At 45.2% G+C, this 144,179-nt stretch overlaps 2 protein-coding genes across 3 annotated transcripts; one reads left to right on the forward strand and one right to left on the reverse strand.

Moving 5' to 3' along the window:
* Nucleotides 1-9,622: 9,622 nt before the first annotated feature.
* Nucleotides 9,623-76,057, reverse strand: ACER1 (alkaline ceramidase 1). The gene is made up of 7 exons (XM_083158073.1): nt 75,799-76,057; nt 39,295-39,391; nt 19,393-19,507; nt 18,948-19,086; nt 15,479-15,616; nt 13,101-13,238; nt 9,623-10,410 (listed from the first exon to the last, which is right to left on the reverse strand). Exons 2-7 carry the CDS (start codon nt 39,388-39,390, stop codon nt 10,233-10,235), a joined length of 804 nt encoding a protein of 267 aa, XP_083014199.1. The 5' UTR covers nt 39,391; nt 75,799-76,057; the 3' UTR covers nt 9,623-10,232.
* Nucleotides 76,058-125,247: 49,190 nt separating this feature from the next.
* LOC146067475 (acidic leucine-rich nuclear phosphoprotein 32 family member D-like) lies at nt 125,248-134,896 on the forward strand. 2 transcript variants are annotated; one of them, XM_083179187.1, is made up of 7 exons: nt 125,248-125,472; nt 128,464-128,610; nt 130,910-131,032; nt 132,610-132,799; nt 133,493-133,563; nt 133,644-133,689; nt 133,900-134,896. In XM_083179187.1, exons 1-7 carry the CDS (start codon nt 125,419-125,421, stop codon nt 133,986-133,988), a joined length of 720 nt encoding a protein of 239 aa, XP_083035313.1. In that variant the 5' UTR covers nt 125,248-125,418; the 3' UTR covers nt 133,989-134,896. The 2 variants fall into 2 exon arrangements, with proteins under 2 accessions (XP_083035313.1, XP_083035312.1); XM_083179186.1 differs by having other exon boundaries at nt 125,256-125,472; nt 133,490-133,563.
* The last annotated feature ends 9,283 nt before the right edge of the window (nt 134,897-144,179 follow it).

Below are 144,179 nucleotides of genomic sequence, written 5' to 3' on the forward strand. Positions count from 1 at the left end.
GCCAGTTAGGTACAGTTAAACAGTGACAGTACAGATATACATAACACATACAGGTATACGCTAGATCAGTAGTTCCCAACCCTAGTCCTCAAGTACCCCCAACAGTGCATGTTTTCCAGGTCTCCATACAGAATCACAGGCAAAATAATTAGCTCCACCTGTGGGTCTTTTAAAATGTGTCTGAATAATGAGTGCATCTGCCGGGTGACCTGGAAAACTTGCACTGTTGGGGGTACTTGAGGACCAGGGCTGGGTACCACTGCGCTAGATGTACCCTGGGGAGGGTAATGGACATGTACAGGGGAGACACAGGGAACATATATTTGCAGAGCTACACAACACCTAGGCAGCCATCAGCAGCACCACTGGTCATTGCAACAACCAACCAGGTAGGTGACAATAAGCAGAGACAGCACAGTTATAGACACAGGGAACATATATTTGTTGAGCTGCGCAGCGCCTATGCAGTCATCAGCGGCATGTCCTGGCCTTTGCAACAACCAGGTAGGTGGCAAATAAGCAGAAACAGTACAGTTCTAGGTTGCTATGCAATATACGAGATAGGGGAGACACACGGGTTAATAATGGCGTCATCGCCGTTGCTAAGCAGCCGGGACGACGCGTCCCTGAAGGCCCCGAACTTCCGGTCCGGGACCGCGTCACAGCAACAGTTGCTCAGCGTGTCTCTCCCTGCCAGCAGCACCTCTACAGGTGGGAGACATTCTTCACAGGAAGAGGAGCAACAGAACACGAGGACATGCACTGACACTAGAGGGAGGAAGATTCAGGGGAAATGTGAGGAAGAATTACTTCACAGAAAGAGTAGTAGATAAGTGGAATAGCCTACCATCAGATGTGGTAGACGCAAATACAGTAGTACAATTTAAACATGCTTGGGATAGGCATATTGATATCTATATGTTTCTATGTTTCCTCAGCAGTTGCCTAGGTGATGGGGAAGCCAGGCAGCAGCAGGGAGGTAATTAGCCAGTACACCTGTGGCAGCATGCAGCTGCTCCCTGTTACTACTCAGGGGTGGACACACAGGAAGCAGCCTATATAAGGGATTAATTTGGGCTGCTTCAACGCTGGTTATAGAAGTGTTTGGAGACTGCTCTCACTTTGCTGGTTATCGGTTGATTCCTGATTCCGGTCCTGCTGGTTATCCCTTGATTGAATCCTGGGAAGTTACCTCTGGCTACCTCCAGGCTGCTTATTCCCTTTCCCCTGCAAAGCAAGTACCATCTATCTTTTTGTTATACTCTTTATTGGCAGGGAGATTAGCAAATATTCCTTATTAGCTGTGTGAGGTTAGCTTCCCAGTTAGGGCCTGTGCTTAGGCCGTGGCATTAGGCCACACCATTCAGTGTATGTATATACCTTAGTTATCACTGTTAGTTTGTGGCTTGATTTCCTGTATTTGCATTTATTCTTGTTATTAGTCATTGCACCTTTCTTGTCAGAGTTTATGTATCCCAGTACTTGCTTCTTGTACCCCTTCTTGTCTCTAAGTCCTGTCATTTAGTTAGCTTACCCAGGGCTTAAAGTGGTCCTGGAGAGGTGGTGGAACTCTGCTCCCCTAACACCGACCCCCCTCCCCCATTAGGCAGAGCCGAGAACAGTGCTAGGTAATTGTGCCCTCCCACCCATAAAGGGATAATGGTAGCACAATCGTATACACATTACACTGCATGTAGTGCCCTTGATTCATATTAAGTCACACAGTAATTCCCCTTATACACATAATGTCCACAGTTGTTCATCTTAACTTTACATTATGTATGCCGTGCCAGAAGAAATTATTTTTCAGGGCTGTGGTGGAGGTGGAACTCAGTTCCCCCTACCATTAGAGGTGGTGGAACTCAGTTCCACCCAGTTCCCCCTCACTTTAACCCCTGAGCTTACCGGTCATTTACCGGTAGCTGCCAGGTGGCATACAAGTACCGGTGGACGTATACAGTCTTATGGGAAAAGGGCTGTTATTGGCAAGAAGGCTCGCTTGTGTTCTCTGTGGACTTAGTCCTGGGTGTCCTGGGTGGCTACCCAGAAGATGTCCAGAGGCCCCTTGGCTGAAGACCTGCTGTCCGGTATCCATAGTGGTCCTTCCCTTTCACCTGTTCCTTCACACCCCGTGAAAACCCTGCTAGGGTTCATCAACACTCCCTTGTGAGTGTAACACACAGTTCGTAGGCAGCCATTAGCGGCACCATCTTGCTCATGGTGATTCGCGGCTGGGCTGATGGGGGGCGCATCTTGCTGCTGGGGTCGCGGCTGGGGGTCATGGCTGTTGTTGCGCCATCTGTCTCCAGGCCAGGGGGCTGCTGCACCTATCTCCAGACCAGGGGGCTGCCGTGCCTGTCTCCAGGCCGGGGGTTGCTGCGCCAGTGGCCATCCACTTCCCTCCTCCATTCTTCCGACCTCACCTCTGTCATCTGACCTCCTCTAGCCGCACTCTCTGGCCGCATGATGGAGCGCCCGATTTTTCTGTCCAACCAGAATGCAAATTCCATCTCAACCATTCCAAAAAGACCCCCACCTATTGGCCCACCTAAATACCCTAGAATATGCATCACACACCCTATATAAAGGCAACACCAACCATTTTGACCTTCGAAAAGGGTGTGAGGAGTGCAGGATGAAGAGGAAGCTTCTCAAAAGAGGTAGAGAGAGAGAGAGAGTAGCAGGAAGAGAGGCAGCATGGTGCCAAAGTGGTCACTGGCTGGCAGACAGCAGGAGGAGCATGCTACGCTCCGTCCATCCTCCTGGTCCGGTTTACAGCAGTCCCACAATTCGCTGACATTTTGGGGGCATGGCCTAATGTCATGAAGTGCCCGCTCCCATAAGAGGCCTCTGGCTGTGCTCCCACTGAGACTCCTGTCTGCTTTTATGAGATATGCACGCCCCCACTCTCTTTACCTTTACCTTAACCGTAACCTGTCTAACTTACCCATCTCTCTTTTTCTTATGCTGTCCCCTCCCACTCTCTTTGGTGCCGTCTCCTCCCTCTCTTTCTCTGGCACTGTCTCCTCCCCCTCTTTCTCTGGCACTGTCTCCTCCCCCTCTTTCTCTAGCGCCATCTACTTCCCCCTCTCTCTGAGGCCGTCTCCTTACCTTTTCTCTGAAGCTGTCTCCTTACCATCTCTCTGACGCTGTCTCCTACCCCCTCTCTGACACTGTCTCCTTCCCCTCTATCTGATGCTGACTCCTCCCCCTCTATACCTCTCTCACTCCTCTCTCTTTTTCCCCCTAACACTCCCTTTGTCACTAACTCCCCACACTCTCTCTCTCTTGCTACCCTAATGCTGGGAACACACTGAAGCGATTGCCGGGGAAGATCAATAAAGTGCATACATCTTTAACGATATTGATCCATATAAACTCGATGATATTTATGTGTCCATATCGTTAAACCGCCCAGTGTGTGCCCAGCTTAAGTGGAATTGTAATGACAACGTGTGTGTGTGCCCCCTCTCAAGAGTTTTCTATGAGGCCCACGGCATTCTAGTTACACCCCTGCTGATAAGCCTGCATCACCCCCACAAGCTGGTAAGTGCTCACATATTTCATTTAGAAACAAAGCTATGTACTGTTGGTATAGTTTTTACAATACAATGCTGCTGAGGCACTACACATCCCAGCAAAGAGGGATAATGGGAAGTGAAGGTTGAAAATATGTGTTTTGTAGGTTTCTAGGTCCTGAGACTCCAAGTAACCCTATAGTGAAGCTAGGGGAGGAGGAAGAAGGTGAGTTGGGCGACCTTTGGAAAGTGGTGGAGGGCTGGGTACCCGGTCAGATGTCACAAGTAGAGATTTTGACACAATCCATGTGGCATTATGTGAATTTTGACACAATCCATGTGGCATTATGTGAATTTTGGCTCAATCCATTTGGCATTATGTGAATTTTGTCTCAATCCGTGTGGCATTATGTGAATTTTGACACAATCCATGTGGCATTATGTGAATTTTGACACAATCCATGTGGCATTATGTGAATTTTGGCTCAATCCATTTGGCATTATGTGAATTTTGGCTCAATCCGTGTGGCATTATGTGAGTTTTGACACAATCCGTGTGGCATTATGTGAATTTTGGCTCATTCCATTTGGCATCATGTGTAAGGGGCAAGTATAATGGGGTCTAGTATTTTGTTGCATAATGTGTAGAAGTTGTATATGGTGTTGTACACTACACTCAAGGACATGCCTCCTGTTGAGTGGCCACACCCCCTTTTCCAGAGCGCGCCTTCGGCGCGCGCACAACTTCATCCTTCACTTTTGTTGCCATGGTGGGCCTGCGTACTTTAAATGCCAGGGCCTATTTTTAATCCCATTCCCACCCTCTCTCTGCCGCTCTCTTTGCATGTACACTGGCACCACTAACACTGGCCCTCCCCCACCGAAACCCTCTTTTATCATGGTGCCCCCCCTGTCATTTTATCCTGGATCTGCCCCTGAGTATGATAGCATTGCTACTGCATTAGATGTTATTGCAAAACATGTTTAGGATGTAGAGCAGGGGTCTTCAACCTTTAAGACAATGTGGGCCACATTAAAAAATCCAACGATGCCCGAGGGCCACTAAGCTCTACTGTGGTATTTAGCACAGCTCTTAATAGATAGACAGCACAGCCCCCGCATAGATAGTTGGCACAGCTGCCCATACACATAAACCCTGCCCCCAATATATAGTCAGCACCAGGGTTATTTCTAAACAATTAGGGTCCCAGTGCAAACAGAATAAAAATGCAGCCCCCATACATAACTTGGCATTTAAGAAATTGCGCGTGCCTACGGCGCGCGCTCCCAAAATGGGGTGTGGCCTAATTATAAGGGCGTGGTCTAATTATAAGAGTGTGAACTAGCAGGAAAAAAAAATTACCTGACACCTCATTTTTGCGACCTGCATGGCCAGACATTGGTTACCGCAGGAATAGTTGTTGTCCTTCCATGCTTAAATTGGCTGTCTAAAGGCCGCACAGTGACATCTAAACATGAAGGCCCATTACACCATGATGCTCATTGCACATTATGCCACACACCGTGATGCCCATTTCACATCATGCCTCGCACCATGATGCCCATTGCACCTTGCATTATAAGGCCCCCAATTCTCCTGCTTATGCATATTATGCCCCCAGCAGTGCCTCTCACAAAATGCCACCAGTTGTGTCCTTCATAAAATGCCACCAGTAGTGTCCCTCACAAAATGTCCTAGTATTGCCCTTCATAGTCAGCACTGCATTGCACAGCATGCCAGCCCTCCCTTAGTCAGCACCACATTGCACTGCCAGCCCCCCTCCCCCATAGTCAGCACCCTCCCATACACAGGGCCACATTGCACTGCCAGCCCCCCTCCCCTATAGTCAGCACTCTCCCCATACACAGGGCCACATTGCACTGCCAGCCCCCCTCCCCCATAGTCAGCACCCCCAAAAGATTTCTAAATGCAACCAGGTCACCTCACCCCCCCCCCCCCCCAAACATTTCTAAATGCAGCCTTCTAAGCCAGCTCACCTCACCCTCACCAGCTCACCTCACCCTCACCAGCTCACCTCACCCCCACCCCCACCTTCAACAAAACAATTCTAAAAACAGACAGCTCACCCTCTCCTGAGGCACCTGCCTCAGTGTCCCTTGCAGAGGGCTGCTGCTGCTGGCGGTGTCGGCGTCTGTCTTTGCTGCTAAGAAGGGACAGGTGCTGAGGTGCAATGCAGTGCAGTGCGCGGCTGGCGGCAGTTGTCAGTAAGTCTCCTCCCGGCTGTCTGGAAGGGCGTGGGCGGGACGTGTGCGCGGCATCAGGAAGTAGACAATGCGCATGTCTGCACACAGTCCCGCCCGCCCCAGCCTCAACGTCACCCAGCAGCATCCTCCGCCGCGTCCCTCTGCTAAGAGGACAGCGCGGAAGGATTTTTTTTTTTCATACAGCAAGAATCTTTTGACTGGCGGGCCAGTAAAAACAAGTCGGCGGGCCACGGGTTGAAGACCCCTGATGTAGAGGATTATTTCTTAAAGCTTGGAGAGAGAGATAAAATTGTGAGAGATTAACTATCAGCTTTCCTAACATTTTACAGGCTGATTGGCTGGTATTTTATCTCACAATTGTATCTGTCTATGAGCTTTGATAAATTTCTCCTTAATGTTGGAAAGCTAATTAAAAATGTTGAAAAGTGCAGAAAATCTTCAGTAGTTTGGTCCTGTACTACCTGACTCTACCAAAGTTCCTCCTGTCACATGTCAACTTCCTGTTTCATGACAACATGGACGACATTGATTCTCACCTGTAACAGATTTCTGCATCTTTATTCTACATATGGATGGAGATAGGGGCCTATTTACTAAGGATTGCATATACAATGCAATCTGGGTGTGGTCTTACCTCCCAGTATCGCATTGCAATATGCGATCCTAATGGAGCCCATCCCTGTAAACTACTCAGTCGGGTGAAGGGGCACCTATGAGGGATTCAATTGCAGGCATGGCAGAAGAGATATTGGAGATACCTGCTGCAGTCCATTTTACATACATATGGGCAGTACTTAATGTTTGCGGCTAACCTTGGAATTACAAGTTAGCCACAAATATTCAATGAAAATGGGCCCCACAATGATGATTTTGAACTGATTTTGTGAAATGTCTGATTTTTCCACAAATGTCAGACATTTTAAGTCAGGCAATGTAATAGCATCCAAGTTCGTTAAAAGCCAGAGGGTTTCAGCTTAGAATAAGAGTTGCTGGTAGAAAGTAGGATCCAGAATCATTGTCCATGCTAAATATACAATTTGGCGGTACTTGTGTATTATCACGGCGCCCACTACTCCATTTGCGTAGAGGGTTATTCTCGGTAGTGAAATCACATCGCATCGAATTGCATGCCATATTGTATGGCATGCGATGTGATGCGATTTTCCTATCTACTGTATTCACTGCTCTGTCAGTGAATCCATTAAAAAGATAGGATGCGATGAAAAATTGCATCGCATCGCATGCCATTATTGTATGGCATGCGATGAGATATCGGTTCTGATGGAACCTAGAATAATGCCATTTAATGGTAAAATGACATATAATGTCATTTATTTTGTCCCCCCCCCCCCACTATCCACGTCATCCCGAAGCGTGGCGAGCGCAGCAGTACACGTCCTCCGACCTTTTCATACCCCCACTATCCACATCGGCGCAGAGTTGATTTTATATAGTGTGGCGAGCGCAGCGAGTCACCGAGCCCGAAGCGTGGCAAGCGCAGTGAGCACCGCGAGGGGACGCGTAATACATGTAACATAGTACACGTCCCCTCGCGGTGCTCGCCACGCTTCGGGCTTGGTGGCTCGCACTCGCCACACTATATAAAATCAACTCCACGCCGACGTGGATAGTGGAGGTATGAAACAGTCGGTCGGACGCGTACCGCTGCCGCTCTCCACGCTTCGGGATCACGTCGATACTGGGGGGGGGGGGGACATTAATAAATTACATTATATGTCATTTAATGCTATAGTACATTAAATGCCATCATAAGCGTCAAAATCGCATCACATCGCATGCCATACCATAACGCGATTTCACTACGTACTAGTACGTAGTAAATTCGGGCTCCGTGATAATACACAAGTACCAATTTGGCCAATGTAGTGGGAGCCGAGTAATATCCCTTTCAGACATAAGACCCGGGAATTTCCCTGCTCAGACCTGGGACTTCCTCTTCTGCATAATGCTGGGTTTTTTATTGAGACCCCTTTTACACTACTGTACAGACCCAGGATATTCCTGAGTTGGCCCCTTTCAGACATAAAATGGTTTCACCAGTTTTTACTGCAGTGTCATCATAAGAGAACGGTATGCATACACGCAAGAATGAGGTCATGCAAATGTGGGGACAGACCTAAATGGACTGGGTGTAGTTTACAATTGTAAATCATTTACAGTCCATGTATAATATATACCAATAAAAATGCCATACCAGTTTTCCTTTTCAAACACTTTTTGTTCAACTAATAAAAAATTTGTGAAAGTCCTACATCTATCTTGTAAGCAAAGCTCTTCACTCTATACCCTCTGGCACTGGCACACTTCTCTGCACTGTGTTCTATATTCCTCTCATGTGTGGCAGCAATCACTGATGATATCAGCAAGCATCATGTGGCCCTTCCTGGTCATTTAAACCGTTTTCAAGCAGCCAAAGTGAAAATTCCCAGGTCTCATTGTTCACACTAAACTCAGGTCACCAACCCAGGAAGAAAGACCTGGGAAAAACCCAGGTCAATTGCAGGATCAGGGACACGGGAACACAGTACTGGGTTGGTGCATTTCAGACATAACAAACCCTGAGTTGATGCGCTTTCATGTGCAAAATCTGGTATTTTGGAGTATGTCTGAAAGGGGTATAAGAAAGCTTTATAAAGTTGGACATAATTAGAGCTGTTGTTTTGGGTGAGTTGTATGCGGCGATGTTCAAAATCAACTCTAACCAGAGAAATACAGCACATTTGTCCCGGTGAATTTGGCCCTATGTCCAACTTTATAAAGCTGTTTTGTGTTTGAATTTTAAACTCGACTCCTATTTCATTGGCCAAGTTGTACAGTATGTTTATCATGGGATCTGAATATTCAAATGTCACTTCAAGCAGCTTTTTCCTGGCTGTTAATCTGCTCCCTTTACATACTGGTCCATAGTGGAAGTAGCCTCATCAAATAATCTATCTATAGACAATTTTGTCTCAATCTGGACAATTGTTTTCAGAAGTTTATATAGTGAAAATGAAGAAGTTGAAAGTGACGACAGTGATAGGCCACATAACTAGACTCATGATACAACGGTTTATGCTATGCCAATGGTTTAAGTAATGGAACCATTTCCCAAAATGTAACTGTATAAAAAAATCTATTTTATTAAATTGTTGATAATGGTTTCTTTAACAACTTGTAGCTCCATTTGTAACAAAAATGAAAACATTTTAAAATAAAAAATAGCTAATTTGCAATTAGTCTGAATAAATTACAATGTTAAATTTAGTATATACAGTATACAACATATGATCTAATGAACAAACCAAAGTATGCATAATATATTTAAAGCTCTGAGAACAGAGCCAATATAAGTATATTGAATAATGAAAATTCATACATTTTATCAGCCCCCCCCCCCCACACCCCCCACCCTCCTCAACGTGTTGTCATGGTTACATAATTTTGAGACATTTGTTTGAAGTCAGCCATTTATTTTAGCAAACAATTCTCTGGTCAGCCATATTGTGCAAATCCTCATCATTTTTTTCCATTTTGGAAAGGTAGAATCATAAGAGTTGCAGCATTTATTGGCGGGGACCCCTAGTGATACTCACCACTGCAGCACCACAACGAGGGGGAGCCGCTGGGGAAGGCGGCAGAATCCAGAGCAATGCCGACACTAATGGTAAGTTGCGGGCACTCCACAGCAGTGCGGAGGAACACACAAAGGTAAGATGACGCACAGGTCCCTACAGTGAATAGGACCTGAGCGGCGGGGTCCCTGTGGCAGATGGGAACTAGTAGCAATATTGGCAATACCGCTACTAGTTCCCATCCGCCACAGGGACCCCGCCGCTGACTTCCCATCAGCTGCAGGGAGTCTGCTGCGTCCCGTCTTTTCTGCACCGTGGACAGCAATTCCACGTTGCCCGACCCCGCTGCCTGGCTGCAACCCACCAGGGTGGGGGCCCTTGATGTGTGGGGGCCCTGGGGAGACCACCCCTGTCGCCCCGTGGGTAATCCACCACTGACTTATAGATTGCAGAACATACACTTTTTAAAAGTATAATTGTAAGAAGTATAAAATGTCTTCTCATATTTGCATTTAAGCAGCATGTTTGTAGACTGTATCTGCTGTGTGTGTGTGTGTGTGTAGACATACTGTATACTGAAGATTTGGTTCCAATATTGACAAGAAATTGCCTCTGTCGCATAGTAGGCACAATTATCCTAGCTCGATTCTATGTTCCGATAATTGCATTAATGCAACAGACCAGGGATAAGATGCATGTATGCCTAGAGATCCAAAGCAATAATGCACCTCTGTCCAGAGAGGGCAGTATATGAGTTTCCACCAGGGAAATAAGGGGTTTTCTACAGCAGCAAGAACACAAGGTCGAGTACACTGATCCCGATGACTTTAGTGTTATTGTAACCATGAACCTGCCCTCCAATGTAGCAGCTGGAATACATTCCGGTCCGGAGGACTGTGATAAGAGCTATGGACTAGCAGTGTTTTTTAGGCACAGTGGACTTGATGACAGCTAAGTATGGAAGACCAACTCGGCTGGACTTGAATGGCCAATAGTGAACCTGTAGTGTGCACTCTGGAATCTCATACTGTGCATCAAAATAGGCAAAAACGGTGTTAATGTGTGCAACAGTAAGGCAAATGAAGATGTGCCTGTAAGGGTGAGAGAGAATAGAACATTCACAATCAGTTACAAATATAAAAAAAAAAGTTTTTATTTTATATGAAAATGATACTTTTACATAACTTATATGTGTCTAAATAAAAAATTTCCACAAATGCCAAGTGCTGCAAGGTTCTACTGGTTTTACAAATACAATATAAATATTTATATATGTTTAAATAAGAAAATTGCTCTATAGGTGTGTTCACACGGTGCGATTTTGCTTGTGATTAGATCCCAATTTGATTGGGATAGAATCAAATGGCAAACAAAACGCATTTGATTTGGACTATATAGTACTATATAGTCTTGCTGTCTATACCGTTCGATGTCCATTAGATTTTGATTCGATTTTGCTTATATAAGCAAAATCGTATAGAAAAATAGACCAAATCAAACCATGTGTACAGAGTATGTCTTGTACATTTTACTGTTACAGATGTACAAATAAAATAAATGGTGTATGTAATAAATAACTACTTTATGCCAACACTACTATTTTGTGACCAAAGTTCTACCATACATATTTTTTCAACAATTCTGAATTTAGCAGAACTGTCCTTATTCTTGGAGCTGAGAGGGACTTGGCCTATGAGATATTACGCATGCTCATGGCTTCACCGGATAGCTGGCTTATTTGTCCTAATGTTTATTTTTACATCTGGACTGCCACCTCGGAAGATTATTCCTAAGGTCCTCCCTCTAGCCTTAACCGTTTAGGCTAATGCTTACACTGTTTTCTTCCAGAGGCTCTACCAGATTGATAATACAGAACCAGCCTATTCCTTTTGTTACCCCCCTGTAAATGTTCCTGGAGAGGGGAGTACTGGAGAAACAATCAGAAGCTGTAATCTCTGGATTACTGTTCAAGATAATTTTTGTCGGCTTTTCCTTCATGGTTTTTGGAAAAGACATAGGGGGTTATGCAGGTTGGCTCGTTAGGCAGCAGTTGTTCGCTGCCTAATAATCCCCTTAATGCCACCGGGCCAAATTACCACCCCCCTGCCGCCCCCTCCACCCCGCCACGGAATCCCCTCGGTGCCATGCGAGGGGATGTACATGAGCACATCCCCTCGCATGCGGTTGAAGGGGAGAGGAATCATTCGATCTCCCCTTTCGAAATAAAAGTCAGTCTAAACTGACTTTTATTTCCGTCAATATCCACCAAAGATGTCATATGATGTCATCGCTCGCCACAAGCAGGGAATGTAGCGCCTGCATTCCCAGGGGAACACCAGCATTTTTATGAGGACAGCCATAAAATGCTGAGTGTTCCCCTGCAGCCGCCCCCCGTCCTCACTGCAGTGGACAGCCGGCGAGTGCGTAACTCACCCACGCCATTTAGTGCCGTGCCGAGGTGTGCACATGCGCAGAAATGTGCATGTGCAAACCCCGACTATTGGGGCGGGGTCGAATTCGGATTGCTATGAGCGATTCTGAATTGGCCCCATAGAGAGAAGTGGAGGATCTTGGGGAGACAAGGTGCAGGGTGAGAGAAGACTCAGGGTGAGAGAAGGGTGGTGCAGGGCGAGAGAAGACGCAGAGTGAGAGAAGGGTGGTACAGGGGAGAGAAGATACAGGACAAGAGGGTGTGGTGCAGGGTGAGAGAAGAGGCAGGTATAAAAAGGGTGGTGCAGGGTGCGAGAAGACGCAGGTTGAGAGAGAGGGACGCAGGGTGAGAGAAGGTGACGCAGGGTGAGAGAAGGTGGCGTAGGGTGAGAGAAGACGCAGGGTGAGAGAGGGTGACGCGGAGTGAGAGAAGGTGATACAGATAAGGTGGCGTAGGGTGAGAGAAGAGACAAGGTGAGAGAAGACGCAGGGTGAGATGGGGTGATGCAGGGTGAGATGTGGGTGGTGCAGGGTGAGAAAAGATGCAGGGGGAGAGAAGAGATGTAGGGAAGGAGGCTGGATGTAGGGTGGGAGGAGGGACGCAGGGTGGGAGGTGGAGCGCAGGGTGGTGGAGAACACAGGATGGGAGGGGTAACACTGTGGCACAGCACACAGGGTGGGAGGGGGGAAGCAGGGTTGGGGTACTTTGGGAAAGATGGGGGGGCGCAGGGTGGGAGATCAACCTAAAAGCAGGAAAGAGACCCGGGCACACCCCCCCAGGGTGCCCGGCGGCAGCAGGAATAGAGCTCCAACCTCATGAGTGGCTGGATGTGGGGCTGAGCGGGCGGCCAGGGAGCTGAATGGCCATATGGCTCAATTTGGCACTGAGGGGCTGCATAAGGGCAGCTGGGGAGTTGAGCGGCCAAGCACTAAGTATGGCGCTGACCGGGGAATGGGGGTGTGGCTGTGTTAAGTGATTGAGCCAGTGACTGGCTTTAGGGACCCTTAGATCGTCCCCTTTGACACCCTTGTTTCCTGGGCCTGCCAATCACATCTGCCTCAGTGACAGGGGTGTGCTTTCATATGGCCAGACAGCATGCCCCTGTCACAGAGGCACTTCTATAGCTGCCTCCCCTGACTTCAACTACCTGGCTCTAAGTGTGATATATGGGATAAACCAATTATGCGCAATCACATAGCACATTTTCACTAAATTATCATAACCAAAGTAATTACTGCAACCATGGTAGTTGTGCCGCAGATTGCAAGCACTGTAAGTAGTAAATCTAATGTTCTTACTTCATTTTCTATAGGGTTTCACTCACATAGGAAAGCAAGTAAATGATCTTACCAGAAGCTGTGCAGGTAGCAGAAGTTCAAACTTTTCCAAAAGTTGCAAAAGAGGCGATCACTGAGCCAGCAGGAAATGGCCACAAGCCATAAGCAAAATGAAACACGTGTCAGACTGATAATATCCCGATCTGTGCACCTGAGGATGGAATGTAGAAATAAAAAGTGTATGTATGAGAATATCAGTTTATAGAGGTTATTCTGGTTGAAATGCTGGGTGTTCCCATGAAATGCTGGGTGTTCCCATGGGCGTGACTAACCGCCGCCTCCCCAGTCCCCCGCCTGCACTGGTGAATGCGAGCGCCAGGCGAACACTCTGTTGGCCGTGGGCGCTCGTTCTCTGTATATGCGCAGAAATGCCCATGCACAATAAGGAAACATCGCTCACAGTTGCGAATTCGCAACGGTGCGCATGGACCAGAATAAGGTCCTATCTGTAATGATTAGTAATGGATAATAATAATATCCTGATAATCTTAGATTATCCAAGCTTACTACTGCAACAATGCAGCAGTAACAAGTATTTGGAATATGTCCAAAGTGAGTTTACAAGATTTAGATGTATTATTACACATTTATTATTTATCAAATGGAAATGAATTGGAGACCAGCCTGACCACATTGTTAAGGATGTATTTAAAAGTAGAAAAGAACAGTGACATGCTTTCTTACCCCTCCCATGTGGGGCCGAGGTTTTTTGCACCATATGCAAAACTTCAGCTTACTGCTCTTAATACCTCCCACACCCAATTACCTCAGCTGAGGGTGTGGAGGTTGCATCTTAAAAGTTCAGCACCTGCGGTTTGCATTAAGGGGGGTATTCTGATTCAATCTGTGCCCCGGGTGTTTGCACGGGGGACCGATTGTTTGCGACTGCGCATGCGCCCACAACACTCGCACACAGAAGTCTGGGGGCGTGGAGGGGCATAGGGTGGTGGGCCGGCCAATATGCATATGGAAATGCCCAGTGTTTCATGAGAACTCTGGGCGTTCCCATGCAAATTGCCCAGTGACGTGGGTGCGGGGAAGGGCAGCTGACGTCAGGGGATGTTGGCTGCTTGCCCACTTCCCGCACGTAGCGCTTGCAGATCTGAGACACCACAGAGGTGTCTCAGATCTGCGAGTGCTGGAGAAATCATTTGATGGCCACTCATTTCACCTAGCCCACAGTACACTATTACATTTTTGGGAAAAAAGGAATGAGAGATAGATACATTTATGGGCCCCATACATCAGCAATCACAATTAATGGATTTCCAGATCCAGGGATTTTTTGGCCAGATAAATGGATTTTACAATCTATCTGACTTTGCCCACACATAACAGATTTATTTCAGTGATCGGCAGATTTTTCCATCTAAAGATTGCATCAAATTGCCCAATCGATTGTCATTTCAGCTGTTCATAATGTAAATAGATGAAGAAAACGAATTGGGAATGCCCACACACATAAAAAAAGATCCGCAGGTAATACCAGATTATTAAACATGTTTAAAAATCTGATTAAGCAATCGATTGGCGATCCCTATTCATTTTTGATTGGGATTGCCAAAAGGGGGAGCCCACACATCTAAAATTAATTGTGGCAATCATCTCTAGATCTCAGGATTGTCACAATTAATTGCTGATGTATGGGGCCCATTACATTGATTCATCAGCACCATTTCCCAGCACTTTATCGAGTATAGTAGCTTTTACTAACTGCTCTGGGGATCATCTACATTTGGATATAAGTCATTTTAAATTTCACACCCACGCTTCTAGGTGCATTGTTCACAATCTCTTTTCACAATCTCTCCATATATGGAACTAGATACGCGCTTTGGGTGGAGCATGGCACGCCCCTGAATCGGGCGCTGTGCAAAACTATATTGTTCCTGAAACTAGTTTTCAAAGTAGGCAAGTATGGGCATGTGCTAAGGGGTGTAAACCCTAAAGAGGAGGTGAGATGTATGTGTTATGATGTATGCCTGGGGTGTGGTATGGGACTCCGACAGTCGGGATCCCGACAGTCATTATCCCGACGTCGGGATCCCGACTGTCCAGAGTCAGACAGCATGGCGAGTGCAAAAAAGCCCCTTGCGGGCACGGTGGCTTGCTACGTGAGCCACCTATTCTATTCTCCCTCTATGGGGGTCGTGGACCCCCACGAGGGAAAATAGTGGGTGGCCGTCGGGCACCCGGCTGTCGGCGTTTTGACAGTCGGGATCCCGACGTCGGGTAAATGATTGTCGGGATCCCGACTGTCGGGAACCAGTCCGGCACCCGTATGCCTGCAGTACTACTTGTTGCATGTACATAGTTAAGGTATTAAGAATAGTAGTCAAAAAGTATATTTCTTCTAAAGGGTCTATTGAAGTTCTTAAGGAAAAAACTTACTTTCTTATTTCCTTCACCAGCAAGTACAGTATATGGAAAGTTATACTGTTTAAGACATAGGCATTAATCGTAGGCTTCACAAAGGACATCAGAGTGCTGAGAACGGCCACAATAAAGATAAGAACTCCAAATTGGCTCCTGTGTACATAACAAGGAATTATTAGCATAGAAGGTACTTCTGAGAAGTTGAACTATTTACTTATTGGTGAATATTAAAGCATTGTTCATACTGACGGGGGAAATTTACAAAGATGGGAGTTCTATTTCACATGGGATGTTACTATGGGCAACCAATCATAGGGGCAGATGTATGAAGCCTTAACAAGAGATAAATGCAAGTGTGATAAAGAGAGATAAACGTCCAGCCAATCAGCTCCTTACTGACTTTTTTTAAACACAGCCTGTAACATGGCAGTTAGGATGTAATTGGCTATACATTTATCTTTCTTTGGGGCAGATGTATTAAGCTTTAACAAGAGATAAATGCAAGGGTGATAAAGAGAGATAAACATCCAGCCAATCACCTGCTAACTAAAAAAATAAAATAAAAGATTATACAGTGCTAGGTTAGACTGAATAAAACACACTACCACATGACAAAAATTAATAGCATAAATGTATTAATACAATGCATATATCGTAAAAACTATTTAATAGAGAATTCTCATTAATAAAAAAGGAAGAAAAAAAAAAAGGGGGGGGGGGGGGGTGTGTGCAATTGATGATCACTGTTATTATTAGGTGACCAATCATTAGTAGTATAAATACTCCATTGAGTAAAAGTTGCAACAGTTTTTTATAGTTACCAAATTGAGAGGCAGCAAGAAGATTTGAATTCCTTGTAAATCTGTATTGGTAGGAATTGTCCCGGAAAATTGCCCAGTGGGATCCTGATTTACTCAGAGGCAGAAAAGCAGGCTGTCTGTATGGTATGTGAATACCTTGTTTGGCTGCAATATGGCTGAGGCTTGTAGGATCCTGGAAGATTGGAATTAACTGGTCCGGTGTAGGCTGCAGTCAGGTTGGGGTAGAATCAAATGCTGTATGGGGTGGCATATATGGCTTTAGGGCTCAACGCATTTCAACGTGTTCACACACGTCTAAGTAAATCAGGATCCCACTGGGCAGTTTTCCGGGACAATTCCTACCAATACAGATTTACAAGGAATTCAAGGTAGTGTGTTTTTTTTTGTTGTCTATATATTTCTTGAGGAGACTTACACACTCCCTATACAGCAGCTATAGCTATACTTGTGGTTCCTACTTTTCTAAATCACCTGCTAACTGCCATGTTACAGGCTGTGTTTGAAAAATTGTCAGTAAGGAGCTGATTGGCTGGACATTTATCTCTCTTTATCACCCTTGCATTTATCTCATAGCAGAGCAGCGCTTCCTGAGCCTCTGCTGTCAATCACCGCCCGGGAGAGCCCCCCCCCCCATCCCCCCGTCCCCCTGCGCATTGTAATCACTAGCACCGGCCCTGTGGATAGTACCTTTTGGAGTCCAAATGATGGTCATTCAAAAAGTGCAGGTGCTTCCTGACATATTTCGTCGTGTCAGACGACTTTATCAAAGGTAACTTTGACTACAGTCAGCTGATTGATGACATCAATAATTAAACAGCAACCGGAGCACCAGTTGCCAGACTGTTATGGGGTATACACATGGGGCGATTTAAGCCCTATTTCTAAGCCTATATCTAGACCTGGGTATATATCATCTTGAGTAAACATCCTACTAAACAGCTCATGTTCGACTGCATTCAGCTAAAACGCAATGTAAATGTAGCTTGCTGTTCAACTTGCACTAATTTATCGCTTTGTTATTTTTATTTGTTCATATTTTTTATACATATGCACAGGGCATGATTAAGGGTTCCAGCTACCCTAGGCTAATAGAGAAGTGGGCCCCCTTCCCCAGCACCAATTTTTTGCTCATATTCATCTAAAAAATTGTAACAGGCTTAGGCCTCAGCTCCATTTATATTGCCACTTACCACCCTGGCAGTGCTGACAATGGCGGCAGTTCCCGGGGGAGATCTCATCAGACCTTGCTCAGCCCCAATTCCAGTGGCACCAGGAAGTGATCTCATCCTAATGCAATCTATTGTGTCAACGAAGCACCCTCCCAGGACCCAGAGCTCTAGACTGCAGCCGAATCAGCCTATTGGTTAATCAGGCCCTTAATATGCATTTCAAAATAATTTTCAGACCAATTCCGAAATACTCATACTGTAGCTTAAGAAAGTCTGCCATTCAGAAAGATACCATACATTGATAAAAGTTTGCGTGGCATTTGCTCTGCAGCCCAGCACATGTTGCACAGATGGATGAAGCTTTGGTAATAGAACAATTGTGGACTGGAATATTATTCTATGGACATAAGCAAATAACTGGTGCCAGATGTGGAATTAACAGTGTGTGCCCAGTAAACCATTAATGATTCTAATCATCAATGGTTTTCCAGAGATGGTTTCCTGCCATCGATAGTGGAGTTTCATAATAGTGACATGAATTGGGAATGCCTTCAAATTTTCAACCGTTCATTAAGGGCAGGTCACAAGGCCACAACTTCTAATTGGTTCATTTATCTTGAATCATGGAACCATGCCACTGAGGGTTCTGGGGAAATCGATAACTAGTTTAGAACTCTCTTAAATTCAGCAAGTATACTTATAGGGTTGTTATTCTGATTGATGTAATCTTTTCTATTTCTCCTAAGAATATGCAATGTATTAACTGCTTATCATAAGTACTTTTTACCCAATCTTATATAATAAAAGGCTAAGGCATTACCTCAATGGGGGGGATTCAAATGCTGTGCACGCCGGCCGGTAATGGAGCAATCGAAGTGTTGCTCCATTTGGGCACACACACAGCCCCTGGCGCTGACATTACTGTTATGTTGTTGCATCATTTTGATGAGCTGATAACTAGTATGAACATATTTAATCCAACATGGTAAAATGACTACATTCTTGAGGGCCAGATGTATCAATCTTCAAAAAGTGATTAAATGGAGAGTGATAAACAGCCAGCCAATCATCTCCTACCTGTCATGCGGCAGGCTGGGTTTGAAAAATGACAGGTAGGAGCTGATTGGCTGGTTGTTTATCACTCTCCAGTTTATCACTTTTTATAGCTTGATACTTCTGGCCCTTAATCCCTATATGCTTACTTAAAACAATCTCCTTAAATCTGATTATGGAGGAGTTGATAAATAAGTAACACTTTGCAAAGCAATGCACATACAGTAGAATTATATATAATAATAAAACGTCAATCAATAGATCATATCCCAAGCCAATCATTATCCAACACCAATAATCCCCAATATGAACCAACGATTACTTCCAAGTAGAAACAACAATTACCCAAAGCCAAAATCACCATTAGCCATATCACGAAACAAGGGATCAGTAACAAAAAAGGCAGACATAAATGACTGCTGCATAAAGGAACAATCCTACCTGCCCCTGATGAATCTTGGGAAGTAGGGTTGGGGGAGCCAGATAGAATAGCCAAGACAAATAACCCACAAAATGGAGACCTCATCCAGTAACTGCCCAAAGAAACTCAGGGTCATGTGGTAATACATGGAGAAGAGGCCTAAATGGGAAGTAATGCTATTATTCATCCATTCAAACTGGTCAAAATGTTAGCTACATACATATTAACTAACGACTAACGACTGCAGCAACAAAAGAGGTACTTTTAAAGATGTCTGAGCAGCAGAGGTGAAAGGAACATGAGAATGAATGGAATCATTAGTTTATATAGAGTCTCAACACCATCACTGTTATTCCTATATTTACGTAATTATTGCATATCTAACTAAGACCACAAGTCATCTGTTGAAGAAATCTTGAAGATACCCAATATAGTACATATCATTACAGTACATATAATTCATACCTATCATGATGAACATGATCCAGACCAGGTGAACCATCCGACTTCTTTTGCAGGCATATGGGTGTATTAGGTACATCATGAGGGGGCCAACCAGGAGGAAGGCAATATTAGTGACCTACCATAAATAAAGACTGTTTTAAATGCAAGTTATCTTTAAATGCATAATTAACATGTCATTACTTTTTAACGATTACATATTTTTTTATTTATTTCTATTAAACAATTACTCCGTATACATAAAATTAATATTCTTAGTAATAACACATTTTTGTGCAACAATATAATGTTCTGTAAGTTATACAATATATAAAAAATATTATTACAGAAGGCCACAGTCTGAGAAATTGGGTGAAAAGTGTCTAAATTGGATGTGTTTGAATTGCGATCTGATGCGCAGTCACGTGCGCATCGGACCGAAGTCTAAGGATGGACCTGCTGCACGTCCGAACTCTGTCTCAGACCCCCACCCTGCAGTGGGAAATGGGGTCGCATGCAATACCTCAAATGTCAAAGGACCACATGCAATCTTGCCGCCTGGGAAGGGCCAGGGCAGCTCATGGGGGATCGGATGGCTCTACACTGCTGCAAGAAGCTGCAATAGTATATAGCCACCTTTTACAGATTGGCTTTTTACCCAGGAATAATATAGTACTACATGTTTAAGGGAAAAGAAGAACAAATTGCGCCCTGAAAGCTGCTTTTTTTTTTTTGAGACAGAGTTTTGATTTTGTTGAAAAGTGCTTGTTTGAAGATGTTGTATAAAATGTATGTGTATGTGCATGCCTTTATGCATTAAAATAATAATAACAGTATTAACAGTTCCTGTGTAAAATATAAGCCAAGAAAACGGTTATGTTTACAGCTCTCTCTGGAGCATGTGGGAGGTGGCCGGAGTTGCCGGTCCACGGTGCTTGATTTTGGCACTATAGTGAGGGAGATACGCTTACTATCTGTCCCTAAGCTTACTTACAACTCTGGCTTCTTTCTTCAAGCTTCAGCGGTAAGATCTTCGATGTTGTGAGCGGCTTCGGTGGCTTCTCCGTAACCGGAATTTTGGTCCCTCCTTCCAGGGACTGGCAGAAGCGCTCCTATCAGCAGAGCCGGATTAACAATGGGCCTGATGGAGCTATAGCTCCAGGCCCACTCTCTAAATAGGCCCATTTTGTAGCTGAGGGTCAGGGTTTTCCAACGAGACCAGCCCCGCGTCGCTAGCCCCCCGGGAACCGGAGATACCGCCATGCAAACCTGGAACGTTTTCCCCATAGGATAACATAGGACCCGCTAATTCCGACCTCCACCCTGTTCCAACGGCTGCCAGTTCCCCCTACAGCATCACAGAAACTCGAGGTTGATCTCAGTCGAACCCAAATCGCTGGGCCTTCAATCTGATACCTGGTCCATATGGGTTCATTAATTCTAGAGATATTGCAGGTAAAACTATTGGTACTTGTTTCCTAGCACGGCCACCACGATTTCTATCGTGGTGGTCGTGTCGGAAAAAAAATCGCGTCATGTGCATACCAAAACGCACACGACGCGACCAACGCGATGTACCCGATTTCTCCATAGGCTTCAATGTTAAAATAATTTAACATTGAAGCCTATGGAGAAATCGGGTCCATCGCGTCCATGGTGTGCCGACGCGATGGACCCGATTTCTCCATAGGCTTCAATGTTAAATTATTTTAACATTGAAACTGAGTGCATTTAACATAGAAAAAAAGGTAAATGGCCCAATATGGGCCATTTCTCATTGGGTATGGCCCGGCATGTGTGTAAAATATAATGGCCCCCCATTGTGGCCGCCACCCCCAAGATTGACGCGAACCCGAAGCGTGGCGAGCGCAGCGAGCCCGCGAGGGGCGGCGGTGCGCGTCCTCCGACCTTTTCATTCCCCTACTATCCATGTCGGCGTGGAGTTGAGAATATATAGTGTGGCGAGCGTAGCGAGCCACGGAGCCCGAAGCGTGGCGAGGGGACGCGGATACCTGTCAAGCCCGCGAGGGACGCCCCTCGTGGGCTTGACTGGTATCCGCGTCTGCTCGCCACGCTTCGGGCTCGGTGGCTCGCCACACTATGTATTCTCAACTCCACGCCGACGTGGATAGTAGGGGAATGAAAAGGTCGGAGGACGCGCACCGCCGCCCCTCGCGGGCTCGCTGCGCTCGCCACGCTTCGGGTTCACGTCAATCGTGGGGGTGGCGGTCACAATGGGGGGCCATTTTTTTTTACACACATATGCCGGGCCATACCCAATGAGAAATGGCCCATATTGGGCCATTTCCCATTTTTTCCTATGTTAAATGCACTCATTTTCAATGTTAAAATATTTTAACATTGAAGACTATGGACAAATCGGGTCCATCGCATAGGCTTCAATGTTAAAATATTTTAACATTGAAGCCTATGGAGAAATCGGGGGCATCGCGTCGGACGCGCATAGGCTTCAATGTTAAAATATTTTAACATTGAAGCCTATGGGGAAATTTTTTTTCATTTCTAAAATGTAATTTCATGGCTGTTCATGTTTTTGAGGACAGATTTCTCTGGAACCAAACGGCCCAGTTTCACGGGACCAAAATCATTCGAAGGCTACATGTTGGTTCCGAAGATATAGCTGGTTGTTTAAAGGGGGGCGGGGGTGGTTTTCTCTCCCCCTCACACCAGAAAATGCAGGTGTAAAAGGGGCCAGTCCGAGAATGTCCCTGCATGATCCTGGGACCATATTGCCTGCATTTTCTGGTATGAAAGGGGTGTTATTTCAAATAGCCGGGACATGCAGTGCTCTGAATACAGCCGGGCAGCCCCCTGCTCTCTGCCCGGCTGTTAATGGCTGTCATTTCTGCCCGGCGGCGACTGTCCCCCCAGTTACCGCAAGCATGTATTCCCCCTTGGCAATGAGCATGTAATCCCACATGGCAATGAGCATGGAACCCCTGGCAATGAACATGGAACCCCTGGCAATGAACATGTAGGTAAGCAACACTTATGTAGCATAATTTTTAATAGGCATTATGGTGTTTGGCATAATACGTAATGGAGATTATGGTGTGAGGCTTAACATGTAATAGGCATTATGGTGTAAATCTTTGATGTGCACCTTTGGTGCGCAATGCCCCTATTTATGAAGCATATTGTGCATTATTGCTCAATCTGTTTGGTATAATGCAGGCATGTCCAAACTATGGCCCCCCAGCTGTGAAACTACAAGTCCCATCATGCATTGCCACAGTTTTGCAATTAGGGAATGCTAAAACTATGTCAAGGCATGCTGGGATGTGTAGTTTCACAACAGCTGGAGGACCAATGTTTGGACATGCCAGGTATAGTGTGTATTTTGGCTCAATCCATGTGGAAAAATGTGAATTTTGACTCAACCTGTGTGCCATAGTGTGAATTTTGGCTCACTCTGTGTGAATTTTGGCTCATTCCATGTGGCATAATGTAATAGAGGCAAGTACAGTATAACGGGGTTACTATTGTGTTGCATGATTTGTATAAGGGGTATATGGTGTGGTAAACTTAGGTGACCACATAAAAGGTGCTGAAATGTTGTCTACCAAGTTTCGGTTTTCAGTATTTTTTTATGACATGAGTGCCGCCTCACCCCACAAGTATTTTAGGACATCGGCGTCCTGCGGGTGCACCTTTGGAGTGCACCCGCCAATATATCTCCCTACATTTTTCCTATGCCAGCCCTCTGCCTTTTCCAGGCATATATAATTAGTTGAAAGTATTTACACAAATAGAGACACACCTTTGAGCAGACCACCCAACCAGAACACTGGTCACACCCCCACATTATTAGGTGCTGGCCATAACCCCTAATATTGCGCATAATAGGCCCTTGGTCATTTTCAGCTCCAGGCCCATTTAGACCTTAATCTGGCTCTGCCTATCAGTGCACCCTATATAAGCGCTCACCTGCCTGGTAGTACACTCACTGCTCACCCTTACTCAGACCATAGAACGAGCGCTGTGCAGCACACAACCCTGCACTGGAAACCTTGAGAAACTTGGAAACTCCAGAGAGAGCTGTAAACACAACCATTTTCTTGGCTTATTTTTTTTGCACATGAATTGTTAATACTGTTATTATTATTTTAATGCATAAAGGCATGCACATACACATACATTTTATATAACATCTTCAAACAAGTGCTTTTCAACAAAATAGTACTACATGTGCATTGCTAAATACATAAAATTTTATGCATGCAAAAGTAAAACAGCATTTGCTACCCCTTATGCTCATGTCATATGCGATTTCTAGTTACTCCACTGTTCATAGACCAGTCCTCTGAAGAACTGAGCGCCACGATAGGGACGCGGAGCCATGAGGTCATGATGTCATGACGTCACAGTGTCATGACGTCATGGTACAAACCTGCACATGCGCAGTGAGAGCACTCTCCGAGTTTATGTTATGGTGGTACGGGGTACCGGCACAATATGTTTTAGCGGTACCACCCTGTACCGCCACACTTGCACCCCTGATGTCGAGATAGTACAGGATGAAAAGCATCACTCAGTTTATGCATTAAGTATGTCATCATACCCTCCAAAAGTACCGAATTTGCTGGTACAGTCCAATTTTTTAACGGTCTGTACGGCAAATTAAACCTGTACCGAATGTACGTTTTTTTAAGAATTGACAGCTGGGCAGAGAGAGCTGTCTGTGTGCTGCCCGGCTGGATCTAGTCTCTACCATATAGTCAAAGCTGTGGCAGCAGCCTGGTCTGTCGCTATTATCAATTCTCCCTAGTCTGGATGGCTACGAGCCAATAGGAGATCGCAGTCCGGCAGCTGCTCCTGATTGCCTGCCGGACCGCAAGCTCCTATTGGCTCGTGGCCGTCCAACGGGAGAATTGAAAATAGCGATGGACCAGGCTGCTGCCGCTGATTTGACTATATAGCCAGGCAATGCACAGACAGCTCTCTGCCCGTATGTCATTTCTTTCAATTGTGTGCGTCCGGCGGCTCCCCCTTGGCAACGATCAATTCCCTTCCCCTTGACAATGAGCAATTTCCCCCCCCCCCCCCTTGGCAATGAGCAATCCCCCCAACCCCCCTTTTCAATGAGCATTTAACTCTCCCTTGGCAACGAGCAATTTCTCCCCCCTTGGCAACGAGCAATTCTCCCCCCCCCCCCTTTACAATGAGCATTTAACTCCCCCTTGGCAACGCGCAATGCACTCCCTCTTGGCAACAAGCAACAACAAGCATGAAGCCCCTTTGGCATCAAACAGGAAGCCCCTGGCATCAAGAAAGAACCCCCTAGCAATGAGCATGTAGGTAAGCAGCAATTATGTGTCAAATATGTAGTGGGCATTACGGTTTGTCATATAGGGGGAAATTTACTAAAGGAAATTTGTAAAAAAAATAGGTGTATTTGTATCCAGAAATACACTTATTTTTTACATTTACTATCCCGAAAATACAGCAATTCGTAGTCGTATTGATGTGCTATCAATACGAATATGAATTGCCGTATTTTTAGGGATAGTAAATGTAAAAAATAAGTGTATTTCTGGATACAAATACACCTATTTTTTACAAATTTCCTTTAGCAAATGTCCCCCATAGTATGTAATGGGCATCATGATGTGTGGCACAATGTGTAATGGGCATTACGGCGTGTGGCCTTATGTGTAATTGGCATTACAGTATTTACTAAAATGTGTAATGGGCATTACGATATGTGGTATAATGTGCAATACCACGCCCCCTTTTGTGAGGCCATGCCTCCTTTTTTGAGGCCACGCCCCCTTCCTAAATGTGTACCAATTTCTGCCCTTCAGATGTTGGAGGGTATGTGTCATCAGGGGAGCCACAACCTTTTTGGTTGGATATAATTTCATTTTGGTGCCCTTTTATTGCTGAATGTCTGGACTTATCTGCCACACTACCTGCCTGACGAGTTTATCTATCTATCTGTCTACAGATTGACTTATCCAAATTATTCCAAAAAGCATAGTCTCCAAAATGTATTTTGTTTTGCTAAAAAAGTTACTGGGAACATGATATGTAACTGGCACTAAATATGTGCAAGAAAATGATGGCTTGGCATTCAAATTCAGGGCTTGAGATTGTATACAAACTTTGTTTCATGTTTTAAAACCTTGTTTCATGCACAAATAAAATATATTTGTGTGTATTCCAAAATACAGAATAATCTGTTATCCAAAATGCTTCTATCTATCTATCTATCTATCTATCTATCTATCTATCTATCTATCTATCTATCTATCTATCTATGTCTATCTGTCTTTCTGTCCCATACATTTCTGTATCCCGTGGTGTGGGGTAGATGGGAATCCCTTCTGTCAGTGCTGCTCTGCTTAGCAGCGGGAATATACAGTGTGTGTATGTGCACAGCGTCTATGCACAGAGGCAGGGGTACAGGTGGCATGGCAAACAGTACTCAGAGCACTGGCCATTCCCCCAAGAGTGCCCCCTTTCCTGGGGCCACACCTACTTTTTCCAGGAGCAGGGCTAATGTCCTCACAGCTGAAGTTGAAATGTATGCTGTCCATACATACACATACATAAACAGAACAAGTGTTTTGTTATATGTGTATTGTTGCCATTATAACTATAACTGGTAGCACTATTATTGTCCTGTTGACATCTCGCCTTGTGGGCGGGCCCTGTCTAACCAAAGGCAAGTGTTACATTACAATGGATACTGGTGTGATCTATTTAATGTAGTGGTTGCTTTTGTTCTTTATGGCTTGAAAAACATGCCAATAAAGGAACAACAAAAAACAAAAAAAAAGTTCAGCGCTAAAAAATTCAGGCGATCCTTAAATAATAATTTACAGTAATCGTGAATTCATAAAGTTTAGGTATTCCAATTTGTGCTGCTGTTTAGTATAGGACTGCTCACAAAGCCCCAATTTAAGCATTGGTATAAAAGTATTCCAATTGTGCGCAGTTTTGTTTTTTTCTACTGTTTACGCCAATAAAGGCTTTGAAACGTTGCTGACAAATCATTGTGTGTGTTAAATTATTTCAAGACCGGAGTGACGCTGAACTGATTTTTAGGTGTATACGAGTACCACACTTGGTAGCAGGGACTAACGGAAGGCATCCGGCAAGTACATTTGTGCAGTTGCATGTGAATGCCAACTCTGGGACAATATATATATATATATATATATATATATATATATATATATATATATATATATATATATATATATATATATATATATATATAGCTGCTGCTCCCCTCACCATGGGTTTTTTCCTTTGACAACGCTGATTGCTGCTATCTTGATTCAAACAAGCTCCTTGATAAAGGTCCTCTATGTATGGTAGGAAAAACGTCGGGGCACATATGGAAACCTAATTCCATATGTGCACCTATTCCTCATGTTAAATAAAAACACTGGATGTAATAAAGCCTTAAAATTGGATTTTATAACAAAGACTGTTTTTTCTGTTATAAAAGGCGAGTGCCTGACATTCCCCACTGAAGTAGTGGTGGATACACCCTGGACTATAATAGAAGTTATGCACTGAGCATGCACTTCTTGTCTGGCACCCCACAATGTTGAATATCTGAAGTGTGAGTGCGGTCCTACCCTCAGGGCCGGTGCAAGCCCCCCGCCTGCCCCAGGCAAAACCCTCCCGCACCGCCCGCCCGGGGGGGGGGTCGACACTTACTACGGCACGGGGGGGGTGTGTGTGCGGGCGATACTGCGGCGGGCGCCCGCACCCCCTGGAGCGCTGCACCTGCTGTAGCTGATATGCAGCTTCCGGGTGCTGCGAGTCCCAATCATCCTCTCCATCCTCGCTGAAATCCCCCCAGCAGGGAGCGCGCGGCGCGCGCGCGGGGCAGCGTTGATTCACGCCGGGCAGGATGGGATGCTTTCTGGTACCTCTCTATGGTACCTCGGCGGCTCAGTACTGCCCTCCAGTGGCCGGCTCCCTAGGCAAATGCCTAGTCCTGCCTAGTGGTGGCGCCGGCCCTGCCTACCCAGGAACTACATATATATATATATATATATATATATATATATATAGACATCCAAAAGAACAGCACTCAGGAGGCAGTTGGTAACATGAAAAAAACACAAGTCTGTATTAAAAAAAGAGCTTTCGAGGTGTGACCCCCTTCATCAGGTACAGACAGACTTTTGTTGTCTGTACCTGATGAAGGGGGTCACACCCCGAAAGCTTGTTTTTTAATACAGACTTGTGTTTTTTCATGTTACCAACTGCCTCCTGAGTGCTGTTCTTTTGGACGTCTGCATAATTGCTTTTCGGGCACCTGGGCTTATTATTGCGTGTCGGTTGATTTGGAATATTATATATATTTAATATATATATATATATATATATATATATATATATATATAAATGTACGATCGAGCGGCACACCATTTCCAACGGTGAGTCACCGGGGTGCACTCGCCAATAGAATAGGTAGCAGATGCGGTTAGCGGCACTCACTCGGATTCAACTCAGGAAATCACTACCAGTCACTGTATATAGATGGGATAGCGGGATGTATATTAATGTAGTGGTCGTTATAGCGGGATCAGTAATGTAGTGTTGGGTATAGTGGGATCAGTAATGTAGTGTTGGGTATATCGGGATCAGTAATGTAGTGTTGGGTATAGTGGGATCAGTGATGTAGTGATGAGTATAGCGGGATCAGTAATGTAGTAGTGGGTATAGCGGGATCAGTAATGTAGTGTTGGGTATAGTGGGATCAGTAATGTAGTGTTGGGTATAGCGGGATCAGTAATGTAGTGTTGGGTATAGTGGGATCAGTGATGTAGTGGTGAGTATAGCGGGATCAGTAATGTAGTGTTGGGTATAGCGGGATCAGTAATGTAGTGGTGGATATAGACAGAGCTGATTTGGGCCCAAAGCAATGCAGATGCAATGGCACAAACAGGCCCTATAAGGAGCAATACTTCCCCCTCAACAGACTGCATCCCCCTCAAAAGACCCAGTAGGGATGCTACCATACTTTTCCCAAACTGCTCTTCTCTCCCAATCCGTCCTTGAAGTTCCCTTATGTCGTTAATCTGCCAGCATTATTTCCTATATCTCTTCTCAGTACCTACCTTACCCTATTCCTTTAGCATACTCGTGTCTCTGATCTTTTCTCTATACCTTATGTTCTTCACATTGGGTGATATAGCATTAGGAAGCCATTAAGAAGCATTGATTAGATCTGCAATGTATATCACTGATTATACCTGGACTTTGTCCTATTGACTGTGTTTGTACTGTAACCATTCATTATACTTGCACATGCAGCACTGATTGCATATGACCTGTACCCTAGTGTTCTGTACCTAAAGTGTTGAATATTTCCCACAAAGGAAACACTCAATGTAGAGTCTAATTTAGAGCTTCCCAAACTGCACCATTACACTCCAGGTTTTAAAGATATCCATGTTTGAGTCCAGAAGCTTAAATCAAATGACTGAGGTATTAAAAAAGGGCCTAAATCAGACATAGTTGCTCATCTGTAAAGTTGCAGATTACTGCGAGTAGATAGCTGCCACCCAGACAGACAGAAAACCCTCCCTGCTCAAATCTGCGCAAATCCATAAGCAATTTACTCACTGTGCAAATTTGAGTAAGTCTGACCCTTCCATAAGAGGGAAAGGGATAGCGGATCGAGGCACAGGTTTATAAATGGAGTTAGAATTTAAGCTGGAGGTAGAAAATTTTGGCTCATTCCATGTAAGATGCAAGGGTACTTGTTTCCTAGCACGGTGCCAGCGATTTTAATTGCATCCATCGGGACCCAAAAAATCGCGTTGATCGCATCGCATGCAACCAAATTGCATGCGATGCGATGGACGCGATTTTGTAATAACCGGCTAATTTAACATTGCTCCCTATGTAATATCGCGTTGATCGCGTCGGTCGCATTTTGTGCCATTATAATGGCATGCGATGGACGCGATCAACGCGATTTTGTCATAGCCGGCTAATTTAACATTGCTCCCTATGTAATATCGCGTTGATCGCATCGGTCGCATCGCATGCCATTATAATGGCATGTGATGGACGCGATCAACGCGATTTTGTCATAGGCGGCTAATTTAACATAGCTCCCTATGTAATATCGCGTCGATCGCTTCGGTCGCATCGCGTGCCATTATAATGGCATGCGATGGATGCGATCAATGCGATTTTCTCATTGCCGGCAATAAAGGCTAAAAGTAGCCAAATACCACGTCGGTCGCGTCCATCGCATACCTTAAGTTACCTTAACTTAAGGTATGCGATCACCCACGACGGGCGTCATGCTAGGAAACAAGTACCGATGCAAGTACAGTATAAGGGGGTTACTATTGTGTTGCATGATTTGTATAAGGGGTATATGGTGTGGTAAATTTAGGTGACCACATAAAAGGTGCCGAAATGTTGTCTACCAAGTTTCAGCTTTCAATATTTTTTTTATGACTGGAATGCCGCCTCACCCCACAAGTATTTTAGGCCATCGGCGTCCTGCAGGTGCACCTTCTGCATCCTGTGAGTGTCAGAATTTGTAATATATACAAGATATAGATAGATAGATAGATAGATAGATAGATAGATAGATAGATAGATAGAGAGATAGATGCATTAAACTGCAACAGCATTTTTTTTTGCTGGACACAACCCCTATTATTACGCATAATAGGCCCTTGATCATTTTCAGCTCCAGGCCCATTTAGACCTTAATCTGGCACTGCTAATCTCAATGTTGTTTTTAAATATTGGGGGTTATTCAGGTTGATTCGCAAGGCTGCAAATTCGCAGCCTTGCGAGTCCACCAAACCCCGCCCGGCGAACGCACGCCCCCCCCCCCGCCTCCCCAGCAAAGTGCGGCTTTGCCCGCACAGCAGCGAATGGATGTTTTGCATAAACATCCATTCGCTATGCTGGGGTGTCCGCCCACATCATTCGATGGTTAGTGACCATCGAATGATGTTTAGCGTGCACGCTTATATAAGTGACTTTTGAGTTACTTAGTTTAGCGTGCACGCTGGCGTGATATGGGTGGGCAGCTGACATCCGGTGATGTCAGCTACCCGGCCCACACACCCGCGTCACTGCCTCATTACCATGAGAACGCCCAGCGTTCTCATGGAAACGCCCATGGAACGCTGGGCGTTCCCATATGATAATGGGGCAGCCCGGCGCTCCCCGCCCATCTCTGCCCCCCCCCTCGCTGCCATGGGTGCGTGCACCCGGCGACCCGAAAGGTCGCCGTGGGTGCACGCACCATGCACCTGCACATGCGCAGAAACACGCCTGTGCATGCGCAGACGCACAACATCGGTACTGCGTGCGAATGCGCGCAGCACCGATGAAATCTGAATAAGGCCCATTATCTCCTGCTTCTGTATGATCATTTATTCAATGACATGAGCCATATACAGGGACTAATAAACATTATTAAAAATGGGTGCAGGATTTGCCCAAATGAGTAAATTAGAAGTGCTTTCCTTTATTGAGGCTTTTGGCTCTGGCCCCACCTCCCACACTGCAACTGTAACTCCAGTTGTTGCATCCCACAGAGCAGAGGCAGATCTAGACTTTTCCTTTAAGCGGGAGGGGGGTGGGTGTTACCAATTAATCCTGACTCACAACACAGTAGCCACTACCCAGGGGTCTCAGAGTGCCCAGACCCATCAGCAGCTTGGCACTCCAATGCTGGGGGGTGATAGCCCCAATGCTACCCATCCCCCTCGGATCTGCCCATGCTACAGAGGGACTTGATCTACAAACAGCAGATAGGGGACTTAAAATCTGCCCAGGTGGCTCAAGGGATCAGATGCGGGATTCCCGTGTCAGCATTCTCACTGCTGGCATACCAAGTGCAGTATGCCGTCACATACCAATTCAGGAGCAGGCTCCTAATGTTTCAGATATAGGGCCAGATGTATCAGGCTTCAAAAGTGATAAAATGGAAAGTGATAAAAAATATCAATCAGCTTCTAACTGTTATTTTCAAACCAGCTTGTGACATGGCAGTTAGGGGCTGTGTGTTTATCATTCTCCATTCTATCACTTTTGAGCTTGATAAATCTGTCTCTTAGGCCCCCATTTATCATTAATCGCATTTACAATGCGATCTTGGCGGAATATTACCGTCCAGGATCGCATTGTAAAATGCGATCATTTTGCCCAAATGTATCATCTGCAGGGACAGGGCTGGGGGGTCTGCGCATGTGCGGTTACGCGCTGACCCCCCCCGCGCGCGACCCCGCTGACTGCACTGCCGCTCGGGCAGTGCGATGTGTAGCCATAGGCTACAATGGGCTTTTGCCATAGCCCAGGGGTGCGATGCCGGGCTGCCCGATGTTGATACATCGGGCAGCTTCGCATCCCTCATAGAAATCCAAGGGGGATGCAGCCGGCAGCGCTGCAGGAGGGATCGCAGCAGGGATCGGAGATTCCTGCTGTGGTCCCCTTTAATACATTTAGGTGAAACTTAATATTTGCGGTTAACCCCCGGAAACTGGTGTTATCGAGGATTTAGCCGCAAATATTAGTTGATAAATGCGGCACTTAATCTTCAAGGAACAGTGATATACAAGAACTGGGCTTTAATACACCATACAGATTTCCAGGGGACTGCACCTGGCAGTGGAATCTACTTCAAGTACACACTGTGTCATCTTGCTAGTGCATTGGCAGAGGACTCAGAGGCTAGGGATCCACCTTCACTCTCTCAATCCACTTAGTAACTGCACACTGTACCCAAAGCTGATAGTAACATGGAGACACCGCAGTAAGTGAAATGGGGGGGTGAGATCATGGCGGGCATATTTGCTGCCTGTACTTTCTACTGCTAATGCATGGGTAAGTGTATACAAATGGTTTATCACTTACATTGGATACTATGCTCAGATGAAAAATGTGCACTCTCTGTAGGGCTGGATCAATTTAGCTAATACAGCATCTGAATATTCTGAAAGTGGGAGTCTAAGTTCTTGTACATTCAGGTACATACTTGTACACCAGTGGAAGGGCTGATAGTAGCATTAGCATATATATGTTACTATGGCAAAAGTCACCAAAGTGGTCATAGCGGCATCCGGCATGCGTCTCTGAATCATTTCCCTACTGTATCCCAAAAAAACCATTTCCCGCACCATAACACCATTGCCACCACCGTGATCCACTGCATGGCAGGAGTAGTCACTCTATAGGTTCATGTTATTTATAGAAAGTTACTTAGACAGGATAACATATTTCCATATTCCACAACATATTTCCATATTTTCAGCTGGTGCCCACTTTAAGCAGATTCCTGTTGTTAGCTGACAGGACTGGAACCTGCTGTAGCGTGCAGCTTTGTCTATCCACTTTGTCTTGCAATAATAATATGTGCATTTATTAATATTCTCCTACATACCACTGTTGTAACACATTGTTATTTCCGTTACTGACATTTTCCTGTTAGCTTGCATCAGTGCATCAGAGATAGTTGTTCCATCAATAGAAATTGTAGAAGGTGAAGTTATGTGGGAGGGTGGGAAGATGATCAGCTCAGTCTTGTTTGGTTTAAGAAAAGGGCTGGGACATCAAAGAAGAGATAGCAGAGAGACAGCTGGAAATACGAGTGAGGAGAGATCAGGAGAGGTAAATTTGAGTATCATTAGCATATAGGTGATATTGGAAGTCGAATGAGCCAATGAGCTCACCTAGAGATGACGTATAGAGAGAGAAATGGAGAGGACCAAAAACAGAGAAGAGAGCAATTTCAGTGGAGTGGAGGCGAAGGAAGACTGGAATGGATCAAGCAGGGAGTGAGAGGAAAGTAAGGCAGTTGTAGACAATAAGCTAAAGGAGTTTGGAGGCAAAAGGAAGGAGAGAAATGCGGCGGTAGTTAGAGAGAGAAATAGGATCAAGGGTAGGTTTTTTAAGGATAGGAGAGACAAGAGCATGCTTGAAGACAGAGGGGACAGTACCCAATGAGAGGGATAGACTGAAGAGGTGGGCAAGATGGGAAAAGGCAGTGAGAGAGAGGAAGGGGAGGAGGCAGGGAGAGATAGAGTCAGATGGTGAGGTGATGAGGGGGTAGGAACGGATGAGAGCCATGACTTCCTCATCAGATACATGGGAGTAGGATGTCAGAGTTGGTAAGGGGGAGGGGGAAGGATTATACTCTCCCCCTCAGCATGGCTGTTCACAGCACTCTCACCCTCCCTAGGTGTTTAATTTGGCTCATGGACATATGTTCACTTGCTCCTCCTAAACCCCCTATCGGCATATGCGAGAGTGCCCTCCAGCAAATAGCTGATTAAAACCTTCCACTCCACTCGAGGGGTGCCGGACAGGGTCCAGACAGTTGGGATCCCGACAGTCATTTACACAATGTCCTGATCCTGACTGTTAAAATACCGACACACGGGTTCCCGACGGCCACTGGCTATTCTCCCTCATGGGGGTCCACGACCCCCATAGAGGGAGAATAGAATAGGTGGCGAGCGTAGCGAGCCTCCAAGCCCGCAAGGGGCTTTGTTGCGCTCACCATGACGTTGGGCTAATGACTGTCGGGATCCCGACTGTCGGAACCCTGTACCACACCCCACTCGAGTGGGTGTGAGCCTTAAATAATGACACAGACAAAGTAATTGCCATTAAAAATTGGTTAACCTTTTATTAAGCAGAATGTTCTTTCCCGCTTAAACTTTTTCTTCTGTTTGTATATGGTTTGAGATGTATTATTATATATGCTCTTGATGTCTATTTACCTATTTTAATCACATCTTTGTCGTCTGAGCCTACGAGTTTTAGTCCCTATTTCTTTTTTTGTCTGTAATTAGACTTTTCTATGCATAACCCAATAAACTTTACTGAAAAAAAATAAATAAAAAGGCATTGGTTAAGTAAAATACTAAGCCTGGGGTATGATAGGCTGCTCTGTTTTCCCTTTGCAGCCCATCCAAGGGTGTGCTCCAATGGATAAGCTATTTTATGGCTTTTAGAAATTGTAGACACCTTTGATTTGCATATCTTACTTTAATCATTACAGATATCTAGCCAGACTTGCTTGTTTCCTTTTCTTGATCAACCAGTTTTGCTGGCATTGTTGCACTCACAGGCATTTATTAACCAGCCTAAACTTAAATTGTGTCTTCTAACAGGTAAAGTGAGTTCTCAAATGTGGCTGTGTATCTGTATGAATGATCTTCAAATGCTTAATATAGAACTAAGGGCCTGATTCAGACCAGTTGGCTAGACTGCGTATGTTCACAGTCTAGTGAACAGGTAATCACGTCCGACCGAGTGCCTTCCCCTCGCCGTGCGGAATCCCCATATTCGAATGTGAAGGAATGCATACACTCACATGTGCCATCACATGCGGCCGCGCGGGTGAAAAATCATCAAATGATTTTTCCCCATTCACAGATCAAGGTCAGTCTAGACAGATTTTTATCTTGTCCGGAGATGGCCGAATTCGGGGCCGGCGCTGATGCCCCCAGCAGGCATCGACACACCTGTGTTTGCAGTGGAACGCCCAGCATTTTTTAGGCCAGCCCATGAAATGCTGCCCATTTCCCTGCTCCATCCCCCTGCCCACACCCTTCTCTCCCTTCATGATGATATGATACTCGCCGAAGACATTTGCGCAGGTGGTTTGCACATGTGCATATTCCCCATCAAAAAAGCTGCCGGATTCGGCCCCATCCAAATGGGTCTGAATCAGGCCCTAAATGTTTATATATCTGTACTATTATGATAGGACCATTTGAGGAATTTGGATATGAAGTTGGGCTATGTCGTGAGACTTAATCATACTCATAGGTGTTTCTGTAACAGGTGCAATGTGTGCGATGCACACAAGCCCCAGAGTCCAGGGGCAGGGTCGCCAATAGGGGGGTGCTATGGTTATAGCTGCCCTGGGCCCCGGCCTCTGGAAGGGCCCAGGCAGCTCATTATGCCCACTACAATCCCCTTACTGCCTCCGCTGCGCTCAGTGCGCTGAACAGAGCATGTCCCGGAGCGCAGGCTTATTGAACCCTGGACGTCGGCGGCCAATTAAAATGCTGCGCCAGCTTTTAAACCATTCAGAGCTTGCATACCGGCAGCCAATCAGAGCGGCTGCTGGTACGCAAGCTGTTATTGGCTCACCAGCCGGTGCTGCATTTTAAGTGGCCGCTGGCATCCTGAGGTGAAGAAGCCTGCGCTCCAGGCTGCAGCTTAGTGGAAGAGAAGATGGGGGAGCAGGAGCTGGGTTACGGTAAGTCAAGTGAGGGGGGGGGGGGGGGACTGGAAATGAGTCCCAGGCCCCAAAATTCCTGATGGCAGCCCTGTCCAGGGGGGCCCACACCGCACACACTGCACTCATGTTTTAATACTTACCTTTCCATATTCCTGCGTTGGGTGCATCCGCTGGAAAAATCGCAGTCAAAATGGTATGCGCATTAGTGAAATTAGTCTCCAGAACAATGGAGACTTGCGCATACGCAGTAGACTCTGGCACAATGTCAGAGCCTGCTGAACCATGGAGAGGAGGGCCCACCCGGTTACAGCGGTAGTCACAGTTATATATATCTTTGGCGTGCAGCGACTAGTCATGTATATCTGTGGTATGTAGTGTTAATAGAGTTATCTCCCTGGTCACAGCCGTGATGTAATGTGATGCACAAAACACAAGATGGCGACAAACACAGAAGCATACACGACAGCTATCTTGATAAAGTATGCTATTGCTTAAGCAGAGGCCATATGAAGAAAGTGAAATAACGCCCCCAAATATTCAACCTTAAATATAAAATATAGCAAATAATACAGTGAGCAATCACTAATTAAGTGATTGCAAATATAGGCAGAGGGTGGTATGTGCCTCCTCCTAGATTTGCATTGCTATGGATTGCATAAGCTAAACTGCTGCGAGCAGCCTATCATATGTGATCATTACTGAATTAGGCCCTAAATATACTGTACAGTAAATGCAAAGTCAGGGAGCTTTTGTGGTAAACCCCCCTTTCCATAAAACTTAAAAAAGCAACCTAAAGATGGGTACACAATAGGTGACAAATAGGACAATTAGATGTTTTGAACCGAATTGGTTCAAAATGTCCACATTGGCCAGTGTATACGCACTATCATATGCTTCTGTGCGCCGTTTTTGTCACATCTTTTCATCTGACAATGCAAGGCAGAAGAAATTGTAAATTATTTTGTTTAAATCATCTAATATGTACACATTACCTGATACATATATATAACTATTTACCTAATGATGCATGCCCCCCTCTGTCTAATGGCCCCATGTGTTTGGCATGTATTTTTTTTTACCTCTTTATTTTTGCTAAAGTTTTGTGCATGGGTGTGGGGTAGTGCTGCAGTTCGACCTATCTGCCAATGTGACAATAATAATGGTGCTGAGGCTGAGCATCAGGAGCAAAGGCACGCTGACTGCACAGACATGCAATGCATTACTGGGAGTTGACTAAAATCCCATGAGACTTTGCACAAGAGGTCAGAGGCTGAGAAGCTTGTGCTGAGCTCTATTTGGTGGAGCTCATCATATGCTTCTCAGGCCCATGTAGGATAGCAGCAGCAGTGGCCCTATCATGGGAGGGTTTTTAATCAGAGTCAGTGCTGAGCCTGTCAGGGCTCCTACAGAGTAAGGTACAGAGGGACAAATACAGGCTTTTCATGTGGTATTTTCTTATATATATATGTTTATATGAATCCCCCCTGCAGTTACCCATTGATCAAGTTTATACTGACTTTACTCTGTGCTTTGACAGTGTAATATTCTCCATGCAGTTTGTGGACAGTAATGACAAGTGGGAGGGGGCCCCCCTGTCTAAAGTCCCCCAGGCCCCCCAAAGGCTTAATCCAGCCCTGATATCGTTAGATCGTTTGTAACACTGTACCAAGTGTGTAGTCACTATATTTTTTATCTGGAAGCTCAAGGGAAAAAACAGGATGACTGTACTTTCCACATTGTCTAGCATGTACTCTGCTTTAGAATGTAAAAATAGATTTGGTACTCTTTACCTAGAACGGCGCCCGTCGCGGGCATCGCGGGTACATTTATGTATGGCCGCGACGCGACCGACGCGATGCCCGCGATTTCCCATTGAAACCAATGTTAAACTTTGAAATCGTGTCGGTCGCGTCGCGGCCGTCCATAAATGTACCCGCGATGCCCGCGACGCGATGCTCCCGATTTCCCATAGGAATCAATGTTAAAAGGCGCGATGGACCCGATTTTACTGTTAAATGCCTCAATCCACCCGATTTGGCCATAGGAATCAATGTTAAATGGGCCACAGAGCCCATTAACCCTTAAATGTCCCCCCAAATTTTTAACGCCACCCCACGATCCACGCGAACCCGAAGCGTGGCGAGCGCAGCGAGCCCGCGAGGGGCGGCGGTACGCGTCCTCCGACCTTTTCATGCCCTACTATCCACTAGGGCGTGGTGTGAGAATATAATAGTGTGGTGAGCGCAGCGAGCCACCGAGCCCGAAGCGTGGCGAGCGCAGCGAGCCCCGCGAGGGGACGCGGATACCTTCACAGGTAGACGCGTCCCCTCGCGGGCTTCACAGGTGTCCGTGGCGAGGTGGACACCTGTGAAGCCCGCGAGGGGACGCGTCTACCTGTGAAGGTATCCGCGTCCCCTCGCGGGGCTCGCTGCGCTCGCCACGCTTCGGGCTCGGTGGCTCGCTGCGCTCGCCACACTATTATATTCTCACACCACGCCCTAGTGGATAGTAGGGCATGAAAAGGTCGGAGGACGCGTACCGCCGCCCCTCGCGGGCTTGCTGCGCTCGCCACGCTTCGGGTTCACGTGGATCGTGAGGTGGCGTTAAACATTTGGGGGGACATTTAAGGGTTAATTTAGCATATTTGGCCCCAAATCGGGTCCATTGAGGCATTTAACAGTAAAATCGCGGTCAATCAGGCGTTTTAACATTGTTCCCTATGGGAAAATCGCGGTCATCGCGGCCATCCCGATTTACCCGCGATGACCGCGATCACCGCGATTTTTACCCACGACGCCCGCGATTTCAATCGCTGGCGCCGTTCTAGGTAAAGAGTACCATAGATTTATAAGCAGTACTTACCTGCACTACATAAACTGTCCAATCCTATCCTTTTATACTAGCCAGTTCATTTTAGGTCATTTCACTTAGATGGATAATAGATCAAATTTGCTTAGTCCTAACATGTTTTGTCAGGAGGATCATGTATAGGGGGTAATCACTATTAACAAAGTGCCCTTATAATGAAAAAGACTATAAGTGTAACTTGGTGCAAGCTTGATATAATTTCATGCATTGCTGCATAAGTGGTTTGAGCTGAACAGAGCAGTCTGGCAGGATTATAGACCATAAGAGACTTGATTAACAGGGAAGTGAGGGGGCATCATCAAATAATGACTGTCAGGGGCAAGTTTACTAAAGCTTCTAAAGTACATTTTTGTGTACTGTCTTGATGTTTCTTATGCTGGTTTCTTTTCCTGCAGCTGGTCCTCCATGTTTGGGCACGACTTTTGTGCATTACATAAACTGGATGAGTAACATTATGTAATTCATGCCTTGCACTGGACCCTCCGATTCATCCCTGCTGCAGAAGCAATATCTTGGATGATTACTTCTAAACCTTGGCTGGGATCGCATGCGATATAGCGCATACAAAAGGACCACATGCAATATATCGCATGCGATCTTGCGACCCAAGGGGAGAAGCCGCAACAGTGTATGGGGGCCTTTCGAAGCTTGAATTACAATTTGGGTTGACATTGTAAAGAGACTACTCTGGTTACTTTGGGTTGTCTGAGTAATAGCAATAATCCCTAGTGAATGTATCTACTGTATTCACATAAATATTTCTTCTTCCAAAAATTGTCATTCTCCATGTGAGAAGGAGACTGTTGTACAACATGTGTGAATTTCTTATAACTTACCGTATTGTAGTATTCTGCCACATATTCAGAATGCAAGTAGTTTGCTTCACACCAGTCAATCTCTGAGCTGTGCCTTGCAAATATACTGGGAGGCATTCTGGAAGAGACAACGTAAAATCAGGACTGAGTATTGTTTATCATTATCATTTGTGGGTGAGGTATAGCTCACAGACAATGTCTCGGTCGGCAATCATCGTGTTAACAGCAACATACCAACAAGCACAAGGTTAACATTGACAAAAGGTCAATACAAGCAAAAGGGTGACATGAAAAGGTCAACATAAATGTTTCATTTTTTTGTGTCAATGTTGACACCTGAGCATGTGGACCCCCCAAATAGTGTATTGCTTTCCCTCATATGGTACATTATTCGTTACACTACTGCTCCAAATTGTAGTCTTCATAAATGGCAATGTATGAAAAGTCCAAAAAATAGAAAGAAATTGAAGAACTCATGTCGACGATGTGTTGAACTTTTCTATATCCATCGTTTGCTTGTGTTGACCTTTTGTCAATGTGGAACTTGTGCATGTTGACCTTTTTTATGTCAAGCTGTTGACTGTTGACCTTCCAAATACCAGCCTTTGTTTATAATGCACACTCATACTAGGCAGAGTTGTACAATCAAGAAGGGTAATTTATGAAAATTTAAAATGGGATTTTAGAATATACCGCAGGGCAAGAATAGTGCAAAGAACTTAAATTATCAACTGGTAAGGGGTGATTGAAACTCAAACTTTTCCCTGTACTTTTAATGGCATAAATTAGGCACTTTCCAGTTGCACCCTTCAATCAATTATTATTATTATTTACAGTTTCTTATATAGCGCACACATATTCCGCAGCGCTTTACAGGCAGTAATGCTAACCATTACACCATCCGTACTGCCGTACTGTTCTTTATTGGAACATGTAGTAAAGACAGTCATTCTGAAGACATAAGCAGGGCAAAATGAATTGGTATGTATGGAGAAAACAGATAACCAGCACATATGGGTGCATCTCTTTTGTCATGTTGCCAGTAGAACATAAGTATTGCCCAGTTAGGTTTTCAAGTAAGAAAGTCATTGGTCTTAAAGAAACTCACGGGCCTGTATTAATATGTTTGTTTTCAAGAGATGGTTAAAAGTTTGAAGAGTATAGGTGCAGCATGGGAGAAGTCCTGTTAATTTTGAGAAGTCCTGTGGAAATTGTTATCAAGGTGACTAATAAGGGGCAGATTATATATATATATATATATATAACGGTAGCTGGTCTCGCACTCCCAATATTAACCCCTTCCCGACATTTGACGTACATTTACGTCATGGTCGGGATGTACTTCCCGACACATGGCATAAATGTACGTCATGAGTTCAAACTGTCACCGCGTCTATAGACGCGGTGACAGAGGGACGATGTCTGCTGTCCCTGACAGCAGACATCTTCCCTCGTTGCCCAGGGGGGGCAGCGATGCCCCCCACCATCGGCGATCGCTGTGATTGGCTGTTCAATGTGAACAGCCAATTACAGCGTGTTCTGTGTACCGGCGAATAACGTTCGCCGGTGACACAGGGATCGGTGGTGATTGGTGCTGTTAAGTACAGCACCAATCACCACCGGGTGTAAGGGTGACGCTGGTGGTCACCCCACCTCACCCCACCTGCCCCCAAAGGCTGTGATTGGTCTGTCGGACCGACGGACCAATCGCAGCCATTACACCTCAAATGAGGTAACGGAGACAGCCCTGCAGCCGCCATTCCGGTCAGGAACAGCGTGCAGAGCGGTCTCCGTGCCCATCTGTGCCTATACTGACCTGATCAGCGTTGGTGGCATCCGTGCCAGCTCCTGTGACTTCCTGGTGCTTGTGTTGCTGCTGCTGCTGCTGCAGCAGCGTCATTGTGTCAGAAATTGTGTGATATAATTTTGTATCTGCTGCCCCCTGCTGCCCCCCCTTTTGTGCTGATCAGTATAAACTAACTGATCAGCACCTTTTTTGGGGTGCAGGTTTTTTTTTTTTATATATATACCCTGTCAGGTTGCACCCACAGTTGTGTGCCTGCTGCCCCTCACTGCTAATCAGTTGCATCACTGATCAGCAGTTTTTTTTTTTTGGGGGGGGTGTTGTGGGGTTTTTTTTTTTTTAATTTTTTTTACACCCACTGTGATTTTGTGGGTGTCCTGTGGCCGCAGAGCACTGATCAGTGACGTACATCACTGATCAGCATTTTTGGCACAGGGTTGATCTTTTTTTTTTTTTTTGATCAAATTACTGTTGCCTTTGACTCATCAGCATTTCCACGGTGCTGATCAGCATTTTTGATCTAATTTTTTTTTTGGGGGTCAAATTCCTGTTGTCTTTGACTCATCAGAAGTTATTTTTTTAATTGATTTTTTTTGGAGGGTGCTGTGGAGTCTTTTTTTTTATTTTTTTTACACCCACTGTGCTTTTGTGGGTGTCCTGTGCCCGCTGAGCGCTGATCAGTGACGGACGTTACTGACCAACATCTGTGCTCAATTTTTGGCGCAGGAGTTTTTTTTTTCTTTTAACTTACACGTGTTAAAGCACTACATACACACTACATACCCCCCGTGTTGAAATAAAGTTTGTACCCCCCCCCCCTACACTATACACGTGTTGAAACACTACACTTAAAAATAATAAAAATGTCCCAATCATCGCAAAGACTGTTTTCAGCGGAGGAGGCATATGCCCTTCTTGCCTCTGACACTGACACAGCCAGTGAAGTAAGCGATGAATTGGCATTTGTCTTAAGCTCCTCTTCCTCCTCTAGTGATGAGGGACCCCCTCAAAGACGCCCCCGTAGAGCAGCTGAGACCCCCCCCCAATGATTGATCTCGTATGGACCCCACCACCAGACAATTTTGAGCCCCAGGTTCCTGAGTTTTTGGCCAACCCAGGAATCCAATTTGATAGTACAGGCCTCAAAGAAATTGACTTTTTCAAAGTCTTTTTCTCTGATGATTTTATAAATTTAATGGTGGACCAAAGTAATTTATATGCCCAGCAGTTTATTGCCCAAAACCCCACGTCATCATTTGCTAGGTGGAACCCTGTAGATGCAGTAGAGATGATGACGTTTTGGGGTCTGGTGTTACATATGGGCATAGTTAAAAAGCCAGAAATTAGGCAATATTGGAGTACAGATGTTCTGTACAGCACCCCACTTCATCGTATGGCCATGACCCGGACTCGTTTTGAGACGATCCTTAAATTTTTGCATTACAACGATAATGCACAGTGCCCACCCAGAGATGATCCCACCTTTGACCGGCTATTCAAAGTCAGGCCGGTCATTGATCATTTCAGCGCCAAATTTGCTGAGATGTACATCCCCCAAAAATTTATTTGTGTAGACGAGTCACTTATACATTTTAAAGGAAGGGTTAAATTCCGCCAGTACCTTCCCAATAAGAGGGCAAGGTATGGCATAAAAATGTATAAGCTGTGCGAAAGTACCTCAGGGTACACCCACAGGTTTAGGGTATATGAAGGGAAGGACACAAGAATTGAACCGCCAGAATGCCCCCCCTCCCTCGTAGGTGTTAGTGGAAAGATTGTCTGGGATTTAGTGCACCCCTTCCTGGATAAGGGTTATCACCTCTATGTGGATAACTTTTACACCAGCATCCCCCTGTTTAAGGCCCTTGGTTCAAGAGGTACAGCAGCTTGCGGTACTGTGCGCAAGAACCAAAGAGGCCTCCCAAAAACGCACGTTGCCCAATTACTGAGAAAGGGTGAAAGCAGGGGAATATGCACCGAAAATATGTTGTTGGTCAAATATAAGGACAAGAGGGATGTCCTTATACTGACAACAATTCACGGAGACAGTACCACCTCTGTCCCTGTACGAGGTACCAGTACCCACACCTCAAAACCTATTTGTATCCTAGATTACAATAAGTACATGGGCGGAGTGGATCTTTCAGATCAGGTACTGAAGCCGTACAGTGCCCTGCGGAAAACAAAAATATGGTATAAGAAGCTGGCCGTGTATATCATCCAGATGGCACTGTATAACGCTTACGTACTATTCCGTTCTACCAGCCAGACGGGGACATTTATGCACTTTCAAGAGGAAGTCATAAAGGGCCTAATATTTGGGAACCAGCAGGCAGAGGGCCCCAGTACTTCTAGTACTGGCCCCAGTACTTCTAGTACTGGCCCCCATATTGTATCAGGGCAGCATTTTCCTAACGAAATCCCCTCCACTGGAAAAAAGGGCAGGACACAAAAAAGGTGCAAAGTTTGCTATAAAAAGGGAATACGAAAGCAAACTATTTTCCACTGTGAAACTTGCCCCGACAAACCCGGCCTATGTATGAAGGAGTGCTTTAAAATATACCACACATCTATGGATTATTAGGTTCATCATTTCACCGTGCTTCGGGGGTCTTGCTAATGCGACATAGCACCCACCATTCATTCCACCAGAATGTGTGCTGCAAAATCCAAATATCACTCCTTCCCTTCTGAGTCCTGCCATGCACCCAAATGGTATTTTTTGGTCACATATGAGGCATTGCCGTACTCGGGAGAAATTGGGGCACAGATTTTGGGGTACTTTGTCTCCTTCATTCCTTGTGAAAATGAAAAATTTTGAGCCAGAACTGCATTTTTGTGTAAAAAATGTAATTTTTCATTTTCACAGCCCAATTGTACCAAAATTGGTGAAACCCCTGGGGGTTTGAAATGTACACTATACCCCTAGATGAATTCCCTGAGGGGTGTAGTTTGCAAAATGGGGTCACTTGTGGGGGGGTTCCACTGTATTGGTGCTTCGGGGGTCTTGCTAATGCGACATAGCACCCACCATTCATTCCACCAGAATCTGTGCTGCAAAATCCAAATATCACTCCTTCCCTTCTGAGTCCTGCCATTTTTTGGTCACATATGAGGCATTGCCGTACTCGGGAGAAATTGGGGCACAGATTTTGGGGTGCTTTGTCTCCTTCATTCCTTGTGAAAATGAAAAATTTTGAGCCAGAACTGCATTTTTGTGTAAAAAAATGTAATTTTTCATTTTCACAGCCCAGTTGTACCAAAATTGGTGAAACCCCTGGGGGTTTGAAATGTACACTATACCCCTAGATGAATTTCCTGAGGGGTGTAGTTTGCAAAATGGGGTCACTTGTGGGGGGGTTCCACTGTATTGGTGCTTCGGGGGTCTTGCTAATGCGACATAGCACTCACCATTCATTCCACCAGAATGTGTGCTGCAAAATCCAAATATCACTCCTTCCCTTCTGAGTCCTGCCATGCACCCAAATGGTATTTTCTGGTCACATATGAGGCATTGCCGTACTCGGGAGAAATTGGGGCACAGATTTTGGGGTGCTTTGTCTCCTTCATTCCTTGTAAAAATGAAAAATTTTGAGCCAGAACTGCATTTTTGTGTAAAAAAATGTAATTTTTCATTTTCACAGCCTAGTTGTACCAAAATTGGTGAAACCCCTGGGGGTTTGAAATGTACACTATACCCCTAGATGAATTCCCTGAGGGGTGTAGTTTGCAAAATGGGGTCACTTGTGGGGGGGGGGTTCCACTGTATTGGTGCTTCGGGGGTCTTGCTAATGCGACATAGCACCCACCATTCATTCCACCAGAATCTGTGCTGCAAAATCCAAATATCACTCCTTCCCTTCTGAGTCCTGCCATGCACCCAAATGGTATTTTTTGGTCACATATGAGGCATTTCCGTACTCGGGAGAAATTGGGGCACAGATTTTGGGGTGCTTTGTCTCCTTCATTCCTTGTGAAAATGAAAAATTTTGAGCCAGAACTGCATTTTTGTGTAAAAAAATGTAATTTTTCATTTTCACAGCCCAGTTGTACCAAAATTGGTGAAACCCCTGGGGGTTTGAAATGTACACTATACCCCTAGATGAATTCCCTGAGGGGTGTAGTTTGCAAAATGGGGTCACTTGTGGGGGGGGGTTCCACTGTATTGGTGCTTCGGGGGTCTTGCTAATGCGACATAGCACCCACCATTCATTCCACCAGAATGTGTGCTGCAAAATCCAAATATCACTCCTTCCCTTCTGAGTCCTGCCATGCACCCAAATGGTATTTTTTGGTCACATATGAGGCATTGCCGTACTCGGGAGAAATTGGGGCACAGATTTTGGGGTGCTTTGTCTCCTTCATTCCTTGTGAAAATGAAAAATTTTGAGCCAGAACTGCATTTTTGTGTAAAAAAATGTAATTTTTCATTTTCACAGCCCAGTTGTACCAAAATTGGTGAAACCCCTGGGGGTTTGAAATGTACACTATACCCCTAGATGAATTCCCTGAGGGGTGTAGTTTGCAAAATGGGGTCACTTGTGGGGGGGTTCCACTGTATTGGTGCTTCGGGGGTCTTGCTAATGCGACATAGCACCCACCATTCATTCCACCAGAATGTGTGCTGCAAAATCCAAATATCACTCCTTCCCTTCTGAGTCCTGCCATGCACCCAAATGGTATTTTTTGGTCACATATGAGGCATTGCCGTACTCGGGAGAAATTGGGGCACAGATTTTGGGGTGCTTTGTCTCCTTCATTCCTTGTGAAAATGAAAAATTTTGAGCCAGAACTGCATTTTTGTGTAAAAAATGTAATTTTTCATTTTCACAGCCCAGTTGTACCACAATTGGTGAAACCCCTGGGGGTTTGAAATGTACACTATACCCCTAGATGAATTCCCTGAGGGGTGTAGTTTGCAAAATGGGGTCACTTGTGGGGGGGTTCCTAACTTTTAGCATCTTATGGTGCCTAGAAACCTACATGGTGCCTAAAAAATAATCTCATAAAAAGGAGGCTCCAAAATCAAGTAGGTGCTCCTTCTATTATGAAGCCTGTGGTTTGGTCAACGTGCACACTAGGGCCACATATAGGATATTTATGAAAACAAAAGAATTGGGGGAATCAATTTTTAGTCACATTTCTCTAGTAAAATCTACTGTGTTCCTTAGAAAAATGTATTAAAATTGAAAATCTGCAAAAAAAATGAAGTTTTGAAATTTCACCTACACTTTGTTTTAATTCCTGTGAAACACCTAAAGGGTTAACAAACTTCCAAAATGCTGTTTTGAATACTGTGAGGGGTGCAGTTTTTGAAATGGCATCATTTATGGGGGTGTTTCACATACAAGTCCCTCAAAGTCACATCAGAACTGAACTGGTCCCTAAAAAAATCAGTGTTTGAAATTTTCTTGAAAATTTGAGAATTTGCTATTCATATTTTAAGCCTCCTAGTGTCCAAAAAAAATAAAAGGATTTTGAAATAATTATGGAAACATAAAGTATACATATGGTCTATGTTAGTTATTAACTATTTTGAGTGGTATGATTATTTGTCTCACAAGCAGAAAATTTAACATTTTGCAAATTGCAAAATTTTCAATTTTTTTACGACATTTTGGTATTTTTCACAAAAAAACACAGACTGTATCGACCAAAATTTACCACTAACTTGAAGTACAATGTGTCACGAGAAAACAATCTCAAAATCACTGGGATAAGTAAAAGCAAAAAAAAGTTATCCCCACTTAAGTGATACATGTCAGATTTGAAAAAAAGGGCTCTGTCAGGAAGGCAAAAACAGGCTGCGTCGGTAAGGGGTTAAAGTAGAGAGTCCGGTGCCTTCACAAAGGAAATAAATATAGAAGGAGAAGGTGCGGCACTCAGGATGAATGAATAAAAGGTACTTGTTTCCTATCTGGGCGCCCGCTACGTTAATTGCGCACCATGCTATTCTCCGTATAAAAATCGGATCGCATCGCATCGGATACCACAAATGCACATACACGATATTGAACGATGCGATGCGATCCGATTTCGTTCCCGCTTTTATGGTTGGCCCATAGGATGGCCCATCTGTAACACTACTGTATTTATTTACCCTTCAAAGCCCTCCCCTTGTCACATCTGCACAGAAACACAGTATTGACGTCAACCCGAAGCGTGGCGAGCGCAGCGAGCCCCGCGAGGGGCGGCGGTACGCGTCCTCCGACTTTTTCATACCCCCACTATCCACGTCGGTGTGGAGTTGAGAATAGAATAGTGTGGCGAGCGCAGCGAGCCCGAAGCGTGGCGAGCGGACGCGGATACTTCACAGGTATCCGTGTCCCCTCGCGGGCTTCACAGGTATCCGCTGCGCTCGCCACGCTTCGGGCTCGGTAGCTCGCTGCGCTCGGCACACTATTCTATTCTCAACTCCACGCTGACGTGGATAGTGGGGGTATGAAAAAGTCGGAGGACGCGTACCGCTGCGCTCGCCACGCTTCGGGTTGACGTCAATACTGGGGTGGCGTTAACAATGGAGGCGCATTTTAAACCATCAGGGGGGGTTTCCTATACAAATCGTGGGTTTGCGGGGTTATTACATTGAAATCAATGTAAAATCGGGTCTCAGGGACCATTTAACATTGATTCCAATGTAAAAATCATGAAATCGGATCGGATCGGATAGCATCGTATGCCATCGTACATCATCGAGTACCGAATCCGATGCGATCCGATTTCATTACGGTGCCGTACGTAGAAAACCTGGGCGCCCAGATAGGAAACAAGTACCGAATAAAAAAAATACTCAGATAGCCATTTGCGTGTACAACGTTTCAGTTGTATTAAACAACTTTTTTCAAGTCTTATATATAGGGGGAAATTTACTAAAGGAAATTTGTAAAAAAAATAGGTGTATTTGTATCCAGAAATACACTTATTTTTTACATTTACTATCCCGAAGATACGGCAATTCGTATTCGTATTGATGTGCTATCAATAAGTCAAGGTATATCCTTGATAACGGGTGATAGCCCGAAACGCTGTCGGATAATAAAGGCCGTTTTATTTGCATCTAAAGAGACTGACGAGTGCCGCCCTCATTTCCTTGCTATATATATATATATATATATATATATATATATATATATATATATATATATATATATATATATATATATATATATATATAGCAAGGAAATATATATATATATATATATATATATATATAATAAATACAGTGGGTGATTATGGATACTCAGAGGGGGTATATTTTTAAACTATATTAAATAAAAAAATAAGGCACTTTTGATTTAAAAAAAGTCAGTTAAGTAGTTAAAGTTGAAAATGTTTGCAAATCTTTACATCTGGTTCAGAAGCATCACCACGTCAGGTGACACCCAATGTGAATTTTGTATCCTCTCACTAATCTGGCTCCGGTCACTGTGGAGGAGTTGCCGTTTTGGTGTCGTCTCCTCAAAGGGTGACACACTGGTGTGGCCTGCACTCCTCTTTTGATGCTACTAATCTGGTTTTGCCACTTCCATTGTGCAAAACTACTGAGTTTTATTTTTTATTCTCTCTGAATAATTTAGGGTAATCGTAGGGTTGTCTTTGTGATATAGATTGCTGTAAATGTATGGCTGGCAAACTGGGAAGCTGAATGTGCAAAATATGCCTAGTAATTATAGTGTAAGCTTTGCATACATTAAAGGATAAATCATATTCCCAACACATAACAAAATATTTATTGTCTAATAAATATGGAGAGAGTGTAAAACTAGATAGCCATAATGTTGTTGTCTATTTGTCATATATGCTAAAGAGGGAAGCTGTCAACTATTAGAATGAACTTAGGTCTACAGTCATTAGGTCGACCCCACTAGGTCGACTGGCAGGAAGGTCGACCTGACTTAAGGTCGACATGGGCCAAGGTCGACATGACTTAAGGTCGAATTTGCATAAAGGTCGACATGAGGAAGGTCGACTGGTCATAAGGTCGACATGGGGTTTTCACTGTTTTTGAGCCGACATGTGCCGACAGGTGGTATTTCATGCCCTATCATCCACTAGGGCGTAGAGGAGGTTATTAAAGCTGTGGCGAGCGAAGCGAGCCACCGCGCCCGAAGCATTGCGAGCGAAGCGAGCAATGCGAGGGTCTGATTTTCATTGCCAACTGTGTCCATGTCGACTGTGTCGACATTTGGGTAAAAATCAGTGAAAGACCCATGTCGACATTATGACCAGTCGACCTTCCTCATGTGGACATTTATGCAAATTCGACCTTAAGTCATGTCGACCTTGGCCCATGTCGACCTTAAGTCAGGTCGACCTTCCTGCCAGTCGACCTAGTGGGGTCGACCTAATGACTGTAGACCTAAGTGTGGTCTGACAGATGTACCGATTCCGCTAAAGAGGACTGATTAAGCAATATGATAATAATCAGTTGCTTAGTAAGAGAATATGCAGCATTTGCTATACAAGAGATTATGGGCATTGCTGGATCATGCTGTGCAGCACATGAATGTGTCAGTCAATAAAATACATAGTTCTAAAGAAAATGACAGGTACACACAAAATAAATCTGGAGCCACAAATGTACCTAATAACAGCTACTGTACTTAACATCCGTGATGTGCTTTAACCAAAATAGTCAGTACTGAGGTGTACATTTACCTTGTCATAAACAGTGCAGCTGAACTTTTATGCAGATGATATGTAATGGTTAGATATAATGGTGGCTTGTACAAAGCTATATAAAAATGTCTAGTATGAAGAGGTAAAAAGGCAGCTAGCATAATATAAAGGTGGCTAGTATACTACAAAGATGGCTAATATACAGATACATAAAGGTGGCTATTATAAAGAGATAATACAAATAAAATAGTGTCTAGTATAGAGATATAAAGGTGAATAGTATACAGAGATATAAAAGTGGCTATTATAGAGATATAGGGGGAAATTTACTAAGATGTGTATTCTACTTTACATGTGATGTTGCTATGGGAAACCAATCAGATCCTGTCTACTATCTTCTAAGGGGTGCTAAATAAAAAAGAAGTAGATTCTGATTGGTTGCCCATAGCAACATCACATGTGAAGCAGAATACACATCTTAGTAAATGTCCCCCATAATGGTGACTAGTATACAGATATAAAGATGGCTATCATAGATACAAGGGTGAATAGTATACAGAAATATAAAGGTGGCAACTTGACTAATACATAGAGATGGTGTTCTATTTTAGAAAATAATCCCACTCTGATTAGTTATCAAACAAACAGATTTGCAACCAGCCTTTAACGATAATTAAAAAAAAAATCTAATATAAGATGTAGAATATTGTATTAATAATATAACAATATTAGTTTTAAATGAGAATAGTAGCATGTGTGCATTACTGTAATAATAACTAACCTGTTGGCAAACCGTCTGTGCAATGGCAGCTCTTAGAACACATTTCTACCATTCATACAACATACCTTAGAGTAGTAACTATAGTGATTCAAAGCTTGCAACAGGAGTGAATCAGAACAAGAGCAAACACTGCGGGTCGTGTGAGAAGCTGAGATGTGGAAGTTACACTGTGCAATGAAACAGGTTATGTAGGAGGCTTACTGGGTGTGACAGAGATAATAAGGAATTGTTATGTACTATCCCATGTGTGTATTTGTGTGACACAGTTCATGCTGGAGAAAGTGTGTAAGCCATGTGTGTGCGGAGATACTGCCGAGCTGGAGGGATATAGGAATTGGACCTAGATAAGTTGCATTTTATGAGTGGCAGATGCTGGGAGAAAGATTATAGCCAGACTGCACACCTAGCTTTCTAGTGACTCTCAGCACTCAGCAAGTGGCGGCAAGGCAACCCTTATCTTTCCCTATCTTACCTTTACCCCAGTAATCATAATCCATACACTCCCCTGCTGATAACTACAGTCATTCCCTGGTGATAGTTATCTATGGAAGCCATATGCATTTAAGCACAGCATTTAATATATGACATTATATTTGCGTTCTGACCATCTGTTTGTTTGTGTACTGTATATTTAAACACTTACGGTACATATCATTTAGTTACAATTTTTTGTTAATTAAATTAATCCTCTGGTTGTGTGGATAAAATAGACTATAATCAATGATTATTAATCATACATTATTTTCATGTATTACCACCCAGGTGAGGGTCACATTCCTTAAAGTTTAGGCATTATCAGTATTGTATATCTTAATCATTAGACATCAAATTCCTAGCATTTCTGAAACTGGTGAGCACTTGTGAGCACTGTGGTGCAAGTACATCAAATATAACAAAATAATATGGACAATACAATGGCACACTACATCTATCTGCTGCCTTTGGTGCTGTTAGAATAAAAATACTGTTAGTCAATACTGAAAATCAGATTCAAACACCAATAATAGTTCCTATTTTTCAAAGGCCCTTTAAATTTGAGGATAAACGTCAGTCATGAGAATATAAAAGTCACCTCACCAATGGTGGGGAATTTGGTGACCACACTTTTTAGATCTTGACATATATAAATTCACAAAGTGGATGAGATACAGATTCACTCTTTGTATAACAATGAATTCTTAAGCATCTTCCAGCCATGCCATCAACTTCTCCCTGCATCTCTCAGCCACACCATTACCTCCTTCCTGCATCTTTCAGCAACACCATCACCCCCTGTGTCTCTCAGCCTCCCCCCATTCACTTTGTGTCTCTCATTCTCTCCACTCCTTCACTCAAGCACTAGTGGTACATCCGGCCACCCAAAGCCACAATGCTCTTACATTAAGAGCTTCCCCTTGCTATCAGTGACGCTTCATGGACTTCCGGGTCTCCATCCCTCTACGGCTGCGCATAAATAATGGTGGTCCCAGAGCATGCTGCGAGGGATCCATGTCAGATCCCTCACACAGCAGCACTATGGAGACACAGAGAAGCACATAGGATTCTATAGGGTAACATCAGCTACAGCTGGTGATGCCCCAGCTTCTGAGCCATGCCAAAATGGCTTTAGTATATTTCAGATTGTGGTAAAAACCCTGAAAACAGGGTTTTTACCACACATTTTTTTAGTACATTCCAGCCTGTGTCTCTCAGGCTCCTCCTTTCACTCTAGGCCAGATGTACCAAGTTTCAAAAAGTGATAAAATGGAGAGTGATAAACAATCAGCTTCCAACTGCCATATCATTGGCTGGTTGTTTATCACTCTCCATTTTATCACTTTTTGAAGATTGACACATCTGGCCCTTTATCTCAGCCTCCACCCTTTACTCTGTGTATCTCAGCCTCTCCCCCTTTACTCTATGGGCCTAATTCAGACCTGATAACTGCTGGGCAAATTTGCAAGCATATCGATTACCGGATGACTGTGCATGCGTACGGGTCGTAGTGCACATGTGTGAGGCCAAACAGAACCAAAAATAAGCAATAAATCTATTTGCAATCCCCACACAGTTTCACTAACAGGAAGTCACAACTTGGAGGACGTAACCAACCATTTTCTTGGAGTGCCAGAAAAAAACCCTGGTCTGCCCAAATGTTTTCAGGAAGGGTCTGTGACATCAGCACCGGCTTCGATTAGTCTGTTGCAGAGTTGTGGACGGGTCAGAATTACACACACTTACACAGATTGGGGAAATCATTTGACGGTGAGTTGAAAATTAATTTCCAGTTCATCGATCCATTCGCAAGTCATTCGTAGACTTGCAAGGGGTGGGGCAGCAGCCATAAAGTCACAAGAAAAATACTACTAACTTGCTCTTAGAGGACTAATATACCTACGAGGTACCACCAGTAATGGACACTGACTCTCAAAGGTCAGATGATACGTGTGAATATAACACAATATACAGAAACTGAGCTTTATGTCACCTATTTTTAAATTGTTTTTATTCACCAGGAGAAGCACAAACAAAACTTTAAGAGCTATGTGTGCAAATGTTAGGAGATTAGGAAATAAAATCCCAGAACTAATTGCAATAATGACAAGGGATGAACTGGATATTGTGGCTATTACAGAGTCATGGTGCAATGGAAATCATGACTGGGACATAGCTATACCAGGATTTATTTAGGAAGGACAGAATGGGAAGAATCAGAGGAGGGGTTGCAATATATGTGAAAGAAAGCATAAAGACTACCTTAATACAAAGTATTGAAGAAAAACTGAGGCCTTTTGAGTGACCATAGAAACAGGGGAGAAGGCGATTCTTCTTATAGGGGTAATCTACAGACCACCAGGTCAGGAAGAGGAACTTGACAAGAGCCTATTGCAGGACATCAATAAAATGGCATTTAAATGAGAGGTGATAATCATGGGAGACTTTAATCTACCTGTTGCGAACTGGGAGGTGTCTGTTGCAAGTTCTACCAGAAGTAGCGACATTCTGAATTCCTTGCAAGGAGCATCCCTCCAGCAATTGGTGAGGGAGCCCACTCATAAGGATGCAACATTAGACTTAATACTTACAAATGGTGACAGAATATCTGACGAAAAAAATGTGGGTGAAAACCTGGGATCCAGTGACCATCAAGCAGTATGGTTCAGAATAAAGACAGAGACTAACTCATCTCACACAATAACAAAGGTGTTACATTTTAGGAAGGCCGATTGAAGAGATGAGAAACTCTGTAAGGGATTCTTTAGTAGAGTGAAGGAACTTGAAAGGAGTGCACGAGAAGTGGGAAAATTTAAAAAGTGCCATACTGAAAGCAACAGAACTTTGTGTCAAAAGAGTTAGGAAAAACACAAGGAAAAGGAAGCCAGTGTGGTTTGCGAAAGTAGTAGCAAGTATTGTGAAAGCAAAAAAGCTGGCCTTTAAGAAATATAAGCAGATGCAGAATAATGAGTACAACGAGGTGTATCTTGTTAGACAGAAGGAGGCTAAGAAGGTAATGTGCAAAAGCACAGGCTGAGGAGAAAATGGCCCAGTCAGTGAGTAATGGGGGGAAAACTCTTTTTAGGTATTTAAGTGAAAGGAGAAAAACAAAAAGTGGAGTGATAAGACTAAATACAGAGAGTGGAAGTCTTCTTGAGGGAGACAATGTAATAGCAGATCATAATAATTTCTGCTCAGTATTTGCCTAAATAGAGGGGCAGGGGCCACAGTTAAGTTGCAAGTATAGTCAGAAAAATGAGGGAGAAACAAGTACATTTACTGAGGAGAAAGTCCTAACAGAACTCTCAAAACTGAAAGTGGATAAATCAATAGGGCCAGATGGGATACATCCAAGGATACTAAAAGAGCTTAAAGGGGAGCAGGTAATTAACAGAATTAATCAACCAGTCACTAGTTACTGGAGTAATCCCATAGGACTGCAAAACAGCGAATATAGTCCCACTGCACAAAAGTGGAAGCAAGGAAGAGGTAAACAACTATCGACCAGTGAGCCTTACATCAGTAGTAGGGAAATTGATGGAAACACTCTTAAAACAAAGAGTTGTACAATATCTCAAAACCAGTAACTTACAGGATCCGAAACAGCATTGGTTTACTGGGGGAAGATCATGTCAAACAAATCTTATTTACTTTTTTGAATGGGTGACTAAAGTAATAGATCAAGGTGGGGCTGTAGATGTAGCTTATCTAGACTTCAGCAAGGCTTTTGACACTGTCCCACATTGTAAACTGTTAAATAAACTTGAAAGCTTGGGATTGGATTCTAAGATGGTTGAATGGATAAGATCATGGTTGCAGGACAGAAAACAGAGAGTTAAAGTAAACAGAGTACAGTCAAAGGAGGGAAAGGTTACAAGTGGAGTGCCCCAGGCATCTATACTTGGACCAGTGCTTTTTAATTTCTTTATTGGTGATTTTGCAAACAGAACTGAGGGTAAAATGTGCCTTTTTTGCAGATGGCACAAAGGTATGCAACAGGGTAGACACACCAGGAGGGTCTAGTTAGATCTAGGTAGATTATAGGAATGGTCAAGAGCATGGCAATTACAGTTTAATGTAAAAAAATGTAAAATCTTGCACTTGGGTGTCAAAAATCCAAAGACTAAAAATAGTATAAATGGCACTAAAATGGAAAATACTAAGGAAGAGAGAGATCTAGGTGTCACTATTTCAGGGGACTTAAAGACAGGTAGGCAATGTAACAAAGCAATGAAGAAGGCAAGTCAAATGCTTGGTTGCATAGGGAGATGTATCAGCAGTAGAAAGAAATAAGGGTACTTATGTAATATCTGGGCTCCCGTTTTTCTTATGAGACCGCGTGCGCTCGCCACGCTTCGGGCGTGGTGGCTCGCTGCGCTCGCCACACTATATAAATTCAACTCCATGCGTAGTTGGATAGTAGGGGTATGAAAAAATGGGGTGCATTTAACATGGGAGCCCAGATAATACACAAGTTCCGAAATAAGTAATAATGCCACTGTATAGGTCATCGACGGGGCCAGTGTAAGGCTTCTCGGCACCCTAGGCAAAACTTCATCAATTTGCCCCCCCCCCCCCCCCCCCACCACCACCAATACCCACTTTCAAACCCTCAACATTCCAGAATGGCAGGGAGGCTAAAAAATTGTGAGGTACTCCCAGCCCCCTGGGGAGGTGGGAAAGTCCCCTGTTTTCCCTGGAGACCCCCCACACCCTCCCCTTTGCCACCCACAACAGAGTAAAAGTAGGGGGGGCAGCAAAGTAGGAAAGTATGCCTCAAGGGAAGGTATGGGGGTGAGGTCTTAGCAGTTCCACAGCCGCCACCTGCATTAAGTACAAGGATCCTCATACACATTCTTCATTTTTTGATAGGCAGACTTGGTGGTGCCCCCCCCAGATCCCAGCGCCCTAGGCAGCTGACTAAATCTATATGGTAGGCGTGTGGTGCGCTATCAACAGCTGCTGGCACTTGGGTTGTCAGGCCCAGGAAGGTAGAGCAAAAAAGAAAAAGATTATTGTGCCAGCGCTGGCTGTTTTAAGAAAAGTACAATGCACGGTTCTCAAAATATTATAACAATTTATTATTATCAACAACAATAAAACAATATAAAATATATAAAATGGTGAATCACTCTAGTAATATAACATATTTGAAGCTAGCTATCACGGGGATAATCAGGTTGTTTTAGCTGATCGGCTAGGGTGAGTTCAATTGTGAAACAAAAGGTTTTGAGCTGTATATTACCATCCCATTTGGCCCGATTTGAAATGGCCTGATGCTGTGACACGATGTCCCGTAAATGTCCTATGATTTCAAGGACTCAAGGTTCCCAATGATATCCTCTTGCATACGTCTGGAACAATTAGGGATCATGCAGTTATTCCACAGGTATTTGTAGTCCAGGAAAAAACGAGGGTCCTTTTGGGAGAGGTGGACAGGTCACTTGGCAGAATGGAGGGTGGTGTATGAACAGCGGTATTCACAGGTGCTCAACGCGTTTCTCCGGTATCACCGGCTTCATCAGGAGCAAGTACTTGCTCCTGATGAAGCCGGTGATACCGGGGAAACGCGTTGAGCACCTGTGAATACCGCTGTTCATACACCACCCTCCATTCTGCCAAGTGACCTGTCCACCTCTCCCAAAAGGACCCTCGTTTTTTCGTGGACTACAAATACCTGTGGAATAACTGCATGATCCCTAATTGTTCCAGACGTATGCAAGAGGATATCATTGGGAACCTTGAGTCCTTGAAATCATAGGACATTTACGGGACATCGTGTCACAGCATCAGGCCATTTCAAATCGGGCCAAATGGGATGGTAATATACAGCTCAAAACCTTTTGTTTCACAATTGAACTCACCCTAGCCGATCAGCTAAAACAACCTGATTATCCCCGTGATAGCTAGCTTCAAATATGTAATATTACTAGAGTGATTCACCATTTTATATATTTTATATTGTTTTATTGTTGTTGATAATAATAAATTGTTATAATATTTTGAGAACCGTGCATTGTACTTTTCTTAAAACAGCCAGCGCTGGCACAATAATCTTTTTATTTTTAGCTGACTAAATCTGCCTAATGGTAGAGCCGGCCCTGGTCATCGGTGCAACCTCATCTAGAGTACTGTGTTAAGTTCTGGAGGCCATATCTCCAGGACATGCACTGAAACTAGAGGGAGGAAGATTCAGGGGAAATTTGAGGAAAAATGACTTCACAGAAAGTGTGGTGCATAAGTGGAATAGCCTCCCATCAGAGGATCAAATATGGCTTGAGGTAACATGTTTAAAAAAGGGTCAGACTAGATAGGCTAAGTGGTTTGTATCTGCCATCAAATTCTACGTTTCTATTTTTCTATATTGCTGTATTTTCATTTATATATACATTAAATTGTGTTATATGTAAATACAATGGTTTAGTAAATACCTTGTCACCCACCCACATAGCGCAGTCCTACCTTCCCTCCTTTTTTTGTTTATAAACTATTTGCACTGGTGTTCAGCATGTCATTCATGATTTATTTGAGAGAACCTGGTCCTAATTAACGACTTGGTAAAAGTGGTTGTGTAGAAAGGTGGCGCTGTAGTTTAATCAACCTGTGAGAACTGAGATATTATACTTATCCTTTTTGTTAAATACTCTTTCTTGTTTGTGATGGTCAAATGATTCTTCTTAATTGTATGCAGGTGTTGTTATACATGCAATGAAAATAGAATGTCTCCATGTATCATTTGCATATATATATATATATATATATATATATACTGTATTAGGTGGATAAGGTACTTATATGTTAGTTGGGCGCCCATTTAGCTATTTTTTTACGCGTCCCTACGCGGGGCATGCTACGCTCGCCACGCTTCGGGCTCGGTGGCTCTCTGTGCTCACATTATATAAAATCAACTCCATGCCGACATGGATAGTGGGGGTATGAGCGTACTTAGTATAGTGGGCGCCCAATTAACATATAAGTACCGCGGATATTTTCTCAAGTAAAAGAAAGGGGTTGAGAAAGTCTGCACACTACTATATTAAGCCTATCAATTGAAGCTGAATATTTGCAATGTTATATTTTGTTTGTAGGTGTGCAATCCAAGACAACCAACATTGAATACATATTATAGGAAAGAGAAAGATAGGGGTTGTATGGCTGGATGCACACCAATCACTAAATGTAATACTTGACTTTTATTACGTTGCTTAAAAGATTCCTTTTATTTTCTATTTAATGGGACCAAGAAAATGTCAATCAAAAAGAATATGGAGGAAGGTTCAATTATAAACCTGAAAAATGATAGATCGAAGAATAGATTATCATCATTTGGAAATTTTGACACAGAAGAAAGCCACGCTCCACAAGAGGGTCCCCACCATTTTTTAGATCGGGAACAAATCAAAGGTATTGGAGATAAAACCCAAAACTGGAAAAAGGGATGGGAAAAATAGGAAAAAAATGTATACAAAAGAAATACGACAAAAAAAGAGACTCTTACAGAAATCAAAAAAAGTAATTGAAACCTGGGAGCCAGAAATGGTTAAAATTTTCAATTTGACCATCTACCACTATCTGTATGCAATTTGAGTAACCACCTACTGTACTTCTAAAAGAGGAAAGGTCTGTCTTAGAAAAAGGGCTGAAATTGTGCCCTTCTATTCCTGTTAATGAATTTGATATTTTTGTCGATATGCAAAAATTCTTACGTTAACTTACGCTTAAATTTTTTTTCCAAATTAAATCCCAAATTAAATCCCATGAATCCCTAGAAACTGTGGGGCAGATTTATTAAGCTCGGTGAAGTGATAAACTGTCTGTTTTTTATCACCGGCCAATCAGCTCCTACCTGTGAAGTTACAGGCTTGGTGAGAGCTGATTGGCTGGTTATAAAAACCAGATGGTTTATCACTTCACCAAGCTTAATAAATCTACCCCTGTGTCCAGGAGTTGTAAAGGTGAAATAAGAAGTTAACATCACATAAGCATACAAGTACAACACAACATGAATTCAGTGCTCAAATGTGAATGAAAGAGTGTAAATAGAATTAAAACGTAGAGCCTGTTTTTAGCCTTAATTTGTATCACAATGTATCGAATGAGTTTTTTTTACCGTATTCAATATAAAACTCTTAGCATATAAAGCTATTAATCATACTGCACCAGCATATATCTCTTTACTTATCACAAAATATCTCCCATCTCGACCATTCCGCTCTGCACAAGATTTGCGTCTCTCTTCTGAACGGATCACTAGCTCCCATTCAGTATTACAGGACTTTCATCGGGCTGCTCCCACCCTATGGAATACCCTTCCACGCACAATAAGACTCTCTACTAGCCTCCAAACTTTGAAGCGTTCCCTGAAAACTCACCTCTTCAGGCAAGCCTATCATATTTAAGTTCCATACGCATAACCCTCTGAGGCACTTATCAGTGACGTGCGGTGAGGTCAGTGACTGGTGAGGCACTGGCTAGTATCAGCCAGATTTACACACAAACACACATACAGTATAGACCGGATAGGTTTAACATTTAATTGAAATTGAACAATAACATACAGTACATTTCCCTGCATCTCAACAGGATTTACAGAAAATAAGTACTTATAGCCAACAGCATGTTGCCAGTGGTGATAGTCACACACCCTGGTTGTATAGGGAGGGTTGAGGGTAGGTGGCCAAAGGCGCCTACCTGGTGCAGGCAGAGGCTGCAGGGGGGAGGACACAGCCCACCCTTGTCATACATGATGTGTAACCGGCACTACTGGGGACATGATATGTAACTGGCACTACTGAGGACATGATATGTAACCGGCACTAAATATATGCAAGAAAATCATTGCTTGGCATTTAAATTCAGTATCTGAGTCTTTTGGTAAACATTGCCAAATATCTCACGCAAAATAGAGCAGGTCCAGCCTGGCGAGTTTGACAAAACCATGAACAGTTCAGTGACATCTGTGCATGGTTCTGTCTAGAAAAGTAAAAAAAAAAAGCATAGGGTTCCACCTCCCGAGCATAACCAGCCCCGGGCTCATCTAGCCAGTCCTGGTTTCCCAAATACAGGGGGAAAAAATGGTGGGGTTCCCCCATATTTAAGAGACCAGCACCAGGCTCTTAGACCGGTCCTGGTTCCAAAAAATACAGGGGACAAAAAAATTGGGGGTCCCCCATATCTTGGAACCTGCACCAGGCTCCAACAGCCAGCAGTGCCATACCACAGCTGGGGGACACTTTTTATGCAAGGTCCCCCAGCCATAGCATGATCACCCTGGCTGGTCAGCCCTGGACGGGGTACCTGGGGGAGTGGGGACCCCCCAATAAAGGGGTCCCCCACCCCCAGGCTTCACCCATCTTGGGCTGAAGCCCGGGGCTGTCCCCGGTGTCCCAGGGCGGTGGACACCGGGCTGATAAAAATAAGTGTAAAAGTATTGGGTTCTGCTGCGGAACAACAAATCACAGCAAACCTTCCCCTGTATGCAGGGACTTGGAGAACCACAAGTCCCAGCATACAGGGCATTAATGGGCCCGCTGGGACTTGAAGTTCCCCAGCAGAACCAATACGCCAATAAAAACACCCACACCGTGTAAAGTAAAATTTATTAACACAGCAGTCTCCACCTGGCGGGCGGCAGCCAATAAGCTCTTTTGCGTGGCTGCCGCTGGGCCAGGGCTTCCGGTGTCTTCACCTGGCAGGCGGCAGCCAATAAGCTCTTTTGCGTGGCTGCCGCCGGGCCAGGGCTTCCGGTGTCTTCACCTGGCAGGCGGCAGCCAATAAGCTCTTTTGCATGGCTGCCACCGTGCCAGGGCTTCCAGCATCTTCATCTGGTCTTCTTTCTTCAGGAGCTCTTCTCTGCTCCATTCCTGTGGGCAGACTGTCTGCTGCTGGCTCACACTGGTTCTTATAAAACCTGTGAGGGGGCGGAGCTAAGACAAGCAGCACTGTGATTGGCTCCTGGCGGCCATCTTGACATTTAAAATATTCTGTAGTCCAGACTCCGCTGCCGCTTCTATGCCCCAAAATATAAAAAGTAATTAACGTTACCCCTGCACTACAAGTCCCAGCAACTGACTAATCATGCTGGGACTTGTAGTGTAAGGATAACTAATTACTATCTGCCCAGCCTGTCTCCCTGCCTTGGCTCTTCCCCGCATCACATGCGGTGAAGAGAACTGAAAGCTCCCGCTACCCTGCACCTGCCCCGACAGGGACCACGGGCAGCCGGAGGGGGGAGATAGCTAGCGTGAGTTGCCGGGCTGCGGGGGGCAGCAGCCAACGTGTGCAGGTGCACAGATCATGACACCCGCCGCTACCACCCCACCAATTCCCGCTGTCGCCAATGCGCGCTACCGCAGCCGCTCTGGGCTGAGGAGGGGGGCAGAGCGGGGGTAGCAGCCGGTGCAGGTGGTAGTTGAAATACCCACCGCTGCCGCCCCGCTGATTCCCGCTGCAGCCCCCGCTATCGCCGTTGCGCGACTGGGGGGGGCAGAGCGGAGGTAGCAGCCGGTGCAGATGAAATACCTGCCGGCCTGCTAATGCCCCGCCGATTGCCGCTGCAGCCCCGCTGTCAGGGGCATCGGCTTTAGTTGCTACTGCGGATGCCGGCTTCTCCTAGCCGGCACCGCTACTGTCCCTACCCGCCAGCGCTGCTGCTGCCCGTCTCTGAGTTAAATTTGAAATTAAATAAAAATCACTGTGTGTATGTGTGTGTGTGTGTGTGGGGGGGACTTGGGAGTGGGTCCGGATGCAATGTTTTAATCTTATAGTGTCTGTGTGTGTGCAGTGAGTGTTAACTTAACACTTACATGCTGATGCTGCTGACCAGGTCTCTGTCTGCACTATGCAGACACTGACTGTGCAGCTCATGGGCTGCGGATACAGGCTGTCAGTGAGTGACAGCCTGCTCCGCTGTCCTATCACATCTGTCTCAGTGACAGGGACATCCATCCCTGTCATTGAGGCAAAGGAGTAGATGCCGCTTCCCCATAGAATTTTAATGGGCTTCTCAGCCTATTTTCCCCATGCGGGTTATGCCCGCCCCCAGCTGCCTGACAGTTTTAAATTGTCAGCGGGAGGCACAGCTCCCGCTGCCGCCCAGCCTCCCCACAGTGTCCCACCTCATGACTAATTAAAGAAAAAATCAAATAAGATATTTATAACAACAGCATATGTGTTATTATGTTATAAATATCATCTTTGTATTTTTTTTAATCAGTTATGACAGGTGAGGCTCTGCCTCCCCTGCCTCCCCTGACTGCACGTCCCTGGCACTTATGTATTATATAGGCTTCTTTCTGGACATACAAGCTATGCTATTACTGGTGCCTGTCCTTGCGTTTCCCTCCTATGTCCCTAAAGATTGTAAGCTTGCAGCAGGGCCCTCCTACCTCCAAGTCTGTCTGTTGTTACCCAGTTTGTTTTATCTCTGTTTACAATTGTAAAGCGCAACGGAACCTGCTGCGATTTATAAGAAACTGTAAATAAATAAAATAAAGGAGATTTATTGGAATCTTTGGATGTATTTATTTCTTAAAAGTATCGGTACAAATTTTATGGTGTAGGGAGGGTCACAACAACCCAGGGAGATCGGTTGGCCCAAAAAATAAGTGCAAAGACCGATATATGCACTATAATAATAAATCTAATGGGCCATACCCTTCTTCAAGGGTTTTGTGCAAAGATACCTTTATAAGAACAGCAATGCATGACAAACTGCGAGTACCGGTACACATCTTTCACCTAAAGAAACCACTATATGATTATTGTCATTCATGCCTTTTGTCATAGGTCCCTTTGATAAATGTATTTGTTTCTGTGTTAACAATGATTTCTATAATCAACCCCCTCCAGAGGTCAGCACAGATATAGGGGGAAATTTACTATAGGAAATTTGTAAAAAAAAATAAGTGTATTTGTATTTAGAAATACACTTATTTTTGACATTTACTATCCCGAAAATACGGCAATTTGTATTCGTATTGATATGCTATCAATACGAATACGAATTGCCGTATTTTCGGGATAGTAAATGTCAAAAATAAGTGTATTTCTAAATACAAATACACCTATTTTTTACAAATTTCCTTTAGTAAATTTCCCCCATAATGTCAAAGTGGATGCATTTTGACCTTCCGAACCTGTTGTAGCTAGTCTAGCAATGCATGCTGGCCCAAAAAAGCTGTAAGCAGCCATATACATTCCCCACATTGACTTACATACATGCAGATGTTCCTACATACATCTTGACTATTTTTCTCAATTTGTCACAACATGTAAAACACGGCTTAGCTGTTTTTTCTAAATGTAGCAAGTAGATGGATTCTAACATTTTTTTTGCAGCAGTAGAATTTGTATAAAGTAATAGATTAGAGAAGCAAATTTTTAGAAAAATCTTTTGCATAGTCCAAGGTGTGCCGAATTGTGCATACATAGCACAATAAAACCAAGATGTATGTGGACATAGCTGTATCTTACATGGTCCAGCCTGGCATAACATTCAATGGTGAGTTTATGACTCTAACTGTGCCGCCATAAACCTGTTTAGTCAGTAATGTATGCTAGCTATGTCAGTTGAACTGAAGCTTATCCTTTGTAATGTAATGTTTGCATACTTCAGGGTTAAATTACTGAGATGGGAGTTCTATATCAGATGGGATGTTGCCCATAGCAACCAATCAGAATCTACTTATTTCTTTAGCACCTTCTAGATCAGGCATGTCGAAACTGTGGCCCTCCAGATGTTGTGAAACTACACATCCCAGCATGCCTTGCCATAGTTTTAGCATTCCCGAATAGCAAGGCATGATGGGACTTGTAGTTTCACAACAGCTGGAGGGCCATAGTTTGGACATGCCTGTTCTAGATGATAATAGATAAAATCAGATTGGTTGCCCATAGCAACATCACAACTGAAATAGAACTCCCATCTTAGTAAACGTCCCCCTTCATGTTATATGTACTGCACATGTTTGCCTGGTTTTGTTCATATGTCTTTAGTTTTACCAACTTCACTTCAATATAGCAACTTCACGTAAATGTCACAATGGACCTTATTCTGGTTGACATGCAGCGCTGTGAAGTTCGCAGCCATGCGTGTCTTTTGTAGCCCGCCCACCACTCGCATTGCCTCCTGCCCCCCTTCGCAAGGCGAATTCGCCTGCACTACTGCAAATGGATGTTTTGCAAAAACATTCATTCGCAGCCTATGGGGCGAGACCCACATCAATCGATGGTCGCCGAGCATCAAATGATGTGGTGAGCACAAGCAAAACTAAGACACTCAGGTGTCTTAGTTTTGCATGTGTCCTGTGCGAGGACAGGGCAGGCAGCTGACATCAAGTGATGTCATCAGGGCATAAGCATGAGAATGCCCATGAAATGCTGGGCATTCCTGTGGCAAAATCCCCCTGCCCACTGCCTCATGCCCACACTGTTGTGTGCGAGAACCCGGCAAACACTCTGTTCGCCGTGGCTGCTTGCCCACAGCACATGCGCAAAACAAAAACATTGCGATCCCAAGCGAATTCGCACGGGAGCGCATGGACCAGAATAAGTTCCAATATCTCAACATTACAACATATTACATTGTATTGCATACTACATCATCTCATCAGTTATTACATACATTTGTGATGAACAGTTAGGTATGAATTATTGATGAACATATATTACCATACATGTAAATGAGGTATGTGTGAATACATCCACATAATACGTAGTAACCAGTCCGACTGGAGACAATTGTAACTTTGTTGAGAAAATATCTGCTTAACGTATGTACACTAATGATACATAGAGGCATTTTATTTTCATTGCATGTATCACAAAAATTTTAAGAAAAATTAATATGAATCATATGACCATCAGGAACCACAAAGAGCATTTAAAAAAAATGGGATAAGTATTCAATACTAATATCTCACTTCTCACAGGATAATTTTTACACAACCACCTTTACCTATTGATATTCACTTCTCAGGTCTCATGGATCTATCCCACAGTGTTTAGAAGGGATACAGCAAGAAGGTCGACAAACATTGGGTCGACACTTTTAGGTCGGCATGCTGAAAGGTCGACATGGGTTTAGATCGACATGGGTTTAGGTCGGCAGGTCATTAGGCCGACACAAGCATTGGTCGACTTGGGCTTTTTCAGGTTTTTGTGGCAAGATGTGCCGACAGGTGGTATTTCATACCCTACTATTCCACTAAGGTATGGTGGGAGAATAAAATAGTGCCCGAAGCATGGCGAGCTCAGCGAGCCATGCGAGTGTCCATGTTGACTGTGTCGACATTCGGGTTAAAAAAAAATAAAAACCCATGTCAACATTTTGACTGTCGACCTTGCCCATGTCACCCTAATGCTTGTGTCAACCTAATGACCTGTCGACCTAGACCCATGTCGACCTAGACCCATGTCCACCTAATGGTGTCAACCTAATGCTTGTCGACCTTCTTGCTGTAGACCTAATGATCCATACCCGATTAGTAATGGCAGCTGCAGCTGAGTGACATGCTCTAGTTTTTTCCCACCCTTTCTCTTACAACGTATACCCCTTTCACACCAGAAAATGCAGGGACCCACCTGGGAATTTGGCCCAGGGATCATGCTGGGCCATTCCCAGGTTGGCACCTTTCACACCAGAAAAGTCCCTACACAATTTGGTGTGGGAAGGAGGTGGGGAGGAGGCCGGCAGAAGGCGGGGAGGAGGCAGGCAGGCAGCGGGATGGCAGCAGAGGCGGGCAGGAGGTGGACAATCCTCGGTGCAGGAATGATTGGAAGATTGCATGATCTGTATCACGGGTGGTGATTGGACCAATCTGTGCACATAATGTGTAAAAAGAATTAATGGAGCATAGAAATAAACAAATTCATAAACTTAATGAATGTATAAGCAATTAATGGGAAAATAGACCCGATCATTGCGTGATTGGAGGATTGCATTGTGTGTATCGCAGGTCGTGATTGGACCAATCTGCGGACATAATGTGAAGAAATTGCAAAAAAAAGGGATTAGGATACAAAGGGACAAAACATATCAACATGAAAGATACAATACATGAAGCAAAACTGTCTAGGGTACGGGTGGCCCGGCTAGAGAAATCCGCAGGACAATAGATACAAGGGTCAATAATGGACCTCTGCAAATCTGAAATACAAGCAACGACACACAGCGGTGTCAACATCTTTAAATTAAGTGGATATATCTAGACACACAAAGGTGTCTACCACACTGACCGATGACACACGGCGGTGTCAACATCTTGAACCTCAGTAAAGTCAGCCTATTAGACTCTAAGCAAGGCTAACAAAATGCCTCTATGTAATATATCAGGAGCCAACAATATGATACCCGCAGCGGGGTGTATGCCAGTAGCGCACGCAGGGGGGGTTTCTGAGTACCCAGAAACCCACCCCAGAAGTCTAAGGGACCTAGGCTGAAAGCTGAGGGTCCCCTCTTTCCATGGGTATAAGAATTTTAAAAATCGGCCCTTGGGAACCGGAGACTTCAAAGCAGTGATCCCCATCCAAGCCTGTTAATTGCCCCTCCCAGTCAGATATTTCAGGTTCTGTCTGACTTAGAGCTTTTCTGAGGGTATATTCCAAAATCTGGGACTCTCCCCCTTTGAAGGACACTATAAGCTTGTCTCCCAGAACCAGAGATATCGGCCTTCTAGCAGCTGGTTACTGCTCCAGCTCCACACACCTGGTATGTAGTTTTATATTCTCGTTGGCAGATTGCTCTGCCTCCTGAACTCTGATCCCCTAGTCCCCAATACCATTTGGTAGGTGGGATTCTCTAGTTTTTAATTCCATTAAAATCTAAGAAATCTATTTCTGGGAACTGGAGATATCTGCAGTCAAGCAAGCTGTCCTCCCACCAGAAAATTATGAATAATAAGCCCACTGCACTATACACCCCTCCTCTGCATATTAAACATCCTCTACCACCCTGGAAGTTATGTATCAGGGCCCCTTCATTCAGCCCAATGCCCCCTTCTCCCACTCCATCTCCCACCATCTGTGCAGTAAAAGGGTAATTAGTGGAAATTACTGATCCAGGCCCTACATGCAGAGCGGTTGATATAATACCCCCTACCACCCGAGGGACATCAAAGCTTCCCCCAACCCTACCGCTGGAGGATCGGTAGGTGCCCCAATACATTGCTATGCCCAGGGGTCTACACTGCTGTTGATGCCCCTGTATGTATATATGTATTTATATATATATATATATATATATTTTTTTTTTTAATTATTATTATCTATATACATTTGGTCTATCTATAATACTTTAACTGACCCGGCATATACTGGGTCACCTAAGTGTCCATCTCTGTGCTTTGCTTCACCCCTCTGGAAACCCCCTTCCGAAAATCCTGCGTTTGCCCCTGTATGCAATCACAAATTAATGTCCGGTAATAAAGTGATATGAAAAATAACAAACTTTGAAAAACAATAAATAAAAAACAAGACAAAAAGGAAAAAGAATGAGATGACCGGGGTTCCGGGGCTCCTGGGCTGAAGAATCCGGGGTCCAGGATCCGAAGTAGTCCACAGGGGTACCTGAGGAAGGAAATTCTACTCACCTGGTCCCTGGCGACGACATCGGCATCCTCTCCGGCAGACGCGCTGCTCCCGGCTGGTACCCGCTCTCGGACTGAAGAGGCGCAGAGATTTTCATTTTCCGCGCCTCTCCTCCGGATGATTCTATTGGCCGCCTAGCGGCCAATCAGGAGCCGACTTTCTCGGCTCCTGATTGGCCGCTAGGCGGCCAATGGAATCATTCTGAGAAGAGGCGCGGAAGATGAAACATCTCTGCGCCTCTTCAGTCCGAGAGCGGGTACCAGCCGGGAGCAGTGCGTCTGCCGGAGAGGATGCCGATGTCGTCGCCGGGGACCAGGTGAGTAGGATTTCCTTCCTCAGGTACCCCTGTGGACTACTTCGGATCCTGGACCCCGGATTCTTCAGCCCAGGAGCCCCGGAACCCCGGACCAGCCCCGGAACCCCGGACCAGCCCCGGAACCAGGACCAAGGCCCCGGAACCGGACTCTTCTGCCCTGGAGCCCGAACCCAGGATCCAGGGACCGACCTACGGGCTCAAGGTAGGTAAGTATCAGTATGTGTGTGTTATGTATGAATGAAACTTTTATTTTTCTTGGTGTCAGTGTGTTTTATTTAACTATTTTTTGTACTGTGGAACTACAAGTGCCAGCGGGCCCTTTAATGCCCCGCATGCTGGGACTTGTGGTTTTCCAAGTCCCAGCCTGCGGGGTAGGCTTGCTGGGACTCATAGTTCTACAGTAGAAAACAATAGTTTATGTTCTTTTTTTTACACTTTCCATCAGCCCGATGCCCACCGCCCAGGGGCATCGGGGACAGCCCCGGACTATCAGCATGGGCTGGTAAGTCCTGGAGGGGGGGGGGACCCCTTCTTTGGGGGGGTCCCCACTTCCCCAGGACCCCTGCCCATGCTGACCAGCCAGGGGGTTAATGCTTTGGCCGCGGGACCTTATATAATAAGTGTCCCCCGGCTGTGGCATTACCCTGCTGGCTGGTTGGGTCTGGTGCTGGTTCTTAAAATACGGGGGACCCCTAGTCATTTTGTCCCCCGTATTTTGGGAACCAGCGCCGGACCTTGAGCCTAGTGCTGGTTTCATTAAATCAAGGGGACCCCTATTTGTCGGGGACCCTGATTTTATGTCACCAGCACCGGCTCAATGAGCCCGGGGCTGGTTATGCTCGGGCGGGGGACCCCGCGCTCGTTTTTTATTTTATTTTAACTGTTTAATTTTTTTTTTACACCAGAACCCTGCACAGAACATTGCGATCTGTGCAGGGTTCAGGCTAATTCGCCCATCAGAACCTGGTCTGATTTTTGGGCGAATTATAGACACACTTTATACAAATCGCATACCATTAAATATGCGATTTGTATACTTTTTCATGTGAAAACATCTGGATGCGATGTGCTGCGAAAAGCAGCCATCGCATTTCCAGTGTGTCCAACTTGTTGGCAAAAATCGCACTTTTTTCACATTTTCGCAGCTCATTAAATATGCGAAAATGGAAAAAAATGCGATTTCGGCCGTTTTTGCGAAAAAAATTCGCAAAAGTCTATTTATCTCATCCCATAGAATGTCACCCCCTGTCTTTTTGTTCCCCCATATTTTTTATCCAGAATGGTCCAAGAGCCCAGTGCTGGTTTATAAAACACTAGGGGACCTTATGCATTTTGTCCCCCGTATAGATACCAGGACCGGGTCATACCCATTCAATCTTAGTTAATTTCCCCCATATTATTTGGTTGTAGATAAGAACCACTTGGCCCTTCTACTCTTTAGTTAAACACACAAATAATACAAAGGATAATACAAAGTTTTAAAATCCGTTTTTTTACCAAGAGATCATAATAGAAGCAGGAATTTCCATAAAGTTGGACTTTGCATTTGGAATTTATTGTATAGGCATCACATTTATTACCATGTTTATTATGCTGAGTGAGAAGAAAATAAATGCAAACAAATAAAGCAAATACTGCAGGCAACAATGTTATTATCAGTACTTGCTAAATATAAAGTAATAATAATAAATTATCATTTAACAAGCAAAACATACAAATCCATATATGAAACTAGACCCACCCCTTTGGGTGGAGCATGACACTCCCCCTCCCTGAAACTAATTTCCAAAAATAGGCAAGTATGCTTTAGTACATAGCAATAAGCAATGTGATCTAATGAGGTCACAATGTGCACACTGCCACAATTAGAGGAAGGAGTTTCCTCATAAACCTTATTTCTATTTAACCTCTGTCAGGTACTGTAGTTTGAACATTCTGACTCCTGCTTTTGTGTGATCTGATTTGATTCAATGTTGCTCTGTTTTCATAGGCTAACTTGCAACATTGATGTTCCAGTAAGCATAGGCGAATCTAGAGTTGGTAATGGGTGGTCCTAGTTCCAAATTTTCAGATTTTTTTTGGGAAGAAATAAATTGCGGGCACTGTAGGTGCATACGCAAAAAATGATCGCACTGCAGTAGGCATGGCCTTTCTGCAAGGGGCGTGTTATTGCAGGAGAAGACAATTAATAATGTCAGGGTCCAGTGGAGGCTAGCTAGGTTGATGTCCGGGTGATGTTAAAGGCAAACTGGAGGGAGGATGGGAACCATTGGCAGCGCTGAGTCCTAATGGAGCCTGGCTCCTTGTGGAAAGCCCTAGCTGGGGCTGGTATGCTCTGTGGGGTACTGCAATCAGTGTGGTTGGCGCATCGGTTGTGGTTATGTGTAAGCCAATGCAACGGCACTTGCCTAATTTCCCACTGGCTTTAGCCCTGTCTGTCCTTCTCCGTCAGCGCCGCTTTGCTAAGATACTTCAGGGTACTTCCGGGAAGAGGTTCTGATTCGGTTCACATGACCGTTGTGTACGTCCCACGTTTCCCTGCATGGAGAAGCCAGAGTAAATGGCAGTGTTAGAGAATACTGTCTCTGTGTTAGGAGGTATGTGGTAGCCCCAGTTTTAGTGTGTCGGGGTGGGGGGGGGGGGGGGGGCAGTGAAAGGAAGCTAATCGCTGAGGTACTGTGAGTAACATGGTACTAAGGGGCTGATTCAGACCCACACGCTGGGCTGTACATTTGCAGCCTGAGTGATTATTGAATGATCGCGCATGGGAATGGTACACTTGCATGTACAAGCTGCCCACCCCAAGGCAGCAGAGCTAAGGTTAGCCTTCGCTAGCTGCTCGCAGGGTGATTGACACCCTGTGGGCACTTAGGGGAGTGCTGCCGGCATTTTCTAGGCATTTCCCAGAAAATGAAAGCATTGCCACGTCTGTCGTACAGGAGGGCCCCTGATGTTATCAGCGGCCTCTTTCTCCCCGTGGCCTTTGCAGTGCCGAGTAGGTGCTGGCTCACTCAACGCTTTGAGCAGGGGGGAAATCATTGGATGGTGAACGATTTTCCCCTTGTGTGCACCGCTGCATGCACGTTCGCAGTCATGCACAGGGGCAGGGAAATGCAGGGGGGGGGGTGTGCGTTCAGCAGGGTGGCAGCTACCTGTTTGCTGCAATCCGAACACTTGCAGCCCAGCGAGCAGGTCTGAATCAGGCCTTAAGACTCTACTGCCTTACTACCAGTTGGCATCAGGTTTCTTGGAAAGAGACAATCAGTCCAGGAGCTATGTTGTGCCTAACATCCCTCAACTCAACTTCATTCCACAATCAGACGGTTCATTGACATTTTAAAGTCAGCTGGACACTTCCTTTGCAGACATATCTTCTACTGATCCTGACTATGAAACCAGCCTTATTGTCATGACAAATCCATTTGATTGGGGTGCTTTTAAAGTCACCCTATGTGTGTCAATGTATTGAGAAGATGGGTACATGGTATTGAAGGAAAAGTATGCCTTTTTGCAGATGACACAAAGATATGCAACAGAGTAGACACACCAGGAGGGGTAAATCAAATGACTGATGATCTAATTAAACTTGAAAATTGGTCAAGAGAATGGCAACTACAGTTTAATGCTAAAAAATGAAAAATTATGCACTTGGGACTCAAAAACCCAAAGGCTCAATATAGTATCAAGGGTACTATAACGGAAACTAATGAGGAGGAAAGAGATCTAGGAGTCACTATTTCAAGTGACTTAAAGGCAGGGAGGCAATGTAACAAAGCAATGAGGAAGGCTAGTCAGATGCTTGGTTGCATTGGGAGAGGAATCAATAGCAGAAAAAAAGATGTAATAATGCCACTTTATAGGTCATTGGTATCACCTCATCTGGAATACTGTGTCCAGTTCTGGAGACCATGGGCAGTATTCAATGAGGCTGATTCGCCATGTTTTATGGCGATTTTGTGCTATTTTCGTGCTGTAAGGCGATTTTTTTTACTAAAACGGTGAATCACCCTATTCAATGACCAGATGGTGAATACATTTCAAGGTTTTTATCGCCATGATTCACCGAGTAGCAATCGCTATCTTTTGTGAAGTGGAATGTGAACTTTTAAAATAAAGTGTTTTGTTTTTTTACATTTGGTGTCAAAAAATCCCAAAAATTTTTCTGAGGAGGGGCATGCTATTTTTATTCATGTTGCTGTAAGCACATGAATATATATTTAATTAAAAAAAAAATATATATATATATATATTTTTTTTTTTACACAGAGCAGCCAGCAGGGGGCCGGGGGCCGAGCCGCTCATTAGATATTCATTGCACCCGATCATTACATATGCACGATCGGGTGTAGTGAATACCCGGGTCCCCTGTTGGCTATCCCGGGGGGCAGCCTGTGCTGCCTGGCTCCCGGGGAGCCCACCTCCCACCCACAAACGTTCTGGGGCAGGCAGGGAGACTTCCATCTCCCTGCCTGCCGCCGTCCTCAGGCTCCCCGCGGCATCGCCGCAGGAGATAAAATTCACTGAGTTAAAATCCTAAACAGGATTCTCTGCACATCGTCAAAATTCTCATTGAATACTGCCCCATATCTTCAGAAGGATATAAATACATTGGAGAGTGTACAAAGAAGGGCAACTAAAATGGTGCATGGCCTACATCACAAAACTTACCTGGATAGACTAAAAGATCTTAACATGTATAGTTTGGAGCAGAGAAGGGAAAGTGGGACATGATAGAAATCTTCAAATATATCAAGGGTTTTAACATAGTACAGGAGGGAAATTTTCTTCAAAGGAAAAGAAGTAATAGAACACAAGGACATGCACTGAAACTGGAGGGAGGTAGGTTCAGGGGAAATGTTAGAAATAATTACTTCACAGAAAGGGTAGTGGATAAGTGGAATAGCCTCCCATCAGAGGTGGTAGAGGCTAAGACAGTAGCACAATTTAAACATGCTTGGGATAGGCATATGAATATCCTTACAAAGAAATAAATAGTAAAAAGGGTTGAGTTTACCTGAAGGGTAAAAAAAGGGGCAGACTAGATGGGCCAAATGGTTCTTATCTGCCATCAAAGTCTATGTTTCTATGTTTCTAAGAACAAAACTGGATTAATTAAGACAAGTAATGGGCAAAACTTAAGCCAACATCTTGAATAAGGTAATACCTGAAGTCAGTGTTAAGGAGAACAAACAAACCTCTTTAAAGTATCACCAAACATACAAAATATGCTTGTGTAATCTGTTTAGTAGAAGTGAGGGATTTATCATGGCTGCGTACATGTGAGGCTCTAAAGTTCTAATTGTCTTGACTGGTAGGAGAAGCAGAGTTTGCATAATACAGTCCCAGGGCTGCTGTTATTTGTGTTGATGGAGCACTGCCACCTGTTGCATGTAGCTGGCACTGCATAGGTTCCTCACACTTATCGCAGGTACTGTACAATTTTAAATTCAGGGAAAAGTTGTCCTGGGGAACTTCATTGGTGGTGAAGTTACATAAACTTGTCCATCAGATGCCAATAAACTTTTCTCTGCTGGGTATCAATTTATTTTTTTGCTGGTGGTTGCAAATTATGCCAACAGATGCACAACCAGAGAACTGGCATACCGTTTTATAGAACTGTTTACCTGAGTAGGTCTGCCTCATAGACTAAATTTCATGGGCAGGATGTAATGAAGTCCGGACTTTTCTTAAAGGGGCAATCATTTACAAGGCAACACCATGCTATGTAAATAATTGCTTCTTTTAAAAAACACCCCAGTTCGGCCGGCATCCTATACGGTCACTGAACAGGGACTTCATTACATCCTTCCCTAAATCTCAACTAATGCAGGAAATCCTACAGCTACTGAAGGTTAAAACATCTTAAGACTGATGGGGTATTTCAGTAATTTAATCACACATTATACTCTAAAGGCCCCCATACATTAGGACTACTTGTCCAAAGGACAAGTCAGACTTGATTTCCCTGGCAACTCCTGGGGAGCTGCAGGCAGAAGGATATGCCGCCTATAGCAAATAAATCAGTTTCTATCTATCTATCATGTTCTAGAATGTTATAGAGAACTACAGATATAAAGAATACGATTAATTGTTATGGACAACATCACCTCTACTGTGTAGTGTAACATGAATAAGGGGCTATACTGTGTGACAAAACAAGAATAAGGACCCCTGCTTTGTGGCATAATGTGTTAACAGAAACACTAGTACTGTGTGGTGTAACATGAATAAGATGCTCTTCTGCATGACGTAACATGAATAAAGGGCACTACTGTGGCAAACATAAATAAGCGGCACTACTGTGTTGTGTAATGTAAATAAGACTGCTTTACCAGGCAGCATAATTTTATTTGGGATCTCATCATGTGTCCACACCCCTTCTTCATGAGACCACGATCTTGCTGGCATAGGGTACCAAAATGTCTAATTACAGGACCTTATTACAAGACACCGCCCTGCAAATGCTGATATGCACGCCCCCTTGATTGCTGCGTTCGTACGTACGGCCTGTGAATGGATGTTTAACATAAAAATCCATTCGCAGGCTGTGGGGGTAACACCCACATCCTTCGATGGTCGCCGACCATCGAAGGATGTGGAAGACACACGTACATCTAAGGTTACTCTGAGGTAACCTTAGATGTGCGTGGGCATTTAGAAGGAATGGGCAGGCAGATGAAATCCAGTGGTGTCATCAGTGGCGTAACTATAAATTATGCTCCCCCAAGCCAAAATATTTTTAGGCCCCCCCCCCATAATGCCCCATACACATTACCTCTCTGTGGCTACCCATGTCCCTTGAAAAAGACTGGCCGGGCCGGAAGCTTCCTGTGGGGCCGGGCTGGAAGCTTCCCGCCCCACAGCCCCACTATATTACATTATACACAGCCCTCCCCATATTACATTATACACCGTCCCCCCATATTACATTATACACAGCCCTCCCCATATTACATTATACACCGTCCCCCCATATCACATTATACACCGTCCCCCCATATCACATTATACACAGCCCCCCATATTACATTATACACAGCCCACCCTATATTACATTATACACAGGCCACCCTATATTACATTATACACAGCCCTCCCCATATTACATTATACACCGTCCCCCCATATTACATTATACACAGCCCTCCCCATATTACATTATACACAGCCCACCCCATATTACATTATACACAGCCCCCCATATTGCATTATACACAGCCCACCCCATATTACATTATACACAGCCCACCCCATATTACATTATACACAGCCCACCTCATATTACATTATACACAGCCCCCCCATATTGCATTATACACAGTCCACCCCATATTACATTATACACAGCCCCTATATTGCATTATACACAGCCCACCCCATATTACATTATACACAGCCCACCCCATATTACATTATACACAGCCCACCTCATATTACATTATACACAGCCCCCCCATATTGCATTATACACAGCCCACCCCATATTACATTATACACAGCCCACCCCATATTACATTATACACAGCCCACCCCATATTACATTATACACAGCCCCCCCATATTGCATTATACACAGCCCACCCCATATTACATTATACACAGCCCCCCCATATTACATTATACACAGCCCCCCCATATTACATTATACACAGCCCACCCCATATTACATTATACACAGCCCACCCCATATTACATAATACACAGCCCACCCCATATTACATTATACACAGCCCACCCTATATTACATTATACACCCCCCCCCCACATTACATTATACACAGCCCATTCCACATGATAAACAGCCCCCACACACACTAAAGTACAGATTTCCATCATATTACAGACCCCACTCCCCCAGTACACACACAGTACCACAGTAATAAAAGTACCACATTACAGTAGATAAAACACAGCCCGCTCACTCCCCCACTATACAACACTCACCTGGCTTGCCCATTCCTTGGAGGTGCAGGGAGCTACAGTAGTAGTGTGGTGAGTGTTTGGGACCAGCATCAGGGCGGCAGCAGCAGGAGGTTACAGGAGCACTGTGCAGGGAGCCCAGCAGTATGGTAGGTGGGGCCAGCATCAGGGCAGCCGGAGAGCAGGGCTGAGCAGGGAGCAGGGAGCAGGGCTGAGCAGGAGCAGGGAGAGCAGGGCTGAGGCCTGCTGCACGGAGCCCATCAGTGTGGTGGGCGGGGCCAGCATCAGGAAGCCCTGACTGAGTGACGGCTCTCCTGCTCCTCAAGCTGCACGGACTTCCTCTCACAGCGCGGTGGCCGGCTGTGTAATTATCATGAGCAGGCCCCCTCCGGACTGAGGACTGCTCAGCTTCCCGGCTTCTCTGTCTGGCCTCTCCGTGCGGGAGCAGGCGCCCACGCAGCCCCCGCTCCCCCAAGCAGTGGCGGGGGCTGCCTTACACAAGCTACGCCACTGGGTGTCATCTGCCCACCCCCAGCGCCCACACCACCAGGCGATTCCCATAGGAACACCCAGCATTTTCATGGGAATGTCCAGGAAATACTGGACTTTCCCCAGTGGCGTAACTACCTATTATGCGCCCCCCCGCCGCAAAAATTTTGGCGCCCCCCCCCCCCCCTTGCATACTTCCAGTGCTGTAATGTGAGTCCCCAGGCTGGTAACGTCCCTATTAGCTGCAGCGTTATGGCTCTGAAATCTCTCTCCACATTTGAGATTCTCATCAGAGGCTGATCCTGAGAAATGATTCAGTGTGAACATCATCATAAACAACACAACTCTCCCACAAACACACAATGGCATCAGCAGCATCGTGCTGACACCCCTATTGTCATAAATCAAGGCGATTTGTAAGGGAATAATCCTAAAAATACTGTCTGATCGGCTCTGTGGGTATAAACACACATAGCTCTCAGTGAGGACGAATGGGAGGAAATGAAGATCGCTATTTGTCACCATTTACGACAATAACATCCCCCCTTGCCCTCCCCCTCCCCTCGGTGCACCCCCCGCTGCTCTTACCTGCCCGGCCGAATCTGCAGTCAGTCAGTCACTGTCCCGTCGCCGGCTCCTGCTGCTATAATGAAAACGGACTCTTAGAAAATGGCTGCCCCCATACTGCAGATAGAAAACTGTCTGCAGTATGGGGGCAGCCATTTTCTAAGAGTCCGTTTTCATTATAGCAGCAGGAGCCGGTGCCCAGAGACGGCGACGGGACCATGAAGGCAGGCAAGACAGCAGCGGGTAACTATAGCCCCGCAGACCCCCGGCGCCCACATGTTCTCTGCGCCTCCCCGCCACCGCGGGGGCTGCGGAGCTATAGCTACGCCACTGACTTTCCCATGGGTAGGACTATCCGCCACCGCCCCACGCCCCCAGCCAGCGTGCGTACACCAAACATCAATCCCCGTGTGAACGTACAGTCCTTGTGAACGGACCAAAATAACCCCCACAGGCTGTTCATAAGGTTCCAGGTTTAAAACAGCTGCAAACGGTAAGAGCTTTTGGTATGTCAGGAAATTTTGTAGTATACTTGGGGGAAATTTACTAAAACGGGAGTTCTATTTCACATGGGATGTTGCTATGGGCAACCAAACAGATCCTGTCTAATATCTCCTAGAGGGTATCAAATCGCCAATTTAATAGGGTGCGCTAAGTCCCGTAAATCGCACTTTTTGTGCGATAACTCGCACTTTCTCACTTGCTGGTAAAAATTTGCATTTTTATCGCATCCAGATGTTTTCACATAGAAAAAGTATACAAATCGCTTATTTAATGGCATGCGCAAACGGAATTCACAACTTTGAGGTGTCTAAAAATGGCACTTTTTTCAGACCAGGTTCTGAAGGGCGAATTGGCCCAGAAGCAACTTTGGTCAAGTGCAGAAATGGTGAATTTACTCACAGGTGTCCTCATTTCTATTCATAAACTGACCCTACATATACCCCAACATCATTAAGGACACTTGTGAGGGTTTCAGAGATGGAGATTGTGCAGAGCAGAGTGGTGTGGAGTTAGACTCAGGAATTGAAAAAGCCGCCCTGGAGTGGAGAAACGCATTTTCCTAAAGGCTAAAGTCTGGTTAGCTGACACCCGACCGCCAGCACACACATTGCCGCAAGTGACCCCTTTGGTGTGCATACATCAGCGCTACCGGTGCTGTGGCAAAGCACCCGACCACGTGAGTCCGGCGGAGGAAGCGGGGCCAACGATCACTACCTAGCCGGGTGACAGGTCTCCGAGTCGGGTTGTCCCCCTGTGTGGGAAAGGAGGGGTACGCCACAGACTGCCATATAGCCTGCACCGGATAAGCTGATCCCGGTGAGCTCCCAGCTGCTGGCGTTTCTCCCCCCACAAATAATACATGGATACCCACTACTTTGAATCAAGGGACTTATGTGGAACCCTGAGAGGTAATAACTAATAATCATTTGGAGCTGATTCACATTGGTCCTTTTTAAATTGATTGTGTTGGATGCTGGATATTGAACAAACTGAGATTATTGCATTCTACAGCTGACTCTATGGGCCTTATTCTGGTCGGTGCGGCCGGAGCCGAATATGCGGCCAGGACCGTGCGTCCTAAACCCCGCCTTTCGTACGGATCGCTCACTCCGTCCGAATGCGGTAATCCGCCGACCGCACGGAGCACGAGTGAATTTCTTACATATACACCTCCTCCATCTCTTGGAACCTCCCCCATCATTCGATGGTCGCAGAACATCGAATGCAGGACGAGTGGTCCGCCAGCTCCCGCAACCTCAGACCACACGGGCATTTCTCCGTGCAAAAGCAGGGGTCTGGGCGGGCAGCTGACATCCGGCAATGTCATATGTCCGCCCCCTACACGTGCATCACGGCCGCATTACCATACGTACGCCCAGCGTTTTCATGGGAACGCCCATGAAACGCGGGGCGTATGCATATAGTAATGAGCCCAAACAGCCCTTCACGCCCCTCTCCACCCCCTGTTCATTGTGTACACATTTCATGCGGAATTTGGCCGTGCATTCCGCTTGCACATGCGCAGAGATGCCTCTGCACATGCGCAGACACAAAACATCGGCGGCACGAACGCACGCGGATATTACCGCACCAACCAGAATAAGGGCCTATGTCCTTATAATTGAGTAATAACTCTCCAGTTATTGAACTCTATTTGGACATTTACTAAAATGGACTAATTAATATAATTCTTTCAGCCAATGACTAATTGATCAATTTAGAGCTATTGAGGCCTTATGCATATTAAATGAATCCTTTTTTACTATTATTGTTGTTTTAGTGTATCTTATGTCAACTTATGTCTGTGAATAAATTTTTATAAATATGTGTGTGTACCTTTGAGCCCCCCCATGCTGTTTATATTTTTCTTGGTATATTTTTGGCAACCCTCCAGTGTGGTGGCTGCAGGGTTACACTACATGTTGGGAGACTCCCTAGCGCCTTAGACAATTGTTCATTTATGGTGTGGAGTTGGCTCTTTGTGATTTTGCCCATTTGGAGAAGCTGCGCAGGAGAGATGAAGCTGCGCGCCAGATCCAGGTACCCCGAGTACTGTGTACTTCACGTAGTTATCGTGCTAGGCTGTACCTGGACTCCCTCTCAGATTAACAGGTTGTAGGGATGTTTCGGCTGAACCGCATTTACCTGTTGGACTTATATGAGCAGGTGAGCTTGGCCACAGGCTCCACTCAGTCTGTGACCTCATGGTCGTTGGGGGTCTCACAAGCCACTTTCTCTAAGCATTTCACTCAAGTGTTACTTGATTTTAAGAAGTTGTGGCGCACATATATCAGATTCCCAAGTTGTGAGTCCGAGTGGCAGGACCTTAAGGTGGCTTTCTATTGGCTCTCAGCATTCCCAAACATGCTGGGAGCCATCGATTGCACCCACATTGGGCTTCGGGCACCGCACGTGAGGGGACACGTCTATGTTAATAGGCGTGTGAGGCACTTCCTGAACGTGCAGGTGGTATGGGTACTTGTTTCCTAGCACGATGTTCCCGATTTTGATCGTAGTGCATCTTATACAATCACATCGCATGCAATATAGCGGCATGCGATGCGATTAGATTTTTAATTGTACAAGCACTCTAATGGGTGCTTACAATGTTAAATGCACCACCATTGTCAATGCCAACCCCACTATCAATGCCAACCCGAAGCGTGGCGAGCGCAGCGAGCCTGCGAGGTATGCGTCCTCCGACCTTTTCATACCCCCACTATCCACGTCGGCATGGAGTTGACTTTAGATAGTGTGGCGAGCGCAGGGGACACGGATTACTTTACATGTATTCCGCGTCCCCTCGCGGGGCTCGTTGCGCTCACCACGCTTCGGGCTCGTATTCCGCGTCCCCTCGCGGGGCTCGCTACGCTTCAGGCTCGGTGGCTCGCTGCGCTCGCCACACTATCTAAAATCAACTCCACGCCGACGTGGATAGTGGGGGTATAAACAGTTCGGAAGATGCGTACCACCGCCACTCGCGGTCTCGCTGCGCTCGCCACGCTTCGGGTTGGCGTTGATAGTGGGGGTGGCTTTGACAATGGGGGTGCATTTAACATTGTAAGCACCCATTAGGGTGCTTGTACAATTAAAAATCGCATCGCATGCCATTTGCTATGCGATATTTCATTGTACAAGCACTCCTGTTAATTTAACGGGAATATCGCATAGGACACCACTAAGTACGGTATGCGATGGGCGCCGTGCTAGGAAACAAGTACCGTGGTACAGTATGTGATGCTACCCTGAAATCTCTCAGTGTGGTTGCAGGCTACCCTGGGAACTGCCATGACGCCTATATTCTGAGGCACTCAGCCCTCTGGGACTGATTCCAGAACCAACAAATGCCAGAGGGCTGGCTACTTGGTAAGTACATTTTAAATCTACAAATGTTTGCCCTTTATTTATAGTGCTACAATGTGTAAATTAGGATACTAAGAAATTACTTCACTCCTGTGGAGTAATTACCATTATACTCCTCATTACCAATACAATATGCAGTAATTCTGCCAAAAATATGCCTATGCCTGTTGTTACAACCAGTAATTATCAACAGTAAGTGTAGCCTCTACTAAATGTGCCTGTTGTTTTACATCTAAAGTGGCACTGTACTGTGTACTCCCCTCTGATATGTGCAATATATAGGTGGAAGCAGTCCCTCTCCCTTACCAGTTTTTATTGCCTATTGTCCCACTTACTCATGTTAGCCAATGCACATACCTTACCATATACTGCACTGACCTCATCTTTTCTGTAAAGGTGATGCAGGATATGGGAAGGCCCTGCACAGTACCGCTATAACGAAGCACACGTTGCCACCCGCAATGTTGTGGAACGCACCTTTGGGGGTGCTGAAAAGGTAATTACATGTGTACTCTATCCTACCATGTTCCTTTGCTGTAAGTGTGTTCACATACAATAAACCAATTCCCATACATTTCCATCAATATTTAGGGGCGTAGTCAGAGGCCTATAGCAGAAGCTGGTTAACCTGACCTATCCCTTGCTGACTACATGCTGGTAAGTACATTATTAAAATGTTCTATACCTATTGAAGTAAAAAACAAACCCACAACATCAATTTACAATCATATCTGCACATTACCATATACCATTAAACCATGTAAGTGTTATCAAATATACATTAGGATAAAATAAACCACAGACACATTTGTATGGTAAATAACATCTTTACTCTTGAAGCAGGGTCCTCCTACCTCCAAGTCTGTATGTTGTTGCCCAGTTTGTCTTATCACTGTCTACTATTGTAAAGCGCAACGGAATCTGCTGCGCTATATAAGAAACTGTAAATAAATAAATAATAAATAAATACTCATGTATTTGCAAAATAGCCTCCTTTTACTGGAGCAAACATTTAGCATGTAACAAAAAAAAAACAATTTGCAAGTACTCATTAACATGTTTACACGTTTGTTATATAATCACTAATTCTTTGGATGCCTGAGCACGTGCACATCCCCCCTTCGCCCCTGACCCCAGGCCACCCCTGGTTCTAACACTCCGACGTGGGGTGAAGTTGATGAGCCACTCACTGGTGTACTGGAGACACTACTAACAGTAGATGTAGCTGCCCCTAATAAATTAAGCTCCATATGATTTATTTGACCCTGCATAGCAATTAAGGCATTGGTTTGTGCAGTTATAGCTTGATTTTGCCCTTGAATAGTTTCACTAAGGGTGGCAATATGACTATTGTGTTTCCGTAGGGTCTGAGTAATTTCAGACAAACGTGTGTCCAGGGTGGTAGCCATCCTGACTTGTGTGCCCACAGCAACACTAAAGGTGGCCATACACACACAGATTTATCTGCAGGTCTGTCTGGTAGGAACAAAAACATGGTTATGGATGAGAGCAAATGACAATTGACCATTTGCTTGGAAATGCTGGAAAACTGCCAAACTGTCACTCATCCATAACCATGTTTATGTTCCAACCAGCCAGATCTGAAGATAAATCTTACTAGTGTATGGGCACCTTAACACTGGTGGTCAATTTTTTTACTTGTTGAAACAAATTCCTAATGTAGCCTTGAATATTTGATGACTTCGCATTGACATAAATTCAAGTTGCTTACTTTTAAATGTATGCAATGAGTGAGCTATCTCTTCAGGGGTAGATGGTGTGTGGGGTGATTGGGTGGGTGGGGGTTGGTTGGTTGTCACCACAGTTGTTGCCTTTTCAGTCTGTGTTGTTGTAATGGTTTCTTCATCAGGTGAAAACGACTTGACGGGCTGGAGAATTATTTCCATATCTTCGTCCATCATTTCCAATGATTCAGTGGGTTGTTGCCCTAGTTGTGATGATCCTGTGGATACAGAAAAATTGGTAAGTATTCTACCATAGTAGTGCAGTATATGTGTACTTAGATGTTACTAAGGTGTATTGAGGGTTAGGTCACATAACAATGGGTATTATTACCCCATGACTTTATGTAATGTTAACATTGATAATAGGAGTGATGGCTGCTTCTCATTACATTAATTTCCGTTGGTATGTAGCAGCAGGAGATGAATGTAATGTAGGCTATTGTGCATGTAACATGGGTGTGTGTACTGTATGTTTAATGCTGTCACATTTTTTTCCATTACCTGCAGCCTCTGCATCAGTACCCATGTGTCTGGATCATTGTGGTGCGGTTGCACTTCGGGATTGAGGATCTGCAAAGGAAATGATGGACAGGCGTTAGACACCTTGCATGGACAGCATTTATTATCAGCATGTTTTTTGATGTTACAAATAACCCCTAAGACTCACATGGGTGATGGTCACCAATAATTTAATGGGGGTTTTTTTTGTTTGTTTTTTAAATTCTTTAACGATATAATAAACATTGTGTATGATTTAAAACTGGCAAGTTTTCTGCTGTATGTATGCGTTTCAGCTATGCCAACATGACACCTGTGTTTGGGCCTACAGCCATGTAAACCTGTAACAAAATCTGATAATCATTTCCTAAACCAGCAGGTGTGGAACTACATGGCCCAGCATCACCAACAATTGCAATCTATGAGCATGAAATGTATCTAGGTTACCCTTGCTGGGATATGTAGTTTCACAGCAGCACTATTGTTATGCTAACATTAGAAGAGAGTATCACAGTTATAAAACATTGCAATGTATGTTGTACATGAAATGTGGGCACACTTACCAGGTCGGAGTGGCATTGGTGGCCTATCTGTATCCGCCACATGGAGCCCAGGAAGCACCTCTGGTGGGATGATCCGCTTTAAATTCTTTTCATAGGAGGTGTAGGACACATGATTGGGGCTTCCTCCTCCAGTCCGGGTAGTCTCTTTCACCTCTGTGGCCATTTTGGTCTTCAGCTGCCTTTTTATGTCGTTGAAACGTTTCTTCACATTTCTGATGATGCGTTTGTGACTGCTGACTGTGTTCACCGCCTCTGTAATGGACTTCCGAATGGCCCTCTTGCGCTGTGCAGTGGTTCTATTATTATGTTTGCCCAGCAGCTGGTCATCTACAGGTATAATTGCCCTGACTAGGGCGGCATATTCGTCATATAAAAACCACACCTTCCGGCCACTTTGGGTGCGTCCACTTTCTCCCTCCTCCTCCAGCTCCTCTGTGGCCATGTCCCCCTCCTCCTCCAGGGCAGTTTCACCTTTCTCCTCCTTACCTCCATCTTCCTCCTCCTCAGGCCAGTCGACCTCTGAGATGTGGCCCTCCTCCTCTGTCTGTGTGGTGAACAGGTCCTGTGTTAGTGGATGGGATGGGTATGCAAGAGGGTCATCCACCTCCTCCTGCTGTGCCTGCTCCTCCGGGGTCCGGGCTGTGCCTGGCCTTGCTGTGGCCATGCTGCCTCTCCCTCTCACAGTGCTGCCTCTCAGCATGTCTCTGCTGCCTCTCCCCCTGGCTCCTCTGCTAGGTTGGCTGTCACTGGCCCCCTGCTGTCTCTGAACCTGCACTCCCAGACATACCTCCGCTCACTGACACTGCTCCTCTCCTCTCCATGCTCCTTACTACCTTTCAAAGGTCAAAATGGCGCCTGTGCCCCTTTATATACGGGTGTGATGCATAATGTAGGGGACTTAGGTGGGCCAATAGCTTAGGGGGTTATTTGGCATGTGTAGGCAGTTTTGTAATTCGCACTTCGGTTGGCCCTAAACTCGCACATGACTGGCGGGGAAAATCGCACATTTATGTGTCATAAAATCGCATCACATCGCATCTCTTTGCACTTTATCGCAATTTTTGGCCGCATATTCGCATCCCATTAAATATGCGGTTTACAAGGGAAAAATGCGATTTCAAAAAGTGCGATGTGCAGCGATATGGTGCGATTTTGAAAAGTTTGAATAATAAAATCGCATTCTATTAAATGTCACCCAATACGTTGAATAAAAACAACTCCCTACAGTTATTAAATATTTCAGATATGAATATCTGCAACAGATGGAACTTTAGGTGCCCATACATTACTGCAAAGCATCAAAGCATCTTGTGCCTTCCTTGCATTGGAGCAAGTTCGCATGAGATAGATCAAATGGAGCACTTTTCATACTATGGAGGTCATTCTGACCTCCACTCCCCGCATGTTTGCACTGGAGAGCGTTGTTTTGCTACTGCGCATGCAGGGTCCTTTTGCGAATGACGCGGTGACTCGTATAGTCACCGGCCCATTCTCATGGAGCAGTGCGGGCAGGGGGCAAACATCCATTAACATGCATGCGGGATTTTTGCCATATGACGGGGGCGGGCATTCGTGTGGCCGGCGGGTAGCATTAAGTTGGCTCACAAAGCTGCTTTGCAAGTCGACCAGGATGCCCTCCTATATATCGCATGCAATCTAAGCAAGCCCTTGCAATCTCTGGCTCCGATCCAATGCACATATGACTGCGCATTGAGTTTGAGTCGGAGGTTAGGCACATACATTGGGCATTTTTCCCCACATTCTCAGCATGATGCATCGGAATCAGGTGAATAGTGCCCAAATAGTGCAAGTGTACGGGGGCCTATAGGTTGTGCAAGCTTAATGCCTACTCTTGTGTCTCTGAAATAAAGGGGTCTATATTCGAAGTCTTGGAGAGATATAAAGTGGATGGAAATAAGGTAACAGCCAATTAGCTCATAACTGCCATTTGGCAGTTTAGGAGCTGATTGGCTAGTACTTTTTATCTGTTCGATTTATTTCTCCCCAAGGCTTAGTAAATAGGCCACAAAATCTGGTTACTATTAACCACATGTGATTTAGCATGCTGTTGGCTAGATGACTTGGGGTATTACATAAATTGGGTAAGTAAATTATGAGATTACAGTGTCTGGTACATAAAGAAGAAAACAAATGTATGCATTCTCTGATGGCCCAAGAAGAACCAAACAGATATTGGGCCTGATTCACTCCTGATTGATACGGAGCAAAACTACATCGTCCAGTGAACAGGTAGGCACCGCTCTGCTATAGTAAAATCCTGAACCAGAGCAAAAATGATCAAATTCTTTCATTAGACGCACACCATCAAATGATATGTCCGCTGGCCACCGCTCATCGCATAACCAGGGAGTTACTTGGCGGCTGCAACAGGCATATGCGGCCTGGAGCTGATGTCTCACACGCTCCCATAAAATGCTTGGAACATCTACGTTTTCCTAGGCACATCTAGCATTTTTTCTGGCCTGCTTGCTTTTGCTAAGCACGCCCAGTAAACGTCTGGTTCCCACACCCAGATGCCGACTTCCTGTCAATCATCTTGTGAACAGCTAGCGAAGGAAAAAAGTAGCAGGATTTCTTCTCTAGCAGGTGTCGCGCATAATACGTACTACAGGCTGGAAGCATGTGCAGTGTGTCGATAATCGGCCCCTGTGGGAATTCATGCAGCAGCGATCAGGTCTGATTCGGCTCATTGTAAAATATTATTAATGCACAATGGGCCTTATTCTGTTTGGTTCTTTGGGACGCGCGTTCTTTCGAAAATGACCGAATGCCACGCACGGCGGACATTCTAAGAACACACGCCCACAGGTCATCCGCATCCATTCGGACTGACTCTCTAAGAAGAGGGAGTGTCTTCAGACTGCATCCAAACGTGCGTATGCGGTGGGAACTCAAAGATTCTGCACGGTCTTACTGCATCCGAACGGACAGAAAGCTGACTGTACGCACCGAGTTGGTGTATTTCCGCAAACCTCACCAATCTATTCGGAAGTCATGCTTCAGCAACATGACACACTTATCCAATTAGGTTACTTCATAACATATATATTATTTTGAAATGTAATCAATTACTTCCTAATTGATACTTAAACACATTACACTTTAGATTAACCCTTACATCATGTTAAGTGGTATTACTTCATTGTTGCCCCTTTACCTGTGTTTTATGTATGCATACTATATATTACTTGCAAGTCAAATGCAATCATTCAAAATGTGCAAATTGTGATTATCACATAATAAATGTCAAATACCTACAGTTTTAAACACAGTAGGTGTGTGTGTGTGTGTGTGTGTGTGTGTGTGTGACTGTGTACATCATTATGCATTTTGGCTAACGTTATTTTTGATAAAAATATTTGAAATTTGTGTCATGCAATGAATTGCTCACTATAATAAAGGTACTCTACATCGCTGTGCAAATACACACACATACACACCAACACCCCCTTCCACAGCAGCTGCTCCCCCCAACCCACAAGCACAACGTGGCCGTGGACGAAGAGCTGCTGCATGTGGCCAGGCCCCTACCAGGGCCAAACGTGCACGAAAATAATGTGGCATCCGCATTAATCTCCGCCCTTATGTCGTTCCAAATCTTTTCTTTTGCTGTATGTGTCAGCTTCGCCTGTGCAGTCCAATCCCGTGCAAAGGGTACCCACATTTGTGGTGCCTTCTCTTGGAATATTTTGCTTTGTTCCCCTGTTGCCCTTTTTCTGGTTCCATTACTGGCTGCTGGTCTCCAAGTGTTGTTCCCATACATTTCTTGTGAAGCCAACTGATGTGTTCCTAATGATTCTGCTGTGGCTATGTGTAAAATGTTATACACACTCTTTATTATTTACCCTTATGTTCTCATGTGACAAGTAACATGGTGAAACAATGTTATAATGTGTTATTATTTATTAAATATTATTTTCACACACATGTGTGCTGTTTCAGATTAATGTAATAGTCAGATGTGCATTTATCTTTGGGTAACAGAGTTATGTCCATTGCTTGCAGTGTAAATGAGGGTCAGATACCATCTATGCAGTCGTGTTTGCAGCATATATTCTAGTATTTTGTAATGGGCCATTTAGCCAGCAATGCTTCCAATTGAACCTGTGAAAAGATTGTAATTAATCACTAATGACTAGAGGAGTGGATTGCAGTGTGCTCAGCTGCGAGTGTTTAAGGTGCGGGCGTACTAATTGGGCGATCCGAATGCCTAGCGCATGAACCATTGCCTTCCGAGAACGGAAACTTGCTTATTGACACCGCAGATTTCTGACGTGTTGGTTCCCTTGCACTGGGTGTCTGATCCGAATGCACACCTACCACTGTTCGTGCACTCCCACGTGTACGCCCAGATTTACGCCCAGTTTTGCCCACTTTGAAACCGCGCCCTTGTGTACCCCCACATGATGCCCATATTTCCCGAGGGAGTTCGATGCACATTTGTAGACGGTATTGGTGAGAACGAGTGCGAAGACACTGCGTTGCACATGCGCATTGCGTTGCCTACGCATACGCAGATAGCTAAAAAGCACCCGCCTAAAGAATTCGGAACGGACCGCACCAAACAGAATAAGGCCCCATGTGATGTAGTTCACCCAAGAACTTATAGGCTAACAAAAGTATACATTTTACTAGGAAGTACCAAGATTCATGGGATTTTGAGCAAATGAGTGATTAACATTGTTTTCATCCGTCTGGTAGCAGATTTTGGTCAGCTACCATCGTTAGTCATGACTGATGGTCGTGGCAGTGGTTCAATGCTATGTCTTCAGATGCTACATTTGGATCTCACAGATACAAGCAGAAGGTGTCCATCTACTACAGACTCCTTCTATGCATTTGCATTTTATTTGCATGGAATTCCTCAGCCTGATTCATGTTTGTGCACAACAGCTGATTTCACACAATGGAGTGATTATCAGTAAACTGCTAATGTTATGCGACTGCGATGCGCAAGTGTGAGGGGATCACTGTGATTGCGCCTTCAGTAAGAACTTTGTTGCATAGTGTTTGACAGGAAATGGCCGTTTGAAGTTGTTAAGGAGAAGTTAAAGGGGAATGGTTGGAAAACATTTGCATGTCATGGGGGTGTGTATCTCCTGATGGCCACGTGATCTTACATGCAGATACATGGCATCTGAGTTGCATAGCCATAGACCAACCCTTAGCTTTGACATTATCTGTAATTGTCTATAGGTCACTAATGCATATACAATTGTGACTGAACTCAAGGGACTAGGTCATTAGGTCAACACATGAAAAAGGATGACATAGGGCCTTATTTTGGTTCATTCTTTCTGACAAAATCCTTCTTAGATGGACAAAACCATGTGCACTGCAGGGGGGCAGATGTAACATGTGCAGAGAGAATTAGATTTGGGTGAGTAATTTTGTTTCTGTGCAGGGAAAATACTGGCTGATTTATTTTTACACTGCAATATAGATCTCACTTTGAAGTAAAACCCCACCCAAATCTAATTATCTCTGCACAAGTTACATCTGCCCCACCTGCAGTGCACATGGTTTTGCCCATCTAAGAAGGATTTTGTCAGAAAGAATAAACCAAAATAAGGCCCATAGTCTTGGTCAACAGTTACAAAAAGTCGACACAAGCAAAATGTCGACATGTGCATGATCAGTACTTAAAAAGGTTGACGTAAATTGTTCCTGTTTATGGTGACATGTGTTGTCATGGGCACCATATAAGTGTACCACTTCCAGCACGGTGCCTCACTGAACTTGGCACACTATTGTATTCTCCCCTTATGCCCACTGGGAGGGTAAATTATGAACAAGTCGGTTTAAAAAACAAAATTCACGAAAAACTCTTGCTTGTGTCAACCTTTTGTCAATGTAGACCTAGACCATGTCGACCCTTTCATATGTCAACCTATTGCCTGTTGACCTATTGACTGTTGACCTATTAGCTGTTGAGCTAGCGACAACATTTCATGAGTTACGTGGGTGTCTTTTTTATTCCTTGGAGGCCCCATAATTTATTACCATAACAGCTTTACAACCTAAAGCAGTGGTTCCCAACCCTGGTCCTCAAGTATCCCCAACAATGCACATTTTCCAGGTCACCACACAGAATCACAAGTGACATAATTAGCTCCACCTGTGGATCTTTTGAAATGTGTCTGAATAATGAGTGCAGCTGCTGGGTGACCTGGAAAACGTGCACTGTTGGGGGTACTTGAGGACCAGTGTTGGGAACCACTGACCTAAAGAATCCCAATTGTATTTGCATACAAACATAAATTGAACCATCAGGCCTTTCTGCTAACTTCATTTTATGAAGGCTGGCATGCCATAGTTTGACCTCAGATGGGTCAAATCCACACTGTATCGGGGAAAACATGAAATTGTGCATATCTGTGATATATCAAGCAGGAGGGTTATTTCACATCAAAGCAACACAATTTAAAAAACATTCTACCTTACACCTTTCAAAAGATCCATCACATATATCACACGCATGTTTACATCTACTCGAGACATTTTTTCTGCGATCACCTGGGATCCAAGGAATGCAGCCACTGCTCTCTGCATGCTGGTGACAGCCAGGACCAACACACCCAGCAGCACTGCTGCGATTCAGAATTGCAGTTGAGAAGTGTTCATTGGTAATGCAGGATGAGGCCCACAGCTATCATTGAACCAGTGCTAAAGCTACAATTGCCATACCTCCCAACTGTCCCGGTATTTTGGGACATTCCCGCGTCCCTTCCGCCACCGGCAGTGTCCCGCGGCGGGGGTGGGGCAGTTGTGAATCTCCCCTGTCGTCCGTGAATAGACGTTGTGCGCATGCGCACAGCGTCTATTCTTGCAGGCAGAGGGGCTGGTCACGCCCCCTTTCTGATAGGCCACACCCAAAAAATTGACCCATACCCTGTCCTTCCTCGGCACCTCCAAAAGTTGGGAGGTATGTAATTGCCCAATTTGTGGTTTATGAGAGAGTGAGAAACAAAAGGCAGCTCATGAACTTCATGAAGACAAAAATTGAGAAACCACAAAAAAACGCTTTTCTTCTCTGATGGGTCAGCCACACAACTGAAGAAAACCTTTGCCATCTTATGCTCAGGGCCGCCGAGAGGCAGGGGGGGCGGGTACATTTTACCTGGGCCTGCCAGGGGGGCCAGGGTCCGGACACGCAGTAAAAAATATATATTTATTGGGGCTGTGGGTGCGTCAGGAGGACTTGGACCTGTCCGCCCGCCCATGTGTCCGGCCACCCGCCCGTCAGCTGCGGCTGCCCCTGCCTGTCCTTCCCTGCACACAGAGAGACAGACTCTAGAAGTAATAGTTCACCTCTAGCGTCTGACAGGAAGCACAGCTCTGCACTTCCTGGTAACGCTGCAGAGCTGTGCTCCCTGTCAGAGACGCTGGAAGTGAAAAATGACTTCTAGGGCCAAATGTAATAGGGTGAAAGTTTCAGAAAGTGAGAGATTTTGGGAGAGTTTTCCCATGTTTTTTAAAGCAGCAATCAATTACACTGCAAAACCAGTTTGATTTTGCCATGGAATTGATTGCTGCTTTAAAAAACATGGGAAAACTCTCCCAAAATCTCTCACTTTCTGAAACTCTCACCCTATTACATTTCCCCTCTAGCGTCTGTCTCTCTGTGCGCAGGGTAAGGCAGGGGCAGCAGCAGCTGACGGGCGGGTGGCCGGGCACATATTAACCCCTTGGCAACGAGCTAGAACCCCTGGCAATGGAAATAAACCCCCCTTGGCAACAAGCAAGAACCACTGGCAAAAAATATTAAACCCTGGGCAACATTTAATAACCCCTTGGCAATGAGCAAGAACCCCTGGCAATGGACATTAACCCCCCCTTGGCAATGAGCATTAACTTCTGGGAACAAATATAAACCCGTTGGCAACAAGCAATAACCCCTGGCAATGCATATTAACCCCTTGGCAACGAGCAAGAACCCCTTGGCAACATACATTACCCCCCCCCCCCCCGGCAATGAGCAAGAACCCCTGGCAACGGACATTAACTCCCCTTGACAACAAGCAATAACCCCTGGCAATGAATATTAACCCCTTGGTAAAGGACATTAACCCCCCTTGGCAACAGACATTAACCACCTTGGCAATGGACATTAACCCCCTTGGCAACAAGCAGGTAATTTATAATTTGTTAGAAGCCTTAGGGCGAGATGTACTAAAGTGAAAATGCGGTAAAACCCCCGTTTTACCGCATTTTCCTATGTACTAAAACCCGTTCGCAGCCGTTTCGCAGGGCAGGGTATCGCCACCTTTGGGTGGCGATACCCTATAGAAGCCTATGGGCTTCTTTTCGCCGCCCGCCGCAACCCGCCGCCTCGCCGACCCCCCCTTTCCCCCCTCCCTTGGGCTTACCTTCTTGCAGGTCCTCCTGGACCCCGGAAGGTAAGCCCTTCCTCCCCCTAGCAACGCAGCCGGACGTCCTTCCGGCTGCAGGGGGAGGAGGAAGCGCCGGGGACAGCTTGCTTAGCTGTCCCCGGCGTGAAAGCTGCAGAAGCCGGCTGGGAGGTGACGGAGACCCCCCGCAGACCACAGTACAGGTATCGCGGGGGGCCTCCGTCACCGCATCGCGATGCCAGCCGCATATGTTAGTACATATGCGGCGGCATCGCGGCGGGGGGGGCGCGAAGGGCGGCGATGTATTTTAATACATCCCGCCCTTACTGTGGGGGGCAATGTGGTGTGGCATAGTCAGTGTGTATCAATTTTTGTGTGACATCCCATTTTTTTGGGACGGTCCTGCGGGAATTAGACACTGCGTGCGTCTAATCAGGCAGGGAGGCTGAGGGCATGGGCAGGGCCGCCAAGAGAAATCCTGGGGCCCCCACAGACAGAGCTCCTCTGTGGACCTGTTGTTATGCCACTGCTTCCAAGGTGGATACAGGGACAAAAATGTACACCGTAATGTCTATTACACATATCACACACCCATTACATATTATACCACATGCCATAATGCTCATTACATTTTATGCCACACACTGTAGTGGGAAGTACACATTATGCCATACACCGTAATACCTATTACATATTTTACCACATGCCATAATGCCCATTACACATTATTCCACACACCGTATTGCTCATCGAATATTAGGGGGTTAATATGCTCGTTGTTATTGGATTAACCTGCTCTGCCAGGTGTTACATGCTCTGCCAGGGGTTAACATGCTTGTTGCCATGGATTTACATGCTCTGCCATGGGTTAACATGCTCATTGCCATGGATTTATATGCTTTCCAGGGGTTAACATGCTCGATGTCATGGAGTTACAGTACATGCTCTGTCAGGGGTTACATGCTGACTTCCAGAGTCGGATCTCAGCCCCAGCAGCATGCAGGGAGGCAGCAGACACAGAGCAACCAGCCACCCACCTTCCACCTTGGAACACAGTGACCTAGACATGGGTGGGGAACCAGGTCTGGGACTGCTGGGCTGGAGACATGGCACTGGCACCAGCTGGTGGTGGCTGGAATAGGAACTGTGTGTCCAGACCAGGGCCCCCCTGACAGGGCCGGGCCAAGGTAAACTGTACCTGCTCCCCCCCTCTCTCGGCAGCAGTTCACACAGCACTGGCCATGCCCTCACAGAAACAAAACGGAGCCCAAAAATTTTTGACGCGTGCCTCCGGCACGCACATATATTCCTTTCTCCACTGCCAAAGTTGGGAGGTATGCATTAGGTGTGAGAGGCACTGCAATGTGTGACATAATGTGTCAGGGGCATTACAGTGTGCAGCATAGTATCATAGGCATTGTGGGGAGCTGCATCATGTTTCAGAGAAATGGCGGTGTGTGGCATAATGTATCGGGCATTACAGTGTGCAGCATATTGCGCAGGGGCATTACGGTGTGCGGCATAGTATCAGGGGAATTGTTCAAATTTTAGTAGCTCTCTGGGACGGTTTTTTTTTGTCCTTTTTTTGTCGCGAGTAGCTCTCGCTCAATTAAGGTTGGAGACCACTGGACTAGGAGAGCCGGCATGGGGTTAGCTGTGTCTGTGCAGCGGCGGCCACACACCAACTCACGCATGCGCAGTCTAATGCCGGGCAGCGTCTGAGCACTCGCTCAGACACTGCCCGGCTGTTCCCGACCCGGCGTGCGGCCTGCGCTGCGTGATTTGATCATAGGTCACACTGCGCAGGCCACAGCGCTGACCACCAGCGCCGGAACTTGCTTGCCGCTGGGCCTCCCACATCATACCCGACGCCGGAACCTGCTCGCCGCCGGGCCTCCCACATCATACCCTACGCCGGAACCTGCTTGCCGCCGGGCCTCCCACGTCGCACCTGTCTACTGACGCCTTCCCCCTCTGCTGCTCAGAAAAAGTAAGTCAGCGTGGGGGAACAGGGGGCAATTTTCTTTTAGGGATGCCAATCTGATCCCGGGAATCCCGGGATTGAGCATTTTCCCCACCATCTCTGTCCCCACCGTGTGGCCCTTCGTCACCACCGTCTTTGTCCCTGCATCCCCACCATTCCTCTCACTGTCCCTGAATTTTGCCTCAATCTGTGTGGCATAATGTGAATTTTGTGTCATTCCATATGGCATAATGTGAATTTTAAGATATTCCATGTGAATTTTGTCTCATTCTGTGTAGCATAATGTGTAAGAGGCAAGTATAAGGAGTCTACCTTTGCGTTGCATAAAGGGTATATGGTGTGGTACACACCCCTATATCCTTTAATGGCCACACTTATTTTTTGTAGCTCGCCACTCCAGGGGGCCCCGTGACGCTGTTGTACCGGGGCCCAGGATTTCTCTTGGCAGCCCTGACCATAATCACTAGTACAGAAGTCTTAGATAATAGCATACACACATAAAATGGGTTCACCCAAATTTCTGCTCCCATTGTAATATGTTCTGCAATAGGTAATAGCTCAGACTTGGATATGTCTGACTAGGTACCTTCTGTAAAAATGTCAGCCCAACCAAGCTGAAGCAATAGTGAGATTTAAAACTGTCCCTGCAGCTATATGAATTTCAAAATGCTTTTGAATTTCTAGTGTGAGTCTTCTATTATGGAATAATCACCTAGAATAGGGAGAGAGTGGCCTTAGATAAATAACTACAAGAACATCCATACAATGGTCTGTTCTTTTTTTCACGCCTATTCTCCCTTTTTTTCACAACATTTATATGTCCTGATATTAGTTTGATATTCAATTCTTCCCCGTCATTTAAAATTTGACAGTTTATTGAACATCTTTTACTTCACAGTCATTTTCAATGGGCTTCGTATTCAAATGTTTGGTGATATGTTTCACGCCTTTTAATAGTCGTCTAAACTTGGTCATTTTCTCTACATTTTATTCACATGGGTGTCGGGTGGTGATAAAAGTGTTATTTTTTTCCTTTAAAAGTAAAGGGGGTGGGTTTGTGTGACAGTCTCTGTGCATGATCCATTCGCTAGAAGTGCAGCGTCACTACTACAGATATGCTTCTGGGCAGTGCGGGAGGTCCCAGCGAGGTTGGCAGTGCAGGAGGTGCTGGCATTGCAGGAGTGCTCAACACAGGGTGTTACCAGCTGTGTCGGCAGTGCACAAGGTTCCAGTGGTGTCAGCAGTATGGGTGTGCTGACAGGGCCCTGATCTTTATGCCGTCAATCTTACACAGGTTGCCAGAGGGTGGGCTTTGGGGGAGTTAGCTGCAGTGCTATATATAGCGGTAAGCACCTTTTTATAGCATATTTGGCACCCAGTGTCACTAGCTAAAAATGCCCCCATAAACCGCTAAAAAGTATGTGCATGCTCCAGGAAGGGGGTGTGGCCTAGCAGTGAGGGGAGGCAAGAGTGCAGGTGCCAGGCCTACGGGAGGAGTAAAGAAACTACAAAGATGCCAAAGGCATGCAGCAAAAATTTACACTATAATGCAGATGACACATTATGCCACACACCGTAATGCATAGTACATATTATACCACTCACACACATAGCATAGCTTATTACATATTGTGCCACATAAGTGACACTTACTCGTTGCCAGGGGATTGCATACTCATTGCCTTGCAGGGTTTCATGCTTGTTTCCACAAGGGATTACAAACTAATTTCCATGGTGGGGAAGGGGGTTACATGCTTGTTGCCATGGGAGATTTCATGCTGGTTGCCACAGACGCCCAGGGAGCCCTGACACCGCCTTTGATAACCATGAAGCCCTGCACCCACACTATAATTGACCTGAAAAATTAATAAACGATGGTCTCTCACAGTTTCTCCATCAATGGTAAATGAGCCCGGCTCTCACTCTGCCGCTGACTGGCAATGGCTGCTGCTGTCAGTGCGAGCGGGAATTATACACATCACAGACAGACAGGATGCCAATAACCACCCAAGACACGCCACTCTCCCCCTGCAAACAGCCCTTGTGCCTTTGACACTCCACTCCCACCTGCAGCTGTTTCCAGCTGATAGTTGGCAGATGCCTCCTGCTGGACGCTCAGTTGCGCCGCGCTGAAGTCCTAAGCATGTCAGCTCTGTGGGCGGTGAAGAGGCAGCTTCAAGAACTGGAGCTTTGGCTTGTTCATTGCAGTTTCAGTGTCAGCAGCAATTGTGCGGGGACTCAATAATCCTTTTACGTGCCTGTCTCCTCTGCCCCCACAATAATAGTAAATAACAAGACATTGGTTCCCCCGGCACACTGAATAGTTTTAGCAACCAATCTTGAACACTACATGATAATAGAATTCAGAGATATTGGTTACGATAGCCACAATTAGCAATCAAATTTCATAATTATGTTTCCTGATTATATACATCCCTACCATAGGCGTGCGCACGGGGGGTGCACAGGCACCTCGTAATGACCCGCCTCACGCTTGCACACAGTACTAGTTTTCAGTTTTATTGGCACAGTACGGGTGCTCAATGCCAGCGGTGGCTCTTCTCTTGTCCCCCCCCCTGTCTGCACAATTTCACCTGCCCCGCTTCCTGCAGACAGGCGCTCCCTGATTTGCGCAGTTGCGCACAGCTGGAAACGGAAGTTCGGGTGCAGGACGGTACGGTGATCGGGGCTCTGGAGCGCAGCATGTGGTGGGGAACGTACTGGTAAGCAGTGACGCCGGTACCCCTGCACCCTCAGCTTCCAATTGCCGCGGCGCGGATCCCCTTTCACTCCTCCACTGAAAGCACTTATGCAGAAGCATATTTTCAGCAGAGCAAGTGTAGTGGACACCATGAGCCTGGAACCGCTGACAGGATTATTTAATAGAGCCTATGATAGGCTTTATTAAATAACCCTGTTGGCGGTGCCGGGCTCATGTGTGCACTACAGTTGCTCTGCTGCATAAACGTTCTATTTTTACATGTGCCGGTGCTGTGTGGATCTCCCCCCGTGCCCCCCATACACTGCCACAGTGTGCTACAATTGACATGCCACATACAGGGAGAAAGGAGCCATGAAGATAGGATGCGGTGCTGCCGGTAAGCTCAGGTGAGGTGATTCAGGATGGGACAGGGAAGAAAGAGGGGGGGGGGGGGGGGTTTGTGCAATTGGTAGTGGTCGCTCTCTGTCTGAATGGAGAAGGGTGGGTGTATTATTTGGATTATATGTATATGGGCATTTTGTTACTATTTCACCTTTAATCAAACATTTTATGTACACATATTTTTGCTTAGTGCTGTGTATTATTAGTTAAGGGCCCCACTGTACTGCCTTGGACAGGGGCCCCTAATGCTCTTTAGATGGCCCTGGCTTCTGAGCTGAGCCGCATGCACACAGTAGCACTGGCTGGAGCAGGTATTGGCTGCGGCACAGTCCCCCATATACACTATCTCTCCAAATCCATTCCCCACACACTTACTTCGTGCACGCTGCTGCGGCGCACAGTTTATTTCTCTGTAGCAGAGCTGCGCTGTCATGACACAAGTGCCACCCCGGCACTATCCATGCGGCTGCAGTAGGCTTCACCGCGGCGCAGACAACAGAGCAGACTCGCGGCAGCAGCAGGTACACATGAGTCAGAGGTTTAGGAAGCTACCTATGCTTTGTGGGGGTCAGTTTATCAAAGCATGGGAGAGGTATCATTAAATATATTTGATATGGTTAGGCGTGGGAAAAGTGAATTATACATATATAGGGTGCGTGGTATGGGTGAGGGACATTAAATATTTAAGGATTGTACAGTATGTTCAAATATAAGATGTGACAGATTAACGGCCCCCATACACTATCTAATTTGAGCCCGATTTCATGAGAAATTGGGCCAAATAACATGTGTCTGACGTCAGATCGGATCAGACCCGGAGATCATTTGTGCTGCACATATGATCTCCATGTTGGATCCCCTTTCCAACAGCAGAAAACGGGGATTCCATTTGATACATTGCACCTGATGTGTCAAGGGAATTGGGCGGGTTGCCCACCACCAGTGGTGTAGCTAGGTGCCACGGCGCCCGGAGCAAGGGCATGTTTCGCGCCCCCCCTCCCCCCTCAATTTGTAGTAGGTGAGGCTCCTGCGCAGTGAAAAGTGGGCACTGACCAACATTATTATACCACACACCGTAATGCCCATTGCACATTTTAGTGAACTTTGTAATTCCAATTACACATAAGCCCACACATGATGCCCATGACATACTATATAACACTCTGCAATGCCCATATACTATATAGCACTCGGCAATGCCCATGACATACTATATAACACTCGGCAATGCCCATGACATACTATATAACGCTCCGCAATGCCCATGACATTCTATATAACACACCGCAATGCCCATGACATACTATTTAACACTCCGCAATGCCCATGACATACTATATAACACACCGCAATGCCCATGACATACCATATAATGCTCTGCAATGCCCATGACATACTATATAACACACCGCAATGCCCATGACATACTATATAACACTCCGCAATGCCCAGGACATACTATATAACACACCGCAATGCCCATGACATACTATATAACACACCGCAATGCCCATGACATACTATTTAACACTCCGCAATGTCCATGACATACTATATAACACACCGCATTGCCCATGACATACTATATAACACACCATACACATTTGACACATAAGTGCCACTTACCTACATGCTCAATGCCAGGGGCTTCATGCTCGTTGCCAAGGGGCTTTATGCCCGATGCCAAGGGGGACTGAATTTGCTCGTTGCCAAGGGGAACATAACTGTGCAGTGGCCCACTCCTGGCTCCCCGACGCTATTTTCAATTCAATGCACCGCCAGTAGTGTGTAGCAGGGAGGGAGCAGTAGTGTGCAGCAGGGAAGGAGGGTGGGAGCAGTAGTGTGCAGCAGGGAGGAAGGGTGGAAGCAGTAGTGTGCAGCAGGGAGGGAGGGTGGGAGCAGTAGTGTGCAGCAGGGAGGGAGGGTGGGAGCAGTAGTGTGCAGCAGGGAGGGAGGGTGGGAGCAGTAGTGTGCAGCAGGGAGGGAGGGAGCAGTAGTGTGCAGCAGGGAGGGAGGGTGCAGCAGGGTGGGTGCAGTAGGGTGGGAGGGTGGCTGCAGTAGGGTGGGTGGGTAGCTGCAGTAGGGTGGGAGGGTGGCTGCAGGAGGGTGGGAGGGTGGCTGCAGGAGGGTGGGTGGCTGCAGGTGGGTGGGTGGCTGCAAGAGGGTGGGTGGCTGCAGGAGGGTGGCTGCAGGAGGGTGGCTGGCTGCAGGAGGGTGGGTGCCTGGCTGCAGGAGGGTGGCTGCAGGAGGGTGGGTGCCTGGCTGCAGGAGGGTGGGAGTACACGATGGTTACGCACCCCCCTCCCTCCCCCTGTGCTGACACACTGACAGCCGATGCAGCTGTACACCGATCTCTCCCCCTGTCAGTGTGTGTGTCCATGTGCACACTGCCCGCCCGCTCAAGGCTCCCCCGCTTTGTCCGGGAGAGACAAGCGCTGTACTGCTATGCAATATTCATATCTCCCGCTGGACCACTAGCCAATAGGCGCTCGCTGTCCAGCAGCCACCAGTTGATTGGCTGCTGGACCGCAAGCGCCCATTGGCTAGTGGTCCAGCCAGCGGGAGATATAATTATTGCATAGCAGCACAGCGCGTCTCTCTCCTGGACACAGCGGGGGAGCCGCGAGCAGACGGTGGACACACACACTGACGGGGGGCTGGCAGGTAGCGGGCGGGCGAGCTGGCGGTGCCGGCACAGGCACAGCTCCGGCGCCCGGAGCGTGTGCTCCGCCGGCACCGCCCTCGCTACGCCTCTGCCCACCGCTCTCTGCCCGTCCACTGTCCCCGCCCGGCACTTATGTGGCATAATAAGGCATGTGTTCTAATGTGGAATTGGCATTACAGTGTGTGGTATAATGTGCAATGGGATTTATGGTGTGTGGCATATGATGTAATGGGCATTACAGCATTTGGCATACTAGATAATGGGCATTACGGTGTTTGGTATAATGTCTAATAGGCATTATGGAGTGTGGCATAAAGTTTCATAGGCATTATGGATTGTGACCTAATGTGTAATGGGCATTACGGAGTGTGGCATAATGTGTCATGGGCACTATGATGTAAATTTTTGTCCCAGTTGTGTATATGGGGGGGTGGGGGGGTGGAGAGACTCATTCTGAAGCCCATATACATAAATAAGTCACCATCAGTTTAGTTTGTATTGATGCCCAGTAGGCGGTGATAGACACGCCCAGTAGGCGGTGATAGACATGCCCAGTAGGCGTTGATAGACACGCCCTTCCAATGGTGCAGCCCCTAGTAAAATGGGCTGCGCATGCCTATGATCCCTACGATCTAATCTAAATTGGCTTATCCAAAGATGACCCATTTAATGACCCTATGGTTCTGGATCAAGACAACTTTGAAGAACGTACCTCTGTGTACCAACTTGGTCCATCTTAGTTGAAATGATCTAGTACCTATAACTCTATAATATTATACTGGTTCGGCAAGGAATTAGACAGTTTCTCCCTCATGTGAGAGGCAGATTGCTGTTTATTCTATGTGGCGCCATATACGCCATTTTGTATGCATCATATATGTAATGTATTGTGTTTCTCATTATAATTAATTAGTTTAGTTTCAAAGATTGTTACCTTGAAGGAGACTCGTAAATCTTTTATAAGGGGCACAACGTCTGTGTTTCTGGCTGTACGCCCAGGAGATGTGGGGGAACCAAATCTCAGTAGTGATGTGAACAAGCTGGGGTGTGCCAATTAGTAGTGATTTTGTGTATAGTTATGGAATGCAATTATATGTGTGAAACCCATTCTGTAATAGATAAGAAAATGAATAAATGTAAGCATTTAGACTAATAAACTTCAGAACATCTCTTTGACACTCCAGTGTGTGTGTGTGTCGATTTGATTATTCTCCTGCTAGCACTAAAGGAACACAGGTTTTTGATCAAATCCCGGAGACTAAGGACAGGCAGTTGATAGAATCCCCTCACAGAAGGTTCAGGATGGGGGGGAACACCTCTAACACTCATAACTGAAGTTATGGATATAGTCAGGCCGAGCTGGTTGTTCCTCAGTCTGAGAGAACTTCAGAATATGGAGACTATGAACTTCTTTGCAGTCAGCACAGAGAGCATGAAAATAGCCACTAGGTAATTAAGCCTGACAGGTTTGGCCTTGGAACTAATACCTTTTTCAGATTTTTATTTAAAAATACAAAAAAGGAGACAACAACAAAGGCAGATCAGTATTTACAAAGCATACATAGATAAATAGAAATAATTAAATATCTGAATAGAAATATTAAAAATGAATTAGATTTATCTGCTCTAGGCTTACTGATGGTCAGCTTTCCCTCAGTTTTTTACCCTTTTGTTTAGGGTAGACCTGAATACTACCACTAACTACTCTGACCTTTCCAGTAAGGTGAGAGAGGAGTCCATTGTCATACAGATGGAGGCAGCTTCATTCATCCCCACAGCGTGCTATGTCTTCATATCTTGGGCACCATTCGCAGAGAATGGGACGCAATGGCGTGGCAATGGGACTTGCGAGCATGAGAGACACTTGCGTGTCCCCATCTCAATGAATGGAGCGCCGAGATGTCCGGATGAATGAAGCTGGCTCCATCTGTAGATCCAGCCACCCTCCATTCATTAGGCCAGGTGTCCTGGTGCAGATGTTATTCTTGCTGACCATCTGTAATGGCCAGCAGCTGTGCTTGCATAGAGAGCATGCCAAACTCTACCAGTGCTGCTTCCTGTCCTTGCAGTACCTCGAAAAGTCCTATACGAGGTCTCTGCCTCCAAACCACCACTGCAATGTGTCCACCACCAACTTATTGGTAAGAATCAGACTGGGGGATAAACGACAGTTAAGGATAGGCTGCAGGAGTGATGGCTAAAATACTTTTGGGGATTTGGGCCATCAGGATGCCCTTGTCACCAGGATTATGAGTGGCAGGATTTCAATGCAACCCTCAAAATGCGCCATGTAAAATAGTTTGCAATATGTTGTAAAGAAATTCCTCAAGGATTGATTTACCCAAATTAAAATAAAAACTTCTCCAATTTTCTGTGTCTCAAGAGTAAATATTTAAACAAACATTCCTTTACAGGACACATATTCAAAATCAGCACTGCTGCTGGGTTGCATTTTCTTGCTGCATGCTTGTAGAGCAGCAGATATATACTGCACAGTGGATCCAAGTGTGTGTACGGTCACTTAGGGACATCTCCATGGGATCAACTTCATGAACAGGCTGAAATTTTTGTATTTCCATATCATTCAGCCCTCCTAGAATCTGTGCAATCTGGCCGGACCATTATGCCACAGAGAGTACCTATCCTTGTATATCAATTCTTATTTTCCTATAGATTGAAAGCTTGCAAGCAAGACCTTCCTACCTCTATGACAGTCTATTATTACCAGTGACAGCTTGTACCTTATTGGGGGGGCTGCCTCTGGCCGCAGCCCCCAAACATCTGTACTGCGCATGCGGCCAACTTCTATGGGCTGCTTCGGCAACAGCCCATAGAAGAAATCTTGGTCCTGGCCTGTACAATACAAATGACAGGCACCGGGACCAGAGTGTGCGCAGTACGGATATAGGTACTGCGCATGCGCAATTGCTGATTTTGCCAGACAGCCTGCAGAAAGGCATCCTTCATGAGGGAACTCCACCCAATGGGACTACCTTGGTGACTGGCAGGTTGGACTTCCAATAGGAAGTCACTGCCAGTCACAGTGAAGCCAGTGCAGTCTCACAGACTGCATCTGGCTTCACTACAATGGTTGATTTTACCTGGGGGAGCTGCAGCCCCGCAGCCCATAGGTAAAAACTGCCACTGGTTATTACTCAGTTTTGTTTGGTCACTGTTGTTTCCAATTGTAAAGTGCAATAGAATTTGCTGCACTATATAAGAAACTGTTAATAAATAATAATAAAAATGAGTAGAATTTAGTTCCTCCCATTAATGCTATTGAGCATGTGTAAACTCAGATCGCACATGTCAAGACAGGTTCAGGGGGTGGAGGGAATTGAGTTCACACATGCACACAGTTTAGTTCTGAGTGGTGTGGAGGGCAAAGCTCTTTGCAATGCTTCATTATGAAATCCTGACAGTCAGAATCCTGCTGGTACACATTAAGGCCCTTATTCAGATCTGATTGCAGTACAAATTTGTTCTAAAAATGGGCAAAACCATGTGCACTGCAGGTGGGGCAGATTTAACATGTGCAGAGGGAGTTACATTTGGGTGGGGTGTGTTGAAACTGAAATCTAACGTGAAGTGTAAAAATAATGCAGCCAGTATTTACCCTGCACAGAAACAAAATAGCTCACACAAATCTAACTCTCGCTATACATGTTACATCTGCCCCACCTGCAGTGCACATGGTTTTGCCCATTTTGAGAACAAATTTGTACTGCGATCAGATCTGAATAAGGGCCTAAGTATTTTCATTTGTTACCTCCCACAACCAAACCCTGAAGCCCCATGGTTATGGTATAGCGGATCAAAGCTACTTCGACCATGTTATGGTCAACCACCCTTAGTCAAACCCATCTAGTTAGATTCCTAAGGATAGTCGACCGCATCTAGATCGACAGTAATGGAAGCCAGTGTTAGAGCGACGAGAGCGTTGTCGACGGTTGAGTTTTTCACATTTTTGTGCCGAAAGTCACAGGGGGTCCCCACGGACACTGTATATGTGCACAGTGTCCCCTCACATGGCTCGCTATGCTTCAGGCACAGTGCCTCGCTATGTTCCGCACACCATTATAATCTCACTTTATGTCCTCTTGGACAGTAAAGTATGAACCAAGTCTATCTGTGACATTCAGCACCAAAAAAAAACCTCATATCGACCACACTCCCGTCGCTCTAACGCTGGTGTCTAACTTCCATTACTGTAGATCTAGCCGCGGTCAACTATCTTTAGGTGTCTAATCAGATGGGTTCGACTAAGGAGGTTATTCTGGTTGGTGCGTAAATTTCCGAATTCTTTCGGAGCGGACCGCACGCCACGCTGTGCGGACATTGTAAGAAGAAACGCCCACAGATCCTCCGCATATGGACGGACTCGCTCTCTAAGAAGAGGGTGTGTTTACGAACAACATCCAAACCGTGCATGTGCGGTGGCCACACAAAGATTCTTACAGCGTCAAAACGGACGTGAAGCTGCACGTACGCACCAATGTGGTGTATTTCCGCAAAACTCACGACTATTCTCTGAACTCATAAATCTGTGACATGACACACTTATGCAATTAGGCTACTTCATTAAAATTTGTTTGTTTGTAATTGGAATCAATTAAATCCTAATAGATACTTAAACACATTACTACCACTTTACATTAACCTTTACATCATGTGAAGTGCTATTCATTCATTGTTACCCCTTTACCTCGGTTTTATGTATGCATATTATGTAATAATTGCACGTCAAATGCAATATTCTACAATGTGCTAATTATTACTAACACATTATAATGCAAACTTACCAACAGTTATAAACACAGTGTGTGTGTGTGTATTTATTTATTTGGATAATGTTATTTGGTCTACAATTGTAGTACATTTGTGTATTGCAAAGATGTGCACACTACAATAACAAACATCTACTGTATATATAGTATTTACCTTTTGCAAGTGAAAAATATTGTAAACAATTTACACATATACTGTTTAATGTCAAAAAAACACACAGACAACTTCTAACTGTCAACAACTATTTATTTATAATACAAAATATAGAAAAGTAAATATAATAAAAAAAATGATTTAAAGCAGCAGGTCTGTCAAGTCCTGTAGGTCTGCCAGTACTAGCTGCAGGTGCTCCCTCAGTCGCAGGAGGGCCCCACGGACACCCTCATCTGCTTGGCTAGGGTCATCTGTGGGCATGTTAAAGGGGGTAAAATTACTATTGATATTCATGAATACATTTAACATAGTGATACAGAAATCTAATAAATTCAAGGTGACATCTATATATATATATATATATATATATATAGGTATATAGAGACATATATAGATATATATGACACATACATACATACTAAATGAAAAGCCTGTTTTTGTCCCTCTACCCTTTACTCTGTAGAAGACCTCACAGTCATAGTGCTCCCTCTGAATCCCAACCCACCCATGACTAAGCTGCTGCTGCTGTTGTCCTTGGACATGAGAAACATGTAATAAGCTCCACCAATCACAACTCATTAAAAACCTCTCAGTCTCTGTTCTCTGATGCAACGTGGCATGGGACTTAGTCAACTCTCAGGAATGCACAGTACACTTGTGCAATCATGGATGGCTTGGCTGCTGATGGTCTGCTCCATAAATCATTGTCATATTGCCAGTTAGGTGAAGCTGCAGCACTAACCCACTCCCATGCACAAAATCATTATTAAGTCAAAATCAACCAACAATTATGTTGGCAAAAATACATGCCAAACACAGGGGGTGCCTAGCTAGAGGAGGGCCCAGGTGCACTGACCACCTGTGACTCCATTATAAGCCATGCCTGTCCATACTCCATTAATGCCATACTTAATCTAGTTTAGAAATATAAATCAACTATAAACTCTATTCACCTATATGAGGCTACAGATTGTACACTTGCAGCAGGGGCCTGTAACCCTAAGGTGACCAAGTCATCCCTTTAATCCAGGATACAGATTAACTACACAGGTTTTGTGGCAGTTAAAATCAAGCTGAAAGCCATCCCCAGAGCCTGTGTCATTAAGATGTGCCCCGCGAGAAAGGGATGACTTGGTCACCCTATCTAACCCCTAAGTGTGTCTGTTGTTACCCACTTTGGTTTTTTACTTAATACTATAGTAATACACAATTGATTCTGCAGTGCTACATAACAAATACTGTAGTAGGCCCAAAAATTATTAGTGATGCATTATGTATACCTACCACTTTCTGCCACCTGCACCTCACAGGCCTCCTCCTCCGACACCACTTCCTCTGCCACTTCCTCCTCCGCAACCTCCTCTGGCACCTCCACCTCTGCCACCTCCTCCTCCGCAACCTCCTCTGGCACCTCCACCTCTGCCACCTCCTCCTCCGTAACCTCCTCTGGCACCTCCACCTCTGCCACCTCCTCCTCCACAACCTCCTCTGGCACCTCCACCTCTGCCACCTCCTCCTCCACAACCTCCTCTGGCACCTCCACCTCTGCCACCTCCTCCTCCGTAACCTCCTCTGCCACCTCCTCCTCCACAACCTCCTCTGGCACCTCCACCTCTGCCACCTCCTCCTCCACAACCTCCTCTGGCACCTCCACCTCTGCCACCTCCTGTTGCACGCAGCCGTCCGGACGGCGGATGTTGCTACCAGTGACGCGGCCGGGGACGTTGCCCGGCAGCGTCTCAAGCCTCCTTCTGACACGGAGCGTCGGGACGTTGCTAGGCAACGTCCTCGAGCTTCCGCCCGGCAGCAGATGACACGCGCGCCTGACGTCAGTCAGGCGGCGCGAAATTCCAAATAAATAGCCGGCATCTGCTGGGCACAGACACCGGTTATAGCTTTAGCTTATCGTAGCTGCTAGCTCTCTGCCCTGTTTGCAGACAGCTTTTTGCTTCCGGTCCCCGTGGCTTCCCAGCCCACTGCCCTGTGTCCAGCTCCTGGTTCCTTCATTGTCTCTTTCCCCCAGCCTTCCCTGGAGTGTCCTGTCTGTCTCCTGCTTCAGCCAGAAAACCAGCTTCAGCCTGAGCCTGCGTTTGGCCCACTGTCTCCACCATCTCGTGGGTCACGTAAGTGCTCCAGTGGAGCCTCGGTCTTTCTTTCTTTCTCCAGTGGCCTGCTGTGGCCGTGCCCCTCCGTGGGTTCAGTATTTCCTTTCCATTCAGCTCCTGAGCTCCGCCGTGGCCTTCAGTGGGTTCATTCTTTATCTTCTTTCTTGTATCTTTCTGTCTTTATTAGCATCTGTCAGGCAGGGAGTGTCCTCTTGTGCTATCCTGGTTTTGAGGAGTCACCGTCCCTGGGGCGTAGCCTGCTGGAGACTCCTCTTCCCATTGATTTGTGTCTGTGACTTGGTCGCATCCCGGTTTGGCCTGGTGCCGGCAGTCAGGGGTCAACTCCCAGCTAGGCCTGGTAGTTAGCGGGTCCTCTTGGGTACCCTGTGGCGATCAATTACCCCTTGTCCATACATAAGACCTGGCTGCACGGGGTCGGAGCGGGCCTAACTCGCTCCTTCGGACGCGGTGGCCACAGGTGAAGCCTAGCTCTGCAGGGGTTTACCATCTGCCTCAGGGACTCAATAGAGTCAGAGTAGCATCCGCTGTGGCCGTCCTAACCGGCGGTCCCGGCTACGGGCTCACGCCTGACCACCTGCTTAAATCCTCCAACCATTGCTCCTTGTGCCACAGTAGAGACCGTTACATTATAACCGGCCTAAAAATAAAACACAGGCTATAGTTGGACTTATATCTCCTTCCGTTATTTTTTGGTTATTTTTGTATTATGAGTACCACTCCTCAGACGTTTTCTGATCAGCTCCAGGGGCTTACCCAGATGGTACGGGAGTTATCTTTAAAAGTAGCATCTCAAGAGCAAAGGATGCGGCCCCCAGAGTCAGGAGGTTCAGACCCCAAAATGAACCTACCAGATCGGTTCGCTGGGGATCGCAAAACTTTCTTTAATTTCAGAGAGAGCTGTAAACTATATTTTAGGCTCAAACCGCGCTCTTTCACGTCCGAGGCCCAGCGTATCGGTCTAGTAATATCCTTACTCCAGGGTGACCCCCAGACCTGGGCCTTTGGACTGCCTTCTGACAGCCCAGCTTTGACCTCGCTAGACAGTTTTTTTAGTTCTCTTGGGTTGCTATATGATGACGCCGACCATGAAGCCTAAGCAGAAACTCATCTTAGGGCCCTTAAACAAGGGAAAGACCCAGCTGAGGCTTATTGTACAGAGTTCTGCCAATGGGCAAATGACTGCAGATGGAACGATCCAGCTTTACGCAGCCAATTTCGTTGTGGTCTGGCCGACAAAATAAAGGATTGCCTCATTCAATACCCAGCGCCTAAAACTCTGGATAAATTAATGGAATTAGCCATTAAAATTGACCGTCGCCTCCGTGAGCGGAGGTCTGAACGGGGCTTTCTCACCCGGGTGGTTCCCTATGTCCCGGTGACCCCTGAGGAAAGCGAGGAACCCATGCAACTTGGGGCAGCTCGCATTTCCCTGGAGGAAAGAGCTCGCCGACTGAGTTCAGGACTTTGCCTATACTGTGGGTGCAAGGGTCACATTCTGAGAAATTGTCCCAATAGGCCAGTAAAAGAGAGGGTTCACTTCGGCCTTCAGCTATTTTCCTCTCTAGATTCATTATTAGTTCCTGGGTGTATATCCTTTCAAGGATACAATTTTTCTGGGTCTGTTTTCATTGATAGTGGTGCGGCTGGTAACTTCCTAGATGCTGCCATCGCCCAGAGTTTGGGGATTCCCCAAATTCGGCTTCCTGTTCCCATCACCCTACGGGGTTTAGATGGGGGGGTGCTCTCCAATGGGGCCACCTTATTTCAGACTCCTCCTCTGCAGTTGACCATTGGTATTTTTCACCAGGAGGAGATTACTTTCCTGATAACTTCTATGTCCTTCTGTGCCCATCGTGTTGGGTTTCCCCTGGTTGAAAAAACACAATCCCATCATTGATTGGCATCTGGGGGAAATTACCCATTGGAGTCCCACTTGTCAGCAACAGTGCCTTCAGATTTCACTCCCCATAAAATCCACTTCTTTAGCAGGGGTCCCCATCCCCTACCAAGATTTTTTAGATGTTTTTTCAAAGGGCAAGGCCGACAGTTTGCCGCCACACCGTCCATACGACTGTGCCATCCAGTTGGTTCCCAACGCTCCACTACCCAAGTGCAGGCTTTATGCCTTATTGGTCCCGGAGACTAAGGCTATGGATGAGTACATCCAAGAGAGTCTTTCAAAGGGTTTTATTCGGCCCTCTAAATCACCTCTCAGTGCCGATTTCTTTTTTGTGGCAAAAAAAGACGGTTCCCTGAGGCCATGCATAGATTTCCGTGCCCTCAACAAGATTACGGTGAAAAACACCTATCCCCTTCCTTTGATTACAGTTCTATTTGACCAACTTCGATCTGCTACCATTTTTTCCAAAATCGATCTTAGTGGGGGCTTAGAATCAAGGAAGGAGACGAGTGGAAAACGGCATTCAGTACTCAGACGGGGCACTTCGAGTACCTGGTAATGCCGTTCGGCCTCTCCAATGCCCCAGCCGTTTTTCAGGATTTTATCAATGACGTCCTTCGGGAATTCTTGGGTAAATTTGTAGTGGTCTATTTGGACGATATCCTAATTTTTTCCCGAGACTTGGACTCACATAGGGCACAAGTGCGCCATGTTTTGCAGAAGTTGCGGGAAAATCAGTTATTCGCAAAGCTAGAAAAATGCGAATTTGAGGTGACCCAGGTTTCTTTTTTGGGGTATATAATTTCTTCCCAAGGGTTCCAAATGGACCCCAAGAAATTACAAGCCATTGTGGATTGGGTTCGGCCCACTAATTTAAAAGCGATCCAGCGGTTCCTTGGGTTCGCAAATTATTATAGGCGTTTTATTCATGCCTTTTCATCCATTGTGGCACCCTTGGTGGCTCTTACCAAAAAAGGGGCAGATCCATCATTATGGAGTCCTCAAGTAGAACAGGCCTTTGAGACTTTGAAGCAGGCCTTCGTTTCTGCTCCAGTTCTTAAGCACCCCAATCCCGATCTACCATTTGTTGTAGAAGTTGACGCCTCTGAAGTAGGGGCCGGGGCGGTTCTCTCGCAGAGAGATCCTGAAACACTACAGTTCCACCCTTGTGCCTATATGTCCCGAAAATTTTCTCAGGCAGAGTCCAATTATGACATAGGCAACAGAGAATTACTTGCCATTAAGTGGGCATTTGACGAGTGGCGACAGTGGCTGGAAGGAGCGGCCCATCAGATTCTTGTCTTGACTGACCATAAGAACTTGCAATACATTGAGTCAGCCAAAAGACTGAATTCTCACCAAGCCCGGTGGGCTCTCTTCTTTATGTGGTTTAATTTTATTATCTCATATAGACCTGGATCTAAAAATATCAGAGCAGACGCTCTTTCTAGATGTTTCCTCCCTCAACAGGAGAGTAGAATTAAGTCGGGGCCCATCGTTCCCACATCCTGTATTCATGCTGGAGTGAGTCAAACCTTGGAGGGTCTTCTCCGCCAAGCTCAAGCTCCTGCCCAAACACCAGAAAACAAGTTGTTCGTTCCTCCATCTCTAAGACGCAGAGTCTTGGCAGAATGCCATGACTCCAAAATTGCGGGTCATCCAGGAGTTTATAAAACTCTTGCTCTTCTGTCTCGTGTGGTCTGGTGGCCAGGTATGGCCAGGGACAGCAAGGAGTTTGTACTGTCTTGTCCAGATTGTGCCCGACATAAGGTTCCGCGTTCTCGACCCTTAGGAGAATTGTTGCCTCTGTCCGTTCCCTGCAGGCCTTGGTCTCATCTGGCCATAGATTTTATTGTTGGTCTTCCGATCTCTTCCCAGTGTCAGGTCATCTGGGTAGTCATCGATAGATTTTCCAAGATGGCACACTTTGTGGCCTTGAGACAATTACCTTCGGCTAGGGAATTGGCCACTTTGTTTCTCCAACACATTTTTCGGTTACATGGACTTCCCAGTGATATAGTTTCCGACCGTGGTCCACAGTTTGTGGCACAGTTCTGGAGACTGTTCTGTGCAGCCTTAAAAGTAAAAACCAGTCTCACTTCCGCGTTTCATCCACAGGCCAATGGGCAAACGGAACGTCTCAATCAGTCTCTTAAACAGTACTTGAGGGTCTTTGTTTCCAAGTTGCAGAATGATTGGGTCAGTTTCCTGCCGTTAGCTGAATTTGCGTATAATAACGCATATCATTCAGCCTCGATAAACTCACCCTTCTTTACGGTCTATGGATTCCATCCACGAGCCAACTCCTTGGGACCTAATACCCCCGGTTCTTCTTCATCAGCTGCCTCTCGACTCAGAATCATATGGAAAAAAGGTCCATTTGGCTCTTAAGGAAGCCTCTTTCAGAGAGAAGGTATTTTCTGACAAATCTAGACGTCCTTGCCGTTTTAAAGTTGGTGACTGGGTGTGGCTATCCACCCGTAATATAAAGCTTCACCAACCATCAGCAAGATTAGGGCCTCGGTTCATTGGTCCTTTCCAGATTGTCAGGAGGGTTAATCCGGTAGTGTTCCGTCTTTCCCTACCTAAGTCCCTCAAAATTGCAAGTACCTTCCATGCTACGCTTCTCAAGCCAGTGGTCTTTTCTCAAAAATTTCCTCGCAGACTGAGGAATGGCTCCGCTCCGGTGATGGTGCAGGGGCAACAGGAGTTCTGTGTGAAAAAAATCCTCGATTCCAGACTCATGAGAGGTTCTCTGCAGTTTCTTGTACACTGGAGGGGGTTCGGTCCCGAGGAAAGGTCTTGGGTTTCCGATAGGGATTAGCATTCTCCCAACCTAAAAAGGGTTTTTTTCCGGCAATTTCCCAATAAACCCGGTGGTAAAGGGTTGTTAACCCTTCCTCAAGGGGGGGGGGGTACTGTTGCACAGCGGATGTTGCTCCCAGTGACGTGGCCGTGGACGTTGCCCGGCAGCGTCTCAAGCCTCCTTCTGATGCGGAGCGTCGGGACGTTGCTAGGCAACGTCCTCGAGCTTCCGCCCGGCGGAAGATGACGCGCGCGCCTGACGTCAGTCAGGCGGCGTGAAATTCAAAATAAATAGACAGCGTCTGCTGGGCACAGACGCCGGTTATAGCTTTAGCTTATCATAGCTGCTAGCTCTCTGCCCTGTTTGCAGACAGCTTTTTGCTTCCGGTCCCCATGGCTTCCCAGCCCACTGCCCTGTGTCCAGCTCCTGGTTCCTTCATTGTCTCTTTCCCCCAGCCTTCCCTGGAGTGTCCTGTCTGTCTCCTGCTTCAGCCAGAAAACCAGCTTCAGCCTGAGCCTGCATTTGGCCCACTGTCTCCACCATCTCGTGGGTCACGTAAGTGCTCCAGTGGAGCCTCGGTCTTTCTTTCTTTCTCCAGTGGCCTGCCGTGGCCGTGCCCCTCCGTGGGTTCAGTATTCCCTTTTCATTCAGCTCCTGAGCTCCGCCGTGGCCGTGCCCTTCAGTGGGTTCATTCTTTATCTTCTTTCTTGTATCTTTCTGTCTTTATTAGCATCTGTCAGGCAGGGAGTGTCCTCTTGTGCTATCCTGGTTTTGAGGAGTCACCGTCCCTGGGGCGTAGCCTGCTGGAGACTCCTCTTCCCATTGATTTGTGTCTGCGACTTGGTCGCATCCCGGTTTGGCCTGGTGCCGGCAGTCAGGGGTCAACTCCCAGCTAGGCCCGGTAGTTAGCAGTCCTCTTGGGTACCCTGTGGCGATCGTTTACCCCTTGTCCATACATAAGACCTGGCTGCATCGGGGTCGGAGCGGGCCTAACTCGCTCCTTCGGACGCGGCGGCCACAGGTGAAGCCTAGCTCTGCAGGGGTTTACCATCTGCCTCAGGGACTCAATAGAGTCAGAGTAGCATCCGCTGTGGCCGTCCTAACCGGCGGTCCCGGCTATGGGCTCACGCCTAACCACCTGCTTAAATCCTCCAACCATTGCTCCTTGTGCCACAGTAGGCACCGTAACACCTCCTCCTCCACAACCTCTTCCTCTGCCACCTCCTCCCGGCCCTGCTCCTCCTCGGCCTCCTCCCGGGCCTGTCTTGCGCGTTCACGTGCTGTTAAAAAAATAAAAATGCAGAGTGTCAATTAAGGTACATTATTTTTTGAATCATCATTCACCAAAAACAATGACATATTATACCCACATTACAGCATGTCAAAGAGGAAGTAACACATATATAGTGAAGGCATTTTCAAATCATTAACAGCCATTTACCCACATTTACATGAATAATCTACTTAAACCATTCACTGGTAAATATTTAATATTTGCATAAAAACTCACATCTTGAGATCTACAGCCTTAGGCGCTGCAGAAGCTCAGGCTGCCGTCGCCGCAGATCGGACCACCTCCAATTGAGCCACAGACCTCCGCACCTGTGTGCGTGCGAAAATTCGTCGGCGGGCAGCAAGATACGCCCGCCGCTTTTTGGCGTTAGTAATAAAGGGCCCCGCACGCCCTAGCCTGGTCTCCATAACAGAGACCAGGGTCCTCAGCTCTGCTGTAGTGAAAGGCGCAGCACGCTGGGAGGTCACCATTTTCCCAATGGGGCATCACAAACAATCATGTACTGTAATTGGTTGGTAAGATTGTTATTTGGTATTAACTTTATTGTTCATTTTTACATGCACAGTGTGTATGCGCTACAACAATCGGCTAAAACATCGCACCGCCAAACGCTTGCTATACCTTGGCATCGCTGAGCTGCCCTTTGCAGTACTTACTGTATGCAACTAATATTGCCACCAATAACCACATCACCAACACATACAAAACAGACAGGGTGATAGAAGCTGGGGAAAAAACATATTTGGCAAACATGGCAGAAAACACCATGTAAAATAGTGTTCAAAAATATACTAAATTAGACAGCCTTAATGGTGTGAACCCAATACACCACAAACATACAAAATAGTGCAATAGCTTTTCCCATTATAAGGCCATGGTGCCATTTAAACACTAACCTTATACCGGCCCACACTATAGATGTGGATTAAAATGTACCTAGCATCAAGGCAGTATTTATAGGGCTATCACATGTGATTTGGATGCAAGCAGTGATTACTATTGCATTAGTTGTGGACTGGATTAACATATGGAATGGGTTAGTGTCATTTGTTGTACATACCAAACAAGTGCACAGTACAAAAGAACATTCACAGATATAATTTATGTCTGGCTAAAGGTGCAGTTGTTCATTGTGATTAATATCTGTCAATGAGTCCAAAATCAGACTTAGAATGTACGCCTGGTTTTGTACATTTGATTTTCCGCTGGTATGGGCGTGGCCTATGCACCGCACAAACACCACGGTGTACGTTGCCGTACGGTACGCTGCCGCACAGAACGCAGGGTGGGGCTGATGTACGCCTATTACATCAATGTGTATATGTAGGTGTGCACAAAATACAACTTTGTGCTGCAAACATGTCTGATTCACAATCAAAGGGAGAACAGGAGCATCAGCGACTCCTAGCTCAGCTGGACTCCATCACCTCCAATGAGCACCTCACCAGAGACCAGCCATTGGGATGTGAGCAGGCAGCTGGGCCATCTACAGCTGCCCAATCTACAGCTGGGCCATCTTCTGCCTCAGCAGAATCATTGGGAACACAGCAGGTGGCTTCACAAGAGAGTAGCCTGGCCAGCACTTCAAGTACAGTGACTGGTAGCCGTGGCCGTAAGAGGCCAACAGAGGAACCAAGCACCAGGAACATGGCATTTGAAGCACAGGAGCTTGCCATACTGGTACCCCGTGCACGGGATGGGATAGAGTTGACACAGGAGAGGTTGAAAAAAGCAAAGGTGTGGAGCGCTAAAAAATGGTTGGATCAATATGGTATAAAATAACAATCTATTTATTATATATTATATATTATAAGTGGACTATCCACTAGAACAGGTATAAAACGTGTACACAGTAGCAAATAAAAATAGTCAAATTACATAGAATAACATTTACAAGTTAAAATGAAATTGGGTATGATACTTATGGGCTGGATTCTTGATGGATTGTCCTTATTGGAGGTATTTATTGTGCGGTCTGTAGTTGTTTGAAGAAAGGGTCCATAAACCTTGCCGGATAAGTGACGCTGGAGGAAGAATATTCGCCCACTGGGATTGTGGGTATCCTCAACGAGATGCGCCCCTACGATCCTTATTTTGCAGGTGGTGGTGTCCCAAATTAGGTAATACCAGATGGTGGAAAAATGTCCAAACAGACAGTCCAGTATTGATGTACCAGGTATATACTCCAAAGGACAGGATATCCAATTTACCAGTAGCCCAGAATAAAATAAAATCAGCAGGTGCTCCCTGACATGTTTCGCCGTCCAACTGACAGCTTTTTCAAAGGTATAGCACCCTCTGTGCAGTCTTGGTTTATATACCCACAAACAGGAAGTTTAATCAGAAACATTTACATAATTAATTACCATATTGATCCAATATTATTATTACATCTATGTGAATGGTTTATATATGAAGGAGGCAGACCTAAGACATAAAGCATACACTTGTGTTATAAAGTAATTACCGGTATTTGTGGTCCGGGGTGGCGATACATAGAGAGAGTATATGCATATTCTTTAATTGCCGTGTATCAGAAGCCGGAGTGAGACTTCCGGCGTTTGGAACGCACGTGACGTTACTCACGTGCGTCACTTCTGGAAACGGGGAGAGGACGTTATGTTATTCCCCAATCTGGTGCGCTGTGTATATTGCGCTACCATTTCCGGTCGGTGGAACGCTGGTGACACGCACCCTCGCGTGTCACATCCTCCCACCTAGAATTTCAGTGGATGGAAGAGGTTCCTCCTTATTGCACGGCTTATGGAACGCAGACTACTTCCTGTTTGCGTTCCACTGCTGAATATACGTCTCTCATGTATCTTTTATACAGTTTTCAAAGGGGGATTCATTTAGGAGAAGAATTTGCTATATATTCTAAAGTACTCCATATGTTTAGAGTTCGTTCTGCAATGAATTATATATATAGAAAAAATCAAACTATATAGCTTTATAGACAAATAGACGGACAGACAGATAACAAAAAGCACACAATTTTTTAGCCATAATAAGGATTATTTCAAATTTCTATGATAAGGGCTATTGATGGAATTTAGTTCATATATCCACATAGATTGGATTTACTTCATTTATTAGATTTAATAGATCCGTGATACATGCAATGTTTCATGCATCTGCATGAATTTGTTTGTTTATTGTATTTTTGAAGTTGTCAATGGACAGATGGTACAATAATACTTTATAATATTTAATAAAGATGAAAATAAGAAAGGGAAGAGGGGGAGGGAACATAACGGGACTAGAAGAATTGCAATGAAAAACTAGACTCTAGGGGAAGAGTAGAAAGGAGGGAAGCACTGTTTTTAGGGAGTATAAGACAAGATAACATCATAGGATTAGGTTTCTGATGGCATACATTCTTATCATAGGCAAACATTAAGCTCAACCTGGTCGTTTAATCCATCTGGATGTATACAGTTCATTTTGTGCATCCAAAAAATCTCCGGTTGGCATAAGACTTTAAAGCGATCACCCCCCCTTTTGGTGCACTTAATATGTTCTAATCCCACAATTTTCAAGCACTGGGGATCACTATTATGGTGCGTCCAATAATGCTTAGAGACGCTATGGTTGGTCACCTTGTTGATTATATTCCTTCTATGTTCGCGGAATCGTTCTTTTAGGGAGCGGGTGGTGCAGCCTATATATTTCAGGTCGCATGAGCAAGATAGTTGGTATATCACATAAACTGTTTCGCAATTAATGAATGTCTTAATTTTATATGGTATATTTTCATTTGGAATGTGGACTTCCCGGGTCTTGTCTTCGATGTGTCTACATGTGATGCATCTAGTCTTATTACACCTGTACAGGAGAGGTTGACACACACAAGGAGATGGAAGATTTGGGAGGACATAACTGTGGAGATTAATGCGGTAGCTCCACAAGTTCGTGAGACGGAGCACGTGAAAAAGAGGCAACTTCAAGTGTGTTACATTTGAGCAGAACAAGACCATTAATGTTTTTATTAGATGTTAGATGGATTTGGTAAATGGTCGGTCACGTTGCTAGGAGCAACAGACATGATTGCCATGTCACTTATTCTATATTTATTGTAGGGTAAGTGTAAATGTTTCCTCAAAGTGTTGGTTTTATAGTTTAACATAATGTAAGTTATGTTGAATGAAGCACATGTTGAAATCTGTAGCAGATTAAAATGCATGCTAAATCAAACGTCAGGGGTAACATGTAATAATATTTAAACTTTGTTTGCAGGTGGCATGACTTCAAAACCAACCTCAAGAGGAAAATGACCGCACGTTGGAACCACAGCCACACCTCTGGGGCTGGCCCCATGCCAGGCCGACTGCAGCTCACCCCCCTGGAGGAGTTGGCTCTGCCGTGCATTGCAATTGAGGAGGTCCGGGGGGTGAGCAACATGGATAGTGAGGCCCCAGTGGAAGTTTTTGCTACTGACTTAGAAGGTAATTTGTTGGCATGCCATAAGTAGTTTGTACTAATTTTATAGGAATGTGTTGTAATTGTACGTTTCTCTTTCAGCAGCATCTCCAACGTGCGGGAGTGATACTCTTGAGGAGGCGGAGGAGACAGTGCCACCTGCCATACGTGCCAGCCATGTGCAGCAGCCAACGGCCACACAGGAATTGGACAGGTGGGTGCAGATGCTTGGGCAGATTCGCCAGCAGGGAGACTTAGCATCAGAGCGGCTGCAAAGGACCGAGGAGGTCATGCAGGGTATTGTCAGCACCCAGCAGACAATCGCTGCCACCCAGCAGGCCATGGCTGCCACCCAGCAGTCCATAGCTGGCAGCCTGCAGGTGTTGGCAGAGCAAGCCCTGCGCTAAAATGACCTCCTCCTCCGCCATAATGAGCTTGTGGCGGAGCTACTTAACACCAATAGGGCCCTATTGTCAGCCGTTTCTGGTGCATTCACTACACCAGCACTCCCTGCTGGCAGAAGGGGAATACCATCCCCCCCCTTCAGGGCCGGCCTTAGGCATAGGCAAACTAGGCAATTGCCTATGGCATTTGGAATGCCTAGGGGCATCAGCAGCTTCTGCTGATTAAAATGATATGCAGCATGCCTATATTCTGTGTGTGACTGAGGCTGTATCTGCGTATGAAATAGTGTATTCATGGAAATCACTGTAACATAGCATTCCGTATGCAGGTACAGCCACAGTCGCACACAGAATATAGGCATGCCACATATCATTTTAATCATCGGACGCTCCTTGTGTGTGCTCATCATAACAATGAAAAGAAGATGAATTTTCAGCAAAAAAGGCCCCCAACTTTAGCAGAACTGGCCAGGAGCTGCATGGCCTATTGACACAAGATGTCTGAGGAAACATCTGTATCCAAGCAGAGGCAGAGGTCACAGTGTTAGCGGCTGTGCGAGTGCTGTCTGCGGGTGGGTGGGTTGTGCAATAGTGTTCGGCATATGTGTAAGGGGCATTATGTGTGTCATGTATAAATGCATTAATAATGTGTGACATGTGTAACAGGCATTATGTGTGTCATGTGTATAAGGGAATTAATAATGTGCAACATGTGTGTAATGGGCATTGTGTGTCATGTGTATAAGGGCATTAATAATGTGCAACATATGTGTAAGGGGCATTATGTGTGTCATTATGTGTATGAAGGGCATTAATAAAGGTTGGCATAATGTGTAAGGGGCATTATGGTTATAAGGACATTAATAATGTGTGTCATGTGTAAGGGGCATTACTGTGTGGTATTATCAGGGGTGCCGAGAGAAAGGGGTAGGGGGTACAAATTACCCAGGCCAAAGTCTGATGGCAGGGCACGGTGGGGGCCCCGGGCCCCCTCCCCTTAAGTGGCAGCTGCAACTCTTCTCCTCTGCCCAGCACACACTGCTTTGTGCTGGGTTGCAGTGTGGCCATGGAGGTGGTTAAAATACAATATTTTCTCAGGATTTTTTTCTAAGGGTGAATAATGTGAGGAGTAATGTATATAAGGTAAAGTGGAACTACAGTGTGATGTAACGTGAATAAGGGACACCATCGCATGATATAATGTGAATAAAGTTGCACTACTGTGTGGCATAATTTGAATTGGGGGTACTATTGTATGGCCATGCCCCTTCCCGCACCGAATGTGTGCACTGTTTCTATTTAAAATATTGCGGGTAGGAGCACCAAATTGATGACTGCTATGATGAGGGTTGATGGTGCTGGGAAAGGGGAGCAGGGTCAGAGGCGGAACTAGTGGCGGTGCTAGGGGGCACCAGACAAAATCTTGCCTAGGGCATAATTTAGGCTAGGGCCGGCTCTGCCCCCCTTCCACATCATCTGCTCCACCATCCCAACGTGGCCATGACCGAGGAGCTGCTGCACGTGGCAAGGACCCTACCAGGGCCAAACGGTCCCTAAAGTGAACTTGGCTCCGCATTAATCTCCACCCTTATGTCTTCCCAAATCTTTCTTTTTGCTGTGTGTGTCAGCTTCATGTGTGCAACCCAATCCCGTACACAGGGTACCCACATTTGCCCTTGTTTCAAATGTTTTGTTTGATTCCCCTGTTGCCCTCTTTCTGCTACCATTACTGTCTGCTGTACTTGAAGTGTTGGTGCTATACTTTTCTTGTGAAGCCACCTGATGTGTTCCTAATGATTCTGCTGAGGCTATGTATGAAAATAATACATTTTTGTTTGTTTTGTACATTCCTGTTATGGTACCTTTATTTTTTGGCATGTGCCACATAACATGCTATTAAAATGTTATGCTTTCCCTAACTGTAATACATTTTTAATTTCATCCCCAAATGTGTTGTGTTATTGCTGAATGTAAAAGTGACATGTATATTTCTATTAGTGATACCAAGTTCTGTCCATTGCTTGCAGTGTAAATGTGTGTAAAAAATGCAGCCGTGCTTTCAGCATATATTTGTGTGTTTAGTAATGGTCCATTTAGGCTGCAATGGTTCCAATTGAAGCAATGAAAAGAGTGTAATTAATGAGTAATGAGTAGAGGAGTGGATTGTATTGTGTTCAGCTGACAGTGGTTCAGGTGCGGCCGTACTAATTGGGCGATCCGAATGCCTAGCGCATGACCGAGTGGTGTCCGCAAAGTGAAACTTGCTTATGAAGATGGCATATTTCCTGGCTGTTGGTTCGTTTGCAGTCGGTGTTCTGTCCGAATGCACGCCTACCAGAATTAGTGCACTCCCTCGTGTACGCCCATATTTACGCCCAGTTTAGCCCACTTTGAAACTACGCCCCTGTGTAGTTCCGAATGACGCCCATATTTTCCGAGTGAATGCGGTGCACATTTCTGTACGGTATTAGTGAGAACGAGTACGGAGACCGTGCGTGGCACATGCGCATAGCGTTGCCAACGCATGGGCAGACGGCTAAAAAACGCCATCCGAAAGAATTTGGAAATTTACGCATCGACCAGAATAAGGCCCTAAGTGTGGTTGACCATAACATGGTCCATTTATACATCATAGATCAGTTGACCGGATACCAAGCCCTATACACAATAGGGGACATGTTCCCCTATGAATAGGCTTCTAAAAGTGATTTGGACTGTGCTCATATGATTGCTTTTTATTAAGTGCTATTTCCATAGGTTAGCTAGTGAACTGTAATGGTTATCCATGTTTGGATAAACATTTCACAATAAAGCATGTCTCTTCTTGACAATAAATAGGTACTTTTTATGATGGCCAAGTATGTTGAATTCCATCATATTAAGTAGTTTTAGATGGACAACTATTGATGGTTAACTATTAACATGATTATTGCAGTTAATTCTAATGTATTATTCAAATTTTTTATTATTTTTTCCCATTAATATTGTTTTATAAACTCAAGTGAATAAACTAAAATCTTGATTCTGATGCACACTGCTTGTTTGATGTAGTGCAATTTTTTTTTTTACTATGGGTCTGAATCACACAGCTCATTTGTCTCATTTGAATTAGTTCTAATTCCAGAAACACGCACTGAGAATTAAACTTATACAATAATGTAGTGGGGATCCTGGGCAGTGAATATTCAGATGCACTGAGATACCGATGTAGTAGTTTTTATGGGTATGTTATTTTTTTTGTACACAGATGCTTATTGCTTACTGAGAAAATATGCACCTGGGCATAGGGCTGGTGCATGTCTTGATGATGTGAAAATACGCACCAATCTGTATTGCTGAAAGTGATCATCCGTCCTTTCATATTTGGAGACAAAGATGTACACCAGGGAAGGGTTTTGTAGTAATATTTGCATTAAGGACCTCATTCTGGTTGACTCGCAGAGCTGCAAACATCGCAGCCTTGCGAGTCCACCAAACGCCACCCCTCACACGGTGAGTTCCCCCGCATGCAAATGGATGTTTAGCATACACATCCATTTGCAGCTTGCGTGTGGGGAGGAAATCATTCAGTATTCGCCGACCATTGAATGATCTTGTACAGCACTTGCAGACCTTAGACATCTCTATTGTGTCTTAGGACTAAGGGCACCCGGTGCAGGAAGCTGACATCAGATGCCTGCCACTGTACTAGCATCATCGCCGAATTACCATGGGAACGCCCAGTGTCTCATGGGAATGCCCATGAAACGCTAGGCGTTCCAATGCGTGCGTGCTGTCGCCGCTGCCCCACGCCTGCACTGGTAGGTGAAAACGGTATGGTGAACAGGCAGTTCACCGTGCCCACTTGCACCATGCATCTGCGTAAGATCATGTCCAGCAGAACGCACGGCTATTTAAAAAAAGGAACATGCTTTTTTGGGGCGGATACACAATCCCTGGCATCAGGGACAGTTTTGGTTGGCATACTGATGAATGCAGCTATGTAAATCAATAGCTGCAATTGTTAGACCAGTCAGTGCCTTCAACAGTACACAACTTCAGCACCCTATAGGCCTGGGGTAGCCAACCCTAGTCCTCGAGAGCTACCAACAGTGCATGTTTTGCAGGTCTCCTCACAGAATCACAAGTGAGCTAATTAGCTCCATCTGTGTATCTTTTAAAATGTGTCAGTGATTAATGAGTGCAGCTGTGCAGCAGCTAGGTTGTCTGGAAAATGTGCACTGTTGGTAGCTCTCGTAGGCTAGGGTTGGCTACCACTGCTATAGGCCCATATACACTGGGTGATTTTGAGCCGATAGCAGCTTAGTTGTGTCATTTGAGCTGTTTTCAGCTCAAAAGCTGTCCAGTATGTATGGGCAATGAATGGTGAGCGCAGGATACGGTCACTAGGTCTACAAGCATTAGATCAACACCACTAGGTGGACATGCATTAAGGTCGACATGACTGAAGGTCAACATGGGTTAGGTCGACATGTAGTTTTTCACTTTTTTTTCGCCGACAGGCAGTATTTCATGCCCTACCATCCACTAGGGCAGGCATTCCCAACCACGGTCCTCAAGGCACACCAACAGTGCAGGTTTTAGTGATATCCAGGCTTCAGCACAGATGGTTTAATCAGAATCCCTCAGATACTAATTAAGTCACCTGTGCTCAAGCCTGGATATCTACAAAACCTGCACTGTTGGTGTGCCTTGAGGACCGTGGTTGGGAATGCCTGCACTAGGGTGTGGTGCCCAAAGCATGGCGAGCACAGCAAACCATGTGAGGGGAGGCAGCACTACGTTTCAATGTCCATGTTGACTGTGTCGAAATTCGGGACAAAAAAAGTGAAAAGCTACATGTCGACCTAGTGACCTGTCAACCTAGCCCATATCGATCTTCAGTCATTGCAACCTTAATTCATCATCGCTGGCCACCGCTGCTCAGCAATGGGGTGGACGGCTTTCCATCATGTCCTGCTATGGAAAGTTGTCCACCCCGGGGAGAAACGCTTTAAACGGGTGCAAATTTATTTTTATTTCGTTTCTTATATAGCGCAGCATATTCCGTTGCGCTTTACAATTGGAAACAACAGTGATTAAACAAACTGGGAAGATACAAACTGACATGGAGGTAGGAGGGCCCTGCTCGCAAGCTTACAATCTATAGTAGTAGTTAGTTTATTTATAAGGCAACACAAAGTGTCCGCAGTGCCGTACATAGCAAACAAAAAACAAATTACAAGGTAACGTACAGGGTGTGTTGATAAAATGTATAATCTATAGGGATACATAAGGATAGAACTCCATAGCATGGCAGTCCCATCAGATTACAAATTGGTCCTGATGGGATGGAATTAGATATGATGCTACTGGAGGTTGTGTGGGGGTCCTGAATATGATAAGCTAGCCTGAAGAGTAAGTTGGGTAATGAGTGTGGATGAGAGATGCAGATCTTATGCAGAGCGGAGAGGTCAGGTAGGGATATATTTTGAGATATCGAAAATTTGAGATTTTGAAAATCGACCAGTGTGTATGAACCTTAAGTATAGCAGCACTAATAACAGGGATGTTATTCTAAGCAATTCCTACATAATTACAGGAAAGGGAGCATAACTGCAGCACATAAGGGCAGATTTACTAATTCTACTAAGTGATGGGTGAAACTACCAACCAACCAACCAGCTCCTGTCACTTTTCCTCCAGTTATGTAGGAGGGGACTGGCTGGAGCATCATTTCTCATTCGGAACAACAAGAAAAGCACTTGATAAATCTTCCTTGCAGCCTGTAGCATAGCAGGCAGGATATGGTTGGCTGGTACTTTCTCTCTCCAAGGCTTAGTACATCTCCCCATAAAGTGCAGTTACCAATATTACTAGTAACACCACTTCTTACATCTCCCTTTCAATGTGGTACTTTCCTTTGGTGGAGTACAGGGGCTCACATAGTATTTTGCTCTGGGACCCCAGCAAGTTACTGCAGAATGGCCGTCACACGTGTGGTTAGCAGAGGGCATATGCGTGTCAGCATTGCGGAGGTACATAATGTGAGGACGTAGGGATGGCCATCGAAGAATCAAAATCATTGATGGTTCATGGCCAATGTAAAAAACAAACAAAAAAAAAACGGCCCCATGGGAAGCACAAAACAATGAAGGGGTTAATACTATCGATGGCCAGTTGCACTATTGCTATACCTAATGAGGAGTCTGAAGTAGCAGACAATTCAACTGATTTTTCTGACTCTGAATCACTGGCAAGTATTCAATGCCGATGCGAGCGGCCGGCGAGGGGGTTAAACTGCGAAGATCACAGAAAACCAGTGATCCTCGCAGTTTAACCCCTGCGCCGGCCGCTCGCACTATGCAACGTCCCGGGGGAATCCTCGCAGTCACAGAACGGCAAGGATTCCCCTAAACTGCGAGAGCTGAGGCTAGTGCAGCAAACTCGCTGTAATTAGCCTCGATTCTCGCAGTTTTTGGAGGCACATTCGCAAATTCCCCCTCGCTCAAAAAACAGAGCGAGGGGGAATTTGCGAATGAGGGGGATCAGTTGAATACTGACAGGGAGAGCGGTGACTGCAAGCAAAAAGTCCTGCTCGCAGTCACCGCTCGCCCACGGCATTGAATATATGCCACTGAGTCAACCACATGGAGACGCTGACCGCTTGCTGAGATGGTTGAGAGGGACCCAGTTTGTGAACTGCTGCACTACATTGTACTAACACAGGGGTTCCCAAACTTTTTGAAATCACGGCACCCTGGAGTATCAGAATTTTTATCGTGGCACCCCTAAGCCAAAAGTTTCTCATTGATTACTTAAAATATATATATATATATATAAATTGTGTTTATATGTGATCCTTAAGTCCAGTTATGTTGTGAGGGACAGTATTCACTCTGGTCTGTTCACATATTTTATGATTGGAAGCCACAAGCAATGATTTTCCCTATTACATTGACCATAAATAAAATGAATTGGACCTAGACCACCATCCCAGGGCGCCACGGCACACAGTTTGGGAACCACTGTACTAACATCATAAAACATACACTCCAGTCTCCAACATGACCCATTGCATTCGGTACACAATGCTCTGTTCCTGGACGTCCCTGGTAATGTATGATTGTCATCACCTGTGTTGAAACACCCTTCTCTTACCTAGTTCCACACAGGTGCTGGCAATCATACATTACCAGGGAAGTCCAGGAGCAGAGCATTGGAGGGTATGCTATGCTTGATGAAACAAATTCCCAGCGCCGCCATGTCCGGGATTCCTTCGCCGCACACATTCCTTGTGTTTCTTCATTTAAACTTGACACATCTATTATCCCACACAACGGTACACAGGCCATGTGCCCGGACTGGCCCTTGAGTATCACACTCCGCATGTGGGGGGGTCACAGCTTCCCGGTGTGACCAGGAACAGAGCCGCCCTGGTGACTACCACAGCGCGTTGTGTGCAGCACAAGCCCCGCACACCGGGACACGTCCCTATGTGCTACTAATGGACGACGGGCGTGAGTCCCTCCCTTCCCGCCAGCAACCCATAGACGCAGGAGGACGCCGTTCGCGCGGCTGCTATCAGGCGCCGTATCGTATCCCCATTCCCCTATGACGTGCCCGTAGCCGCGCGCGGCCCTGTGTGCGTGTGCGCTCTAAATAAAGCGTGTGTTGTTGCTGCCGCGCCGGGCGGCCTGCACCGTAGGGAGTGTGGCGGGGGTGCAGTGCCGGCCGGCAGCCTGTAGGGGCCGCTCCTGTCACCTCGCCACATCCTCCCTCCTCCCCGTAACCAAACCCCTCCTTTGTGTCTTTGGCGCCGTTCCTATATAAAGAGGCAGCAGCGCCCGCTCCTAATTATTTCTTAATTTTTTTTAAGCCGCGCATTCGCTGATCGCTGCCCGGCCCCCGCCATCGCCGCCATGGACATGAAGAAGAGACTGAACTTGGAGCTGAGGAACAGGAAAGCCGCCGAGGTAAGCGCCCTGCTGCCGCCACCATGTTGCTGCTGCTGCTGCCCACGGACTTGCCAGTGATCGGTGTACGCGCATTTTCCGCCTCCCGGGTGCCAGGCCGCTGTGATTTCCCCTCTCCCTTTACCGTTGCCGGTCTCCGCTCCAGGACGAAGCTCCTGCCGCGCCCGGGGAGGTGTGTGGCCTTGATCCCACTTACCCCAACACGTGGCCTGTGCCCCGCAGTCGCCGGTCTGTTACTTGTAACTACCCCCCTGTCCCTGTAGGATTCGGTGTCGGTAACATCGGCCCCCTCCTCGGCTGCACTGATGGCCGCGGGGAGAAGTTACTTCTGACCCCTGCTGCTGCGGGTGTAGCAGGCGCCTGTGATCCCCCTTCCCGCCATCTCCCCGCACAGCGCCGGGTATTGTGGTGGGCTGAGGGGGCGGGGAGACGGCTGTGGAACATGCGGGGCCCGTACATATCACGCGGCCTGGGGCTGCACGCCCGTCTTAAGTTCCCTCCGGGAGCCTGTGTGACGGAGGCCGCGGGCTACAGACCCTAAACCCCCGACCCCCCTTTCTCCGCCTCCCGTTCCGGCCGGGATGCCAGCGGGGTAACGTGTACAGCGCCGTGACCTTGCTCTCCCCGCCTCACATGTGCTCTGCGCTTTGAGAACTGTAACTTCATGATGTGCGGCGGGATTACGGATCAGGGGCTCTAATTCAGGATCTGATCCTGCCCCCCCCCCCCCCCTTGTTACCTTCCTGTAAACACTGACTGTTCCCAGCGCACGGCAGCCATGCACATGTGTGGCCGCTCTCCAGGCCTGGTCCTGGCGAGGAGTAGCCGACATGTACTGTGCTTGGTTACCAGCGATGGCTTGGAATCGGATTGCTCTGGCAGCGCCGCAACTGGGATACAGGTGTGTGTGCTATGACATGAGGGGAGGCCTCTCGTGTCTGTGTGGCACTAACTACAGCTATGCCTCTATTATAAATGTGATACTTGCACATATGTAATATATACATACTGATAAACAAAGTGTAGGCCTCAAAGCCTACAGTATAGTGTCCACATGGCATCTCATGTTCTTGTAGCAAAGCTGCAGAAGATCTGATTGAAAACCAACAGTGAGCTGTCCTCTGGTACGGGTTGCTTCTAGTACTGCATTTTATGCAGTGGTTCTTGTTCTTTCAATTCCTGTAAGACTCGGGACATAAGTTTTAGCTAAGAGTTCAAAAACTGAAGATTTGAGACAGCATAAAGAAAGCTGGAATAACATTTATGTAAAACTGCTACTGTATGTCCCCCTTTTCTCTTCCTAATTGATGCTACTTGTTGGTACTCTACACAGTACATATTAACATAGATTACCTGTATCAAAGGTTTACGTACTTTGAAGCAATGCATTTGAATCTAAATACACATGCAGTAGCCACCTTTTTGTTCCGTCCTTCTATTTAGAGGGTATTACTTGCTAGTTTTTATGAACACAGCCAGTAAAATAGCTGATTGGTACTTTTATCTGTGTCCAAGCTTTGATAAATACCTCCTTACTAATTGGTTTATCACTTAGCATTATTTGTCCAGCACATTTGCTTCAGTATACTGGGGATGCCACAAACCTATTCATTGCTTATATCAATCACTCTTAAGGTGTCCATACATGTCCTGATGCGGGCTGTGCGATCTGTGCTTTGAGGTGCACGCTCCTGCGGCACCTCTTCGTACAGTACAAAATGTATGTGCTGCACATACGTTGTACTTGCTTTTCATCTCATTGCATGCACACCGCATGCAATGCGTGCTATTTAAGCTCAAAATGCACATCCACATCGGGACGTGTATGGGCACCTATAACCCTCCTATAGCTTTACTTGGCTTCTTGTTTAAAGTATATTTACAAATCCCTTTATATCCACATATTGCAGCTGCACTGTAGCTCAGCAGAGGCCCTGAGTGACTTTTAATTTGCTGCTGTAGTAGGGAGTATCCACCTCATGTGTTTGTGTATAGTAACTATTGTGAGAAATTGACTTTTTCACTGCTATTAGCTTTCTTAACCCTTTGACTTTGTCTAGTGAGTACTCTGCAACAGGTCCCATGTTTCTTTAATTTCAGAGGCATTAGGTTTTGTACTGTAGCTAGCCATGCTTTTCCTAGCTCAACACTGTCCTCCCAGGTCAGTTTAATTGTAGATTTGCTCTTAAGGTGCCCATACATGTTACAATTATTGTATACAATATTGCATCTCTGTTTTGCGATGAGATCTAGTACAAAAAGTGTGCTGCACATACTTTTTTTTTACTAGATCTCATCGCAAAAACGAGATGCGATATTGTATACAATGATTGTAAGATGTATGGGCACCTTAAAGTAAATCACCCTAAAGTTGTACATACTCTGTATCCATCATATTTACACAAATTGTAAACCTCAATTGTAAGGTAAGTGTTATCCTGTTTCTGCATAATGTCACCACAGATTACTTTTATGGAAGAAGCTGCAGGCTTTACATCTTACATGAGAGGGAATGATTTACTTGTGGAATATTTAACTGCTGTTCTATGCGTTATGTATGTGCTTATGTCTGTTCATAATAGTAAGCTAGAGGGTGTGGCTGATGGTGCAAGGTTGAGTGCCATTCTATGGTTGGCATAGCTGTGTTTTGCTGTGAGACTAAACTAGATGTTCTTCCAAACCTTGCAATGACAGTGCTAAAGGGTATTTACGCTATTTTGCTGTTTATAAACAAGATTATGGAACTGCCAGTGCATGTATACAGTACTGCCTCTTTTCCCCACCCAAACCTGGGAGGGTTCCTAATAGACTGGACTGACTGCATTATTACATACACTTCAACAACTTGTTACCTAGCTGCCTACCTACTGCACTTTTTTCCTCTAAAGTTTTGTGCTACAATATTGAAGTGGATATGCATTTAAACCGTCCTTGCTTGTGGAACAGTGCTGGTAATGTATATGATCTAACAGGGATTTTGTTTTCCCTCAGGTTAAGGAGATGGTTTTGGATAACTGCCGTTCAGATGGCAAAATCACAGGGCTTACTGCTGACTTCGTGAACATGGAGATCTTGAGCATGATAAACATCAATTTATTGTCTGTGTCTAATCTTCCCAAACTTGAAAAATTAAAGAAGGTGAGTTATTGTGCTGAGGTATTGCATTGTTTTTAAAACTGTTAATGTTCATACAAGGGGATAGATTTGATTGGCATATGTAAATATAAAGTGGCGTCTTATGTAAAAGGTAATTGAAACAAAGTTAATACTCATTTGAGAAAATTAGATTGTCTGAGTTTACAGCAGACTATTTGATCCCCACTGATATACATAAAAGACCCCTTAGCTATCATATATATATATATATATATTTTTTTTCCTGGGACATCAGCATGCTGAACACAAATGCCCATACATATTCTGCAGCGCTTTACAGCGATTATTTGAACATTTGTCGGTCCCTGCCCCAGTGCTATATTCCCTACCACATGTACACTCATTCATTCTAGGGTTAATCTTTGTTAGGAACCAAATAACCTACCAGTTAATTTTTGGAATGTGGGAGGAAACCCACATAAATATGAGGAGAGAATATACAAACTCCACACAGTGTAGTAATGTTCAATTCCCACCATGGCCCTATCACCCTTAATACAAACGCTAATACTAAATCCAAATACCCTAGGGCAGAGGTTCTCAAACTGTGTGCTGGGGTGCCTCGGGACACTTGCAGGGCTGCCATGGGTTGCTGATCCAGGACAAACTCAAATTATTTATGGACACAACCAGTGCTGGTTACTGCCAATCATAAAAGGTGTGCAAACAGAAGCAAATCCTGCCCTTTACCACATAACTGACCCTAAAGGCCCCCTTACATTTGTCCGACTTGTCATAACGACAAGTCGGACCCGATTGTCCCAGCAGCTCCCGGGGAGGGATCACATGCGATGGCACTTCATGTGCCAAGTTTTGCATGTGATAAATCGCATGCGATTTATCACATGCCACTCCCGGGGAGCTGCAGGGACAATGGGAGCGGGGGACAGCAGCGGGGATATGCCCGCAAACAGAGAGTGGGCAGGGGGGGTCGGGGTGCAGGGAGCCGGGCAGGGAGCAGGGGGGCGGCGGCGGCGCAGAGTACCAGGGAGCCGGGCAGGAGAACACGATGCAGCAGCAGCACTTCCAAAAAAAAAAGAAAAACCCCATACAAACGAATAGGAAGCCATTGATTGGCTGAGACCTCTCTCAGCCAATGAGCGATTGGCTGAGAGAGGTCTCAGCCAATCGCTGATTAGCTGAGAGAGGTCTCAGCCAATGAATGGCTTCCTATGCATTTGTATGGCCCTTTTTTTTTTTTTTTTGAAGTGCTGCTGCTGCAGCATCTTCTCCTGCCTGGCTCCCTGGTACTCTGCGCCGCTCCCGCTGATGCTGCCCGGCTCCCTGCGCCTGACTCTGGTAGGTCCCCTGTTGTGGGGGAGCACGGCTCCGGGCAGCACACAAGATTTAGCAAATCTTATGTGCAGCCCGTCTGACCTCCCATCCGATGCGCACGGGGCCGCGCATCGGGTCGGAGGGGATGTCACCATATGCGATTTGGGACGATTTCACGGCCCGATTCATCCGAATCGGGCAAAATCGTGCCCAAATCGCATAATGTAAGGGGGCCTTAAGAATTGCATATAAACACAATCTGATTATTTTTATATATATATGCCAAAGGGTGCAGTGGGAAATTTCTGATACTCTAGGGTGCCGTGATTCTAAAAAGATTGGGAAGCCCGGCCCTAGGGCTTAAAAGACCCAAACCACTGCATTTATTATTTTATGGGGCCAAATTAGTTATTTAATGTGTGCTGGTACAATTTTGTGTCCCCAATACATTGTTTCATTTTTCTGGTGGCAAACTCCTGCTCTGTTTGTAGGATTCATTAGTTTTAAATCCATGAATTCAGATTTATAACCAGTTTTTGGGTTACTTGCAATCCAACTAGGCAACTGCCTCTTTCACTCTGGTGAAGATACCAGAATAGTGATATTTCGTAGTCCACAAATCATACATTTATTACATCTGACTGACATTCCAAAGTAAATTCTCTCCAATCTGGATTATTTTGTGAGCAGTAATGGAGTGTACACACGGTACTTTTTGCCTTCCGATGTTGACGGTCTAGTCAGGATCGGAATCGGATGCAGATCTCAAGTGTTTTAACCCTTCAGATCCGATTCCGATGCGCGTTCACGTATCTCAAGGCAGAAAGTCTTGTCTGCCATGACTATATAGTGCAGATCTGCACTATAGTCAGACTTGTATGCAAATCGGATGTGCCTTAAGATACTCTCCACGATCTGATCTGATTGGATAGTATCTGAAGGCACATCTGACCATGTGTACACACCATAAGATTTATATAACACTTGTTTCTCTTATCTTCTGCAGTTAGAGCTTAGTGACAACAGAATTTCTGGTGGATTGGAAGTTCTTGCAGAGAGGACCCCAAATCTGACAAACCTAAACCTCAGCGGGAATAAGATAAAAGACATCAACACCCTGGAGCCCCTTGTGAGTATTTTGTGTGTGTGTGGGGGGGGGAGGGTCCTTATTTTTTTGTTTGATAAGCATTGTACCATTTATGAATAGCCATGTTGGACCTTTTTTCATATCAAATTATCTTTTGGGTAGTGCCATTGCAGTCATTTTCATATTCATTTGTAAAATTGTGTATTCTCTGCAGTTGTAGTCAATGGTTGTGGCATAAAGATTAGGGCCCTAATTCAGAGCTGATCGCAAATGTACAACTTTTCTCAAATGAACAAAACCATGTGCACTGCAGGTTGGGCAAATGTAACAGGTGGAGAGAGCAATTTGGGTGGTGTGTGTTCAAACGGCAATACAGGTCGAGTATCCCGTATCCGAATATCCGTTATCCGAATTATTCCGAAATACGGACATTCCAGAAAGTAAAAAAAAATATTTTTTTTGCTAAAAACTCACTGGGGACATTTGTAACAGCATCACTGGGGACATGATATGTAACTGGCACTATATATGTGCAAGACAATGATTGCTTGGCATTCAAATTCAATGCTGAGATAGTACACACATTTTGTTTCACGTTTTGAAACCTTGTTTTTTGAACAATTAAAATATATTTGTGTGTATTTTATGTGGTAATAAAATATATTTGTGTGTATATTATGTGTTTATACAGCATAAATGCAAGATACTTCAAAATACATCATTGAAATATTAAAATATTCCGAAATACGGAATAATCCGTTATCCAAAATTCTCCTGGTCCCGAGCATTTTGGATAAGGGATACTCAACCTGTATATATATTGCAGCAAAAAACAAAGTGGCCAGTACACAATGACAGAACTCAATGTTCAATTTGCCTCCCCTGCAGTGCAACATGGTTTTGTCAATTTGAGAAATAATTTACATCTTCAATGAAGTTTGACTCCGGCCCTACTTTTTCAGAAAGTTTGTGGCTTAGAATGCATACTTTAGCCCTAAATATAGTAGTGCTACAATGCTATGCTTTTTCAGAAAGTTTGTGGCTTAGAATGCATACTTTAGCCCTAAATATAGTAGTGCTACAATGCTATGCTGAGTTGTAGTGCCATGCTGAAAAAGTGCTTAAAATCGTAGCTGCATTTTCTGAGAACAAGAAACAATTCCTCTGCCCATTACCATCTTTAGTACCCCCCCCCCCCCCCTTAACAGTGATTTTGAGGAGCTCTACAATTACCAGGGAGCATACATTAAACTAAATTTACCCTGGTGTGAATACAATCAGATGGGTTATTTTCATTACTAATATATTTATCTAATTTAATAAGGCCCTACTACAATTTAACCTGGTTGTATGGTAGGTGCTGGAGGCACCCAACAAACTTATTAACCCTTTGATTGTCAACATTGCTGTAAGTGTGTCAAAATAGCCATTAAAAATGTCAGTCATGACTGTCCTTTCAGTATACATATACAGCCAAGTTAATTAATTGAAGTTTAGTAAGTGGCGCACTGGGATTTTTAGTGGATATTTTAAAGGATGTCACAGCAATGTTGGCACTCAAAGGGTTAACATGTTAAGGGACAAGTAGTAATACTGCTATAACTTTTTTTCATTCACAGAAAAAACTAGCTCACCTCATGAGTTTAGATCTGTTCAATTGTGAGGTGACTATGCTGAATAACTACAGGGAGAGTGTATTTGCTTTACTGCCTCAACTAACTTTCCTTGATGGGTTTGATGCTGATGGTCAAGAGGCTCCAGATTCTGATCCAGAACCAGATGGGGAGGATGCAGATGAGAATGGAGAAGGTACACCTTTCAATTAAGTGTCACAATTTCATGAAACTTTTTAAATTGCTGGTTATGCTTAAGCCCACCCATCCTGCAGAAATTACCAGTGGTGCTCTGGTTTACCTCTAATTCAGCAGTGAGATTATACAATCTCCCAGAGACTGCAAGTGGTAGATGACCAATATGGCTTGCTAGTTATGTTGGATAACGAAATTATTCCCATTTAATTGTATTAACTACTGTAAAGCCCCATACGCACTAAGGCTTTCTGTACGATATAGTGAACAATATCGCCTAGTGTGGAAATGCAGTATAGTTAAGTGTGTGTGCTCCTGCACAATGTTTACTACCCCCTCATGTTCAGGCAAGGGTGTTCTCATTAACGACTGCCTTCCCAGAGGCATCGGTAAATGTGTATGCATTTGCCTATGACATCGCTGCCAATATTGGGATCAGCTATTGCGTAGAGGGCTTTAGTTTGTCTACGAACATCCTCTAGAAGGTCTATACGTTGCATTTTGGCGTACTGGACAAATTACTCTGTTAAACATATGTTGTAGTCTGTTCTGTGGATATAAACTATTGCCCGATGCAGGGGCATAACCAGACCTTTGTAGCCCCCATGCACCTATAGTAGTTATGCCAATAGCCTGATGTTCTGAAGGTCACCAATGTATTTAATGTTTAAATGTGTAAATTCTCCCACAGAAGGTGAGGAAGATGAAGATGAGGATGATCTGGATGAAGATGAGCTTGATGAGGATGAAGATGGAGTTGATGAAGTAAGTTATTTCCTGGTTGAGAAAGGTGTATGATGCCCAATATCTCGGTAGATAATAAAGATTTAATTTTTTTTAAATAGGAGGATGTTGAAGAGGAGGAAGAGGGAGACGATGATGAAGATGATGGTATGTGCAATGAAGCGTATAAATTCTTTTTGTGTAGACCCTTGACTTTAAATTATATTCTTTTAAATATTTCTATATTTTAGCAATGCATGAAGTCACTGTTACAACTGCACTTCTATATGAAGCTTTGTACTATTAAACTCCATATTCCAAGAAGTGACCATTTATTAATATGAAGCATGGGTACTAACGGTCTGGTCCTTTTTTTAGATGGACAGCAGGGAGAGAAACGGAAAAGGGATTTGGAAGATGAAGGGGATGAAGAAGACTTTGATGATGAAGAGGATGATGATGAATAAGACCCAAAAGGCTACTGGATCTTTTTTTATATGGACTGTTGGGGCTGGCCACCAGTGCATGTGGCAGTGTCTGCTGATGAGTCACTGAATACCGCTGTCAGCCACCTTGTTCAAAATTCTTTCTTTTGTTCGTGTGTGTAGATGTGTAGGGTTGAGAGATGAGACTTTATTCTGGTCTGAATGAATTTTGTTTGCCGCTTTATTTAAAAAGATGGCCGCCTGAGCTATTTGCGGTGCCAGATCGTAGGATGCCCTCCCTTTATAATGTGTTTTTTTTTGTTTTTTTCTCCCCTTTCCCTGGAATTTTCTGTGAAAGTTCTGTGGTTCCTCTGATCTGTGAATGGTGCACGGGTGTTTAAATCTGAGTGATTCCAAAGACAGTCTCCCTCCCTCGATCCTGCATCCTTGTGTTCAGTCATGCCTTATTGTTAATGTGTCCTGCTTTGTTTATTCCAGACTCCATGTATGGTTAAGTAACATTTGCGTATTTTGGCAATAAGAATTATGATAAAATTGTACAAATTTGTCTTTTCACATATTGATTTCTGTCCCACTGCTCCTTCCTTAAATCCACCCACCCCCTTCTCCCCCAAAAAACACAATTCTGCACTGTAACATTCTTGTACGGCTTCCTACTGACCATGTTAACCTAGTGTAATAGGCTTTTATGGTTCTAAACTGGAATTTAGTAGGGTTGCCAGGTCCCAATATCATCTGTTTGGTGTCAACCATACCCTGTTTTGTAAATGTAATGTGTAAAGATCACTTCACGTTTTGTAGTACCAGATCAGGTTCAAGAAAGCTACCTGTACATCTGGAAGACCATTTCAGGGCTTTGCTTTATCAATCTTGTGCATTGTCATTGGCTAACATCAATGCTGCAATTAAAAGACTTTTGTAACTTTAAATTTCCTGTTTAACATCCCTACCTCTAATGTACAGCTATATCACTTGTTGGTAACCCTTCCACTTGTTAAATTGTGTAGATGACCTACAGGTAGTTTCCTTAAGAGGTTATTTAAGCTCAAATGAGTAGAGTTGTTTTTGCAGGCTGTAAGTATCTGCTACGGATGTGGTATAGGGTTCTGACAGTGGATCCCGACTGGCTGGACTCAAGACAGCAGGGCGAGCGCAACCAACCCCTTGCGGGCTCGCCATGCTGCGGGCACAATGGCTCCCCACCTATTCTCCCTCTATGGGGGTCGTGGACCCCCATGAGGGAGAATAGACAGTGGCCGTCGGTATCCCGTCCGGCACCCATCTGCTGCAATTTCTAATGTCATATGAGGGTCTGCAGTGAACTCTTTAGCGTGACTTGAAGGTCTTAGAAAATATTTCCCTTCTGAATTTTTGTTGTGGAGGAATATGATTGGTTAGCTGCAATCTATACAGAAATTCTGACCTATTTAACACCCATGTCTTTGTATTTAGTTGTTACAGAGCCTTTTTAATAAAATATTTTGGGGGTTTTTAAATGGCTTGTTCTTGTTACTGGGTGGCTTGATTAACTTTATTTTACAGTCCCCTGCAATTTGCATGCAGATCTATCTGCTAGTCATTTTTTCTTTTAGACATTGATCTAGCATGCGTAGTTTAAGCGCTCATTCAAATTGTCTAATTTATTATGTTTGAGGTTTTACTCTTGAGGTAACTTTTGTTCTATAGTTCATCTGTAGACCTTTTTCCACCTGTTTAATGGCCATAGCAACAAACATGCAATATATAAATAGTTTGCTACATTCTGAGAAGCCGGCCATAAAAGCCAGTCTGCTTTTATAATCTACCCTCTTCAGACAGTTTTCTGCATTCTGTAAAAAGGTCCATACACTGCTGCGATGTCTCGCATCATTGTACGGACACCAGATACCCTGAGAGCTGCCCGGAACCTTTCTGGTTGCAGGGATGTATGTGATTCATCACAATTTGTTGTGATGGATCGCATGCGTCCTTGCTTCCCACCAGTCATCACCAGGAGGGAGGTACCAGGATGGGTGGTTTGACGGCAAATGGGTCCAAAAACAGCATTTCAGGGATTGCCAATTTGGTCTGATCTAAAGGGTCTGAATTGGACCAGTGTATGGGGCCTTAAGTCCTGTTCCCAGGTGCTATTACCTTCCATTTCATTTTTTTGGAAAGGTATTTCGCCCAACTCCATGCATTATGTAGCTTTGAGGCTTTTATTTTATAGCAGGCATGTCCAACGTTGGCCCTCCAGATGTTTTGAAACTACACATCCCAGCATGCTTTGCAATAGTTTTAGCATTCTCTAATAGCAAAACTGTGGCAAAGCATGCTGGGATGTGTAGTTTCACAACATCTGGAGGGCCAACGTTGGACATGCCTGTTTTATAGCAACCTTATCCAAAACCTACTTTTAATAAAGCAAGATAAAGAACCAGTATTTGGTACTTGTGTATTATCCCTGCGCTCATTAAGTAGTTTATGTACTGTCCGATTCAGTGTAGTGTCCCTTCAGCATGGCGGTGGCAGTCCCTCCAGCGTAGTGTGAGCTCTATTTGTGTAGTTTAATCGCTGGCTATCACTGTGGTGTATGTTCCCTCCAATAAGTGGAATGTGGACACTGGCCGCTTTACTAGATACTTAACATGCTGCCTTACTACGACTATGTGGGCTGATACTGACTATGCAAACTACTTTGCGTACACTGTTGCTGTGAATACACAAGTACTTTTTTTTTTTTTTTTTTTTTTATCCGTTAAACCAGGCATGTCCAACGTTGGCCCCCCAGATGTTTTGAAACTACACATCCCAGCATGCTTTGCCACAGTTTTGCTATTAGAGAATGCTAAAACTATTGCAAAGCATGCTGGGATGTGTAGTTTCAAAACATCTGGGGGGCCAACGTTGGACAGGCCTGCGTTAAACCATCGTGTGGAGAATTTTCCTGGTACAGGACAATCTACCCAGGGCAAGCTTATCATGCCTTGGCAAAACCCACCACAGAACGTAGGACCAACTATTTGCCGCTGCCCCAGCCACCATCCACGGCAGACAGTGACCAGGTGCCAGGCTCGGATGTTTGGGGTGGCTCAGGAGGACTTGTGCTGCTGAATAATTGGAGGGAGTTGGCATCCCTGTCTTTCACAAAAGCATAGGAAATGGAGTTTTTTTTTTTTTTGGGGAATCTGTATGTATTAAAGGATTTACAGAATTAAAAGCAGACCGGTGTAACAACTCATTACCTTCATCAGGGAATGGGAAAATGTATCCAGGTGTATGGGTTGACGTTTGACTAGATTTGAGGAGATAGGAAATGTCCATGGTGTGCCAAATGCTACACATTCTGTACAGAAACACTGAGCTAGGAGGCTCTAAGATGGCCGCAGACACACTGAACAGCAGGGGAGCAGCCAGGAGACAAGTCTGGACCAGCAGGTAGTCTTTGAGATTAGTGCAGCAGCACCACCGGATAATAAGCAGGAGGATTCACCCAAACAGCACCTGGTCATAGCTGACCGCACAATCCGGAGCACCATGAAGGGCCCACAGCTGAGAATACTGGCCGCAAATGAAGAGGGACACAAGGAAAACTGCTGGATTGCTACAAATGCAGGAGAGGTTCCCCAAACCTTAAAGTCCAAATGCAAGAGATAACACTGCCTAAAACAGGATGGAATTAAGGATTTTAAATGGGAGTAACAGCAGGTGTGTCTACTCCTAATCACTCCAGGCCACCCCCTATTTATTAGCAGTTTCTTAAATATTGCATACATATTCTGCAGAGCTTAGAATATTTGAGCATTCACCTCAGTGGAGTTTACAATTTATATTCCCTTTTTCATGTACATGCACACATTGTAGGGTTAATTTTGTTGGATGCCAATTTATATTTTGCAGTGTGGGAGGAAACCCACGTGAGCATGGGGAGCTATACAAACTGCACCTCATTGCTGTAATACACCAACATTGCTAACCAAATATGCAAATATCTGTGCTGCCCTAAAATAACTTTTTGTATGTATGTTCTGCTCTCATAACTTGTGGTACTGGCTTAAGCCTCATACACTCAAAAGATAAAAATGAAAGTGGGGTTTCTGAACGAAATCTAAAGCTGGCAATGCACCTACAGATTTATTGGCAGATCTGGCTAGTTGGAACAAAAATCTGGTAATTTCTGAATGAGTTTTCCAGCATTTCCAAGCAAATGATCAACTGTCATTCGTTCTCATCCGTAACCAGGTGTTTGTTCCAACCAGCCTGATCTGACAATAAATATGTAGGTGTATGGCCAATATTGCCTAGTGCAGTGGTAGTCAATTTCAGTCCTCGAGAGCTACCAACAGTTCCCATTTTCCAGACAACCTAGCTACTGCAAAGGTGCACTCATTACTCACTGACACATTTTAATAGATCCACCGGTGGAGCTATCTGGAAAATATTAACTGTTGGTAGCTCTCGAGGACTGGCGCTGGCTACCCCAGGTGTGTACACAATATCGTTAATTATGATCTCTACTGAGCATGCAGGTCAATTTGGAAGTAAAGCCAAACCGACATGCTTATCAGGCACCAGTAATGTCACCGAACAATACTAGTGGCCGATATCGTTCAGTGTGGACACACAATATCGTCCGTTGCCTCGTGTGTATGGGTCGTAAACAGATGAGCCAATGCCGATTAGTAATTGTAAATTCTTCTCAACCAAAATCTACACAAAATATGTAACTTGGTTCTCAATGAAATTACTTAACCAAGGTCATATGGAGCTCTGAGACTTCATTTGATTACATCATTTTGTCAATGATACATATTCCCATACATCTATTTTTTTTTTTCTCATGACCATGACTAAATTAACCTTTGCCCTCCTCTGTAGGGCTATACGCACCTTTTTTTTTATTTTTATAAAGGTTAACACTTAAACTTTGGAAACACTGCTTATAAGCTGAAGGGAATTGTTCCCTACAATAAGTTTGCTTCCTTTTACCTACTCAAAATACTTCAGTACATATTGTAATGTAGCTGAAGTATTTAAGTGCTTAACTGGTTTAGTGAGCAGGATGGGAAGTAGGCATGAACGGGACTCTTCACTGTGATGTGATAACATTGTAGATACTACTAAAGACTGCAGATGTTGCCTGTTCAGGAATTACGGATGGTATAATCAAAGCTCAAGAAGGCCCAGCAGTTTCTATACATTCAATATTCATGGTAGATGGTATAAGCTAGTGGCTTGGTAAAATGTTCCTAAGGTGGGTAAGGACACATTTTTTTTAAGCTGGTATGTGGTGGCTCTTGCTTATAACAATTCATAGAACATCTGCAACATTATGGCATCTGAATTGCACTTGCATAAAAAAAAAAAAATCTTCATTTATTTTTATTTTATAGTCCTCCTGCATGATAGTGCTCAAACTGCACAATTTGCAGCTGAGGTTGACTTTTGGCAATATAGCCCTCATATGCCAGTACCTAATATTCCAAATAGTCTGTTTTCCTTACCAGCAAAGGCTTTTTACAATATGGTATGTTTTTAAAAAGTGATAAGTCCCCTTGTGCAATGTAGCAGGGGCCAGGGATGGAGAAAACTGCCTATAACTGCAATAACACCCTAAATAATGGTGCATTGGATATGTTTGAAAACTAAGCTATACTATACATTTTTACTGTGCAAATTATTTTTGCTTTGGAAGTAAGTAATCATGAACATTTTTCTTTTGGCAGTCAACTGCCCCATTGCCCCCCCCCCCCCCCCCCCCCAAAAAAAAAAACAACAACAAAAAACACACAAACCGCATGCATGTGCTCACCTGCAATTGTAGCCTAATCAACCTCAACTTCTAAAAATTCAAAGCGGTTGTGAAGGGAAGATTACATTCTGGGCACTGGAATGAGAGTGCAGTAGTTCAGGGTTTTAATGCGGAAGATGTGCTATATTCTGCAGGGTGAGTGCTGTTGCAACCATGTCTGATCTTCTTCAAAAGGAGATTTTACAGCAGAACCATAGTGGCAAGGTTTCTGTGCAATTGTTCTAGATTTGCGAAAAATTTTACAGATGCATCAACCTGTCGCTAATGCAAGGGAAATAAATCTTTAAAATATGGTCCCTTAATTATGTACAAGTCTGTAAAATATAACTCTTAAAATTACAACATATACTTCAGAGTGATAGCCATACTTTGCTTTTGTCCCTTTTTGCAATAATCATTACAATCACACATGTTACATGCTCACTTGGACCAATTTAAATACAACATGGTTTGCTATTCGGAAGAGCACGGATTTATCAGGGCAATACAATGAGAGTATGATGGGAGATTAAATGTGGGGCTAATATGAAAAAGACACTACAATCACAAAATAAATATGAAATAAACTTTTTATATACTGTTATAGTAGTTGTTTGTTTTTATTTGGGTAAGTAAATAAAAGTAATTCCAATTCATAGCAAAAGTTTTATTTTTACATACAATACATTTATGAAATTAGTAGAGTGAGTTGAAAGTCCGTGTTTCCTGAAGACAGCCCCAAAACATGACAGGTCTACAGAAGATCTGCATGGAAGAGTGGTACAAAATACCTGCTACAGTGTGTGCAAACCTGGTCAAGAGCTACAGGAAACGTTGGACCTCTGCAATTGCCAACCGAGGTTATATTACAAAGTATTGAGTTTAACATTTTGATTATCAATTAATTTTCTGCAAAATAATATAAAAATTCAATTATTTAAAAATCATACAATGTGATTTCCTGCTTTTGTTCCCCCCACATTCTGTCTCTCACAATTGAAGTGTACCCATGATGGAAATTACAGACCTCATCTTTTTAAGTGGGTCAACTTTTTTGAGCCATTGTATGTGATCAGAGAAATGTGTATGTTTGGGGCAAGGTAACTTACTACTGCTGCACTTGTTACAAATTACTATTCCAGGTGTAAAGGCACCCATAAATTATGAGATTTGGGCCAGATTCCAGTGGATTAGGCCGTGATATCGGCCTAAAGAGCATATGTGTGACATCTGAACTGATGTGCGGATCGGAGCCGGAGATCATACGTGCTGCATGTAAGATTTCCAGGATATTGCCTGTGAGAGGCAGCAGAGAATGGGGATCTCATGCATTCCTACCGCCCGGCGGCTGAAGGGGGATTGGATGTGACTTCTCCGATGAGAGGAGTTGCATAGTGTATGGTCATTTTATTTAACATTCATTAACATAACAGGGTGTCATATACTTAATCATCAACTGTCATCTACTCTAAATCTACAAAAACACTAATGGACAGAATTTGCCCAAATTAAAAAAAAGTTCAAATCTGACACTTTTATAATGGTATGGTATCAGTAAGTAGAGAGACACTAGCAAAATAGTAATATCATAATTTAAAGATACAAATAATAGAAATTATCCACAAATAGTCGATGTTGAATATCTCCAAGTTGAACATGTAATTACATGCATAAAACAGGATAGGGTACAATTAATTATTGCTACTGGTTGAAAACATTTACCATCATTTACTGCATTTTGTCTAGGTACTATGACAACTATTATAAAAACTTATTGTCTGAATATGCTTGGAATCACTTAATTGGGTGCCGGACGGGGTCCCGACAGGCATTTACCCGACGTCGGGATCCCGACTGTCAAAACACCGACAGCCGGGTTCCCGACGGCCACCTGCTATTTTCCCTGATGAGGTGGCTCGCAGCAAGGGGCTTAGTTGCGCTCACCAAGCTGTCTGGGTCTCTGTACCACACCCCACTTAATTTGGGCTCCTATTGTTGCACTGCCAAATCTGAGTGACTTCAAAAAGTGGATTACTACTGGCAAGATCATCACCATTGTCGGTCATGATATGAAGGAGTCATCCTGGATTGGTGTTTCCTCTCCATTACTATATTTGGTACTTCACTATGACTAGTCCTAGTCTCTAGCTATCAATTAGTGCTCTCTGTTCATTGGATTAAGCCCCATACACACTGTGCGATTCTAGCAAGAATCGCTGGGGATATGGTCACTGAGTGACCATATCCCTGTGTGTACCGGGTGACTGTCAATGGTCAATGTGGCTCCCCCCGGCAGTGTGCCTTTTCATCAGCGACCATCTCTGGTCGCTGATGAAAAGGGGACACTGAGCAATATGATTGCTGAGCAATTTTAAGACATTATTGCTCCGTGTGTACTGAGCTTTAGGTAGCCTCTACAGTAAAGCTGGGTACACATCTATACAATCCCTATTTCTGGCAACAGTTCGGCCGACCGTACTCCCGTCGGACCGTCCACAAACAACAGCCGACACGCGCGTACACACCTGTACAATTTTACTTGCGACGTCTGATGTACTCCCGTCCCGTACACATGGTCTCGATTTGGGCTATTGACACTTCACATGTGACCAAAATTATCATAATGGGCTGGGTTAGGGCATAATTATAGCTGTCACCCTTTAACCTATTAAAAAAAAAAAAAACGGCGTGGGGTCCCCCCCACAGCCGTAACCAGCACCATGCTGAAGGAGCCGGGGCTGGTATTAAAAAATCAGGAAACCCGACAAATAGGGCTTCGCTGATTTTTTAAAACCAGCCCCAGGCTCCAGGTCCGGGGTTGGTTCCCAAAATATGGGGGACAAAATGACCAGGGGTCCCCCCGTATTTTAAGAAACCAGCCCCAGGCCAAACCAGCCAGCAGGGTAATGCCACAGCCGGGGGACACTTATTATATAAGGTCCCGCGGCCAAAGCATTCAGCCCTCTGACCGGTCAGCCTGGCCCTGTGCGGTGGCCACCGGGCTGATCATTGTGTAAAAAAAATAGAATAAAAACTATTGTTTTTTCCTGTGGAATTATGAGTCCCAGCAAGCCTCCCCCGCATGCTGGGACTTGGAGAACCACAAATCCCAGCATGCGGGGGATTAAAGGGCCCGCTGGCACTTGTAGTTCCACAGAAAAAAAAATTGTTAAATAAATACACACTGACACATTAGAAAAATAAAAGTTTAATACATACATTACACAAACACACTGATACTTACCTATCTTGAGCCGTAGGTAGGTCCCAGGGTCCGGTGGCTTGGTTTCGGGGCTGGTCCGGGGCTCCAGGGCTGAAGAGTCCGGAACCAAGCCACCGGACTGGACCCTGGGACCTACCTACGGGATCAAGATAGGTAAGTATCAGTGTGTTTGTGTAATGTATGTGTCAGTGATCAGCCCGGTGGCCACCGGGGACAGCACCAGGCTTCAGCCTGGTCAGGTAAGTCCTGGAGGGGGGGACCCCTTTATTGGAGGGGGGGGGGGTCCCCACTCCCCCAGGACCCCTGGCCAGGCTGACCGGTCAGAGGGCTGAATGCTTTGGCCGCGGGACCTTATATAATAAGTGTCCCCCGGCTGTGGCATTACCCTGCTGGCTGGTTTGGCCTGGTTCGTAAAATACGGGAGACCCCTAGTCATTTTGTCCCCCGTATTTGGGAACCAGCCCCGGACCTGGAGCTGGTTTTAAAAAATCAGCGAAGCCCTATTTGTCGGGTTTCCTGATTTTTTAATACCAGCCCTGGCTCTTTCAGCCTGGTTCTGGTTACGGCTGTGGGGGGGACCTCACGCCGTGTTTTTTTTTTTTTAGTCACCCTGCCAGAGATGCTGCCCCACATGGGCGTTCCAGCTTTGGCAGTATAGTCGCAAGGACGGCAGCATATCGGTCGAACGTGCGTACACACTGCACTTTTGTACCGATATGAGGCCATCCTGTCGGATGAAAATTAAACAGCAAAGAACTGTCGACCGACCGAATATGGACGGTCAAGACAGTTTTTTTTGCCATTTATCGCTCGTACGGGAAAGCGTACACACATATACAATTGAACGGCTGTCCGACCCAGAACGAAAGAACAGCCCGACAATTGTATATATGTGTACCCAGCTTAACTGCCATTTGGTCTGACTAGTGATCAAGCCTAATTGTTAAACAATCATTCTGTCCACTGCCTGAGGCTTTCCTTACTGTGGTAAGGCTGCCCTCTAGCAACAGCAACCTTACTGATCAACAATAGGTATCATTTCCTCTCCTTTCAGGTGGTGCATCTTACTGCATACCTTCATGCAAATGTCGGCATCCAGGGGGAACGTACAGCTGGGTATACACTAAATGAGATGCAAACAATACAATGTCAGAATTTCCCTTGAACTTCCGGAAATATTATATTTTGCGTACACGCTGAGCGATTTTACGAATTGCTA

This window comes from Crinia signifera, chromosome 1 (genome assembly GCF_055691185.1).
Source record: "Crinia signifera chromosome 1, ASM5569118v1, whole genome shotgun sequence".
Classification (NCBI taxonomy): domain Eukaryota; kingdom Metazoa; phylum Chordata; class Amphibia; order Anura; family Myobatrachidae; genus Crinia; species Crinia signifera.

What these genes read in the sequence shown, in the direction of transcription:
- ACER1 (XM_083158073.1), bottom strand. Translation starts at nt 39,390, where the DNA reads ATGCCTCCCAGTATATTTGCAAGGCACAGCTCAGAGATTGACTGGTGT. An exon ending in GATCATGTTCATCATGATAG is followed by an intron (nt 19,087 to 19,392) that starts GTATGAATTATA and finishes CTTCCCATTTAG; the next exon opens with GCCTCTTCTCCATGTATTAC. An exon ending in CCAAGATTCATCAGGGGCAG is followed by an intron (nt 15,617 to 18,947) that starts GTAGGATTGTTC and finishes TTATGTACACAG; the next exon opens with GAGCCAATTTGGAGTTCTTA.
- LOC146067475 (XM_083179186.1), top strand. Translation starts at nt 125,419, where the DNA reads ATGGACATGAAGAAGAGACTGAACTTGGAGCTGAGGAACAGGAAAGCC. An exon ending in ATGAAGATGGAGTTGATGAA is followed by an intron (nt 133,564 to 133,643) that starts GTAAGTTATTTC and finishes TTTTTTAAATAG; the next exon opens with GAGGATGTTGAAGAGGAGGA. An exon ending in AGACGATGATGAAGATGATG is followed by an intron (nt 133,690 to 133,899) that starts GTATGTGCAATG and finishes TCCTTTTTTTAG; the next exon opens with ATGGACAGCAGGGAGAGAAA.